This window comes from Watersipora subatra, chromosome 7 (assembly GCF_963576615.1).
Source record: "Watersipora subatra chromosome 7, tzWatSuba1.1, whole genome shotgun sequence".
Classification (NCBI taxonomy): Eukaryota; Metazoa; Bryozoa; class Gymnolaemata; order Cheilostomatida; family Watersiporidae; genus Watersipora; species Watersipora subatra.
In genome coordinates this window covers 5,362,987-5,507,165 of record NC_088714.1, presented here as the reverse complement: position 1 = coordinate 5,507,165, position 144,179 = coordinate 5,362,987, and the positions used below count along the sequence as shown (strand labels likewise).

General features: G+C 36.7%; 6 protein-coding genes and 1 long non-coding RNA gene across 13 annotated transcripts; 4 read left to right on the top strand and 3 right to left on the bottom strand.

Annotated features, from left to right (window-relative positions):
- Positions 1 to 32,112: 32,112 nt before the first annotated feature.
- On the bottom strand, positions 32,113 to 35,533 carry LOC137399933 (uncharacterized). Of its 2 annotated transcripts, none has more exons than XM_068086197.1 (2): positions 35,428 to 35,533; positions 32,113 to 33,958 (listed from the first exon to the last, which is right to left on the bottom strand). In XM_068086197.1, exon 2 carries the CDS (start codon positions 33,917 to 33,919, stop codon positions 32,783 to 32,785), a length of 1,137 nt encoding a protein of 378 aa, XP_067942298.1. In that variant the 5' UTR covers positions 33,920 to 33,958; positions 35,428 to 35,533; the 3' UTR covers positions 32,113 to 32,782. The 2 variants fall into 2 exon arrangements, with proteins under 2 accessions (XP_067942298.1, XP_067942299.1); XM_068086198.1 differs by having other exon boundaries at positions 35,416 to 35,511.
- Positions 35,534 to 35,746: 213 nt separating this feature from the next.
- Positions 35,747 to 82,960, top strand: LOC137401101 (hyaluronan-mediated motility receptor-like). Of its 4 annotated transcripts, none has more exons than XM_068087464.1 (15): positions 35,747 to 35,896; positions 49,544 to 49,633; positions 70,387 to 70,482; positions 70,612 to 70,700; positions 71,318 to 71,413; positions 72,534 to 72,957; positions 73,543 to 73,658; positions 75,240 to 75,371; positions 75,828 to 76,054; positions 77,193 to 77,306; positions 77,444 to 77,614; positions 77,816 to 77,939; positions 78,984 to 79,160; positions 79,258 to 79,410; positions 82,290 to 82,960. In XM_068087464.1, the coding sequence occupies exons 2-15, from the start codon at positions 49,594 to 49,596 to the stop codon at positions 82,326 to 82,328; spliced, it is 1,998 nt and encodes a 665-aa protein (XP_067943565.1). In that variant the 5' UTR covers positions 35,747 to 35,896; positions 49,544 to 49,593; the 3' UTR covers positions 82,329 to 82,960. The 4 variants fall into 4 exon arrangements, with proteins under 4 accessions (XP_067943565.1, XP_067943563.1, XP_067943564.1 ...); XM_068087462.1 differs by lacking the exon at positions 35,747 to 35,896 and adding an exon at positions 48,266 to 48,295 and having other exon boundaries at positions 75,828 to 76,058; positions 77,197 to 77,306; XM_068087463.1 differs by lacking the exon at positions 35,747 to 35,896 and adding an exon at positions 48,268 to 48,295 and having other exon boundaries at positions 71,321 to 71,413.
- A 3,205-nt stretch (positions 82,961 to 86,165) lies between these two features.
- LOC137399302 (cyanocobalamin reductase / alkylcobalamin dealkylase-like) lies at positions 86,166 to 100,445 on the top strand. 2 transcript variants are annotated; one of them, XM_068085353.1, is made up of 6 exons: positions 86,166 to 86,292; positions 86,992 to 87,041; positions 87,672 to 87,747; positions 97,742 to 97,915; positions 99,577 to 99,762; positions 99,966 to 100,445. In XM_068085353.1, the coding sequence occupies exons 1-6, from the start codon at positions 86,269 to 86,271 to the stop codon at positions 100,140 to 100,142; spliced, it is 687 nt and encodes a 228-aa protein (XP_067941454.1). In that variant the 5' UTR covers positions 86,166 to 86,268; the 3' UTR covers positions 100,143 to 100,445. The 2 variants fall into 2 exon arrangements, with proteins under 2 accessions (XP_067941454.1, XP_067941455.1); XM_068085354.1 differs by lacking the exons at positions 97,742 to 97,915; positions 99,577 to 99,762; positions 99,966 to 100,445 and adding exons at positions 92,322 to 92,495; positions 94,156 to 94,341; positions 94,545 to 94,840.
- A 401-nt stretch (positions 100,446 to 100,846) lies between these two features.
- Positions 100,847 to 118,082, top strand: LOC137399301 (brain-enriched guanylate kinase-associated protein-like). Of its 2 annotated transcripts, XM_068085350.1 has the most exons (8): positions 100,847 to 100,874; positions 109,227 to 109,339; positions 110,204 to 110,406; positions 112,227 to 112,401; positions 115,131 to 115,214; positions 115,729 to 115,740; positions 117,123 to 117,275; positions 117,392 to 118,082. In XM_068085350.1, the coding sequence occupies exons 1-8, from the start codon at positions 100,856 to 100,858 to the stop codon at positions 117,617 to 117,619; spliced, it is 987 nt and encodes a 328-aa protein (XP_067941451.1). In that variant the 5' UTR covers positions 100,847 to 100,855; the 3' UTR covers positions 117,620 to 118,082. The 2 variants fall into 2 exon arrangements, with proteins under 2 accessions (XP_067941451.1, XP_067941452.1); XM_068085351.1 differs by lacking the exon at positions 115,729 to 115,740.
- A 1,676-nt stretch (positions 118,083 to 119,758) lies between these two features.
- LOC137401239 (uncharacterized) lies at positions 119,759 to 143,277 on the top strand. Its single transcript, XR_010979300.1, has 3 exons — positions 119,759 to 119,929; positions 131,258 to 131,420; positions 142,419 to 143,277. It is a non-coding gene; the product is annotated as an uncharacterized lncRNA (long non-coding RNA).
- On the bottom strand, positions 122,263 to 132,393 carry LOC137401237 (2-amino-3-ketobutyrate coenzyme A ligase, mitochondrial-like). The gene is made up of 10 exons (XM_068087650.1): positions 132,306 to 132,393; positions 131,106 to 131,338; positions 130,903 to 130,992; positions 130,539 to 130,758; positions 130,192 to 130,297; positions 129,509 to 129,595; positions 129,135 to 129,327; positions 128,625 to 128,726; positions 127,433 to 127,511; positions 122,263 to 122,729 (listed from the first exon to the last, which is right to left on the bottom strand). The coding sequence occupies exons 1-10, from the start codon at positions 132,316 to 132,318 to the stop codon at positions 122,572 to 122,574; spliced, it is 1,281 nt and encodes a 426-aa protein (XP_067943751.1). The 5' UTR covers positions 132,319 to 132,393; the 3' UTR covers positions 122,263 to 122,571.
- LOC137399986 (UPF0669 protein C6orf120 homolog) lies at positions 137,477 to 141,713 on the bottom strand. The gene is made up of 3 exons (XM_068086273.1): positions 141,527 to 141,713; positions 140,475 to 140,600; positions 137,477 to 138,336 (listed from the first exon to the last, which is right to left on the bottom strand). The coding sequence occupies exons 1-3, from the start codon at positions 141,702 to 141,704 to the stop codon at positions 138,104 to 138,106; spliced, it is 537 nt and encodes a 178-aa protein (XP_067942374.1). The 5' UTR covers positions 141,705 to 141,713; the 3' UTR covers positions 137,477 to 138,103.
- Positions 143,278 to 144,179: the final 902 nt, after the last annotated feature.

Below are 144,179 nucleotides of genomic sequence, written 5' to 3'. Positions count from 1 at the left end.
TTATTATTGTTTTGCTGGTTTTCACATCAAAATGGATAGATACTTTGGATAGAGCTATGATGGAGTCTGACACTAAATGTATGTCTACAGCAAGTACACATAAGTTATCATCTAAAATTACTTGGTGCTCTAGTGTACCAAAGAGCATGTCACCAATAAGCAATCCTGCTGCATAATAGCAGTTTTACACTTTTAATACTTACTTATAAATAGCTTTGAATGGCTTGTTGAACTACTAACATTAGAGAAAACAATTTTTTGTCAATACTTTTATGGCAGCCATTTAAAAATTGGTCAAATGCTGCTCACCTACTAGCCAATGATGTGGCTAAAACCCTTTTAGTTGCTGCTGTATGAATAATCCAAGATCGGAGCAATAAGTTCAATGCAAGTTCTAACGGGAATTTGCAGTTTTGTACAATTATTTTTAAAAAGCAAACGCAAACATAGAAAATGGTGGCAAAGGACAATTAAAATTGGGTTAAAAAAGCTTAAGAATTAAGAGAGAAAAGGCAGTAAAGTGCATTAAGCACAGCTGAGCAAGTTCAAAGGTTAAAGGTGATACGGTTAAGTTCGTTCTACCAACATCTCCACCTCTTATGCAGATTGCACAGAGGATCATAAAGAAGAATTTTTATAAAAACAACATCACAAAAAACTGCAAAATACGCAAATTAGAATTATATAAAAAACGGCAATCATACCGGGTTAGTGTCTGGAGAAGCCTCTGTCTGGTGATGTGAGGATAAATGTGGTTGAAGTTCAGATAGTGTGAGTTCCTTGTCACAAAGATGGCATGAGGTCAGCTCAGCTTCATCCGCAAACACGCATCCGCTCAGAAGGCCAGAGGCTAGAATGAGTGAAATCTGATATAGATAGTTTATGGAGAAAGGACAGCAGCAAATAATCAACTAATTTGGATTGGGCTGACACAGGTATACCATTGAAGGTTTCACATTTAAAAAACAAATTGATGGTCCTTTGTCCTAAGATGCTTGTTGCCATTTTAGCATTAAAATTTTACAAATGCAAAAAATCAGGTGTTCAGCCTTGACACAGAGATAGCAGGATATATCAGAGATGACTGTTCCTAAGGCAAAAGGTTTATTTGCATCTCTTAGTGTTTTTAATGCATAAAGTAGCAAAAACCAAAATGATAGTAACTTTATTTATGGAAATGCTGAATCGTAATGTCACTAAATACTTAATTTGTGTACAGCTAGTAAACACGATACCGTAATGTAATGCATCAACTTATTTCATTATCAATAAATTCATTGCCAAAACCTGTGCAAACAGTATAAAGTTAGATAGCTAGCTAACATTTGACACGTTAAACAAAAACATAGAGATAGTATGTTATCATTGTAGCACGAGAAACACTCACCAGGCATGGCCAATATTTCCTGCAATAGGTGAATGTAGAAAGACATTCTGCCAATAAAGGGCCTAGCGCAGAACCAGCATAGGTAGGCTGTGAGATCTTTAATCTCGACCTCTTCAGTCATCTCACGGAGTAAATCTGAGGCAAGCTCATCTGAAGCACGCTCCATGTATGTCTCCGAGTAGCCAATCGTCGGGGCCTCCTCTCTCGGTTCTGAAAAACTCCTGATTTACAGTCGACCCGGTCTTATGACTAGAGAGTTCGTATTTATGAGGCAGAACAGCAAAGATCTGCCAAATCATTTTAGTTAAGAAGTATCAACAGCAGCTTAAATAAATTAATACGAAACCATAAATAACATAAGAAATGGTCTTTTCGTTAGTTTGTAACCAACATAGGCTTTTGTACTTTGTCATTTCATTTGTAAACTACTAGACTAACTAGAGTTTAACCTTCAATTACGTTTACCTATACATAGGAATTCTCCACCATAAAAAATAAGCAAATATTGTTTCAACATATTAAGAAATTAATTTCCAACATACAACATCCAGAGTTTTACAAAACATGACAGTTTAAAAGATAATCATACATAATAATGTATGGTTTCATGTCCCCCAACTAGTATTAAACAGTGCAACACATCTTTCTTTTTGACTTTACAACCGTGTATCACAAGAAAGTTAGCGCTAAAAATAGCAGTTCTATAAAAATAAAGGTGATGCTTATCCTATAATTAAAATTACAAATAATAAAGCCTTTGCAAAAACAAATATGAATGTTTAAAAAAAATATTTTAAAACATACCAAAACCTAAAAATAGTTGAATGCATTATTTCATTCATTGTGATAGGTATATCACGTTAAAAGATGAAATTTTTTCTCAAAAATAGAAATGATGTAAAATATTAGTTTTCAACTAGAACAAAAAATAATACTTTTAATTCTTTATTCAACAAACCTTTTATGGTGATATATATCAAATAGTTAGCATGCAAATAACCTTGCTATTACACAATGTACAGCATACATACAGTTAATACACAAATATGCATGGAGCTCTAAGCTATTAGTTTAATAAACGACATGCGAAACGAAGGAGGCCAGTTGGTAATAAAACCAGTTCAATTGAAATTGACAGGACACCTACCGGGAAAACAGGAAGTGCCATCCTCTGCGCAGACAACGGTGCATTGCACGCCCTCGTCCACGTGCACATCAGCGATACAGCTCTGTTCATAAAGAGGTGCCACATTCTTATCTGAGTTATCCCCTCTTTCCTCTGTCAGCTCGCTATTCATCTCACTACATTCATTTTCAGTCATCTCTTCCATTTTGGCAGGAGAGACAGGCGATGTCTCAGCTGTCTGGCTAAGAGGACAATCTGGGACCTCATCTGAGACATACAGACATTGCTGCAAGGGGGCAGCTTCAGAGCATTTGTAGACGGATGGTGCCGGTGGGGGTGGTGCTCCTGTTAGGAATGAGCTGAAGTCTTCAACGGCCTCTGCAATGGCAGCAAACTAATAGCATATGGGTTATATAAACATAGAAACACCTCACTACCGTAATATGACTAAAATATCATTCACTTTTTGCATTTAAAGGTCATAATACAAATAAACATGATATGTTGTTTATAAACAATCATATTTAATGCATGACCTTAAACACTAACAAAGGTCAGCACGAGGCCGATAAGTGTATGCGATAAAAGTATTAGAAAGCATAGAAATTAGACACTTAATGCTCTGTGTAATTCTTAAACAGTAAAAAGGTGTTAGACATGAGCAGCTATTGTATTCACATATGCTGACAAACCTCTTTTATCTTTCGTCAGACTAGCTGGCCACTCTAGGAAAACCATGCTTGCGAACTGTTCGCTAGCCCAGAAGGAAGTGAGAGCAGAGCTAGGAAAGCCGGTGAGCAAGGCAGGAGAATAGGGCAAAGCCGGATGTTTCAGATGGTGGTGTTCTGTGTGATGGTAGGGGGTAGGAAAACCAGCCCAACATGTGCGGCACCTGCAAGATTAGCAGTAATAGTTAGGCTATATGGAGACATCCAATCGACATGACAGGCCTTCAAAAACTCAGATAAGCACAGAATTCTAGCACGAGGTTTCTTTGTTTTCATATGTTTCGTTCGGTGTACTAAAGTACACCGAACGAAACCACACTTTTAACAAAAGCAGCATTTGTTCACATATCAACACATAAAAAAATCTTACACTTGTAGAATACAAAACATACACAACCTAAAGCCAAAGGTTACAACTAAATAAACCAACCAGTTAAAACGTCTCATACATTCAATAAGACTTAGGTGGCAAATACCTGAAAGCTTCTGACATAAGGCGGAGGTAGACAGGAGGAAGATGCAAAAGTAAATGAGTTCCAACTTGTGACCAGTTGTCATAAAGCTGGCTGTTGCAAGCGGGTAGAGGACACCGCATCTGTTCTTGACAACTGTGCTCAGCCACGACCTGAATGAGCTGGTGCAGAGAAAAGGGCTCTGTCGTAGACGAGCTGATGAACATGCTTAGCTGGTAAAGCAATTGGCTGCAAAACAAAATGTGGCACATTCAAGTAATAAATAGCCATGGGAAGACAACACTTTGGTTCAATTAGTCAACTATAAATGAAAGTTTCACATAGCCTCATCTACGACTGTGGGAATAAAAAGGGTACCCGGGCTACAGCTGGGATACGCGACCAGAATATATCTACGCTTGGAAAGTTGGATCAAGGCAAAAACATGAAACACTTGCCTAGCTTGTAACTGATAAATCTACAACAGTAGTAGCTAAATGGCAACTTACTGAGTGAGCATAAACACCTTTCTATTTAATTTGCAACATCCAAAGTCATATGCAAACTGTTTTGTTTGGATTTGAGTTTTTATGTTCGTATCAATGTTATAACTCACATATATATACGGTATATAAATCTCAAAGATTATCGTAGTCCGTTGTTGTCGTTTGGTGTCTGTCCAACTATAACTATTAAAATCTAGCATTGAAAATCCGTATCACAGAAGATTTGATCTCAGAACCTCCCATTCACAAGGTGATAAGCTAACCCATTAAGCTACACGGGATGCGATGGATTCATTAGGCAATATGAGTCATCCCCTGATCTGGGCTGAAATACGCATATCGATGCTGTGCTACACGCAACATCACTAAAGCTTGCTCTCAGGTAGTAAGTTTAGCAATTAAGTTACTAGCTTACTCAAATTAGCCAATGGCCACTACATTACTGCCGATGTTTATAAGCTGTTTTTAATACCTGTGCAACGCCAGACATTCGGCTAGCCTATATACACTACATGTGAATAAATTGATGTAATTACTTGAAGAAAAACAAGTAGCTCTATGGACAAATTGGCAGCTAAGGCCTACCTGTCTGGAACAACACCAGATGCTTGAACCTCACACATCTCAGAGACAACAGTTTCTGTGTCAAATCCTGGTGGAGTTCTCTCTGAGGGTATAACACGGTTTATGATGGCCGCAATATCTTCCGGTGTTAGCTTTAGCTCCAGAGGAAATATAAAGGGCCTAACACAAGGACTCTCTGGCTCATAGACAGGCAACTGTAACATAAACCCATAGAACTAAATGGTTGGGGAAAGTCGAAATGAAATCCTTGCTATAATAAAAACCGTGTTTGTCCGTCTGCCCCAAGCTACAGTTGAAGGCTATAAAAAATATTGCATGGTAGAAATACTCGGTGATAGGTGTAGCCTGAGTTCATGCACCGACATGGGTTCGAGATCAAAAGGCCCAGGGTACTAATACGACTGCACCACAAACACCAGTGTCACAGCTGACACTTTGTAACTCAACCTATACGCTGTATTAGTTCACATTGGTTAAGCGTGAGAAAAGAATTTGACCTACTGGTATCGCACACCTTTTACGTCAATGTTCACACTCACTACTGTCATTGTTGCATGTGTACCAGAATGACCTACATTCTTAGGAAGAAGTATCTCAGCACACTGTTTCTGTGCCTCCTCTTGGACCAGCTGGGCAAGTACCAGGCTGCGTGGCGTGCCCATGTATTTAAGAGTTGTGCGCCTTTGAACGATCATTTGCTCCCTCAACTTTTCTCGCTCCTCTTTAGGCAACACCCGTTTCTTCTTTCTATTAAACACGCAAACATATCCCTTATAGCATGTTTAAATGCATGGCTACTGAAAACGCCCAATGGAGTTTCAGGCCATCCACTTACCATTAGGACTTATGACACTATGTTGTAATCAAGATGAAAATTACCTTCCAACTATATGACCTCATTTCTCACATACTTTGAATTGTGCACTGGTACATCTACATGTATACTGTTAATAATAAGGCTTAAGACAGCTTGAAAACCTTAACCAACTAATAATCTAAAATTAGCAAGAAATATGAAGAAATAATGAACCAAAACCAAAATTTGCAGACAACCAATTTGATTAACCAGATCATGGCAGAACATCAGTTATAAATAGTATTTCGGATATTCATTTTTAGACTTATCGTAATTCAGTGAAAGGTTGTAGAGAGCAAAAGATGCTAAGGCATCACTACGGTACCCTGTAACATTTATCATTATCATCATTTATAAACGCTAAAGCAAAGATAAAATTGCAAACTACTCCTAGGCTACCTGAAAATGATCGCATCCACTCCTGGTAGGGAATGTTAAGTGATAGTTGCATTGCGGGTACATTATTATACCTTTGACAAGGTTTCTTCAACAAGCCATCTCCAACTTCTCCAAGTAGCCCAACAAAATGATACGTTGACCATGTAAAAAAATTCCATCAAATTGATATGTAAGGCTAAATGAGTAAGCTCAAACAAATTCATACCTGCGTAGATTTTGCCTTCTGCTAGTTGTCTCCCCTGCACTATCTGCTTCAGAGAGTACCTCATCACTGGAGGTATCCGGAAGCACGACATCAACACTAAGGTCAAGAGGCACCTTTTTTCCTGCAACCACGATATTAAAGTGAAACAAACGAAAATAATGTGCATGATGTGAGACGTCCAGGAATATATTCGTGAGAGAGGGAATATGACAGACAGAATAAGTGATAGAGCCTTCTCTGGAATCTTGTCAAAAAATAAACCAAGGACTCTACAAATGTTATAATGTCTGACTTGAAAGGGCTAGTACAAGTAATTAGTAATAATAATTAGGGGCTTGAAGCCGAGCACCGATGGCATTTGTGGCCAACGAAAGAACTCGGGCAAAGCGATCTTACAAATAAATATGATTAATAAATTTTGGCACACAATATTTATAAATGTAACAATTATTTACGGTAATCCATGTCACTCCTAATAAATCTGTAAAAGTTAATGTTGATAACATGAAAATATTCAAAAATAAAGTAGCAGATAAAATAAAAATTCCCACAAGAAGACATTCGTTCATTCCAGTGTCAGAATAGCAAAAATGTGGTATATAGGGTTACAGAAACCCATAGTAATTGTATAATTTAAACACCCCTGGTGAAAACATCAAAATTTTATATACATACCGCGCATATTAAAAATTAATAACAAAATACGTATTAACCTTAGTAACTATAGTTACCTACAGTAACTGTAGTGTATGTAGTAGTTGTGATCTGCAATAAAATGTAACATGACGATGTACAGTACATACTAGTGTTGGGCCGGTATTGGGTTATCCGTTCTTACCGATACCGAGGGATTCTTGGTATCCGAGGAAACCAATCATTTTCGGTGTCAGCTAGGTATTCGCGTCCGGTTTGATGTGATCGGTATTTATCCGTAAAAGCCTACCGGTAAATGGTTATACGGATATCCGCAGAGATTTTTAAAACGCTTCATGACGAACATGCTAATCTCAGCACGCATTGGCGAACAAATTCAACGAAAATTTCCACGCTTACTGTATCTACTATTATATTACGTTACATTGATGATGCCACCAGCCTCGAAGGTTTGGGAGTTCTACACAGATGAGAGGACGTATAAAGACTCTAACGGGACTGGACTCTAATTGGACTGCGTATAATTATGTGATTACATTACCTGATTACAATATGTGATAGTAAGATTTTTTTAAACTGTTTCAGTATATTTAACAAAGAGAGCCCCTTGCCATTATCTATCTGCTCTTTATTATACATAAAGTTTGTATCAATAACTATATTTTTTAATAGAATAAACAATAAAAACATCTATCATGAAAATTATATTTCCATCTTTCTTTTCTTTTTTGGCTTTTCAAAACAAGGAGTTTCTTTGCCGTAACAATATACTGCTGACTAAAGAATGGTTTTTTGCACAGGCTACTTTTTGCACAACGATAAAAATTGTTCGAGACAGTTATGATTTAAAGTTTAAACCATTTAAAGACACACTGATAACCACATACCGAACAATAGTACCGACAATACCGAACTTTCTTAGTTGGCAAAAGATACCGAAGATGGTAAATACCGAGGATACCGATACCGGGAAAACCGATAAAAATGTGCAAGGATATCCGATCCGGCACTAAATTAGATACCGGCACAACACTAGTACATACTGTATGGAGCTTTTATCTCCGAAACAGAAGTATAACATAAACTTTGAATTTAACTTAAGTGAATTTAGCTTACTAAACACATACTTCAAGCTAAGTTTTAATATGCATTTTACTAAACTTCATTTATAAAGTTTAGTAAAATAAATAAACTATATGTATTTTAGTTAAACTTTTATTAAAGTTTAACTAAAATAAAGTTAAACTAACGTTAAAGCTATTTATAAACTAATTTTTTATCACTTTAATTTTTATTACTTGTTTTCATATCTCGTTTTCACTATAACTTATAATAAATACCGGTAATGCTGAAATGAGCGAGAAAGTGAACATCATATATCTTTCAGGTGCTGTGATAGGGATTTCGCCAAAATAGCACAACGACATCCTCGCTATTCCGATGTATTCAGCACACCAACCACCAAACTTGAATTTTGAGAAATATTGCTGTTATGTCATATGGCGAAAAAAGGTCGTACGGAGGAAACGAAAAGACACTGTTCCACATAATAAGACAAAAAAATCTTAAAACGGACATTTTACCCTGTTTCACGATTATTTGCGCCCCGACTGTGCTAACTTGAGGGTGCAATGTACTATGAAAAGAGTAACGCGCATAAAATATATATGGCAGAGTGAAATCAACACACTTGGTACACCACTCACCGAACTTATCCGTTTTAGAACCAGTTTCTGTCTTAGTTGCGCCAGAACGTTTTCCTTTACAATCTAAAATTGTAAATCGTATAAACTACTTACACCAGCGGAAATAAATGAAAGATGGAAAAAAGATGCCAAAACTGGTAAATGAACAAACAATAAAAATAGAAGTCTAGTACTTTCCACTGAGTCTAATAAAATATAAAGCTTACTAGCAGGCGTGGCTTTAGAGCTAGGCTTAGGGTCAGCGACAAGTGCCTCAGGTTGATTCCCATCCACATCTCCTGATGATGGCACGCTATTGTCTATGTCACGGTTAGACCAAGCCTCCTTTTGTTGTCTCTTTTTCCTTACCTGGCAATAACCAACAACTTAGCTAACTCAACAGGATAAGCAGAGTATCGCATCTAAAATGCGCAATAAAAGCAAAACACGAGAAAAAGGCGAGTTAGGTTACCTTATTTCCTTTTAGTACTGCAGCGGCTTTGACAAGTCGCTTCGTTTTAATTTTTCCTTTAGTGATCTTGACAGTCTTGACAACTGCAAACCAAACAATGGCAATATTTGGTAAACCCAAGCAGCTCTACATTAAACTTTATTCAATAGGAATGTTATAATATGTTCAACCCACAAACTGCATCAGAACAAAGAAAGCTAGTTCAAATCAAAATATAGTTGACAACCATAAATAAGTTAACGAGCTATCAAAGTATATAGGAGTATAAGACAATAAAAAACTAGGTACATGTAAATACCTTAACGCACATATATCAAATCTCAGCGCAATGAATGACAAATAAGCAAGCAATTGGAAAAAACATGGGCAAAGACTAATGAAACAAAGTTATACTACACGCAACATTCCCAAGCTTGTGAGGTACATGTATTGTATTAAACTATTTAGGCTCTCCAGTACAACCCAAATTATCAGACTGTCAACTATGTCTTGTTGAAGAATCATTAGAATGCATATCTGGATTATTGATATCTGCATATCTGGATTATTGATATCTGCATATCTGGATTATTGATATCTGCATATCTGGATTATTGATATCTGCATATCTGGATTATTGATGATGTCTCGTTTAAACATTCAAACAGTGATAAACATTCTTCGAAGCCAATCAGATTCTTAATTTTTTGGTTCTAGATAAGAAATAATGCAAGCAAACCTGGACAGCAGTAGAAATAAAAGGTTTTGATACCAAAATAAACAAACCGTCGACCTGCGACAAGCAAATGCTGTTAAAAGAATCTTAGATTCCTTCCTCCACCAACGTTGCTCTAAAACGCAACCAAGTACTACAATGCAAACCTTTGCAACCTCCTCTAGGCTTTCGTGTCTGCTGATTCCTCGCTCTCAAACCAGTGGTTGGGAATCGCTTGTCTTTATGTATCTTTTTGAAGTGACAGCAGATTTCACCAGGTCGACACCTTCGGACACCTGTTGTTTCCGACAAGTGCTCTACTTGACAAATAACTCTATTGGTCATGTCATAGAGCAAGTCTCTCACTATCTCTGTCTCATCATCTGGCTGACAATGCTGTTCAAATCCTTTTGCAACTAAAACGTTGCAAAACTAAATGGTTTAAGCTTTTGGCATCAAATCTCCTGACATAAAACAGGACCAATTAATGCTCTCAACTCGCTGGTGTCTGACCGAGCGCTTAACGATAAAAAACAACTGTTTCTGTGCCGAGCCAAATTTTTCCATTTAGAATTCACTAAAAAAGCATTTTGAGACGACGTACACCTTTAATTAATTTCTCTGCAAGCCACACAGTTAAAAAAAAACGACTGCATGATACAGGATTTGAAAACATGACAATCAGCTTGAAATTCTTACAGAAGCATGAAACTCTTACAGCTGATAGTTATACGAATTCTTACTCTTGCCACTTTACCGGCACACTTGATCAGCTTTCATGACACATGAGACTTCCACGGTATTAATAGCATGTCATAGACAACAGCCTTATCAGAGAGTAAATTTCCATTACACAGCCCTCTACGCAACTTTACTCTATACACCATTAGGAAAAGGTATTCTACAGCCAATACTCAGTAATATTCTTAGCCTAAGTTTATTCACTGAAATTGGGGTACACAAAGAAAATTGTTCAAGGCTGCACTCAGTCAATCTATAAAGTAGCAGTAACTTAAAAGTTGACTTGCAACAAAATTCACAGTACAGTTATTTGGTATCAAAAGATTCACCATATCTTATTCTGCTGCGTTGTAGGTTCAAAATATGTGGAAATGTGATTACAAGCTCTTAAAAGCTCAAAACGAACAGTGACTCGTCTTCATCCCGAAACCGCCATAGATTAGAATCTCTTTCCAAAACGGCTCAAATGGGACGTAATTGAACGAGATGGCTTCTGTTTACACATTCATGCAACCTCATTTGTCGAAATATTTTCACAAATATACTTCATGCATTCAATAAAACCATATCTATTGTCCTTACGTGTCTATTCCATCATCATTGTAATGCTGTCACTTTCAGCACTGATATCTTATAACCTACCGTAAAAACTCGTTTAATTTTTAAACTTTAGCTCGAAGGAGTACATATCATCCTCTAATAAACATGACGAGCCTGTTGGTCACCTGTGATAATCGAAAAATGCTGCAGAAATGATTCGCGCTATTTGGCAGGAAGTAAGGGTCACATTATCAGATTATGACTAGACGATAAGACCAAGCCGAAACAAAACTGTAAAGTAGCGAGCATCTATATTTGATACTGGCTCTTCGGTAAAACCCGAAGGGTTTGTCGTAAACTAGTGCTACAAGTTTTATATTGGTCTTTCAATTCACGTGAGAACATCACGTGTCAAAACAATAACCAAATGGATTGATTACGTCAGAAAAATAAACTGATTCCAATCTACGGGGTTTTGTGATGGCGGCAATTAACTGTTCGTTTTTAGCTTTTAAGAGCTTGTAATCACATTTCCACATATTTTGCATCTACAACACAGCAGAGTACAACATGGTGAATCTTTTGATACCAAATAACTGTAATGTGAATTTTGTCTTACCAGGATAGTCAGCATATAGCCGTCGTTTCTCCTTTTCCGTCATATAAATGTAAGAGCCCCTTCTACAATCTACGCTATAAAGGCATGACTTGTGGTTAGCAGAGCACACAGTCTTGTTTAGCATCTCCTCCATAAGGGATGCTATGACAAGCTTCCTGTCACCTTCGATTGACTTGAGCAGCGCAGCTTCTGTAACCAAATATAAATTTCAATTTTTTCAGGAATTTAAAAAGGTATCATTATTTATAGGAAGTTCAATGTCTTTTAGACTTACAAATCTATTCATAGTCTAACTCATATATTTTGAAGACAGTTCAATATAACTGTGTACAATCTCTAGCCTTACTCAATTCCTACTACAATGTGTACAGCTGTATTAAATGCAATTTACGAAGGATGTTCACAACTTCTTGCCTACCTCAAGTCCTACTATAAGGTAAATTGATTATATACGCCTATGTATGACGAGTGAAGGCAGGTCCTACCCATTGTCAATGGTGGAGAAGAAGCGTCTGCTCCAAGAGAGTTCAGCTTACTCTTACTTCGCTGACCTTTGCGACGTCGTGACTGATTCACTAGATAACTCCCTTTCTGATTATCAGCCAGAAGTTCCAAGGGAGGAAACTCAATAAGAGAACCTGCATAAAACATGGCATACAACTTGCATTCTATCTGATATCACTAAACTTTTACATGCCATGGGATTGACATAAAGTAAAATTATTGTGAGAAATCGTCCCATGTTTACATTACAGTTTGACCACTGTTCAGGAATAAAACTGTTTGATTTTTATGTATAATCTAGTCATTTACAAGATGGTAAAGTTAACAATCTTTAATTATAGCCTCTGACATCATACAGCATTACATGACATAAAGGTCCCAGCCCGTGGAGATTCAGCTCTTCTGGCCATGAAAACGTTGAAATTCTAAATTACAAGGCAAACAGCAATCAAATAATAAAGGCTTTCCACCTACTCCGTGTTGCACTTTCCATGAAGTCAACTGGCGACCACTTGACTAAGTGTTCATAAAATGTGACTACGAAGACGGTAAGAGATAGAAAAAAGATTAAATTTTATGCAGTTCTGCACTGTCCTTTAACAAATCCAATAGTTACTGAAAAATGAACATCAAAAATTCGTTGAGAACAATTGAAATATTCAAAAGCCGTCTTACCAGATTGCAATGGCGTCTTTTCAGTTATCTTCACACTGGTAGATGACGTGACGGGGACAATCGGTAAGAGTGTGGTGATGTCATGCACGACCTCGGTTGTCAGTCTTAAAGGACTGGCATTGGATTGACTGGCTATAAACATATTTCAACAATAGATGACGCGCTATGCACAAATAGCCATGAGAAACAATCAGTTATAGTAATGCAAAACAGCAGTGCAATGAAGGCTCAATGAGCGCATGCTGCAAAAAAAAGTTACAGCAGTATTAAAACCACTCCAGTCCAAGTACTTAGTCTAAATAAATAATCACATAAAACTCAAGCTAAACAAATTTTTAAGCCTGTAGTCGGAAGACGAAAGAGGCTAACATGTACATACCGAAAAACCTCTAATTGAATGCTACCTCTAATTGAACGCCACCTCTATTTGAACACCACCTCTATTTGAACGCCACCTCCATTTGACTTTTTACTTTGACATTTTCCGATTTTTCCGATCTTATAATAGCAAATGATCATTAGAAAAGTATCCACAAAATCATATGTATAATGAACCGTATATACCAATAACAATTAATTCTCTCGTTGTCTAACTCCCAAACTTTACACGTTTTTTTTCGTTAAAACATAGAAAGCAAAAAGATAAATAATTAATAATTCCATCATGCTAATAGTAGATCCTTGTTTAACGTAGTCTTGATACTTCGAAGTATGTGAAAAACTGTTTACATTTATGATGGTATATGAATGACTAGTTTTATGCTAAAAGTTGTGCATAACACCCATGTGTCAAAAAGTGTACTATTACATGTATTTGTGCAAAATGCGATGCGTAAAAGTTTTGCTCAACTAAAAAACTGTTTCGCAGTGCAGAATTCAACAGAGCAGAAGAAGATTTGAGGTCAGAAGACACTGTGGAAAGTATTGAACAACCAGAAAATGTTCGCTGCACCAAAAACAACAATCAGAAAGCAACTGGCTGAGCCAACGATGCAAAAAATTTTGTTTTAAAAACATTAATTTGCGTTTAAGCATGTATTATAACTCTGGTTTGTTTATGTCACTTGTTCGTGAATATACATTTGTTGCATTTAATAGGTTATTGTTATATGGTAACATATAAATTTGTTGATTTATAGCATATTATTTAACAGCATCATTGCGGTAATTTAATCTAACAATGGATTGATGCTCGTAACTCCTCTTTTATTGCACATAAAAAGCCAGTTTTGACTGCAAACTGTAGCAAACATATCAATGAGTGCAATGAGCTTATATGTAACAATGTTAAATAGAGATATAAAAAGAAAATGTTTTCAAATTTAGAATGAAATAAAAATTGAAAGCTCCAACAAATTTCAAAGTAGGGCACAGGCTATGATATTATCACAGGTTAATTGCAAGCAATAGATATTAACTGGTAGAGATATTTCTTAGTTTCTCAATACACATTTATTAAGAGATCTTTGACAAATTGGAGGTAAGTTAGCAGACTTATTGTATCCAAAAGGGTTACTGTCTCTCCATGGGAAGGAGAGTGCAAAATATATGCGACATTCATTTCACCCATAATAGGGCTAAATTCAGCTTCCCAAAATTCTGACGAGCCATTTGAAAAATAAAAACGCCGCCTTTATTTGACCGCCACTGTAGAGGAAGGGTCGAAAAATAGAGCGTCATGGCGTTCAATTAGAGGTTTTACGATATATATTCACAGGGGTTCGGTTAGTACTATGTACTACTTTACTTGGTGTCTATCATAGGCGTGTAGCCATGTAAGCAACATACTACAATAAATGTTGATATTAGACAATACAAACAGATAATTGTAGAATAATAGGAAACAACAATCACTGTATGGGTGAATAGACTGTCTGAAATGAGCTTGCTGATGTTTAACAGTATTAAAGTTGACTGGAGCAATACGATTGGACGATTGGAACGGGCACCACATGACCAAAGAAAGTGACGCATTGTTCAGTATGTTGTGAAAGAATGGAGGGGTAGTTTCATCATGTTTTTAAACAGTATTTTGCAGGTTTGCCATTTATGTTCACAAATTACCAATAGATTGGAAAGAGAAACATTCCTCTGAGTGTTGATAAGTATGTTTTCTTCTTTGACATTTACTAACTGTGGCGCGTTTACATTAAGCAGCCAAGAAACATGAGAAGAAAAGAGAACCATAATATTAGGACTTTTAAGAGACTGACAATTACGTGTATCTAGTCAGGATTTCACCTTAATGCGATCAGCAGTAGCGTCCGATTTCCAATATTTACTATTGATGCTTATATGTTATTAGTTTAGAATCTGTTTTCACCCAGGTATATCATTACTAAAAGTTACCATCACTTGTGTTGCCCTCGTTAAATACTGTAAACTCGAATATTGACAAACACTCCTCTCTCTCCCTCCTTCCCCCTCTCTCTCCAAGCCACACTCTCTAAGATATAATTCACAATATTCTTTTGGTAAGATTCACTTGCCGCCAACATACCCTATACAGTCTACATACTCAACTCTCTAGTTGGTAAGATAATTGTTATCTCAGTTTAACATTAGATTAGCTAAACGATGAATTGAGTAAATAAAGAATCACAAACTTGAAGAGGCGTGGAAAGGAAGTGATGACAATAGAGGTGGAGAAGAAATTAATACAATCAGAAAAAACTGAAAGAACAATCAAAAAAAGAATTGAAAGAGGCACAGAGAAAAAATAAAGGAAAGACAAATTGAAAGAGGAATCTTTAAAGGCTCCCAGTTTAGCAGCTAAGCAAGGAAAGCGAATGAAGAAGAACAAGGAGGAAAAAAGCAAGGGCATTTAACCGCTGTATACGTAAATTTGTTAACGTATGCTAAGCGATTTTCAGCGTCATGGTACCAATGACCTCTTTACAAAACATATGATCATTTTCTCTTTTTAATATTTAATAGTTTTTCAAGCTCTTTACATAAATACAACTGTGTTATAATTTCGATTTAAATAACTGCAATAGCAATATTTTTACCAATATAACGTTCGATCATAAATGAAATAACTCACCATACGCTTACTCATTTGACAAATCAAAGTTTCAGGAATTTTAGAGCATTTGAGCTACACACCAAATAATAGTTACTGCCAATTTTTGTGCAAATGGTTGAAATTTTAAATAAACATAAGAGCCAAAGCTAGCAATACAAAGGTGGCTGAAAGCCACCAAAAACTGGTCCAAAAACTTAAAAACTGATCAAAATGCTCGATCTTTTGACCCTTGAGAACATCGCAACAAAACGAAAAGCCACTTGATATCCTAGTAAAAAGATTAGTACCCAACCCACACACACCTATCTGCAGGATATTTGAAAAAGTGAGGAAATATATATATTACTTTATAGGCAAATGTTTATACGCCATAGGTAAAATGAATAAGTCACGCAACAACTCGTTTATGTAGAGCGAATAGAAAGTGATGATTTAAACTAACCACACATAATAAGATGAGACCACAAACGGAAGTCAAGGAAACATCTTGTTCAGTTTGAAACAGTAACAAGCAATGAATATCAAGGCATTGCTTCTACTCCGATGACCACCGTTAGAACCATTATCAACAGAGTATTAATAGAATATTAATAGATTATCAGCATTGCCTTCGTTACCTTGATCATTTGTCCTTCCGTCGTCCTCCTGGCCTCTTTTATTATCATGTGATGAGTTACTGTGCACCTACGACAAAGCAGATATTTTAGGCCTGAAAGTAGCATGTGATTTTAGTTTTTATCCATTCAACGTGTATTATTATATGATATTTTTGTGGTTGTCGTATAAAATGAGTAACGAAAGAGAAAGGCTTTAAGTGAAGTGAGTAGTACACTTGATAGCATCCTGACATGATTTGCTGCAGTAAAAACCATGCATGGAATTACAGATGCAAACTTATTTTTAGGGTGCTGACCTCTAGAGGGCCAAATAGACGTGACCAAAACGCCAAAACGCGGCCAAACGCGTGACCAAATAGAAAAAAATTTCAATTATGAAATGCGGTATACGCATAAGCCTTCTTTTGGTCTGACAAACATTCGTTTGAAGTTATTGTCTGTCACCCGCATATGAGCCAACCCTAAAAACCAGCTCTGAAATAAAGGAATTTATGAGGATTCGAACATTAGCTGACCCTATAAATCGAAACACACCATAAGATAACTATTGTAACACGCCGTGTGTACCTATCAAAGCAAAAGGTTGCGTTAGCAGAGCGGCTTCTGAAGGCTTAGTACAAAACGCTTCTGATTGGTGAGTAGTTGTAGAATTAGCCTATCATGTCTCCGCTTAATCGAAAGAAAACAATCAACAGTTAGAGTTGAGCCAATGGAAAACATGTTTGCATCTTATGCTGACCTTAGTTTCACTTTGCAAAAATACTTTGTATTTCTTTTTCCTTATGATCAGACGCATTACAGCTACCCTAGGACACTTATGTATTCGCCTCATCTAACTTTCGCATTTTCGCGGAGTCATCCTCTCGCGAAATTTCATGAGCGAAACTGAACTGTCATAACGAACGAGCGAAAACGCGGAAATAAATAGCTTTGTTTATTGATAGTCCAAGAAACAAATGGCAGCAAGTGATCAAATTGCATAATCGATCTCGGACACACAATTCTACCTGCGGTTTACATTTACAAACTAGTCCCAAATTGAAAAAATTTTTCTTACCGGCGAATCGAACCTGAAGAATCTAATTATGTTTGTTCCACTGCATTTATTTTCATATCACTATATTTTCGCACTCATCAGAGCTGCGAAATTAAGTGCAGCGAAATTTTACTCTGTATGCTACTCACGAAACTAAATACTAGCAAAATATAAGTGTCCTAGGGCATACTATATTGTATGCTTCTATTGTTCTCTTTTACGTTTTTACCGAACCCTACCCGACCCAGTTATTGTGTTTTATTATATTTCCCCTAAAATTGTGAGGGGGATGTAATTGGAGTCCTAATGCCTCTCCAATCGCTATAGGTAATCTGAAAGCACCGGTAATCACTCTTTATCCTCATATTTTAACAACAAAAACAAGGTCGGTCCAACTTGTGATTAGGTTATTTGTAATAAGAGCTACCGGTCTACATAGGAAAAACTACTACCTTGGCATGTCGTGATGGCTTTTTTGGTCGGGCTTTAGAGATCAGTAATGAATCTTCTAGCATCTCCCCTACTTCCGTGCCGTTTATCTCACAACTAGAACTTCTGGCTTTACTTTTACCTTTTTTTGTGCTGATGGTTCGATTTGAAGCTGAAATAGTTGTAAGCAATGCTGACATACATGAGCATTCATTGTATTATAAAAGAATAAAAAAGTGACTAAATGTTTAACACAATTCGACAGTTTGCGTGGACAGTGACTATTGAGGTAGGCTAAATATTGAGGTCCCAAACCAAACCTTTGCTGCTGCCCGAGTTCCTTGGTATCGTCTGCTTCATAGACTTTTTTCTTCTCCTTCGTGCATTTTTTATTTTTAGCAGACGGTTCGGTGGCTGTCTATCCTTGTGTATCTTTTTCAAGTGACAGCAGATTTCACCAGGTCGACACCTTCGGACACCTGTTGTTTTTGAGGAGTGCTCTACTTGACAAATAACTCTATTGGTCATATCATAGAGCAAGTCTCTCACTATCTCTGTTTCATCATCCGGTTGACAATGCTGTTCAAATCCTTTGGGGACTACAAGATACATAGATATAATAAACCGTATTTATCTATATTTAAGGTTTATTATACCTATGACAAAGGAGCAAAGGTTTTTTTAGTTCACTTAATATAATCATAGTCATTATTTTTAGACCTTTCACATTTACTTGCACGAAATGAGCCAAAAATCTGGGAAAAACACAAGGATCATGTGGTTCTAAAATAAACAAAAACTTGACATCAAAAGACATACCTGGATTGACAGAGTAAATTCTTTGTTTTTCCAACTCATTTAGATAGATAAAACTACCACGGGAACAGCCCACTTGAGCAGTGCATCCTTTGTGGCTACAGTCGCAGACGGTTCTATTGATCATCTCCTCAAGTAGGGTGCTAGTAATCAGCTCTCTATCACCATCTGCAGCTTTCGCGGCAGCCATTTGTACATCAGAGTTCCCTATCCAGTAGCACGACAACCAATGAACATCAAGCTCTGGTATGTTCCAGAATCTCGCAAAATATTTTTAAGCATCATTGTCGTTTACCACCGCCCAAAGTGCTGACAATAATGGTCAAATCTAGACATTTCTAGCAAACAAGCGATTCAAATTTAGAACATCTTTTTACCCAAACGAGAAAATGCTACTGTGAATGCTCAATACCTGGTAAGTTTGTGGTCAAGTACAGTCTTATATTTGATGATGTGTTACGGTTGAATTTCATAACTTGTCATCCCTTATTTTAGCCTTAATCAATTCACCCTTCCAACAAATTGGAATGGTATGGGAAAGTGTGAAAGAGAAAATTATTGATGAATACAAAAGTATTACCACTTGATTATTCAGTTGTGTTTGCAATACAGTGAGTTAAAATTTTTGTGTTAAAACTCCGACAAGTGTAACTTTGGAAAAGGAATTTTTGTATATACATTGACAATTAAAAAAAATGCAAATTTATCTTGTCTTTATACATTGATAACCTGTGTGAAAGTCAACATAAGCCAAACGACAACCAAATTAATGGGTGAAATTACATAGATGTCAACAGGAGATAAAAGCATAATACTTGGCTATTTGAAGCACCACGATGCTTGTGATATAAGGTCTTTACTGCAACTTTGTAATGTGAACTAATAGGATTACAGTTCATGGAAAACGGATAATGTCACTTTCTTATAATGGCAAAAAACTCGTTTGGCAATCTTTTTTCTGATAATTACATCATGCAGGCAGGTTAATAAAAGTGTTTTCAGCAGCAATGCTTCAACAACAGCTATGAGTCATCCACAGCCCACGCGAGTTAAGATACATCTTGTCTAATACCTAACTCTTTGTTGACCTTCGAATGTAGAGTAGAGACCTGAACATGTGATTGGTTGAGGAGTTGATGCCCATTGGATAAAATCCCAACTCAATTTCATTTGTTTTTAGCTCCAAAGTTTGTATTTGAGATGCACTTGTGAATGATGGCTTATCATTTTAGCCCACGGTCTTGACTGCTCGTACTGCCAAACACCAGTGTTCAGCTTCCATGATTGAAGCGATTGGAGCAACAATCTTGAATCCTAACTAATCAACAAGATTAGTTAGAAAACTATAAACAGTTTTTGTTAGAATTCAATATAAACGACATGACTCTAACCCAAGCAAGACCATGGAATGTTGAATTGCATCATCGAACGTAGCCAAATGTAGCCACGACAAATATTAACATTAAATGCATCTACATTCTTGGTGGTAGCAAGTAGTCAATCATATTTTCATAAGAGAAATAAGCTGCAGTTAACGTCTTTATTCCACTTGCTGGGCATAAAGTAGAGCCAAGTAATATCAGTACAGCTGGAATTCAACTTATGACCACTTGTACATAGAAATTATTTGACAGATGGCATGAATGACATGTTGAGCAAGTGTCAACAAGTGTCAACAAGTGTCAAGTATGAACAAGTGTCAACTTACTGTATGTAATGTAATGACTTTCAACATACGCAGCCGGACTTTTAGTCTTAAAGCAGTATAAAGCAGATATAAAGTGAAAATATGACTTCATCATAATGAAAGTATATGTAATTTTAATATGGACAGTACGTATTTTGATTATTTTTCTCAGAGGGTGTTTGCATTAAATAATTACATGGGGTTTCTACACCACTCTATACGATATTTTCACCTTACAATGCCAACACTAAAACGAATTAAAATCATATTATTGTATACCAAATCATTTTTATTGTAATCATTGCAAAACAGACTTTATTTAGGCATTACTTGCTAATTATTTCACATTTACATTGCAAACACATTTACAGCTGTTTGATTTTTTCTCATAATTTATTTTAACAAAACACTTTTCTCATGACATGAAGTTTGAAAGTTGGAATGGTAAATCATGTTATATGTTAAACGAAAATAAATTTTTGTGCAAACTTTTTTTATAACCCAGGCATTACCCACATTATTTTTATTACTTTTTCATTACCCATTTTATTATCCATTACTTTTTTATCATTAGGCTAGTAGTTTTATATAAGACATTTGTTTTAGTGCTATATATGATTACTTGAAGTACTTATTACCGTTTTTGTGCTCTGGAATGAATTAAACAACATGTAATAAGTTCTTATAAGTACATTTGCTCCTATATACGATAATTTCAACACTTGAAACAAATATCAGAATGAATACCTAAGAGGTTTGACTGTAGTTTGGGTCGAAGTTTGACTGTAGTTTGGGTTGACGTTTGACTGTAGTTTGGGTCGAAGTTTGACTGTAGTTTGGGTCGAAGTTTGACTGTAGTTTGAGTCGAAGTTTGACTGTAGTTTAGATCAAAGTTTGCTGTAGTTTGACATATAACTATAAGCTGAAGGCTCCTCACCCATGTTTAGCTGTTGACCACAGGAAAGAGAGTTTGACTGACGATAAGACTTGTGAGCAGGAGTTGGCTCTGCCTCAGTTTCACTTTCAGCACTTGATGACTCAGGAGACCCATCAAGCTGAACCAGTTCAGCTCCAAGTTTCAAACCAAGAGCCTCTCCACACCGAACTTGACCTTTGAAGCAAACATGACAAATATTAAGGAATTTAATAACCATCAAGTGAGTGCTAGGTTTGAGGCTAGAGAATGTTTGCTTTATTCTTTGTTTTATTATTATAAAAAATGAACAGGCCTAAGAAAAAACAACCTACTACAGACTATCAAAATGTGGACCAAACAGACAAAACAACTTAGGAGAGTATGTCTATTCAAACTAGCGAGTCCAACAGCGCACACGAAACAGCTTGAACAGATAATTCATATATACTCTTATACGTATATACACTCTTACCAAGAGATGGTAGTGGGCTACTCCCTAGCTTATTCAGGTGGAATGCAGAAGTTTCTCTAGGAGAATCCATAGTAAGATCTTCGTAAGTCTGGAAATACTCTTGCTCTGATGGTAGAAGTTGGTCCAGATTGCAATTTATAGAGGGGCTCGCCGTCGGTAGAGGTATATCTGTTAGAGACATTTGTGAAATTGATGGCAGATTGCACATGAATGTGTCCGATTTGTCACAAGCCTCAATAGCCGGAAGAAGGAATGATTCCATTGAAATGTTTGTATTATTTCTAGCACCTCCCTGTTCCATTGTTAAGTCAGGCTTGCCAGTTTGGTTTGTTTCCTGTGATAAATTCCAGACAGACGCCTGTATATCAGAAGGATGGTCCTCGACTTGGCCCGTTGCCAGATTTTTGTCATCAGACACTTTTTGTGTAGGTTGCTCAAAGACAGCTGCGACCTCTAATGTATGCTCAACAGCTTTGCTGGACTGACGATGGCAAATTGGATGAGTACCAACAAATGTGTTCGGTCCAACAGTTTTGGACCTACATGCTGGTAATAAAACTTTTTTAGGTGCCAGCAATTGAGGTTCCTCATTATTCTGTCGAATTATCAGCACTTTGAATTTGAATGGCTTCGGCTTCGATTCGTGTCCGTTTGCTTAAAAAATGATGATAGGATACACATGCTTGGCAAACGACTATCAATGTCAACTAATCAAATTGAAGCGGCTATGACATTAAGCCTTTCATCGTTTGTCTTGGGATTATTGCTAAACATACAAACAACAACTGTAAAGTTCTATACTTCAAAGAGAAGAAAACCTTTTTCATACTCACTTTCAGAAGAAACCAATTTGTAAGGAAGTTTTACTGGTTTTTCTTCTTCAGACAAGGAATCGTCTCCTTCATCAGATGGTACATAGTCTCCATCACTCACTGCTACAAATAAAACAAAAGCTACTCCTTGTTAAGAAGATATGAAAAACCAAACATTGTGTGCAAAAGCTTCTACTTATCTGTTGACAAATCATTGGATCAACATCAAATAATCACATCGAATTGAAGATACCTGAACTAGCATCAGTGTCAGAAAATGCCGAGCTGTCAGCTATAAGGGTCGCTGCGTTTTCCTGTTTTTTTGTCGAAGGTCTTTTTACTCTCTCGCATAATCTTAGACTTTCCACGTGTTCCATTGTAGACCTTTGAGTACAGGAATCCGCACAGTCGGGACCTACATGATCCTTGTCCACTAGCTCATCATTGATAGAGGTGTACGAGTTTTGCGATGGTGTATTTGTCATTTCTTCCATGGGCAGTGGCTCAAGCAGAACCCTTAGTTCTTTGACAGGCGTCATCTACAGAGAGAACATGTTCCTCATAGAGTTCAAAATGAATCATAATTTAAAACTCATGTAACAAACATAATCAACATTACATTGCATGTAATAATGGCTGTTCATGTTCAGTCCTTTATACTAGAGAGAAATTCTTTTAAAACGTAAAGAATGGTGGTCCCTAAAAGTGAGTTTACACCAGAACGATTTGTCATAGTTGCGCATCTGCTGAGAGAGTTGTAGTTGGAATGGGCTCTAGTCTGCTTACATTTTGAAATATGTTTTTGCAAAGACTTAACATCAAATCAACTCCAACTCTACAAAATAGTTCATCTGTTTTAGCCGATGAAATACGATCTCTATATCAATTTCATTTGCTTCTATTTTCGGCATTATTAATATTGTGATATACGATTGGCTAATTCCATGCTGTACACCGTCAGCGCATCAAAAACGGGGAAACATAGTCTGCGGCATTTCACTGATCTTGTATCGGAGACTGGGACAAAGCCGTTTTTACAACCAATTTTGGTTCTACATCAATCAGACTTTGTCGGCAATGAACTCCGAGAAACTATTCTTGTGTAAACGCACTTTAAGTAAGACTTGAATAGGAATCAGAGGGTCATTGAAACAGAGTTAAACTAAAACGATGTTAGAACGGATTTTACAATTAGTCTTTTTTTGGGTAAGTTACATAGATATCAAAAAATTTCATAATACACAAATATTTAGCAAAAGCTCTGGTAGTAGCGAGACTGTTTAGTTTTCCATCAGCATATCACCAACAAATGGTAAAAATAGAAAGAGTGAACCTTTTTTTCTAACTTCGTATTGCTACTTTATCTGGTAAGTGTTCTAAGCTTCGATATGTAGAGCTGGAAACTCAAGGTAATGATATTTTGAAGGTACAATGTATATGCTATTTGGAAGGTAAATGTCCTCTTCTTGGACTTATTATTTGTCAAAAACATATACATGTATTGAAGTGATTATGCACCACTAACTTATGTTAAGTTACGAGAAAGAAACACTAATTTAATAATGAGCGGCAATTTGAATTTATTGAGGCATCATGGCACTGCAAAAAAGGACACAGCTTGGGTAATCTTAAAATATCATACTACCAGCAACTGACATGAACTATGAGTATCTGCCAGCTAGTGCAAGTTTCACACGTTCAACCAACGAGCGATGATAACAGCTGTTGCTGAGAACTCAAGACTGTAATACGACATTGCAATGTCTAATGCCAATAAATAAATGTCAACACAAATGCACTCAATAGTTGTTGGGTCAGATTTAGGTTCTAAAATAGCAAGGAGCCAATGAACTTCTAATATATTGCTCAGCAGACAGCCTACAGACTCGGTGTCCAGACTGGAGTTCGTTTGACTTGAGAAATTATTAGGAGAATCATTCTATTTAATTTTGATTAAACTAAATCAACTTTGTTCTTAAATCAGAATCACCATATACTTTTAAGCAATACCTTTTATATAATAAGGTTGCGGTATCATCAAAGAAATGAAGTGAAAATACACAGAATACTAGAGCTAATATTGCAGCTCTGTAGATTTTTACTATTAGATTTTAATGAAGCAACATATGTTAAATATTTGGTTTGTCAACAAATTAAGTTGACTCAGAATATCACAGGGTGCATTGACAAATTTCAGACTCCCACATTAAGATGCGATGAAGATCTTTGTTCATTTCTCAATAGAAACCTTTCGGTCTAGTACTTTAATGAACTTTTACTAACAAAGGGCATACAAATTAGATAATTTTTAGCAAATACAAAAATTATTTTAACCCTCTGGGGCCCCTTGTTGCACTGGTGCAACATAAATTTTAAAACTAGATAGAGCAACTACAAATGCTTTATAGCCAAATATTATTCTCAAGTGGCTTCTTACATATCTTTACGCAACCCTAAACCCAAAATTAATTGGATTTCATGCTCGTGATGTCATCACATAACTTTAGAACATTCCATGGAATTGAGAGTTGACCACACATGAGGAAAGCAACTTTTTAGGCTAAGAAGTATAGCTCTTTGAGGTAAGTTGGAATAACTCATTTTCTGTTTTTTGGTACTATGTTGACCATATTTTTACACACATAAAATGTTTCGAAGAAGTAAATTTTTTTTTTCTATCTATAAGAGCTCAAAATTTATTGTGCAGGAGTGCAACATTGGGCTCTACATAGCTAAGCTGCAAGCCAAGGGATTATTATCGGACGTTCCAATATACCATTGTTAGGGCTAATGCTCTTCATTCTTGTTGATGTGCATAATACTTAGTGTTGTAAAGATGGTAGTAGAGGTACACTGACTACCATTGAAGTAATATTAACAGGTTACCTTCACTGCTACTAGTACTACTGCTATTAGTCAGTTACTGCCAAAGCAAATTGGTATTTCCAAATGATACAAAATTGTGCAATTATTTCACTTTATATAGCATGATAGTTAGATGTGTAGGCTTTCTTTTGGGCGATTTTAGGTGTTAGATGAATAATATTTCAAAATATACTGTTTTAGTTTGTAGATACAAAATGCATTCAAAGCCATCCACTTCAAACAGCAATCGCCTTCGTATGAGAAGCAGAGTTGATGGAACGAATTTGCTAGACGAGTTCTGGAAAACGTGACGAAGGAGAGGTGCCATATGGAATGAATGTCTATAAATAGAACCTGACCATACATAAAGAGTACGCCACATCCATGGCGCTTCAAGATCTAGCATCAAGCAGGAGTCAGTGGCATTTTGCATGACTGGAGTATACCAGGTGGTGATTGTAAACGGACGGAGTTAGGCTAAAAAGCTGATGTTGTGCACAAGCTAACATCTACTCTACAAAGAACTGGAGGTACAAAATTGTCGAAGGCAACTTGTTTATTGCTATTCCCTTCATCTCTGAGCTAAATAAAACTGGGATGTTCTATACAGATACTGTTTGAACCAACAGGGTTCAAGAATGCATGCTCAATAATGCAAAAGTCCTCAAACGAGATAGTAAAGGATCTTAGGACAGCTATGTAAAGGAGGTCAACAATGTGGTTGCTGTCAAATAGTGTGACAACAAAGATATCACCGTTTTCTCCTCATTGACTGGTGTACAGCCCTTTGCTCAAGCCAAACGGTGAGACAAGTCGTCAAAAGAGCATCGTTTCTATAACATGCCTGCTGTTATACAACCACATAAAAATATGGGAGGCAGTGATTTGTAAGGTTTATTTTTAGCAGAGTATCATTTTGCCATGAAAGCCGGTGATGATATCTCTACCTGTAACGACATTTGTAATGGTAGCCGAAATCAACACTTGGAATATCTACAGAAGTGATAGTCGCCTTCTCAAGCTACCATAAGTAAAGTACTAAATAGAAGAAAATTTCAAGCTGAATTTGCCGACAGTCTCATCCATGTCAATGGTGCTGCCAAACAAGGACGACCAGCTGCAGCAGGTGATGCTAGTCTATGCCTTACACCAGCTAAAAAAATTGGAATAGGTCCGTGCAATGTTCACTATGACAATTTTGCTCATTGGCCAATAAAGGCTCCAAAGCGAAGTCACGGCAAGCTGTTCAAGAAAATAACTACTGCAAAATGTGAAATAGTCTCTGCTTTCTTGATGAACAGAATTATTTTCGTACCTATCATTGCAAGCGAATGGAGAGCTAGAGTTACTTTGGAACAGTTGATATTGCTCCAGGATTTAGTCCATTTGGACCAAACAGTGATGTAAACTTATATGCTTGTGTTATATATATATATATATATTTATATATGTATATATATGTATGTATATATGTGTGCATATATATACAATATATATATATATATATATTTGTATGCGTATATGTATGTATATATACAATATATATATACTGAATGTATATATATACAATATATGTACTATATATATGTATATGTATGTATCTGTATGCATGCATATGTAAATAAGTTCATTTACCATTTATTTATTCAAATAAAGTTATTTTACTGGCTCAAATACTTCATAACACTATTGTCTAATGCGTAATGTATATAGGTAGCATTAAAGCCCAATGTTGCGTGAGTGCAACATTTAATATCTCAGGTCAGGGTCGTTGTAGAAAATAAAATAATTAGAAAAAACACTACTACATATATCTAAAAACTATCAACAAAGTTTGAAAGTTTTTAGAGCAAAGCTTCTGTGTATGGGCCTCAGAGGGTTAATCATTAATATCCGTTTTATGACATTGGATAGACTGAATGTGTGCCACAACCAATCTTTGCCACTTGAATAGCTGTTAATTATCATCGGCTATTCTTCGACTGGAATTCATCTGAACAAGTTGGTGAACAAGCACGAGTACTGATGGAAACTGAATAACAGGTTGCTACTAAAAACAACTAAATCTTCCTTTGAAAACGAAGTTCTTTCACTAAAAGCCGGAATATGCTTACCGAACAACAGACACTGAAAGAGCACTAAACACCTACAGTCATCTAAAGAATTTGTGGCCCTACCACCATAACACTTGCTTTTTATACATGCCCTACATCATACATCTAATGGTTGCATCACAACAATATCATATGAAAGTGACTTATAATGTTCACCATTGCCTGGAAGTGTAGGTTTTTTCTAATCAAAGACGACAAATGTGGCAATTGAACAATTCCACACATTTACTACCGCCAGCTGTCAATGATAAGCCTAGATTTGTGAAAGATAGTTATAATTCACGATGGAAACTTTATGGGGCGATTAAAGAAAACACAAACCCAATAAATGTGTCTCTCACAGTGCTCATACGGGTCACAGAAAAAGCAAACTTAGTTAAACATGGTGAATAAATTTAAATGGCAATACACGCTTAGGAACGCAATCATTTTCATTGATGTTATGTTGTGTTTGTGACGTAACAAACTCAGTGTGATTGTGACTGAGAAATATGATTGGCAGATTAACTCCGATTTTGTAACTTCTCAATTAATTTCACTTTTATTAAATAAATCGGTTTATAGCTTATGAAAAGCTTGAACCGCTGTGTTACGCCCACACCTGTAGTTACAAAGAGAATAAAAATGGGATTCATAAGGCGGAAAGCAGCGAACAACACTGGTGGATTATTGAACACCGGTGAACTATTCTAATTAGAGGATATAAAGTGATTAATGGTAGTTCTATTTCGAATATACAAATCTGCTGGTGTAAAAAGCGTATGTTTTCACTTGGGTGCAACTGAAAATTGGTGTCTGCTCCATTTAATCTGTGATTGATTTGCCGGTTTGACGAGAGGCCTACATTCTTTTCTATTATCCATAAGAAACATTGTTCAAATGCAAGTATATACAAGGGCCAGATACTTGGGATGGCTATTTTTCTAAAAAAATTATTTTTTTTAGAAAAAATTCTAAAATTTCTATTAACTTTCTATTAAACTTAATCTAATGAAAAATAAATTTTTGTTTCTTGCTTTTGAAATTTTGTGTTTAGGTCAACAAGAACGTTTCTACAATTGTTGTTGCTGCGCATTTAAATACTACAATAATCTATTTCACTGCATGGAAAATTGTTTTTAATGAAATTGGGCAATTTAATTTGAAAATAGTTTAAAGATGCAAATGTGCGTAAACTATGAGGCAAACACTTTTGACAAATTATTGAATTAATGACAATGATGATCTTTAAATCAAGTTCCACCAACACATTAACGCTGTTTTTATCAATGTTTGTTGATATCACAAAATACTATAGACTTTAAACGGAAAAATATGATCTCGGCGGAAGACAAAAACAAAATTCCAGTTGAGGTGCTCTTCCTGCTGCTGCTCCATACAACAAGGTGTTAAACTTTTTGTCATCAATTGTGTGTTTGATTGCTGTAATGGTTCATTGTCTGTTTATCGACAAATTCCCAGAAAATTGGAGTCAATATTAAAAGTGAAGTAGTTTCCCATAATTGGTTTAAAACAAAATACAATTTCATGAAAAACTAAGTTCAGAAAAAGCTTGGACTTGTCTTCTCACGAGTGTAAATGGGGTCAATAATATCTAAAGAAATTTTGTCACTGAAGTTTTTTCACACTTTATATTCGGTGTGGTGAACAGCAATTTAATTAAGCAATACTGTCTACAAACCCTGTTATATGCTAATCTGCAGAAAATACAGGATAGGATGTCCAGAGGCATTCTGCGGTGATGAAAATGTATGAAACTAACCGCAGCCAATCAAAGGAATCGGTTACGCTTCACTGCTTGCTACTCAAGACTAATCACAATCAAATGAATTGTGCTGTACACAATGAAGCATTCAGCCATCTTGCATTGGCCTAGTTGTCAGTGCTTATTTGTCAGGTTTCCGGATAACAGCAGACGGTAGAAAAAACTATGAAAAGCTGGCAATTCAGATGGGAAATCAACAGCAACCAAGAGACCAAATCTGAGGATCTACATGAGGAAAGAATGATCGGGACTTACACGAGTTATTTCAAGATACTAGTTCTAACATAGAAGGAATATAGTTCTTGCCATGGACCTAGTATGACAAAAAGTCGACGATGGATCGATATGACTGAGAAATTTTATTACTCTAACTGGCAGTTGATTAAGATAAGGAACACGACAACCATGACTGCGATAAACTACAGTTCAAAGTGCTACGATGAGTAAAATAGGTTGTATCAATCCATGCTTTAAATGTGAGTCACACAACGTTGCGGTTAAGAATATTTGAATGTACCAAAAGTTTTGAGACAAAATTTGAACTTCTGAATTGAGGAAGTTAATAGGAAAAGCAATGGTCAGTATGCAGGATGGCTGCGCTTTCTTTTGACCAAACAAAAATTGAAACTTAGATAACAGACAGGCCTTGTTCTTGTAGATGCAAAGCATTAACATGGAGGTAATGAAAGGATGACTCATCTGAGAAGAAGACTGCATTATCACTGGAGTCTCATAACACAAATGGATAAGAAACTATTCAAAATACTCTCACGGGGCCAGCCTGATCACCATCCAGTTTATTTGGATACAATTAAAACAATGCAAGTGAAAAGTTTGAAAAAATCTACCCCTGATGTGAAAAAAATTGTAGGCAAAAGAATACAAAATATTTTACTTTTGGATCAGTATTACGAACAAAAATGCCTAGTCTGTGGATTTCTTAACTAGTTCATAGAAATATCACCAGGTGAAACGAAATCGATTAAAACGCGACAACGGACTGAAAAGCCTAAAAATTGTATAAAAAAACAATTAAAACTGTCAATACCAACTGTTAAAACTCAATCCCTACTTCAATGACAAAACAAATCATCAAGTGTGATGATGTAACGTACATTCCAAAAGCTGTATTAGCATGAATCTTTCACAAGCCTGTTAAATGTTATCTATCATCTGAAATACCAAAGACCTATAAGTCCTGGTGAATGCTGTTTGCTAGGAAAAAAAAAAAAGTTTCTTTGTGTTACTTGAGGATTTTACATAGGAGTTAGCTTTTTCCTAGCAATATAATTTAGTGTTGTTAACCTCCATGTTCCAGGCAGCCCCATTTGCATAGCATCCAAAAAATATCTTGTACAAGCTAAAATCTACACTCAAGCGATCACTTTACAGCTAAGAGCGATCGAAAAAACAAAAACCAGTCAGTTTTAATGTCTTAAAGCATTTTATGGCTGTCATGAGAAAAACGTAAAACTTTAGGAGCATGAAAAAATCTGAAAACTCAGTACAGAATGCATCAATATGCACTAATACTAACCAATAACATGTACATATGCAAGGACTCGTTTTGCAAAGAATTACCAAAGATGACTAAAAATACTGAAATCATTATGCACCATTTTCAAAAACTGTTGATGTATATCCTAAAGCCATCAGATTACTAAAAAAAGGTTTAGGATAGCAACATTACTGGCGCATCACCATCAAAGTGCTACGCGCAGTGAAGGCAAGTATAGCCACACTAACATAATAAAGTCACTCAACCGTGTCAAATAAGCTAGTAATCAGTAAAGGCATAACAGGGGATAAGCTACTAACAAAGCTTCTCGCTACAGCGACATACATGTACACGCTAGCCGATAGCAGCTCAGCTAGCCGATAGCAGCTCAACTACGCATTTCCGTAGCTTGGTTAATGGGAAATGTAAATTTTTAGGTAGACGACTCATGGCCATTGCGATATTTTTGAAAATTGCAATTTCCACATGAAGTGCATGGTTAAATGAATATCTGAAAAACGTGTCACTGGTTTGTCCGTAAGCGCCTTTTTACAGAAGTCTTTTCCCCTTTTGGTCATACTAGCTTACGGTTCCAACTCAGCAATTTTTCAAGATTATTTTTCTATTAATATGTGATGCACAATTTTTTTTCTAAAAGAATAACCTTACGAGCAATCACTCATGTTTCGCAACATGTTAATCTTGGAACCATCATTTTAAAATGCAAACAAAATGTAAACATCGATCTGCACCATCTCTGACAAAGTCTGCTCAAGATGTTTCGACTGGATACCTGAACAGGTTTGAAGGTGGAAAGCAGTTCTTTGTAAACCATGATTCAGCAAGTGTAGCGTGTTGTCAATTTTGGTAAAATTAGTAGCGTAACAAGATATTAGCAACTGTTCCAAAAATTGGTCAAGCATTTTTGTATCTCCAGGAATGGGCTAATCTCTATTATATTGCAGACCAATAACTTGAAAATTACAAAAAATCTTCAACCCTAAATCCAAGTAGTTATGCCTGAAATACACCACAGCATGTTTTAGCCACTAGCGTGCCACACTATACTGCATTGAGTCAATAACTTTGAGATCATTTACTTATCAAACTTCCCAATAGTTTGGTAGATTTCATCATTGCCAATCTTGACTATCCATGTCTAGAGATGACTCTACTTGGTCATTTGATAAAAAACTTTGATTTATAGGAGATCATAAGTAAAAGAAATGTTGATAGCACAAGTTTTATTTAAACCCATATATAACAAACACAAAACATGTAGAGTTGAGCTCACTTAGCCTAATTACTACTCAGCCTACACATCTCATGTGGTGAACAAAATTGAAAACACACAAAAAATTGACATTATACAAAAAAAAAGTAAATTAGTACACTATAGCATGAAAAACAGTAGCAAACTTGTGTATGCCAAAAGGGGAAAAGAAAATAATCTTTAAATATCACAAAAAGCGCTATAGCAACCGGTGCTTAATAGCCAACTGACTATGTTCTTTAAACACGCGACATATTTATAGATTGTCTATTACTGCAGTGGTCGAGCAGTCGAATATTATTCACCGGTAACGTGCAATTATGCGCAATGAACGATGTTCGCGAAGAATTGCAGCTTGTTAGTATATAACTTTAACATTTTTATTATTCCAACTACAGAATGTTATTTATAATACTGGTAAACAGGAGCACCTACTGCATTGAGCAAAAAAAGGAAATTTCCAGGCAATGGTTTCAGAGCTTTGATATTCTAGGTAGTGTTAAGAACTAGCCCTTCACGAACTTTAAATATAATAATGTAAGATTAGTTTTTGTTTCAGAATCTCTGTATTGCATTACCTAATCAATACCTATTTGGTGAGCTTATTGGAAAGTGTACAAGCAGACTTATATAGAATGAAGACTTGCCACCCCCAGGTTGTAAAACAACAGCCATCTAAATAGAAAATGGATTAGGAAAGGAAATAAATAAAGGGCAAGTAAAATAATTACCATTTCCTTAGACTTGGAAGACAAAGTACCATCTTTAGTCATGTCAAGAGAAGCAGGGCTTTGAATTTCGACAGACACCTTATCTCGGACATTTTCTAGTTCTCCTATAAACTTTGTCTTCATCGATTGAGAACTGCGCCCTGATAGCCCAATTAAGTCTTGCTTAGTCTCATTGGTTGCAGGTTCGCTTTTCTGAGTTTCACAACTTTGAGCCAAAAATGGCTCAAGAAAATCGTCATGTTCCTCTACATTTTCCATAATGCCGTTTTGGCTATGGTTTTCAACCATATTATTTATTGCTTTAATAGATGGGTCTATCAGCAAACCACGAAGCTCTGGTGAATCATCTCCAGGGTAAGTGTAATTGTACTGAGTTAAACTATGTTTAGCTTTGTGAACTACCAAGAAATCAACAGATGTAGAACAAGTGACGGAGGTAAGCAAATCAGACAAAAATTCATCGGTACGAAGGAGAGACTTGCTCGCTTTTAATCGTTCTATTTTTACCCGACAGTCACGGGTTAAACAGCTTTGAATCAATGGAAGCTGGTAGCAATCAGACTCTTGTTGTCGTTCAATGTTTACATTGGCTGAACCCAAAAGTGTAACTGCTTGCAAATTCGCATCACCCTGTGCTATATGAGAAATAATATTTGCCTCCATATTAGGCTTACTACCCTCATTAATGATTATTTGTGAGTCATTCATTTGTGAGCTTGCAAGCGATGCATATTGCGCATTAGAGAAATTTTTTTCACCCGCTAAATGCTTTTGACGAGTTCTGCTACTAGTTCGAATTCTGTTAGTTGAACCAACATCCCAAGTTGTATCAGTGTTCATGTTCATTTGATTCAATAGAATAGCGGATGCTTTTAATGAAGCACCTGCTACCCTACAAGCGTCAGCAACAGAGCCGTCTTCATGCAACAAAAGAGAACCGCTCTTCAACTCTTCATGTCCATTTGTGTTCTGTTCTGTCTTGGCATTTCCTAACCCATAAGCCAATGAAGTGTTGTCAAGAGTTGTTTCCATATCAGTCTTTTCTCAACATCTCAATTTAAGTTCAGCCACCTATATTCGAAATAAACAAAACATCAAACACTATCCACAACATTGTTGTGATAGCAATGCCCGCTTCAGTAAATTTAACTTCCCATTACTAATGGACAACATTTCTGTTGCTAAGTATAAGATCAACAAAGTATATATCTTGTAAGGTATTTCACATTTTTTCCAAGAGACAAAGACCTAAAATTACCAGAAAACGTTATCCTAAAATATAATTGATCGTACATTACTCAATAGATGAAAAAGGGTGATGTCCATTTAAACATACCAAATTCAATCACAAAATATTTGTTTTCTATTGACTAATCAAGATTGTTTCATAATTAATAATAAAAATTTTTTTAGACAATGCGTTCTGGTTACACATTCAATTGCATAATGAAATGTTGAAAAAGGTTTTGCGCACGTAGTTGCCGTGAGATACAGTTGTGTCGAAATATTACAGTTCAGTGCTAACTTGCAACAATATAAGCATGTATTATCTAATCAGTGCTAGTACCAGGAGAAGACAACTTCATCACTAACATTACTATGTTCTTATGTGTCAAGTAAATATTTTAAGTACAATAAAGGTTGCTAAAAAAATTCGGAGTTTGAGAACAAATCTGGCCTACACGAACTTTAGTTTGACTTTGGTCTAGCCATATTTTGTCAGCAACAAAACATACTGACATGCTGCAATTAAAACCAAAATCAATATTACAGAATTCCTCAAAAGCACTTATGATAAAAAATGACCAATGTTGGGTTAACAAATTACGTTTTCAATTCTTAGGCAAATGTCTTTTGTTACAAAACACGAGTAATATATTCAGAACCGGACATCGTCATTACATGAAACCTGCTATCAGGGTATATGCATCTACATATATTTTCAATTTTAAAAGGATTAGATTGATTAGCCTATAATGATAAATAACAGCAAAAGTTAAACCTGAACAAAATCTTTCTAAGGTTAAGCTTTCGTGTCATATGATAAAGCTTATATGACCAGCATTTTTAAATTCTCAAAACGCCGCAGTATATCCCTATACTATCGTGAGCACAACCATACACTAATCAGATTTAGGTCAGTTCAAAAGTAATTCGTAGTTCTACTAAATGTAAACAACAAGCTGTAGTGAATGCACTGTTAGATTTATTGAAGTAGAATTTATCGACTTGTAACACATTTAAAGTCTCCAGCCCACAACACCTATACCAAGTCGTCTAATGCTCATCATCTTGACACTGCCATGTAAAATATAGTAAGAACTAGCACACGTTTTTTTTCCAAACTAGCTTGCACTGATCTATTAATATTATTATGGTAATTCTTGCAGACGATTATGGTCTATTATAGAGACGATGATTCAGGTTCCTTGTTAATCAATAAGTCACGTTCGCAAAACCTTTCGTTTATGTCATTGATATGATTATGAAAACAATAATTAATCCGCATTTAAAGTATTTGTACACACATAATAACTAACACCGATGTTGCACGCGTGAAGACGCCAGTGTGCAGTGTAAGCTTTACATGTAAATCAAGCAGCTTCCAAACCAGCGCGGCTTAGAGATCTCATTTCAAGAAATGTCGGTGACCTTGAACTTCAATTAAAGAGTAAGCGGTTGGAGGATATAAAACAGAACGTTTTTCGGTGGCGTAGTAGACGCTTCTATGTAATCCAGTTTAAAGATCGTTTCTGTATAATTAAACGCACAGACGCTTACGACTTCACGGCGGCGGGTTGTTGAGCAAATATATATAGCTAAACCGCCAATTCCGACCCCCGATTGCTGATACTACACAAAGCTAGCATTATGCTGACTAAATTTAAGCGCGTCTCCGTAAATTATTTCACGTCTTATTATTGATCGTTCACAGGATATTTTTATGATGTTAAGAAAAGGATCGCATACCTCACATTGGTTAGGCCAGTAATGGAATATGCTAGTGAGGTACGAGACCCATATTTAATGAGACAAGATAACACTTGGAAAAATTGCAGAGGAAGGCATTTCGTTTTATTTCAGGGATTAATGGTACACTGCGTGTATCAGAGGCTCGCAACATTTTTGCCATTCTTAATATCGAGCCTTTGGCACATCGACAAAAAATGTTTGCATGTCTTTAATGTTACGGGTTTTATCCGAGGGTGGTCACAGTTCTATTATTAAGAGTTTTGAACATACATGTATACAAGATTTTATTCACAACCGTGAAACCAGACAGGCAACATGTTAGGCACTCCTGGCAGACCTGCCAACCCTGGAGTGGGGAAGGAGTGAGAGTTTATTTTGGGGGCAATGAAAATGCGAGGATTTGATAAGTGGAATAAATTTTCATAGCGTATAAAAACACCACAGCGAAAGATAATATAACTTTATATGGAAACTACATGTGGAGGTGGAGGCTATTGATAGATGAGAATGCCGCAAATATGTTTATACATAGTAGTTTATTAGTAGTAAGTATATGATTACTATTTTAAGATTGGTGCAAAATAACAGGTTTGCTTGGGTAAAAGGGGCAATTGCGTGACACGGGCGTAAGATGCGTGAGGCATGGGACAATTGCGTGAGTCCTACGCCCAATGCGTGAGAGTTGGCAGGTATGACTCCTGGCATTATTCACAAACCAAACATTTCATCACCAAAGATTTGCATCCTGAACTTCACGTAACTTGCGTAGTTATAATTAAAGGGTACTAACTTTTTTGCGTGTCCATATGCAAGCATTTTTATGGGGCGCCATTGAATTGATGGCCCTCTTTTACCCAGCACCGGGGTATAAAGGCTCTGTTTTAATCTAGACTTCGAGGTTTACGTAAGCTGAAAACAAACGATGTATTTTCTATTAAGTTTCTGTAACGAAATAGTTCTAGTGTTTTTTTTATAAATTCGACATGTTTCGGTGGTAATAGTTGGAATTGCTCCGATTTTAATATCGGTATCGGTGCCGATATGGGTGTTAAGTATTTGAATCGGTATCGGCCGATCTTTTCTTGAAAAATCGGAAACTTCAGATACTTTTTACAGATCAACTATTTAGCAGAAAACCGTATTTTAGCCTGCTACGCTAATAAAAGATTATCATCTGCAAGTTCCTTACTTTTACCTAATGAATACCGGGCCTGTTATACAATCTATTTCATGTCCATAGCCTAATAAACATCCTCACAGCTGAGAAATCTTTTGGCTTTAGTCAGGACGTAATCACAAAGTGCGGTATTTCCCCATTACAGCAATATGATTTATTGCAGCCAATCACTAACAAAAGAATAATGTTGAGAAACAGTAATGCGGTGTAATGTTTCTAATTATTAGCATTACGAAACTAATTTTAGCAGTCGATGCATAAAGTTATCTCTCTCTTAATTCTGACGATATGATGTATCCGTTTGTATCACATAAAATAACCTCAGTGGCTTATCAGTATTTAGCCTGTCCTCCATCATTTGTGGCAAGTGAGTCTCTCTTCAGTACGACTGGGCTACATCGATAGTGATAGAAGATAAAGACGTCTCATTGAGATATTGAATCACTAACGGTAATTAAACGAAACATTTATTTGCTCTAAACATGTACAGGCGCAGCAGTTTGTTCAGCAGTAGAAGAGAGACTTGATTATCACAAATAAAGCTGTACCGCTAACAGTATTTACCATTATTAATAACAGATTTCAAGAAACATGGACTGTTTTGTTACTAGATGCACGGTATGGCAGTATGTGAATGCATATTTTTTTATAAATACAAACAAATACTACACCAATATTTATACTTTGCATTATATTTATATTTGCATAATAAAATTAACAATTATCTATGCAACACAAAAGATCTGAATCGGATTATTTTTCAATAAGAATCGGTATCTGAATCGGCTGGTGATCGGTATCTTAGAATCGGGGCAATCGGCAAATCGGTAATAGTAAATTTTATTTGGTTAAAAGTTTATACATGTACTGTATGTTGTTATATGGAAATTACATGAAAACTGTTAGCAATGTAACGAGGATATTGCTGCGCAGCACCAAGCTGCTATGATGACACACCAACCTCCCCTTTGCCACCAGCCTTCACCACCACGGCGATACACGCCCACAGCAGAAAGCTGTCACCGATCTCGCGGCAGTCCCTACTGCCAACCCGTAGGCCAACCAAATCAGCAGCCTCACTGCTACCCAATTGACTCTCAAGTCCGATCTCCACAGCTCAAATTGCTTGTCAGTAGAAGTACTGATGATCTACAAGATCATCGGAAACTTCGGATACTTCAGATACTCAGAAACAGTACTGATGATCTACAAGATCATCAGTAGATCATCTTGTCAACAGATGATCAGCTCACTTGCTCTCCACTGAGCCTTCTGCCAAGCATATGTTTAACGCCTGCTTATACAGCGAGACCTGTTAGTCTCTCGGCTTTTCTGTGAAAGCTAGTTTTTCAAAGCCCTGGCTCTCCGTGAAAGCCAGTACCTTATTACCGGCTATTCACTAGGAAGCCTCAGATATTCACATAATATCCTACATCTCCCCCAGCTTTTTACAAAGCTCACAAGAAAGATGCATTGGTCTTGAGTGACTAGCACTCATAGTTCTCCAAATACGCAGGACGCCGTCGCAAACGCTGCGACCATCTAGGCGGTTCAGGCTGCTCAGTCAGTCTGTCCGCCTTGACCGCTGGTCTGTCTGCATTAGCCTCGGGTTCGACTTCCTCAGCTGGCAGCTGCGCTCCGTTGCCTCCTCCATTTTCTGCCGCCTCCTCATCGGCCTCACTTAGAGGCTCAACAGGCAATACAGGGTCATTAGCCAGCTCCACTGTCGGCATATTGACAGCATTCACCTCCGGAAAGTGGTTGCCACCTAGACCCAATGATCTAGGTCGAATGTCACTGACAAGTTCATGGCTGACATTGTCAGTACCTATGTCATTGCCATAGCACCGTCACCTGACATGCCTAGGCATGCCATCCACACACACTGTGTGCTTAGAGACGACGCTGGCAACCTGACCTAGCGTCCACTGCTTTGTGCAATAGGGGGGTATGGTTTCACCCACACCTCATCACCCACACTAAAACAGCTCTCGACATCTTCCTCAGATGTCTTACTGTTGATATCAAAAGGCACTCGCCATTGGGATCGAAATAGCACATTCGAAGGAACAGATGTCTCCTCCGTTTCCTTCCGAGGCATTACATTATACCTAAGGGTCGCCTCCTCTTGGGTGATCCCATCCCTTTCGGCAATCCTCTTGATTGTCCGATGATTTCTCTCAACTATTCCATTACCGCCAGGGGCGTAGGCGGCTCGAAAACCAAGAGAAATTCCCCACCTGTCAGCAAACTGATGAACAGCTGCTGACCTGAACGCCGCTGAGTTGTCCAGCAACAACTCATAACACAGCCCGCGCTCAACCATGATGCTACACAGCTGAGCCACTATCTGGGCTGCAGACTCCGTTTGCAGCCTACGCCAGAGGGCAAACCGCGACGGGTCACAGTCCACCATTGACACAAAAAGGACTGTCACCATGAGTCACATCAATAGCAACTCGGCACCAGTTCTCCTCTACGGCCAAATCTCCAACGGCCACAATACTCTTGCCTTGCAATGCAGGGTCAATGTGCTGGCATGCCTTGCACCCAGCCAGGTTAGTCTTTACCTGTTCCCGTGACAGATTTTTACGAATCTGTCGTGCAAGGTAAAGCGTTCTGTCAACCCCCAAATGGTGCGGCAAATGTGCTGCCCAAATGGCGTCTTCAGGACTTTCGCCGCTGACAATCGCAGCTGATACCTCAGCTGCTTCACAGTCAGCCTCTCGGTACTCTAGCCAATGCCTTGGTACCCTGGTCATCCGATCGGCTTTATTCTCTATGGAAGGAACAAAGTGAACAGACATTGAAAGTCCATACTCGGCTATAGTGTCACAGATCACCCCCAAATGACGCTTCACAAGCATATCCGCAACACCTTTTGTTCGGACGCGGTTTCGTCCATCAGTGGTGTTGGTCAACCAGTTAATAACTGTAAGCGAACCAATGGCCAACGGGAAAGTTCTTAACCCCCTCGCAATTGCCAATTTGATCCACCGACCAACCGCCTCCACCGCAGCGGGCTCTTGCCAAGAGCTCACCAGCCAGGCTGTCGACTGTCTTCCCGACAGGAGAGTCCCAAGCTCCACTGCAGCCCAGCTGTTTTAAAAAACTGCAGTGGGCACAGCCACCCTGCCACAGGGTAGTGGCCAACCAATCGGCCACATATCGAAAACAGCTCCCTCTTCGTGGGCGCTGACGGCTCAAAATTGTACTCAGAAAGAGCTGTTCGCCTCCACATCTGCAGATGCCCGCTGGAATCTTTTTGCAAAGCTACACCCAACAACCGGCCTCCATCTAAGGCCTCAGGCTCCTTTGTCTCGAGCCCATACCTAGCCAAGTGGTTTCTCAACCTTTGAACACTCAGTACGGACTCCTGAACCACTATGTCATCAATATAGTCATCAGTACCATGATGAACACGTTCGTCCAATGACAGAACTTTTTTAAGGATTGAGGTCATGATACTTAGTGCACATGACAGACCAAAATCCGGTCGGGTTAAGGCATAATGCACACCCTTATACCTCACCACCTGGTACTTCCACAGGTCCTTGGAAATGTGGATCTGCAGGTATGCGAACTTGAAGTCTACCACCTTCAGCTTGCCCCGTAGCTACCGCCTTTTCCTAATCTAATCAGCGCACACCGCCACCACGTCATCACCAGTATGACACTCGATGAATGCATTCAGTTCACGATAATCCATTACTGGGCGCCAGGGTTGGTTTGATATATATCGCTTGATATATATCATCGATATAACTTGCCGACAGATATGATATTTTTGAGTCAAAAAAATCGATATTTTCAGAAAATTTTATCATTCCGTTTTCACCTTACAACTATTGCTAAGTATAAAAATACAAAATAACATCTAAAATCATCAAATGCTTGTATAGGAGCCTATTAGGCTTACCCAACACAGATAAACAAAGACAGCCAAACTAAGGAGGTGACATTGGCTAGACCAATTAATTAGTGTTTGAGTCGAGAAGAGTTTTTCAGATCTAAATTGTATTCCTTCATCCTAGTACTATCTCCCTGACATGATTATCTCATCTCATGCTAAACTGTTATATTTTATTACCCGATTGGAAGACCAGCCTGTTGAAAACCCTTTGAACTTCAAAATCCATGATTTTGAATTGAACAATCTGACACCCAGAAACATAATTGTAAGCACATTACACTGACTCACTGAGATGACCGAGTATCTCATCATTTTCTGTAAAAATCTTTCAATGAATAGCTTTAAAGGATTCTGGCTCAGTATAAAATTTATACATATGATGGTGTAACTCTGACTGCTAGTGTTGAGTGTGTTTTCATCATGTGAACTGGTTCACAGCAAGTTGAGAAATCGTCTCAGTGTGGTGGAAGCTGGCAAGCTGGTGTTTGTTTACAAATACCTAAACTAGACAAGAGTAGGACATTAGAACATGCTGGGACTATCATAGTGTGTATTTACGGTTTGCACTATTTTGTTTGCACTTTGCATTCATGTCATGAGTTCCAATTCAATGTTTAACAAACATTTTCATATTCATTTAATATTATTATTATACTAGGCCTACAATAAATCAAGTTTTTGGTATTAAACATTGCTGACTGGTCCCATACAACATATAAAATACATCAATCACAGTGTAAACACCGTACAAGTTCAACCTAGCTTCACATTTTTTTCAAAAATGTCATAAATGTCAATAAATATCATAGATATCAAAAATATCAATAAATATCATAGACATATATCAGTGATATGATACTTTTAAAAGTATCGATATTTTGCCAACCCTGCTGGGCGCACTTTGTCTTTCATCGGCTGAACCACTGCCAGCAGTGGATTGATGACTTCTACCGGTCCGTGCCATCGCTTCAGCCAGCCTTTTGAGATCCAGCTCTCTAGTTCGGCGCAATAGCGCTCTCGCACCTGAGGTGCCTGAGTACATTTATACTCAGATATCCTGATCTGGAGCCCGTTAGGCAGCTCCCCAGACCACCGCCAACTAACAGTCCAGTGACCTTTGGCAAACTCGGCGATAAAATCTGGGTCCTCAACCCGCAGAAGGCCTGTACTGCCATGGGCTGATGGCCCAGAGTCATCCCCAGCCTTGCTGGTTGCACTAACAGCGGGCTCTTTTCGAAAAACCCCACAGCATCCTTCTCGATGAGGTTTCCCCCACAGGACACTTTATTTCGAATCTACACCTCTCCCAACAGTGACACCACCCATATGATCGATGACATCACCGCCAAGAAGGCAGTCGACCCCGAGATTCCTTAACTCACTTGTTACTGGCGCAGTAACATGAAAGCAGTGTCCATGCAAACCGACATCGGCCTCTCATGTAAGAAACTTTGCCATCGGCCGTTTACAAAGGCTGGCCTGGCCTAATAGGAGGCCCTACCACCACCTGCGGACTCACCAATGTCCGCTCGCTTCCTGTGTCTACAAGACACATGAAACGACGACCGTTCAGAATGACTTGAACAACTGGCATGCGACTACTACAAAAAGCCCTACCAGTTGCCCCGGACAGTACCAAACTGTCCGACTGCATGCATGTACCAATTCGTGCTACTCCGTCTCCATTGAAAAGGACGCGCCGCCCCGGTCTGCGCCCTCCTGAAAACCCGATCCACCCCTGGCAGACCCGGCAGCTAAGTCATCACGGGCTCGCTGTGTAGGACAGCTAGCGACGAGGTGCTCAGTGCTGCCACATCTGAAGCAACCTCTGTTCCAGAAGCCTCTCCTGACTTCTTTCTTGCGGCGCTCTTATGTCTGAGTCTGTTCTGTTGACAGGCTTTTACGCGGTGATTTCCGCCACACCGAAAACAGCCGGAACTGCTTTCCTGCTGCTTAGAAGCAGCAGCGAGACCTTTTGTCGAGTCTCTACGAGAGCGAGCTTCCGCAGCTCTGCACAAAACCAAGCAATCTCTCACATGGGCCAGCACTGACCCAAAATCATCCGTGTATGCGTGTTCGTGTGCAATGGCCCACTCATAAACGGAAGATGCGAGCCCCTCGTAAAACTTGACTCTAAAGCCAAGATCATCCGAGGACATCCCCACTCTCTTCTCTCTCCCCCGTTCCAAACGATCCAAATAGACGTCAACTGTATTGCCAGCACCAAACTGGCAGTTGACAAATTGTCGCTATGCTTTCTGTCGAGGCATGACATACTCGGCTACCAGTGCAGCCTTCAAGATCTCCCAGCAGGAGGCCTCTCCCACCATTATACAGCTATATAACCGGGCAGCCCCGCCTTGCAGCATATATGGGAGGAGTTCCATCGGCGCAACTCTTTTCAGAACACGGAGTCGCTCATAGTCAGCGATCCAGGCAGACACCTTCACTGGCCCATCGCTGGTGAACCGGGGCAACTGCCGGCTCAGTCGATATAAAATCGGCCCACGAGCCTGATTGAGAATACTGGCCAAAACACCAGCATCTAACCGCATCGAAGCAGGTGCCTGTGCACCTACTCCTGAAGAACTAGCATCAGCAGGCGCTAGTTTCGAGCCTTTTTGGCCCTCAGGACCAGTGCCCTCGCTCCTTGACGCCATATCCTCAGGTATGGCCGTCAACTAAGTTGGCTACTCGGCTTCAAAAGCCCTGACCAAGGCTGAAATAGCTTGTTAGCATTATAACGAGGATATTGCTGCGCAGCACCAAGCTGCTACGATGATACACCAACCTCTCCTTTGCCACCAGCTTTCACCACCACGGCGATACACGCCACAGCAGAAAGCTGTCACCGATCTCACGGCAGTCCCTACTGCCAACTTGTAGGCAAAACAAATCAGCAGCCTCACTGCTACCCAATGGACTCTCAAGTCCAATCTCCACAGCGCAAAATGCTTGTTAGTAGAATCACGGCAATACAGATGATCAGCTCACTTGCTCTCCACTGAGCCTTCTGCCGAGCTTCTATTTAACGCCTGCTTATATAGCGAGACCTGTTAGTCCCTCGGCTTTTCTGTAAAAAGCTAGCTTTTCAAAGCCCTGGCTCTCCATGAAAACCAGTCCCTTATTACCGGCTAATCACTAGGAAGCCTCAGATATTTACATAATATCCCACAAAAACAACATACCGACAGAGAATTCAGCCGGACCACAAGATAAGCATATAATATGTTACAAACAGCAAAACACCCAAAGACATAAAAAGTCAAGATCCGTCATAGAATCTTGAGTGTCAGAAGCTACAAAAGAACGAGAAAATATTTACTACGAGACACAATACAGTAAGAGGACAGATAAGCATGACTGGTTAAAACCCTGTTTATCAAGAATAACTGGGAAGATGTCGGGCATACAACCGACTTTCGGTGGTACTGTTGTATGGAAATATTGTCAGGTATCAGTTTTGGAAAAACATGAGGACCTATTTTACTAAAGAAACCATAAACTACTTTTAATTATGAGGACAACAATACATGCAAAAAAGAAATTAAATTACTTGTTCATCTTAGACGCAACACATAGACCACTCAAAGGATGTCCGGTGCTAGCTGGGCGGAAACCCCCAAATCACTATATCTCATCATAATATATACATTTATTTGTATACCTACTCAAGTTTAACACAACACATCAAAATTTTGCATAAACATTGGAAGGAGAAACGTCAAACGGGACAGCTATTCAATTTTATAAAGAGCGTATAAGATTGGATAATATTTTTTCACAACGAAAATAAATTTTTTTGCTAAAAGCATACTCCACAATTTTTCTAGTTTCCAAAACAAAAAAGATAAAGACACTTTTATAAATTCTGCACACAGAAAAATGTACAAGTTTTTCAAACATCGTAGGCTTACCAAATATAGTGAGCTGACGGATTTCGAAGAAGCTTGAAACCCAGGCTTATAAAAAGTTTTGAATACTAAGAATAGTTATAGCATTGACATGTACCTATACATCGGAACAGGAATTTCGGACTGAAATGGATTAATTATAAAAGTTAAGTGTGCTCATGATTAAGCAAACCAAGACTAAAAGAAACTTAACAACTTATTTTTTACAACGACACAGTAAGTAATGACAACGATCACCACCATCCTTCCAACACACAGGTATCATGAGTTTGGAATCTGAAACGAGACATTTTATTAGAACTAATAAATTTCTGCATAATTATTCATGGAATGCGTTCATTCTGTAATAAGCTATGGTTCACAAACATCAACATGCAAAAATTCTTTTTGCATAACTATTCAAAATCTTCTATAACAAAAAGTAGACCTTGCTTACATGTCTCAGTAAGTAACTGATTATACTGATTTTCGATTTGACTACAAGATATAAGCTATATGTATTAAAACGTCCATATAGATGGAGGCGATGACATTGGGTAGTTGACAGTGACTGGTTCGTTTGAGAGTGTGGAAGGATGTTGATATGAATACAGTCAAACGCGGATAACCCCTTTCTCAGATAGCTCGAATACATGGTTAACTCAAACGGATTTGTTTGGTCCATTCCCGCACAATGATAAATTGCTTTAGATAACTTGACATCAACTTGGTTAACTCGAGTTTTTTGCTCAATGGCTACTGAGACCGTTGCTATTGCTTTAGAATACCACTTTATTCCAAGGCTTAGAGATAAACCTCAACTTTTGGTAGTTCTTGGACGTCGTTATTACCATCATTGGCAAAATATTTTTGTTAACGGCTTTTCTAAAGGTTTGCAAAAAATCAAATTTTACCAAACATTAGCTCAGCGATGGCCCTCTGAAAGCAAAGAAAAGTGAGCTAACCTAAACTTAAAGAAAAATCGAGAAACTTGATCTTGGTTAAAACGCTCAAAAGAAAACGATGTCTTTTCGTCTGAGCATTTCAACAGTGATCAAGTTTTTCCAATTTTAATCTGAAAACGTCCTGGCAATCCCATCACCTAAAACAACAAACAAACCAATCTCAAGTGAAAGAAAAGTCTTTACTTTCTGATGAAATTTTTTTTTAACTTCACAGTAGAGGCCTTTTAATTTTCAACAAGCCATTTATGCATTTGATTTATATATAGTTTGTATATGTACATTTATCTACTAATAAATACATGCACTTGTGACAGTGCTCTGATAACTTGAACGCTTTGATACTGCGAACACTTTCCTTCGGTCTCGTGAAGTTTGAGTTATCCGAGTTTGCCTGTATAACGTTTGCGGTCGTAGCATACTTTGCTGTTCTCAGCAACTGCGAATTGTGAAATATCATCTCTCTGAAACATCACAGCTGTTTTTGCGTAAGGTGTTCACTCATCTTTATCATGGACTGGCAGAAGCTGTTGTTTCGACATTCCTAGTTGTCTTTTGCCAGAGTTATAACAGCTGATATCAGCTCCTTTGTCACCAGAACATCAGCATCATTCTGATAATTGTGAATAATCCGCAAAATTCTCATAGCAAAAAACATTCATACATTTGTTATTGCCATTCATCTATTTTCTTATATTTTTTTGCTGGTTGATGAAATAGTATCATCAAGAAAAATTTCAGTCACCCAATCTGCGACAGCTAATCACCATCTCTGAAGTGGTGCATATAGCGCAGACAGTCGTGGATGTACCTTGAAATATCGGAAAAGTCACAATGTTTCCCAACTAGTCTGTTATTGTGATGATGCCATCATTAATGCAGTCATGTGGTCTATGGACCATCTGTGTGAGGACGACTCCGACATACTGCAATACAGCGTATACCAGTCTTTAAATGAACTATGTTGGAATCGGTCACGGAACCCCGTCGTTTCAGTGGCCAGCTCTCGTCTCAGGCGCTCAATAAATAGTGGCCAACTCTTGTGGCAGGCACTCATCCTGGTATATTAAAATCTTGTTGGCGTGTCTACAGTACTCTATCACAGTGATCCCCCACTTTTTTATCACCGCGGACTGGTTGGCACTTGGCAATTGTACGACGGCTAGGATGTGTGTGTACATACATAGCTATAAATTGTTTTTCGTAACTAAATTTACATTAAAAAATTACGATTTAATAATCGTGGCTTGCACTTCAAATATTTGATAGATTTGGTGATACAGTGGAACCTCGGTTCTCGAACGCTTCGTTTCTCGACCAACTCGGTTTTCGACCAAAGAATTTGAGATTTGTTCGTCTCGGATTTCGACCATAAATTCGGTTCTCGACCAAACCGGAACATGCGCATTTGAATTAAACATTCGCAACAGCTGTTCCGGAAACAGCATGTTTATACGTTTAACGACGTTGTTATGAGCCACTTTCGGAAGGTTCTAAATAAGGGAGAAGTTTCACGTCATAAATTCTTCACAAAAGGAAGCCATCTGGGAGGACGTCGCCTCCACCGAAGAGATTTTCTAGGGACACAACTCCTCCAGTCGAGTTACTCTAAATTGTTTTGGAGGAGGATTCATCTTCAAAGATATGAAGTAAACCTGCCATTGATGTTTCTATTTTCTTCTTTCACACGATTTTTGATGTAACTGATCTGTTGCATTTTTTATGCTGTTTTATTATCAATTTCTGCGATTTTTTGTATTGTATCGTAACCTTTAATGTTTTTGATGTCCTAAGAGCAAAGCATATAAAGTGTTTACTTTTTGTTTTCTTTTTTAATCCTCATAGATAAAAAATCTTTTATTAAAGTTAAACACGATCTACATCTACCTGTTTTTATTTATAGTATGCAGTATACAGTACAGTTTATGGTGTAAAATGTTAAAAAATAAATTACTGAGGTTGTTAAATCGACTTGGAACGGATTAAAACTTATACATATTAATTCTAATGAGAAAACCTGTTTCGGATCTCGAACAACTCGGTTTTCGACCAACCTTCTGGAACGGATTGTGTTCGAGAACCGAGGTTGCACTGTACTTTGCACATCTGAGCTTAAATTATTTGTCACCTACACTTGTGTCAACCTTGAATCTAACTGCAGCCAGTTTCAACTTCACATATTTTAATAACTCAAAATGCTCCTCAAACATTGCAACAGCGTTAAGTGTTTTCATTCTTCATTCCTTTATATCATGAAACATGAATTGCTTATATATGACACATTATCCTAGCCCATCAAGATTGACAAATTAGCTGTTTGTTCCTATTCCGACATCTTATTATTTACCTTTTTTAGCTTCAAACCACGCTTTAAATGTTTATAAAATTCAGCGAGTAAACAAACCATCATTTTTTCCTTCAGTCATCACAGCTTTCATAGAAACAGACAAAATTAAGCTTATAAGGAAAGTCGGAGAATGAGTATAAATGGTGAGCACTCACTGTTATTGCTTTTGAAGCCCCATGTACATACAAATGAATCATAGAGTTATTTACTGAACTGTTTGAGGCATGCTTCTTGGCAGCATTGTGTGAAAAATTGTTTTCGCCAAAGCCATGCATTCAGTTCGGTATAAGAATAAGGTTGTTTGGATTAGGTTGTTTGTTTTCAGAGCTTTTAGCTGACGGGTGCACTGCCTCTTGTGTAAGCATCTTGATACTCTTGTTTTGTTGCCGCTTCAAGCTGTATACACTTGTCAGCCAGTGTGTTGGCTACTTTAACATCTGTCATATTAAAGCATCTATGCTAGCATCATCATAATAATCTTGTTTCATGTTGCAGTTCTGCGCAACTTGTCTGTTCCAGGAAGCCGCTTTAATTCTCATTTGCAATCTATTTTGTACGCTTGTTGATGTTAGAACTGTGGTTCTTCACGTGTTGAAAATATGGTGTCTTTGTCCTGTAAGATTGATACTTGGATAAATGATCAAACTAAGAAATACTGACTGGTGGTTTCAGATAATCTGTGCATCTTGTCTTTTGTCAGCTTCTGTAAGCTTTTTGAACTGCGCACATAAAAGAAATGTCTCTTTAAGTTTTTCCATTAAATCATCAAGCGGTAACGCTAAAATAGGTTTTGCCTGATCCATTCGGTGTGAATTCTTGAGTTCATTGCAGATGTCAGATTGTCCATAAAATGATTGCTTCTCCACTTTTGGCTTTTATAAATAACTACTACTGTTTTTTCCAACCTGTGCTTGGTGGACTTATTTGTTCAGCTTATGCGCATTTATTATGGTCTCAGTGGTTCACTACGAGTTTTCTAGAAATTGACGGTAGTACATATATTGCATCTATTATACTGCTGTCAATTTATATACTACTGTCTATACTACCTTCAACAGCACAATCTAGTTGAAGGTTGACATCGTAAAAAAACCGTTTTGTTTCATTTTCAAGCAAGTCTAAGTGTGCACACTTGTCGAAGAAATTCTATTGAGCTATTCCATTTTTTCACCTAGTCATTCAGTTAGTCAAAACCTACAGTTAATATGCTACATTTTGATGTGGTTGGAGAAATATGCAATCTAGTGCAAGAATGTTTTTATACCAACTGTTAGTAGTAACGGTGAGCTCACACAGTCATGTAATGCAGTTAAAAAAGCTTATTACTCAAGACCAAGGAAGTTGAAGGGAGATTTCTTGTTAGCTCATGCCACTCTGCCTATTTGTTGTAGATAATTCATTGCTGCAAGCTTTTATTGGCCATTTCCATCAACGTATAGACATGTTTTCAAAGTCTCAAAGATTTGCAGATCAGCATAATAGTGAGTATTGATCTTTTTAGGATTCAAACAAGCTATAAAAACGATACTGCCGTTGGTGTTAGGCTGAATCCCCAGTCATTCCACTGACTTACAAATAGTATATTTTTTCCGATTATGTATCTAGTTTGTGGTCAAGTCCATTAAAGCACATCAATTATATCAGTACTTTTATCCTATATTTCAGTACATCAGAGTCTTGGCTTTCGAATGAGCCTATATTCAATACACAAAGAATAATAGAACTATGAAAAGCAGGGTGTCAAAATTATGTCCTGCAATAAAAAAATGCTTGGTTGTGGTTCCCACAATGTGATGTCATAGTTATCATTTAGCCTTAGGACATCGATCCCTTTCGCTGCCATTGAGGCTGCACTTTTCTGTGACAATCGGTGCTCTTAAACCCAGAGAGTGCTAATAGTAAACTAGCATTCTAGATAATCAAAAATGCTGGGGACCGCGCTAACGCCCGACCAATACAAACACATGTTCTGGGTTAATAGATTTCGGTGATTGTCAGAGTTTGCTTCTTTCATCCTTTCGTTCATTTTAAGCATTGATAGTAATTAATTAATTATTATCACATTGTTTTATATGATGGCATTGTTTGTCTCATACAGAAATGATTAATAACTTGATTAATAACTAATGGTAATTAAATATCTAATAGAAAAAAATATAAAAGTTAAAATATTTATATTATATTCGTATAAATTGCAGTATATGGAAAATAGAAAACATGTGTATTGAACAGTTAAATTAATCACTTTGTGTATGGTACTAGCTTATAGGCAGATTAAGTTATTTACAGTAGGCTTCTCTATTTTGAACAATCCCGGAGTGCAGTGAGTCAATCCCAACGATTGATTTAATTCAATTGACTTCTACAACAAAATTAAACAAAAACAGAAATGCCTACTAACGACATACCTGGTTGTTAATTACCCATGGTGGTAAAGGTGATGAAATCACATCGATTAAATTGTGACCTGCAGTTGCGCGGTTCTAGGACTATATGTGTATTGCACTCTTGCGAGATCATGCAATGCTTGAAATTAATTAGCTTCGGTCGTGCCTCTCAACATCACAATAAAAAGAGAGGGATAGTGCATAATATCATCGGGAAAACATAGTATGGTTCTTGGAATCTGAGTTATTTATCATAGAAATAATCTGTACATGGAGAGCTAATAACGCTGATTCCCTTGTCATCTTCATTGGTTCTCTGGAGTTGTCCTACCTTCGTCTGCCACTAGCGTCATTATCATTTAACAGTAAGAGCACACAATACCGAATATGAAAATTGTGACGTCACAATTTCCAAGCCTATTCCGTTGAACATTTCTGCGGCAGAGCTCTGGGGAAAGCCTATAAACACTAACCGATGTCTGTCTCACCATGTCAAACAATGGCTCATTTGAAAGCCAAGATATTGAAGAACCTGAATAAGCTGAAACACTACTTATGTAATTGCACCTATGTATGCACTTCAAGAGAACACTTTTTACTCGCATTGCTTAAGCTTTTGTGGCAAAGTTCTCGAGCTCTAAGGGTATTTTTCCACTGATCATTCAAAGGAGGAGCCTCTCAACCTTCTTTGCGGTCGTATGGTTATGTAGAATGTAGGCACAATGGTGATGCTCCATAACTGTATATGACTATCTTGCATGGGAGATTGTATTTACTTATCTTCATCGTATTCTTGTCCAAATACTTCACTCCATTATGACAATCTAGCGGAATGTCTCCATTTATTCTATGGCATGTGCAGTGGCGCCCATTCCCTGTAGAGTGCTTAGAACTGAAGGTCAGTGGAGTTGACATTTAGACCAGTTCTATATTCATGGCCATTCATAGTAACCGGTTGCTCTTAGTAGCAATTAACTCTGTCTGCTATTCTAATACATCAGCTTATCTCCCAGGTTAAAAAACTCTCATTAAATATCTTTACATGTGAAGTAACACAAGCTCACGCTCTTAGTAACATAAAGCTTTAATTAAAACAATAAATGCCGGCATATGCTGCACGTGTATAAAACCTTATAATTTCTTCAAGTAAAAAGTAAATTTCGTATACAAAGAATAATAACATGAAACAATTATAAGATGTGCTATATTGCACAAGCTTGATAAATTTTGTAAATTTAAATTTCTAAAAGATAGGGCGCAAATCTCAAGCTTATTTTGCTTTAGTTGCTAATGTGAGTGTGTGAACAATTATGTTTAGTATGTTGAGATTTGTCTCTGTGAAGGGAGACAAATCTCAATACATTAGCAAAGTACTAAATAGCCTATTACATATCGGACAATTTATATACATACAAACATACATAGCTACTGTTTGTTGTCAAACTTCATGGATAAAAAAAATTCGGATGATAACCATTTTGTAGCTCCAATCAACACAAACTAATTGTTCTTTTTTTTTTGTTACAAGATCGGACCCACAGGAGTTGCACACTCCCCATACATACCTATAGATAAGTCGATTGTATCAATCATATTAGTTGTTTCTCTAATTTAACCATTACAGTGCACCATGATCAAATTATATAATGTTTGGAACATGCAGCTATTTTGTGATAACGCAATGTTTGCAGCCTTTTGTATGTTAATGTCACATAAAAGAAACTAAAAGCAAACTGACTCCATAATACAATTAATATATCAAATTTTATAATTCGAAGCCTTTCCCTATCTATGGCTTAATCAGCCGTATATGCATTCGTTTTAGCGGTACATATTTATTTTTTTCACTTCTGTTCAGTCACATAATGCTGTAATAGGATGATTTTACTTTTACAACTTTGTTATTTGCACCTTCCATGACACAAGCTAAAAGTTGTGTAGTTTTGCTGTGATCATTTTTAAATTGGGTGTCACTTAATTTTACACAACACCATTAGCTGAAAGGGACCAAAAGCATGGGTACGCCAAGCATTATGGGATACAGAAAAAGAAAACATTGCATGCATAAATGGATGGGGTACTATGCAAATATTTTCTTGCCAACAACTTATTTAATGCTGTCTAGATTTCTATAATTGATTAAAGGTATTTTGTATTCTCGAATCAAGAAATAGCAACGGTTTTCCTCAGTCAGGTTAAATTTGTGTTCTGAGTAGATTTGAAAAAAGACCGTGTGTCTCAGTTTATTACATTTTGTTGCATTATCACAGCTCATTTTTGTCAACATACATCATCCTAATTAAGGTTTTATCAGAATTTTGTCCATCGGTACATATTTGTTACCTAAAGGAAACATTGATTACTGTCAACTGAATGGTGGATATTATTAAAAATAAATAAGCTATTTCAGGGCTTCAACTTCCGTTTATTCGAGCTCCTGGAATGCTTAGCTGCAGGAAGGTCTCTATTCAACGTCCAATTTTAGTCAGCCATTATGGCTCCTTTCCAGTGACTTTGATACTTGATCTCTATTTATTTCATGTTTAGATGGAATCTTTCCCTTTGTCGTTTATCGAACCCGGTTTCTCAGAAAACCAGTCCATATGTAAAATAGGTAGTGCATCTTGATGCTGACGTTGCAGCCTAGGTGTCTGCAAATTTTCAGTGTTGACAATTTCTTCCCAATTTCTGGTCTTATTGTTTCCAAGAACGCTTTTCACTACAAAAACAAGCATTCCGGGCTTCCAGTTCCATTTCATATCATTGTTGAACTCTGGATCTCTAATGAGTTGACGGATTTAAGAATTGTCAAATATGCCAGCTTCAAACTTTTCCATTGTTCATCCAGGAAATTCCTGACACAAGTTGAACAGTTACCACATGTGTCACAAGCTTTGGGGAAGCTGCGTGATCAAGCTAAATCTAATGCGCAATGATGGGCCAAGTATTCTGTCTCTGTTGGTTGGATGGCCATTGATGATATTTTTTTTTACAAAGTATCAGTTCTTCCCACACAGGCCAGTTCTTCTTGTAATGCCGAGACATTTTGTTGAGGTATCACGTGTTATGCTTGGTGATGAATACCTCAGGGAGGACAAGTTACTCTCAAAGTCATCAGACTTAAACTTTCTTCCAATATTATTCCTCACCCTACCCCTACGTATAGTCTGACCGGTATTGTTAGTAACCATAGACTTGTCTTTTTTGCAAACCTAAAAACATACTAGATTTATAGAGAAATTACATATGAACATATCAAGGGAAGCTATCAATTAATGGCAGCTTATATTTATTATCGCCTAAAGACTTGGTTAGCACAAGACTGCACACAGCTGGATATAGTAACTCCAGTATCCCTGTTGATTTGATGTCCAATGTACTAACCTCGTAAGCAAGGTTGGTGATTGTTGTGATGACTGTAACCACTACGCTTATCGCCACAAGACCCGCGATTACCCTTACTTTGACCGCAAGAAGTAGGACAGACATTTTGGCAGTGGTTCAAAGCATCACATGTAGCATCTGGCTCTACTTTGCTGATTATCTTGGTCATTAGCTGAAAGTAGGACAGTATTCGAGTTTACATGGGAGCTGAGACCACCAGACATGCTGGCCAAAATCGAAGACCTCTGTACTCTTTTCTGTTCCCCATTTGATGTGTGTCACAAATTCTAATGATATGTCATCACTTCGAGCGTGTTTTTGACTGTCGAATAGTTGTCAGAAAAACTACTGAATATGGAGATGGGCTGGTCCTTTTCATTACTGTTTTCTTTGGTTGCTGGAAGTTTATTCGTTATGCCTTTCAAATGCTGAAGGTAGTCTTGCACAAACATCCCTTCTTTTATCACAGTTCCAAAGTATTGTTTTAAAAAACAGTATATCGGACTAGTATCTCAACGCTTAAGCACTCAACTTGTCCCAATGCTGCTTTAGCAGTTGTATTCAGCTAGCACCAAAACAAGATACTAATATGTAGTGGAGGAAACAAAAAAGAACATTTCAAAAAAATTCAATTATATATGGCTATTATATGATCCAATCTTAAACACTTACCAATGCCGGGAAAGTCCAGAGTGATAATCCTCTGTCCCAGTATGAGTTTGGACTTGAAGGCTACAAAAAGTGGCACTCATCTACTTACTATAAGTTACAACGCAGTGTAAGAAAACAACAACATAACTGGATACCCATCTACGTACCATTAGTAACTGGAATGGTGATATCCATCTCTGTAGTACATTCCGTTAGTGCTCCAAAACATGTACACCGAATAATATCACAGGGTTGAAGAAAAAAATTAAGAAAATAGTTTTGAGAAAACTAGAAGGGTAAATCATACCTCAACACAGCTAACCATCATATACATATCATTTCTACCCCAACTAAATGGAAGGAGATGAGTTGTGCTCGTCACATCAAAAATAGGCAAAAAATTCATCACTATAGTTAAGAATATTATGAAGAGGGCCGTGTCAACGCTCTGCCTGTTTGTGATAGATTGAACAGATGCGACAAAAAAACCCGTAGGACCATCACGCGTGATCATGCGATAACAGAAGAAATATCATCGACTACCCTTTTTACCAACAACTCATGACGACATATAAGCTCCACCCATTTTAGAGATTTATGCAAGTTCACTAGGGTTCACAAGTTCTGCATGTATCTAAAGCCACCTCCGGACAATAACCGACCAAACGCCCTTTCAATGAATCACTGATTACTTTGACCCCTCAAATACTGAAGCAAATAGACCGTGATGACAACGCGAATAATTACGAAATATTCTCACTGTACTTGATAAACTGACATCTGCCTAATTAATACTTCCTATGACAACTATTACACTGGAACTTCTTTATGTACCCTCTACTCGAGGATCGCGATATAAATTTTCATTTTACTACCTTACGGTCACCGAGAAACAATGAACAACCGAACAACAGCGGCTAATTATTCAAAACATTCCAGGTCTGCACTTGTACCAATATATATTGAAGTGTATGTCATACACCACTGGCGCATTCACACCTGATATCTCGTGTAGTGAATTGGTTACAGTTCAATCAAAACCTTGCCCGTGCCTGCTGGGGATGTATCCCTTATGGATGCGTTTCGGGCACTCCAGCTCACCGATTTGCTCCCCATCAGCTAATCATCTTCCAAGCTGTCTTCTCCAGCTGGTAAAAATAAAGGGGTTGTGACCTAAAAGGTAAGAGAGGCAAAGTCACTATCAAGTTATCAACACAGATACAAGGTGGGGGGAGAAATACTTGTCCGTACAGACCTAAGCTGGGTGGGCACTGCCAACAGCAGAGCATTTCTTCAACTTTTGGGGCCCGACCCTCTACGAAGAAGAGCCACTCTTTCCACCCTCCCAGAATCGGAGGAAGGTTCTACCAGTTCAACTACATATCGTTTTGAGTACTTGTGTTCACCATCGCCGTTGGCATATGTCTTTTCTGAAGCTCTCTCTGGATCAGTTCATCGAGCCTACAACAGATACAGATAGACAACAGAAGGTCAATGAGGAACTGGTGAATATATATTAATAATAATTCATAATTTTAACCCTGATAACTTTGTTTACTAAATATGCCTAACTCACCTCTATGCAAATGTTAATAGCTCGGCCACAACAGCATCTACAAATGATCTGGTTGCTGTTTTATAAGCAACCTCACTTAGACACATGTTGATGTAATGCGGTTTGACTTTAGTAGGCATATGCTAACCATTCACTTGATTCAGTATGGCAACTGATATTGGCATTAAAGGCACTGAATATCCTTGTAGATAGCTTTTGAAAAAGAAAACACGTCAATCTCCGGAGATACTCGCAGTAAACGCCAATCAACCTGTGATCAATTAGACTTACACAGGATGGTATTAGAAGGGCCAACAAAGATATTTACTTGGATGTTGCCCAAGCCTACACATGGTAGAAGCTTTACAGACGATACCTCATACTGGAAGCCCAACCCAAATCAGGACCCATGACCAAAGTAAACTGAAGATCTCTGCTTAACCTGCATAGCAAAAACCGCACTTCTCCGCTCTCACGGGTCATCTCTGCTTTTGGCTCATGACAAACAGATTTTGTCACGACATTTTATTATGAAACCCTTTTTGCGTCAGACTGATGTTATCAAATAAAATTACAAGCTATTTTTAATCAGCTATATATACAGAGAATATTTACCATTATTATAAAAGCGAGAAGCTTATCATTTTTCTACACCAGTAACCTAGGACGCACCCTCGCTGGCAGACTTACACTCATATCTATATTTTTTCACTTGGGCACTCTCAGACGCTTTACCAGAGCGATTCGATGTTCAGGCAAGTGACTCTTTTTGTGACACAGCCTATGGGCAGAGTTGTTTTTTAAAGTGGTTGGAATATTTGTTTATATTTTTATACGATGCTTTGCAACAGTTCTAGTATATCTTCCACATTTTGCTCTCTGTTTTAATAGATAAAATTTGATAGGTTAGCATGTGTCACCAACCTCATCTGGTTTTGTTACTTGCCATAGTGAAAAGTTAAAAGTCGTCATTGTAGAAGCAACTCCATTTGTTAGAATTTTTCACAAGATAACTTAGCATACTTAACAAAAATTATTGACTAATTCTAAAGAGGAAATATCACAGGGCTCAGCATTGCCTCGCAAACTAACCTGCATGACTGGGACTCAGTTCGCTGGTATTTCAAGTCTAGACGTTACACCTAGAACCCAGATTTGCTCTTCAGCACACCATGGTCAAAACTTAACAAATTTGGCGCCTGACAATTGAGCGAAACAATTCTATTGGTGTGGTGGAGACAAATCTGAAGTGAAAACGTATTACAGATTTGGTGGTCAATGACCGAGGCATGCAAATGTGTTTGTTTGGCAGCATTGAAGCTTTTGCCCTGTAGAGTAAGCTGTTAGCGTAAGCATAGCGATAGATGTAGTCCATTAACTATTCTAGCAGGCGGAGTGTGACTTAAGTGTCCTAAAGAGTTGCTAAAACGTTGGTTTACATTCCTTCGAAGGAAAATCCCAACACTGGAAAAACTGCATGCTAAGCTTGAAACGGAGATGTGGCAGGCATGGTGTGCATTATTGTGAGGAAGCAATTCTGCACATCACCAACTCAAGCATGGTTGTAGAAGCAAGCAGAGGAGTATTAAAATAATGCAGAGCTGAAGAAGATATTTTAAAGAGAGAAAACAAATTTTTGAGGTTGTAAGCCTATGAGAAATTATGTATGCATACATGAGAGAAAACCAGAGATTTCTATTTACAACAGCTGTGAGACTTAGGCTGTTTGAAGAGAATACTGAGATACAGAGATGAGATTCAATTCCTAAGAGAGTATAGGATTACCAAGACTAACAATTCGGCATTTGTGCAACATACACTGAGAGAGAATAACTTCGGCTGATAAGGGAAGCAAAATTCTATGTTTTAGTGAACTAGCGAAAATTTTCACTGCAGTGAATTAAAATCTGCTTGCTATTTACACCACCAGCCTAGGGCTGTGTTAGTACGAGTTTTGCTTGGACTGCGCAGTTAATTCAACCTCAGTGAGTTGGGGGAGACGCAAATATTACCAGCAATGAGATAATAGCTTTACTTGACGAGACGCCTACACCTCTTGTTATGTTGCAGCACTGAGCTTGGAAAAGAGCTAGAACCTCTATTCAAGAGCACGTGTGAAAAACTCTCAATCACCTTCAAAGCTTGGAAAAGAGCTACAACAATCAGACCTTCAATTTAACCAACTCAAAAAACAAACAGGTGATTATTTTACCTAATTTCATTAAACTGAAAAAACAGTTTGTGTGGGCTGTGATTAGGGCAGTACTACTAAATCTACCACATTTCCATTGCATGAGCACTCTGGGGAAGCTCAATCCAATCGAGCAGCAGCACGAGCTGAAGAAAGATTGTCGTCGACTAACAGAGGAAGTGCTTGCCCTGTAACAAGAACTTCGTGATCACCAAAGAGGACAGATGGCCAATCTTGCAGCACATCTAGATGGAAGCTTTTCCAAGGATCACGGAGACCCAACTACTGATGGCAGCTTTCAGTTTCCTCAGCGACTACAAGATGGCCTGTGACCGCTTTGGCTTCAATGACGCCAAAAGCAGCGCTGTGGTTGACTAATAGTCCAAAGGGGCACGCACTGAAAATTTACAAAGTGGAAGAAAATGCTGATCTGAAAAAGAATTAAAATAACCTCATTAAGGCCTTAAATGACTACTTTGACCTCATTAAGGCCTTAAATGACTACTTTTAACCCCTCACCAATGGAAAGAAGTATGGCACTGGCGCGTTCCACCTCCGCACCTTAATGCCAGGCGAAAGTGTGGTGCACTAATTCGATGACTTGCAACGTCTGGCCGGAGAAATCTATCCAGATAAGCAGCAACCGATGGCAGATGACCAGCTAATGATGAAGTTTATATGAGGCTTGCCCAGATACCTCCAAGAGACGACGATTCCAAACGACCCAGCAAAGAAAAAAACTGGGAGAGAAGCATTGTAGAAAGGAAAGAACAAGAACGAAAAGCAGGAACTGGAAAAAAGGAATAGGAAAGAAAGGAACAGGAAAGAAGCATTGAAGTTGGCAGTGAAAGCACAAGCTCAGAGGGAGTTCTTGCAACGAGAAGGAACACTTCCTGTGCATGCAGTAGCCTCCAGCTCACAGCAGGAGGCACTGTTGGAGAAGATGGAAGCGCTCACTGCGCAGGTGAATCACTTGCAGATGGAGAGAGCTTATCCCCAACCGAAGGCTCTTGATTTTCAAGGACAGCAGAACTGGCCAAACCTACAGCACCACCTACCAAAATATCGCTAGCCAAGATCCTTAGCGGCAGCCCATCCAAGATGTCAGCAGCCTCAAATATGGTAAGATAGAGGTCCCAGACCAAACCGAAATTGGAAGAATGGCAGATGACCAGCATATAGCCAAGATGGAGAGCCACTGCTTTAACTGCAAATCATATGGCCACATGGCTAGTACCTGCAACCAACAACGACAGCGCCCACCTTCATCTCGCAAGCGGTACCAACCCAATCCCCCACGGCACCAAGAACACCAAGCCAATTTGCGACAAGTGGACACTGCTGGAGCCCAATGCATAGATGGAGGCGGAGGACGATCGCCTTTGCCAATGAATGATGCTAAACTTAGCCCAAAGGCGGTTGTTGCCTCGTTGCCTCAGCAAAAAGCCAACCCTCAACCCGGTCTGAGTTTCGACCTCGATCTGGGAGCTGAGCCTGAAGAGCTGCCCCGATACAATCTTCGGAGTGTCAGCAGATGCACAGTTGACAATTAAGCATCAACCCGTATGAAACAATGTAGAATAGCTGACTTTGTTTGTAACCTCAAGGAAATATAAAAAAATGTTGATCCACGGTTAGTTAAAACTATTTGGTAACATTTTCTGTAGATGGTGAAAAAGCCATTTGGTCTTGTACAATGCATGTCGTTTAAGGATGGCACAGACAGCGAACATTTTTAAGCGACTGGGAAAGCGAAGCCAGGAGTGGGAAGCGCTTTCAGAGCGGGCTGTATAGAGGAAGTGGAGGAGAGTGGAGAGGAAGGTGCGATATGATGCAATGAGGGATGCGGTGAAATACCTGAAGGGCCAACTGGCTGAGCAGGAGGTGGTGCGCCGGCTCCAGGCATCGCTGGAGGAGAAGGAGGCGGGGACAAAGGCGTTGCGCTCTCGAATTGCGAAAGATCCAATTGCAGCAGCACCCTCCACCAGCCAGCTCGATCCTTTTTCGTTGACCAACCGGTGATGAAGCGAGAGCTGACGTTAAAGTGGCAGCGGACGCTCAAAGAGCAGGTTGAGCGACACAATCCGAAGCTTTCTCACTACAAGCCCCGCACCCAGACCTTCCACACCGAAAAAGGCTCCGGGAACAACTCAAGTGCTACCTGAATGAGGGGATCCGGGACCACTTTGGGATTTTTGTCAATGCCAAGGATGATTGACATCAATCATTCAATTGCAGGAGTCAGGTATACCTTCCAGACATTGAACCTGGCGAGGGGTGCACCCCTCTAGCTCTACTCACACCAGGCAGTCCAGACTTAGGCTGGAACCGACACGTCCCCTGGATGTTGAGGATGACACCTTCTGAAAAATGGAAGGTATAAGCAACCTCACTTAAACACATGTTGTTGTAATGCTGTTTGACTTTGGTAGGTATATGCTAACCATTCACTTGATTCAGTACGACAAATGAGATTGGCATTAAAAGCACTGAACATTCTTGTAAATAGCTTTTGAAAAAAGCATCTCAATCTCTGGAGATACCCGCAGTAAATGCCAATCAACCCATTATATCTTGCACATTTTGCTCTCTGCTTTAAAGAATAGAGAAAGCATAATATTATTATGCTTTATTATTTATCTTGAGGTGTTGACTGATGTTCTAAAAAAAGAATCAAGGAGATTGACCCACCAGAAGCTGAGATATAGCCAGCCAAACACAGGTCTACCAAAAAATATAAGTGTTTTGGTAATCATCAATATATGACATATGAAATCGACTTGTGTGCCATTGGTCAATTAAGCCAACTAATGCGCTCTCCTATAACAATCACGGCGTTTTAATTAGTTTAATCCCTGGAAGTATAGAACAATCAAATTGGGCCTAACAATCATTGCTCTGAGAATTCCGAACCAGTCTTTCTGATGTGTAGATTAGTTTTAGTATAAAATAATTACACGCGTCTATTATTTCACAACATTTCGCTATCTTGCTAGTTCAGCTTAGTTTTGTTGTTCTCCCACTTAGCTTCCCTACTCAGACTCATCTTTAGCGCTGTTCAAATTTTTTTAACTATAGCTAATAAATGGAATCAATTAAATCAATCATCAATCTCGGTTATCATTTGGAATTTTCTACAGATTATATTAGTTAACCTACAGGATGAAAATATTCGTTGGTCATAAAAATTCGCGATTTCGCGAACAGTCAATCCCGCGAATTATTAAATTCAGTGAATAATTAGTTCTATTTTTAATCACAAGAGAGAATAACTACTGCATCAAATTGAAAACTAGTCGCTAGCCTAGTTTTTAATGTACATGTAAATACTAAACGTAATTGAGTTGCAAAACATTTTTAAAATCATTGCCTGAGCTTTGAGCTAACACCATTGGCAATGCATCACATTTATTTACAAAATTATTCGAGGTTGTCACAAGATATGCAGAATGGCGTCATCGCAAAAATAGCCGCGAGGCAGAAGTACTAAACGTAGCCGAGTTGCAAAACTTTAAAATCATCGCCAGGCTTCGAGCTTTATTGCCATTGTGTCAAACTTTACAAAATTATTCAAAGTTTTTACAAGTTATTCGGCATGGCTTCAGCATAGCAAATAAGCTCTCCTAGTCTTTCTACATTAGAATCAACTTCATCAATCTCTAATACCGAAGTCAGGGACGATCATGATTCTGATCTGGACATTATGGTATGTATTTGATTTGCAGTGCAGATACGTTTTTCCATAATCAACTGCATTAGTTAATTCTTTTGTTTAAAAACTGATCGCTTTCATCAAATACTTCAGCTATTGTTTTTGTACTTCCTCAACACTCGTTAATATTTTTTCTTTATTGTGTTTACTGCAGATTGAGAATGAAACAACCTACTCCGATTACGAAAACTAGAGACAAATAGTAATGTTCATAAAGGCAGGAATATTGGCAGAGAGGCAACCAGTCAACCTAGACCCCTTCATCGACAACAAATCCTTGATATCGCTATAGCAAACATGATTAAGTTATATATTTTATTTCATGTATAGATATATTATAATTTATTACAAACTTGAGTGTACAAATAAAATATCTCAAATACAAATAAAATTTTACAAACGATGAATGGAGTAAATATAAACAGTTTAGTCCATATGGCGGTTGTCTAGCAATAAAATTAAACTGGTACTCTTGATATATGAATACTAGCTTATAATGGTGCTTTCTGACTAGTTATTTTACTAATAGCAGATCTGTCACTGTCTTAGGTAGGTGTTGAAGGCGATTCTCTCGCTATTACATGGCTGGTAAGGAAGTTATCATCAGAACTCTCCTCGTGGCTTACTATTGCAAAGTTCTGCCGGTTGGCCAAAGATTTGTGCTCGTAAAGGTGTTTTTGTTCCCTTTTTTAAAACAGATATACTCTTCTCGTAAGTAGCTGCGGTCACTTCAACCTCAATTTCCAGACCTCCCTGAATGATTGGTGATTTTCTAAGAATGACATCTACCACCCTTGCAATCATTGTTCTTCAGTGTATGATGAAAAATCTCTCTCTCACACTAAAACAAATAATGAAGCAGTAGGGATGGAAAAAAATACGGTAGTATCGCGTTTTACCAATGATATACAGCCCCCCAAGGATAGCCGACGGCTGTCATATGGGCGGGGTTTAATGATGGAGCTCTGTTAGGATTATGCTAGCCTGGGTTTCGGAGCTAACACAACTCTCGCGGGGCGATCGCATTGCCTTGTTAGGTTTTGAAAAACACGACTCGCTGTTATCGTTTCATTAGCTCATTCAGTCAGTAGACCCGCGGTTCACAATAGCAAACCTTGAATTTCTACAATATAGGGGTGATACCTAACCAAAATAATACATCCATACAAAATAAGACATTTCAAATTACCTACTTTTAGTAATTTTAAAATTTGTAAAGGTTGTAGTATATGCTTAAAGTTGAATATAATTTACCCGAACAACGGCTTTTTTTCCTAGTTTTTGATTAATATTTTGCCACCCCTAATATAAAATGACAAAGTCTTCCATCGTTTTCACATGGTTTTACCTGACCAATGAGATAGGACAGCAGGCAAAGCTGTGCAGTGTAGTTTTCATACTCAAAATCTAAATAAAAAACCTAATTTGAGCTATTTTACGATAGTGACTATTAATATCACGAATGCTTGCAAATGGCAACTGACTGATCATAATGGTGACAATATTGGGATACTATATTTATTTGACTACAAAGTGAATTCACCAGATAAGTAAAATAATCACTATAGTTCATAATATTTGTAAATTTACAAGGGGCTTTATTCAGCATATTTGTTTGTTCGGGTGCCGCGTTCGGGTTCATCCCAATAGAGCTCCATCATTAAACCCTGCCCATATGAGAGCCGTCGGCTATTCTTGGGGGCTGTATATCATTGGTTTTACCGAAGAACCAAAGTAAAATTCAACTAATTTAGTAAATGTAAAAACTCATTACTTACCACAAGTTTTTGGCTTATCAAAGGCCTCCAAAGCGATGAATATTTGTGAAAACCTCCGGACGCAGCAAAAATTGTTTACCGTAGAATAGCATGATCGCCTCGCGGTTGTAAGCTAAATATAAACCGGAACACGCGGGGTGCGCATGCGTAGTAATAACTATTACTAGCCGCAATAGAGTTAACTTTTCCTAGAGAGCGGCAGTTTTCAGCCGCGAATAAATTCATCCGCGAATATGCATGAAAAGACAATTTTCGCGAAATATAACTCCGCGAATAAATTCATCCTGTAGGGTACATCATTTATTCTATACGCAGTTATATTATTATTTTGTATAATATGCATTATGATTATTATATTAATCATAAAAAATAATCATAGATAAGATAATAGATGAATAAAAAATCAAATCAAAAGTTATCATTTTCTTTTCTTACAGCAAGAGCAGCACGGTCAAGTTATTCTTTTTAAAATTATGTCTGTAGTGAACTTACAGTCTGTTAATAGTGACGATAATCATGAAAATCAAATGAATGCTGCAGTAGGTACTCAGTAGAAAAATGATGATTGAACAAAAATTCACATTCCCATTTCTTATTCTAAACAAACTGCAAATCGCGGATGTCGCATATAGACTATACACGCGTCGTTTGTTGAGCAGAGGATCTTCGGAGCATATCCGTGGAGATCGAGTTAAAATAAGCACAATAGTCAAAATCTGCTCTTCTGTTTTGAAAAATCATGGCGAGTGGTTGTGGCAAATGCCTTTACCACACAATGTTTGCTTGATTTTCCTGAGAAACCAGAGCTAGTCTGTAAATTCTTTAATATCGCGAGAAGCGTTTCACATCTCGTAGCCTAAAACAATCATTATACGTAACGGCGGTAAGGGTGTGCAACTCCGGCACATGACCAATATTTCGATTTCATACGTCACAATTCTCGGGATTTTCGAAGGGTTTTCCTCTAATTCGTTATTAGGTAGACCTGCGTTTGGCTGGCTATATCTCAGCTTCTAGTGGGTCAATCTCCTTGATTCTTTTTTAGAACATCAGTCAACACCTCAAGATAACTAATAAAGCATAATAATATTATGCTTTCTCGATTCTTTAATAGATAAAATTTTATAGGTGGGCACGTGCTACCAACCTCATCTGGTTTTGTTGCTTGGCATAGTGAACAGTTAAACTTCGTTGTTGTATAAGCAACTCCAAGTGTGGGAATTTGTCACAAGATGACTTAGCATACCTAGCCCAAATGATTGACTAATTCTAAAGAGCAAATATCATAGGGCTCACCGTTGACTCGCAGACTAACCTGCATAACTGGGACTCAGTTCGCTGGTATTTTAATTCTACACGTTACACCTAGAACCCAGACTTGCTCTTCAGCACACCATGGTCAAAACTTAACAAATTTGGCGCCCGACAAGTGAGCGAAACAATTCTGTTGGTGTGGTGGAGACAAATCTGAAGTGAAAACGTATTACAATTTTATTAAAATTCAAATTAAAAAGCACAGTATTCACTCGTAATTGGTGGTTTATTATTAATAAAGATATATTGCGCACATTCTAACACCTATATTTCCTTGGCAGGTACAGAGTGCTGTATTGGTTTCGGCCAATTCAAAGTAGTGGCTGACCAACTATAATAAGGCGTCATGCCCTGAATGGCTTACTAGATGGAATTTACTTACTCTGAATTTTTTAGGATAGACTTTTGCGAAATAGACATGGCATAAACCAAAAAATAAACTCACTTTTATTTTTATTATAACTTTCCATTATCTAGGATAGGTCAGTGATAAGCGCAATTGTGTAAATAATTTTCATATTGTAGGTAGCTTCTGCAAAGGAGCGTGAAAACGTTTTGCATACTGCTGAGCCATACATGCTCTAACATGTACTTTTTGCAGTTTACAGTTTTCAAAGGCCCGCCAGTTTTGCTATAATATTATATGAAGTTTTTATTTCAAGATTTATCTTTTTCCTTGGTAATTAAATTGCAGCCTTTACTACAGCCCGTCGAAAACTGCCCATACACACCAACATCTGGGAGGACCCGTTTACTTTTCCAAGGGAGACTCAATACAAACAACAGAAAATAAGAGCCGACTCCAAAATGACAATCAACACTTAAAACTACTTCAGAAACTAACAACCATATTCCTGTACTGCGTTTTATAGGCTGGTCTATAAAATTCGTGGTTCAGGCCAGAATTTTCATTAGCTCTAGGCATTGAGCGTACATCATAGCGAAGCAAGTTTTGTTTTCTTGCCTTGAGGAATGACTGATTTCTTCTAACCACCTTTCCCCCTTCCAGCTCGACATGGAAACTGTGAGGCGTCCCAGCATGGCCAATGACTTTTGCTGGAAGCCATTTCCTATGACCCACTCTGCACCATACATGTTCCCCATCACTAAACATAGCAATTGTTTTATCGCTAGCTTTACCAAAAACATCTTGACCCTGGCGCTTCCTTAAAAGGATATCAATGTTCTTTGCGTTTAGATTTTTATAGCGCAGCTGCTCAGTGCAAAAGTGCAATTTGTTTCGTAAATTCCTAGACCGCAACAGCACAGCTGGGGTGGGCAGCCCATCACCTAAGGGTGTTAAACGGATAGTCATTAAAACGTCTAACAATGTCTGGCCTGTTTCTAAAGCTTTTCTGAGGCTGTTCTTTATGGTTTGGTTCATGCGCTCTGCTAGCCCATTAGCCCTTGAAAAGTAGGGGCTGCTGGTTATGTGTTTGATATCATTTTCTTCAACAAAACACCTAAACTCGTAGGAACTGTATTGCGGTGCATTATCACTCAGCAGGATCTCAGGCTTACCAAAGTTTGCAAATTGGCGCTGCAATAGTTCGATCACAGTTCTAGAATTTGAATTTTTCAGCTCGTAACAATCTGGCCATTTTGAGTATCTATCCACAGTTACCAGGTATTCTTTGCCATTTAGATTGAAAATGTCTGTGGCCACATACTGCATTGGGTATTCAGGCACTTCAAAAGGCTCAACTGTCGGTAGTGATTTGGCTCGGCTAAGCTCCTGGCAGCTAAAGCATGAATCAACCATGTCTTTTACATGTGCGAGGTAGTCAGGCTAATAGACTGAATTCTTTGCACGCTCAATACACTTAACAGTGCCCAGATGCCCAATGTGCAGGATGTCAAGAATTTCTACCCGCACTCCTGCAGGAATAACTATTTGGTTTTTGCGTAATATCAAGCCATTGCTACATGTGAGCTCGTTTTTCAGGTTCCAGAATGGTTTGACTCCATCAAGGCAATACCTCCGATGTGCTGGCCACCCCTTTGTAATATATGATTTGAGAACCTCCATAGAAGGGTCCTTGCTGGTGATATCTACCAGTCTATCTCTGAAAAACACATTTGGCAAAATTCCATATACGACAGCTTGTATTTGCTCATTGTTTCTTAAATCATAGATTTCAGCATTTTCACCTACCCTGTTCAAGTATGCCCTGCTAAGTGTGTCTGCCAAAATCAACGATTTGCCTGGCACGTAGACTAATTCAAAGTCATAAAGCTGCATGCGTAATCTCATTCGCAGTAACCGTGCTGTTAAGTCATTCAGGCCTTTCCTCATGATGCCCAAAAGTGGCATATGATCAGTTTGCAGTCACTGCCTGCCCATACACATACTGGTGAAATCGCTGAAGGCCAAATTGTACAGCCAAAAACTCTTTTTCTATTTGGGCATAAGCCTTCTGTGTGTCAGTAAGTGCACAACTAGCAAACTCTATTGGCTGTCCCTCCTGCAGAATTACTGCACCCACACCATTTTGGCTACTATCAACCGAAACAGTCACTGGTTTCTCCGGGTCAAACATTCTCAAAGCTGGCCCTTTTGATATTACTGACTTTATGCACTCAAAAGCTTGTTTATGAACCTCTGACCACTCCCACACAGAATTCTTTTTAGTGAGCTCCAGGAGTGGAGTAGTCAAAGTAGCTAGATTATTACAAAATTTTGAAAGGTAAGTGACCATTCCTAAAAACCGCCGAACATCTTCTTTGCAAACTGGGTCGGGCATAGCAACTATGGCCTCTACTTTTGCAGGATCTGCTCTTATAACCCCATTGCCTAATAATTATATGGCCCAGGTATTTTAGTTCAGTGCGTTCAAAGAAACATTTGGACAAGTTCAATTTCAGATTGACAGCCTTGCATCGCTCAAGCACTGCAGCCAGAAGTTTGTCATGTTTAGATTTAGTAGGAGCATGCACGAGCAGGTCATCGACATACACCTCAACACCCTCAATGTCACCAAACAACTCACTCACTGTTCTATGAAAAACCTCAGGCGCAGAGCTAATGCCATAGGGAAGCCTCAAGAATCTATATTGGCCAAAAGGTGTATCAAAAGTGGTTAGCATGCTACTACTATGGTCAAGCTCGAGCTGCAAAAACCCTGATGTGCAGTCCAAGCTGGTAAAGATTCGAGATTTTGACAGTTTAGCAAATATTTCCGTGACTGTAGGCAAAGCAAAATGTTCTCTACGGATGCATTTGTTTAGCTCTGAAGGGTCTAAACAAATTCGAAGAGAGCCATTTGGTATAAGGACATTGACAATTGGATGGACCCAGTCGGTGGACACCCTCACTTTAGATATAGTACCATTGTCTTCCATCTCAGAAAGCGTACACTTGAGTTGCTCTCTGAGCCTGAATGGCACGCGCCTAGCAGTTTGTACAACAGGCTTACAATTATCTTTCAGTCTCAAAGCGTGTTTACTAGGCAATTTGCCTATTCCATCAAAAACGCTGGGATACTGTGATGCAACGCTATTTGTAATGCTATCAGCTGTGCACACCAGACCTAATGTTTTGCTACTAAGCAAACCCAACAAAGCTACCTGTCCATGGTCTGTCATCACAAAATCATGTGCCGAAAAAACATTACGATATTCAATAGAAAGTGATACTACCCCTAGTACATGCAATTTATGTCCGCTAAAAGACAAAAGTGATTGGCTATGTTTTCTCAGTTGAAACTTTGAGCTTGGACCTTGTAAGGAATAATAAACAGACTTTGGCATGACATTACATGAAGCCCCTGTGTCAACTTTAAGCTGTATTAGTAGATTTTCACACTTAACGTCAATAAACCATTCCTTACCAGTTATGTCTGTAGTGTTGATTGTGTACGCAGCATTGTCATCAGCAATAATCACCTCATTAGCCCTGGCTATAGGTTTAATGTCAGCATTGCAGGCCTTGGAATTTGCATAGTGACCAATTTTTCGGCAGTCTTTGCAGCGCTTGCCGTAGGCTGGACAGTTACGGCGAGCATGGTTTCCTTTGCAGAACTTACAGTTTCTGATTTCCAGTGACATGGTAGTGGGGCTGTTATTACTAGCTGCAGTGTACCACCGATTTCTATTGGCGCTGTGTCTGCTCGTTAATGCGTTTACATTGAGATCAGGCATTTCCCCTTGTGTATGTGTTCTGTCAGCATCTGACTCACAGTTGACTATTGCATTAATGTTACCAGGTGGCGTATTTCTAATATTTTGCATGTATTTCGCAGTAGCTTCTGCTCTCTGGCATATATCCAAACATTTGGCTAATGTTAAATCACCATCAACGCCAAGCAGTTCTTCACGCACTCGCTCAGAATTTATTCCAAATACAATCCTATCCCTTAGTGCCTTGTCACACTCCGCCGTATAAAAATTGCATGTTGACCGCAAGTCTCAGTACTGTGACATACTTGTCAAAAGGCTCACCTTCTTGCTGGACTCTACTGTAAAATTTGTACCTTTCAAATTCCTCGCGAACTCTAGGTGCGAAATGTTTTGTGAAAGCTTCTTTGACCGGTGTTATTTTTTTAGCATTCTCAGCAGATAGGTTAAATGTACGAAAGAGTTCTTGTCCCTGTGCTCCAAGCAGTGTAAGCAATGTCGCCACTTGTATTTCTTCGTCCTTAGTAAATTTTTCTGAAGCTATCATATAGAGGTCAAATTGCTGTAGCCATGCTGACCGGTTGTGACTTGACTCACTTGGATTGCCAGTAGACTGTTGTACAATAAAATTGCCTGGCAGTCTTAAGCCTCCTTCAGCCATGTCACACCTGTAATAAAACGGTTGCACTCCTATGATCTCACTCCTGACACCATGTCAAATAGTATAGACTTATTGAGTAGTGCTTGAAATAATGTATTTATTGTGTGTTGTTCACAGTCTGAGAGTTAACACATAACTGAGGCAAAACGACAGAATGGTTTAGATAGCTATAAAATTAACATTAAGCTGTTTATGCCTACAGCGCTCTGATTTTCATAAAAAGCCTTAAAGCCTTGAAATCATATAATTGCAGTTACATGCAAATATCCTACATGACTAATAGGACTACATGTCACTTACAAGGCTTTTAGGGCTTTCACGAGATCTGAGACTATCCGTGTGTGAACACTTCTGAGAATGGATGCTCTTTGATGGTTGTTCTTCTCAGGCATGATTGATTTCCTGTGGCTTTATAACCTTGACGTTCCATGACAGCCTTTTTTGTAATGTTATGGTGTAAAGCTCCAGGTTTTTTGGTTTTTTAGAGACTACCCCAGGTCCTGGTGAGTATAATGTCAAGTTGTCTCAGGCTGTCACCACTGCTGCCTTCCCAAAGGAACAACGATTTTCAGATTCCTCTGGTAAGTGAAGCTGTTACCAGTCCAATTAGCTTGTATGCCATTCTATGGTTGCAATTGCTAGTTTGGTCATTTCTGGTCTGTGAAAATGTAGTCTCTGATCGCCTTTCATTTTCTTAGTGTACTTTACAGATACAGAAGGACTTGGTCCAGGAGCATATGGTCCGCCTGTGGTAGGAAAGCCAAAGAACTTAGAATTCAAAGTTCCTTCAGCTAAGCAGGTAGACCAAGTGTGCTGCTGTTAGGGGTTGTTTTGCTGTATTGATTGGTTGAGTTAAGATTCGCTTAATTGTTTATTTATAAATTTAACGCAATTCTTTTTAGATTATTCAACATTGAATATTTATATATTAATAGATTCATCTTTCTAACTTCATACCGCTGTAAGCCTATTGTATTGCTCTTTGAGTGTCTTGATTGAAAGTATGATTAATGTATGCTTTATAAGTATAGCCTTTACCTTTATCACGTGCTAATATTGTTGTTGGAATATCAACTCCATATGCGCGCATTTAATTTTATGTCGTACCTCATGTTTGTTATAATTTGTTCAACTTCTGCTTTCTCTCGCTTCAACCGGTGAGGCTTTTTTAAACTAGCTGTAATATAGCATAGACAAGAATATTTGTAATCCTACCGAAAATGCAGAGGTTACTTTTGTTTTGGTTATCATAATCGTTCCACGAAAGGCTATTAAAACCCTTTTAGATAGATTTATTATGCTGCCTGTTTTAATCAAAATTTGAAAAACTTAGCATTAGCTAAGACTGGAAGAATCTTCACCAGAAAAATTTCTCAGATAGTACAACTCCATATCATATTTGTGTTTTTCTTTAAGCAGCGCACAAAGAGAGGTAGGAAGGCTGTAGGGGTGCAGACGGACACACCATACAAAGAGTCTTCAAGTGAACTGGAGGAAGCTTTGGCTCTGCAGGTAGGGTTGGGTTGATTACTCTTACCAATTCTGTTAACTCTATTTACCACAAAATTTCATGTAGTACTCCTTTGGTGCAAGCAAGAGGAATGGTGAAGAACTGGTAGAAGTGTCCAATGCTATTATAAACTCTAGCAATGATGCAGTGACCCATGCGCAGGAATAACTTTTAGATATCACTTTGGGCATTGTTGCAAATATTGAGACAATACTGATATAGAGGATAATTTCTCAAATATAGTTGGCCTTTCGATTCACCTGTCAAAACAATAACCACAGCGAGTTGAGTACGTCATCGAAATAAAGGGATTCTAACCTACGGCATTTTCGTGATGGCTGCAATCAAACTGCCAGAGCTGCATGCTGGTTTAATGTGAAAAATCAGGCTCATTCCAAGCAACATCCAGCTCAATGGTATTAGAACTTTCATTTTCATATAAATCCACCGTGATCTATCCGATTAAAAATCAAGAATGCGCTTTAGCATGCATTAAGAACGATTACCCTCAATGAATGTGTTCATATATTGTTGTCGTGAAAGCGGTGTAGTGATTTGCCAGTAACGAGTAGCGCCAGTGCTAATGCTAATCTAGAGTTTACCGTGAGACAAGTATGTGATGAGTTTTTTCTATAAAAATATTACATCAAAAAAATATTGAAATCACAATAATTAGTCGGTGTTAGTTTTCGACGATAGTAGGTGTACAACATGGTGAATATCTTCAAACGTTTTCTATATATAACGGATTAAAGCTGATTTATAATATATTTTCAACTGCACATTAATTACAAACAGGTGACTGGCTCTAGCAGTTTAGAAAAGACGATCATTTTGATGGCTCATTAAAATGTCAGCGATACAATGATGTTTTCCATGACCTAGTCGTATTTAGACCAAGTGTTCACTATTGTAATCTAGTGACATCGATAAGTTCCAGCAGTTCTTTCATAACACGCTGATGGCAGAGTATCAAACAGCCACCCAGCATGATTAAAGCAAGTGGTTCTTTAGTAAAGGCAGAGATCATTCTATTTCTATCAGCCAATCACTGGTCACTTTAGAGTGAGCAGCCAATCACTGGTCACTTTAGGTTGAGCAACCAATAACTGGTCTTTTTAGGTCGAACTGGATGAGTTGAAGGTGAAGCATTGTGAAGAACAGGAAGAACACTCATCACGTATTTCAGCTCTTGAAAGTGAACATAACAACCAAATTAGTCAACTCAACTTGTCTCTCGAGACACACAGTCGTTTGGTTTCACAACTCAGGACAGACCTTAGCGATGCGATCAAGCTTGCAGACGCTGCCTCAGCAGATAAATTGGCAGCTGATGCTGAAGTCTCTGAACTGCAACTAATCTCTCAAAAGGCTCTACAATGCAAGGAGCTGCTTCAGCTCGAAAAGGATCTTTTATCCGCAGAATTGGGGAAGGAACGACTGCAAGTAAGTGACATAGAGTCAAAGCTGAAAGATGCACAGGACGAAGAGAGGAGACTCACGGATAAACTGGCAGAAGCAGTGAGCTTATTGTCTGCTACTAAAGGTTTGTTTCATTTGGCTTCTTCATCTTGTAGTATTTGTTATGTGTGAGTCACGGCTGTGCTAATGGAAACCTTCAAGGTGCCTTCAGAGCTGTATCAAAGTTTTATTTGGAATCATTGAAGTTCTATTGAAAACCTTAGGTATCTATTGAAAACCTTAGGGCTCTATTGAAAACTTTAGGTATCTATTGAAAATCTTAGGGCTCTATTAAAAACCTTAGGTATCTATTGAAAATCTTGGGGCTCTATTGAAAACTACTGAGGGTTATATTGAAAACCACTGAGGGTTCTATTGAAAACTACCGAGGACTGTCTATATTGAAAATCATTGAATTTGCATTTGGAACTGTGGCAGGCTTTGTTCAAAATCTTAGAATTCGTTTAGAGCTCTATTTAACAATTACTTTCCTCTTTTAATTAATTGAATGAATTCCATTAATGTACATCATTTGTATATCGTCTAAAGCATTGCTGCGGTTGAGCTTTCCTTCCATGTTGCTTGTTCTTATTCACTATGTAGAGAAGTCACCCTCCCAAATATTCTTGGCAAATAACCTTTGTTACTAGCTATTTGCTCAATTTGTTAGATGAAATGGCTGAGCGAGTTGACTCGTTGCAAAAAGCACTGAATTTGCAAGATGAGACGATTGCGTCCCTTACTGCATCTATATCTCAAGAGACAGAGCTGAGGCTAGCTACTGAGGTATATTATCACATCTTGGTTAAAGCACCATCCAAGTCTTTGAAAATTCTATATTCTGCTTAGAGTTCTTAGAGCTCTGCCATTAGTTGATGTTAATCATATGGATATAGTGAAAATACATTCTACAGATAGGCCTTGCGCAAGTGATTCCCTCTCATTCTCATCATCGAACCCGCTGTTGCTGACGAGGGCAATCTCGCACCATCTTGTTTTAAATGAAACAAAACAGGCTCAAAATATAAGGAAAAACAGACATTTGGAATGTACAAAAATGATGTATTATTGGAAGGTCACTCTAAGAAAAGTCTAATGTTTTCACTCAGCAGAAACATATAGAAAACTACAACTCACTTGATGATTTTTGACTTTTTGTCCGCCTCCTCTCTGCTATCATCTGATCAAGACGTGGTTCCTTGTGGGTAAATGAAATACGCGGACCGATCATTTCTAGGATTGATGTCATATTTTGGTGTATAGAAAAGATGAAAATCTGGATTCACATAGCCCATTTGTTGCGACAACAAATACACTTTAGTCACCTTCAGTGATCGATTCTTGCATTCCTGCGCACAACAGCTTGCAGCCTTAATCGGGATGGCCTGCCTTGCATACTGCAAGTAGTCAGACTGCCTAGTTTAGTATGACTACCGTACTTTCGGACTATAAACCGCACCCCTATATAAGCCGCATCTGCTTTATTTTCCAAAAACCGATAATAAAACAATACATAGGCCGCACCTTTGTATAGGCCGCAGAACTCAGGACGGTCCTTTTTAACACGGCAGCAACTTTGCTGTTTAAAACGGAACAGTGTCTAGCGGCACTGTTTCGTATTAACTGACGCTTTTTAACCTAGTGACTAATGGAACAGCATCGTTAGGCATTGTTTCGTATTTTCTTTCATCGCTAGAGGTGCACTAACAGGAGATTCTGGTTAACGCGCCCTAGCGGTGAAAGAAAAAGCCACAGAATAGCCGCACCCTTATATAAGCCGCATGGCTCAAATCATCAGAAAAAAGTAGCCGCTAATAGTCCGAAAAGTACAGTATTTGTATGGTCTATTTTCATGTCCAGTGTTCTTCTTTGTACCAGCACCTTGATAGTATAGTACATGTGTAGCCAATTAGTATAGCTTTAATTGGTTATTAAGTCATAGGTACTCTCTCTCTTTACTAGCTATTACTTCTTAGAAATTATATACTCATCGGTTGTTGAATTCAATGGTCTGTCTTTTTATTGGTTATTGATTCAATGACACTGCCTAATAGCTAATGAGTGCTAATTCAGTTTTTCCGAGCTTCACCTACCGTAAATATGGAATGTTCACTTCACTTTTTCAACAGGTCTATCAATGTTGTTAATCTTTTACCCTGATCTGAAACATTCCTCGGTCACAGTTTTTTAATAAAAAGTGTGTTTAGGTAATTACCGCTCCTTCGTGACTTCTCCATATTTACAGGCAGCAGTGCTTCTAGCTCCATCAGGTACATGGGTGGTGGTGCTAAAAGCACTTTCAGTGTGCACATCATGTAAAAATATCACTAGCATCTTCAGTGTACATGTTGTGTGGGAATAATGCAGGCATCACTCGAAAACAAGAGTGAAACGATTGCCTGTCTCATGTCAACAGTGGACCAACTGCGGGCAGGCATTCAGGAATGGGAGATACTCCACAGTAGTCGCTCAGAGAGACACGGACGACTTGAGGAGCAGGTGAGCTGTTCACGATGTAATTTTGTTGGAGTTGGTCATATATCAGTCATCATTAGAATGCTACTCACTGGATGAAAGATATATGCAGTGAAGTGTTGGCCAGCCCATTTTCTTTTGTGGTTGACAATTGTGAAACAGCGGCATATTTTTAATTATTACTGATGTATTATGAACCTTTATGTTTTGCTTTTTTCTAACAATGTTTTGCTGTGTGTTATGTTCAACATAGCGCATTCAGGTCAAATTGTTTCATTGTGAGAGTCGACAGTCAGGTTGGGCGGTGTTGGGCATGTTATCTATCGCTTATCTTTGAAAGTAGCTGTCATGTGTTAGTTCAATAATTATAGTTGTGAGTTATACTCTATGTGAGGTATAGTTGCTAGCCATTGCGTTAGGTATTTTTGCAAAGGTCGGGGCAATACCGATATACATGTATATATTACCTTTTTGCTACAGGTCACCAGTACTTCCTCCACTGTCAGTGTCCTCACAGATCAACTTGGGCAGCTTCGGCTGGCCAATGAGCAGTTTCGGGCTCAGGCAGAAATGCTGCAGTCGGCGAGTGATAGCTCTGCCGAAACTGTCCGTCAGCAAGAGCAAGTTATCCAACAAAGAGAAGCTGAGATTGGCACGCTGAAGGAGAAGCTCACACTTTCTAGACTCCAACAAGAGCAGTTAAGAGAATATGTAGCCTTCGGTTACTAATACAGTGCACCCTCAGTATATGATATCCTTGGTATACGATTTTTTCATCTTACGAAGTGGAACATGATGATTCCTTCACCTCACCATACGAATTCAACAAAATTTTTGCCCGAGTTCAAATTTGGCAGTTGGTATGCTTATTACGTACGTCAAAATAACAAAGACATCGAAATTCTGTTCGCCGGAAATATTTTCATGGCGCCTGAAAGATACACAATGACCGATTTCTCACAGTTCAACAATTGTGTGTAAAACAGTAATACTTCCCCTTTAAAACCGGTAGCAAAGTTGGAGTTGCGATTTCTTCAAACAGAAGGTCAGACAACTTCTCCTAACCTGCTAACAAAAATCCACTTCATTACGAAAACAGCATCATTTGGGCTTTTTTGCCTAATTAGGTTGAATAAAGTGTTAAACAGGCCCGCTAAAAGTTATAGTGAGAGCGAAGACCGAAACTTATAAGTTTCAGTCTTCGCTCTCACTATAACTTTACTATTTTGTTACTACATACTATTTTGTTACTAGTTTTTAATATGTACAACACTAATATAAAATTTTGACAATATTTACCATGGGATGTTTGCATTATATAATTACTATGGTTTCTATACCCCTACATATAACTTTTTCACCAAACGATACTAACCCTTGAACGGATTAGAATCGTATCTGGATGGTGCACTGTATTAAGGTTATGAGATGACGTGGTGCTACCAGGTAATGGTCACTGCTGGTCTGCTTTCAGTTATTTGACAGGAAACCCTGTCAGTTGGCGGCTCTATAGTGTACTGTTAGGGTATTCTCACATCGCTGACTATCAGACAGTTCGACATTCGTATGTTAGTGAGAGTTGTCAACACCTGGAAGTATACTCTGTCATTGTCTTGAATCTCAATGTTAGATATTGGGCAGTTGGATATCAGAGCAGCTAGTGTTGGTGCTATACAGCTGATAGTAGCTAATGTAGCTATTTTAGTGTTATACATCTGATAGTAAGCCAATTTAGCTAGTTTCAATATCAGTGTAGCAGGTGTAGCTAAGGTGGCAAACAGTATGACGCAGGTGGCATAATGTACGTATGTAGCCTTTATCATACTCTTGATCTGTTTTCAACAGGAAGGATGCAAAGATTGATCAGTTGGTGGATCTTAACAACTTGCTTTCAGCTAAACAGAAAGATTATGAGTCGCTAAAGAATGAAATTGGATCCATGGAGCGACTTGTGACCAGGTAAGCCATGCTCGCATTAATCAATAGATAATTTTGGTTTGGTTAGTTAATTATATTTGTCAGATATCAGACATTACTCAGTGTAACCTTAGTAAGTGACCTTGGTAAGTGGATACTTATGGTGCCTGTTCATTTAGCGTAAAAGACAAGCACAGTAAAGAAATATCATCTTATGAATCTCTGCTGACCGAACTGAAAAGGGAAAAGGAAACTGCTGACAAGGAGATGGTGGAGCAGAAGGAGCAGTACTCTGAAAGAATTGCTTCGCTTGAAACAGAGGTCTGCAGCCTGCAGCAGCTTGCTGACACGTGAGTTAAGTTTATAGGCCATGGGAAAAGGCTGAGTTTTTTACTAACTGCATTCTAAAAGGATTTTCAAGGTATCCTGTTTTTGTAGAAATTTTTAATTGATTTCATTTTAAAAAAAGGCTGATGATTGTAGCCCCATCTCGCTACCGACTCAGAAGACTTCAAGAAGCTGAAAGTAGTCATGACTTGTTGTTATTTCAGAAAGCAAGAGGGGATGGAGAGGCAGACCAATAAACTTTGGTCTGAAAATGAAAGTGTCAAGGTTGAGTGTGCTAGAGCCCAATTCCTCTACAATGAGCTGCAGGAGAAGATAGCTCCATTCAGGGTTGGCTACGCTCGAATATGCTATTGGGCTATTACAAAGCTTGAATGCATTAAAAGCTATGTAACCCCCAACTATCGTATCATTAGGCCAAGTTGCAGCAGACTGTTGCACTATTGGTATCTACTCTACAGGATGAAAATATTCGATGGATTTAATGATTCACGATTTCCCGAACAGTCTATTAGCAAATTATTAAATTCCGCGAATATATAGTTTTATTTTTAAACACAAGGGAGAATAACTACTGCCTCAAATTAAAACCGAGCCTCTAGGCAGAAGTAGTAAACGAAGCTGAGTTCCAAATTTTTTTTTAATTATCGCCAGGGTTTTGAGTTAACCTCATTGCCAATGCATCACACTTCTTCACAAAATTGTTCGAGGTTGTTGCAAGTTATTCGGCATGGCGTCGTCATCGCAAAAATATCTTTTACTTTTTTTACATTAAAATCGACTCCATCAACCTCTAATACCGAAGTTGATGACGATAATTATCCCAATCTGGACATTATAGTATGTATTTAATTTGCAGTGCAGATACGTTTTTCCATAATTAACTGCGTTAGTTCATTCTCTTGTTTAAAAACTAAACGCTTTCATTCAATACTTCAGCTATTGATACTTAGCATGATCGACTCGTAGTTGTCAGCTAAATAGAAACCTAAACACGTGGTGTACACACATGAAGGGTTAACTTTATTGATAGCTGCAATAGAGTTAACCCTAATAGACAGTAATTGTGTTCATCCGCGAATAAATTAGTCCGCGAATATCCATGAAAAAGACAATTTGCGCGAAACTCGTCTTGTAGAGTATTTCATTCTTTTCTCATCTTACACCGATCTGTCCCGTTCACAAGCCCATTTTATCAGACCTCTGCTTAGCTTCCAGCACCGTGTAATTATTTATAAGCAGTTCTTGTATGATTAGCTGGCTTTTCAGTACAGCTGATTCAAACCTTGCTGGTAAAATATTCGGCCTCGGTGTGGGCCCAGTCTAGTTAAATACCAAATAATCTATAGTTCTAATTATTTTATGCATTAACAGGAGCAGCTAGACGCATTCGAGTTGGAAAGAAAAGCATTAGAGGGTCGGTCTAAGAATTGGGAAAATGAGGCAGCTAAGGCCACCCAAGAGTACGCCAAACTGCTCGGGCACCAGAATCAGAAACAGAAGATTAAAAGAATAGACAAGATCAGTGAGGAGAACTTCACTCTCAAGCAGGTTCCTGTTTGAAGTGCACCACAACACTAGTCAGTTACTTTGATTTTATATCTTCAAATTAGTACCTAGTCAGTTAGTAATGTTTGTTATGTTGTAGGAAGTGATGAACATGAGGAGTGCTGAAGCAAAGATGAAGCATCAGCTGCACCAGCTACAGGACAGGGTGCGCAGCTTAGAGGGAAAGAAGAGGTTTGACCCGAACCAGGATTTTCAAGGCAAAGAGGACAAGGAAAACAGTCTCCACCCGAAAGTGAGATCATTTCATTTCTCATGGCAATAAATGTGCTGTTATTATTGTTCAGCTCAAGTTTCATCAGTTTGATTTTGTGTTTCCAAGCAGTTGGGCGTTTGTGAGAATAGGTTTCTCATTGTACGAGTATGAATAGCGACCGGTACGAATAGAAACCGGTTTGAATAGAGACCGGTATGAATAGAGACCGGTATGAATAGAGACCGGTTTGAATAGAGATCGGTATGAATAGAGATTGGTATGAATAGAGACCGGTACGAATAGAGACCGGTATGAATAGAGACCGGTACGAATAGAGACCGATCCGAATAGAGACCTGTACGAATAGAGACCGGTACGAATAGAGACCGGTACGAATAGAGACCGGTACGAATAGAGACCGATACGAATAGAGACCGGTACGAATAGAGACCGGTACGAATAGAGACCGGTACGAATAGAGACCGGTACGAATTGAGACCGGTACGAATTGAGACCGGTACGAATAGAGACCGGTACGAATAGAGACCGGTACAACAGACAAACCTTTACTTATAATCACCTCTACGTATGAATTTTGCAACAAACAATGGCAATTGTAAGCAAAACGCATACCTTGCACAAAAAGTACAGCGCACACTCGGGATACGATTTTAATACGTTCCAGAGTTGGCATCATATGGTGAAAAAATCGTATGTAGGGTACAGAAGCCATAGTAGTTATATAATGCCAACATCCCCTAGTAAAAATCATCCAAATTTTATAAAAGTACTGTACATATAAAAATTTAGGCACAAAATAGTATGTTAACCTTAGTAACTATTATAGTTACCACAGTAACTTTAGTGTATTTATTAGTTATGATCTGCATTAAAATGTAACGTTACAGTGTGCTATGTGCAGTACGTACCTTAGAGAGTTCTTACTTTCAAGACAGAAGTACATATAACATAAAAACTGAATTCACCTAAAATAAGTTTAGGTTACTCAAAACACACACTTAAAGCTAAGTTCTAGTATGTATTTTTAACTATTTTACTGAATATGTACTTTTCACCACTAAAATTTGATCACATATAAGCCTTTGGCTTCGTCTTCTCTATAATTTTAGCAACCTCATTAAAGCCTTCCACCTAATTCGGTAAGAAAGCCCAAACAATGCTGTTTTCGTAATAAAATAGATTTTTTGTAGCAGATTAAGAGAAGTTGTCTGATCTCAGACTCTGTTCAAAGGGATCGCAACTCCAACTTTGCAAATAGTTTTGAGCAAAAATATGATGTACTGTTTTTCACATGAGGAATGCTAAATTGAGAGAGATCAGTCATCATATCCCTTTCAAGCATTTTGAGAAAGTTTTCAAAGAACAGAATGTCGGCGTCTTTGTTATTTCGACAGACGTAACAAGCACACCGACTGCCACATTTGAACTCTGGCGAAAATTTTGTTGAATTCATATGGTGAAATAAGGTTCATATGGCGAGGTGGAAAAATTATCATGTTCCACATGGTAAAGTGAAAAAATCGTATATCAGGGTAATCGTATCCCGAGTTTGCGCTGTAATTTGCATCATATAACATTTGGTGTTCATTGAAACATTGCAATTTCGTAGAATGAATGTAAAAAAGCTAGTAACATTAAAACAAATTACAACATTAAAACAAGCATTAGAACAAATATGTATTATTAACAAGAGTTGTAGGATTTAAGTTAAACTTCACTTAAGTTAGAGTAAGTTACTCTGTGTATATCTACTACCTCCATCTACCTCCACTTATTTTAAGTTAGAGTAAGTTACTCTGTGTATATCTACTACCCCCATCTACCTCCACTTATTCTAAGTTATAGTAAGTTACTTTGTGTATATCTACTACCTCCATCTACATCCACTTATTCTACGTTAGAGTAAGTTACTCTGTGGATATCTACTACCTCCATCTACCTTCACTTATTCTAAGTTAGAGTAAGTTACTCTGTGTATATTTACTACCTCCATCTACATCCACTTATTCTACGTTAGAGTAACTTACTCTGTGTATATATACTACCTCTGAACCTATGCAACTCCAAGTAAATATTTCCGTTTATGTGTTTCTAAATAAACATTAAAATCTACTTTTGCAGATACTACTTTATGAATTTTCTTTTACTTCTAATACAGTACGAAATGAATTAATTATCAGGCGTGTCTGTAGGCATTCTCTGTATAAAAATATTTCCCGTGTCATATTCCAAGCGTAGTTGTTTCCATGACATGTGGCCAAAGCTTTTTGAGTTAATCTTGTTCCATTGTCAAGTTTTGGTCCTATTCTGAAACAGTAGAATAGGAACTGATACATTTATTGTCAGTTGTTGTGAAGACACCTCTGCTAGCTCGGGAAAGAGTTTAGCAACTACAGAGTAGTGTACAACATCGCTTAGATCTTGAGCTGCCTCTACAAATTTATAGATATTTGTAGCAACAGACAATGCTAAATTTACTTTTATATGCATGTATGTACATGTATATAGAAGATGATGGATAGAAGAAATGTGCTTTAGCATGCAATGGTTTTATCATACTGAGGTGACCTTCTCAAAACAAATTAACTTTTAACAAAAGGCTTGAATGTATCAGGTGAATTGTTTGAAGAATGGCGGCGTACTAAATGTGTATTAAGTGTCCAACATTCTACTAGTAACTACTAGTTCATGTTTACTCTAGATAGCTTCTATTTTAGTCTTTTTGTCGGAGTTGTCCATGCATCCTTTAACATCTCTTATGAGCTTCACTGTGTCAATTTCAAAGCTAACATCTGTCTTAGCTATTATAAATACATAAGTTATTTGAGGATGAGCCGTGTGCTATCTTGTTATGAATAGCTCATGGCTCATGTAACATTTACTTCAATCACTTGTAGGTTTCAACCCTAACAACCTCTTGCAGAGACAACTCGTAACAAACTGGCTTTCTCTTTATTTCAAGCAGTTGTATTATGGGTAAACCTGCTGTTTGGCTCTACGTTCACCTTGGTTGCTCCATCTTCATTTAAACATCACTACTGATGTTAACACTCCCTGGTAAACAGACATGTACACTACATAGTAAACTGACCTGTACACTACATAGTAAACTGGTTTGTACCCGGTAATTTTGACTCAAAAATTAACTAAAGACATTGTCTAATATCTGAGCTTTAGTAACTTTTATTATGATCTTACGATCAATTGAACTTTGGCTGACTAACTTTTACAATGTACATGCATGCGTTTTTAAATAATTATATTATTAATATAGTCGTACTCGCGATATATGTATTTTATCTCCAAAGCCATTTTCTGGTGATGCTTAGTTTTTAAAGTGAGACCTCAACTAATATGAATAAGAACACTTTTTGTTCTAGTTATCTTCAGGGACCTGCTTGTTCAAGTTTTACTTTTTATCTTTACTTTAATATTCGCCTTTCATTATTTAGTCTTCAGGTAAAACTCATAGTATTGTTTCACCATTAAAGTTTTGTCTCATCTAGAAGAATCTAGTTGTAAGAACATTATACCATCTCTGAGAATATACTGTGTATATATTGTTGAAGACACCGACTATATTCATGTTTTACCACCATTGGATAAGAGGACAACTGTTGAGAAGCTGTTGATAAAATATATAGCGGAGTGTTAGCGATTTAGATAGATATAAATTTATATACCAGTTCATCTAATTGCATTTGAAAGTCACTTGACAGTAGTACTTCGAGGTATAAATATATTTTGGTCATTCGCTTGTTATGAGAATTTAAGCAAGGTAGTTCTGCAACTGATCAACACTGCTTTGCTTTTGATATGCCAAACCAACGAAACTGAATGTGCAAACTACAAAAATAGAGCTTTTTAGATCAGTTGTTTTTTAAGCATCTGAAGTTGCAGTGGTGAGTTGTTTTGTAGCTAGACCGTGTTATCTCAAACTATATGTATCCTAGTTCACCTTAAAAACTCTAAGCATAAATTTTGCTTTCTTTATGTAACAATTTGACCGTTATGCTCAAGTTGTGCAGTAGGGGTTGACAAATTTTCATTTGCCAGTATCTGTGGCACCACACTTTGGTGGCACCTTCAGAGGTCTTCAACTTAGAGGCAGTAGCTATGTAGAAGAATTTAGGTGATGGAAAAAACCATCTGACATGAACAACCAATGGCAGACCTCGTAATATAGAGATTTGAGTGAAGATAGCCAATAACAGGCCGCACAATAAAGACCATATCTTTAGCAAAGATGTGTTACTCAATATTGTGGCCGCTTTTTCTTCCTGCAAGGATAAGAGAACTATTTTTATGAACTAGTAGTCTAGTTCTAGTTATGAACTAGTTCTAGTTAATATATCAGCTGTTCATGTAAAGAGAAACATACTAATAATGTCAGACTTATAGCAGATCTAATATACCTCTTATTAAGTATAGTGCACAACTCACGTTCTGTTGTATCACTCTGTGACAGTTGATATAGTCATGATATTTGTAGTGTATTCAATACTGCATGTATGCTTCTCAAAAGTGAAAGAAGTACCACAGCCGCTCGGATGTTGAACATTTCTAAGCCACAAATTTACTGCAGTCATTTTTTTGCAACACTAAAGTTTTTTAATTACCAAGAGTAGAAATGAAGCTCATCTTGTTTTTGCAATGCAAAACTAATGTTGATTTTAACATCAGTAATTGAGAACATAACTCTGACACATAATAGTGGCTCTGACAAATGAGCAGTCCAAGAAGTACTGGCAAGTAGCTACAGGTTATGGTCCATGTTAAAAACTCCAGTTTGGTGCCATGCAGAACAGCTACAAGAGCTGCCGTTGACTCTAACCATGGAAATGATGAGTGCATGAGGGTAGTTTATAGAATTTTCTGTAAGATGGCCATAAGAAAGAAAGAGGACTTTTTGGCAGAGACAGAATATGGGGCAGATTACAAAGGCAATTTTTAACACTTGCAAAGACGACCTGTGGCAGGTCAGGCAAACCTCAGGTTAGTATGTCGGTATTTCATGTGATTCAATGTCTTTGCTTAAAGATTTTAATTTATTAAAACAGTCATTTTGCTAGCCAGTTTTAAAGGAATTGCCATATAAATGTACTTACTCGTTGCTGCAAACAGTAATGTGTAGACAAATACAAGTTACTGCAACTCTACAACATCCTGTTGCTTTTTTTGGAAAAATACTATAAATTTAAAAGGAGAGCGCATGTAAATTGTACGGCCACTAGTGGTAACGAGCCAATGCTTGTGGCATAGTAATAGACTCATGATAAACTGAATACTCACCTAACAGTTGTCAATGACTGGTACTAATATATCATCAAACATAATTATCCTTTCACTTATTAAACTATCATTGTAATGCATGTATGTTGGGTTTTAATATTTACTTTCATTATAATATACCCATTTAATATTATTTAATGAACTAAAATTGGAAAACATCATCCAGATGCAGTGTCTTCTCGTAATATGACAATCATTGGACAATATGATTATTATATCATTATTGAATTTGTTCTAATATACTGATTTTGAAAACAAATAACTAATGGCTGCAATTATTTGTGTTTGGTACAACAATTAATGAGCTTTAACAAAGAGGTCTGAGTGAGAGTTGTCTCCCTAATTATTCCTAACATTTTACACTATTTATTTACTCACTGTAGAATAAAACTAAACTTTACAAATCTTCGTTGCATTTAATTTCGAGACAAGTCTTACAAATCAGCCTTCTAACGTCTACTTTTTGATAAAATAATTTAAACGCAGCAGCAAAGATTTTATGCCACAGGCCGAAAAGCGTTCTACAAAAATTAAATTAGGAGTTGCGCCTACTTTCTACCATTTAATATAAAAGATTATGGAGTTTGTACTAGCTAGAATTTTTAGTGAGGATGTGTGAGACTTATTTAAGAAATTAGAAGAAGTTATCAACTATAACAGACTAGGTGACCTCGTCATCTGGTCTGTTAGGTAAAACTAGAAAATGAGCTATTCTAGTTGGCTATAAAAACAATGGTCCAAGCCACAAACTCCTCCACCATATTTATCATTTCGTTTCTTACTACCTCTAACAAGTCAACAAATTAAAATAAACTCAAGAATTTTATTTCTTTACACTCAAGCGAAAACTGAAAGCATAGAGAAATACAAAAAAATCAGACAAATAGAATTGAAACAGATTTAACCACCTACATGTATATGCGCAGTGCAACTGAATATCATATCCTAATATCATTTTCTGTATTTTGGAGCATAATTTTCTCTAATCAAGTGTTTTGAGCTTGTTATCAAGCAAGTATTCAGTCATAAGGAGACAGCCAACAATTGCTAGCGAGAGCGAAAAAAGTCCTTTTATTATGTTTATGTATGTTTTTTGCTTGATATATAAGTGCTTCATCCAGTATCAGCTCTCCTTGATCTATGTTGGAATTTCTTTGATACAAACACCGCAATCTACTTGTAATAAGACCTTATGTAGGGTACCCTTACATAATACAGATTACAAGAAGATGAATTGCGAAACTGGGTAATACTGGCTCACCAATTAGATTTCCAGACAACCTCTTTGTCTATTTTCACTGTCGGTGCAAACAGCTTAGGTTCCCCTTTCAGTGCTGTTATTGTGTAAGCTAGACCCTACCTAGGTATTATATATTAGGACAGTGAGGTGCTAAAGCAGAACAGGCCATATGAACTTTGGAGTTGTTTATCTTTGCTGACCTAGATATGTCACCATTTATATAAACAATAATAAGCAGTATCTTCATAGCCACAGATAAGCTACATAGCTACACATAGCCACAGATAAGGTATCATACTAAAGTCTTAGCTAGGACGGCTTGAAACAAGACAAGTGGAAGGACCATGTATGCTCTATATCTCATCGCAGTAAGTTATACCTAAATTGACTTTAAATATTTCAGATACCCTAACACTGAGCTAAAAACATTGAAGCTTCCATGAATAAAATAGTAGAAAGGCAACTTTAGCCTTATTTTAATAATGTGCAATATATCTATCAAATCACCTTATTGTCTGCAAAATTTAGTCTTTTTTGATAGACAGTAAGTTCATTGACACTGACAAAGTCTCTGAGCATTCTGTGAACGCAATAACATACACACGCTGCCAGCAATAGAATGATCAGGAGCTGTAGGTGTCCTTATTAGGAAGTGGCTAAGGTTTGTCAACTGTGTCTACACACCTTTTTAATAAAACAATACTCAGGCACTTTACCCATAGAACTGTATGATTGCTGTCACAGCTGTGTTTCTTCCCATAAACAAATTGATATGCCAATTTCATCCTAGCTCCATCAGAAGAAAATTATTTGTTGAAGATTTTATAGCGGCTTTGTCAAATAAGTAGAGCTAAGGCTATTGAATTGGGCTAAGGCTAATTGCTAAGGGTTGGAATAGCAAAGGGTTGGCGTTACATAATTTCCTAGTGTTTCTCATTTTCAGCTGTAGGAATGTTACGTTTCATATTGGTTTTGGTAAGTTCTGGATGTCTTGCCCTTCTACACCTTGTATATCATTATGACACGTGTTGGTTTATTTGTGTTCAATTACTAGAAACCTTTTGTAGGATTTGTTGCTGACGTTTGTGTTCTCCGTGTTCATTTCTCCCGGATGCAAGTGAGTGACCATAGACACATAATAAAAAGTTTTTGCAAGAGTACTGTTAGCATCAGTTCTATGTCAGATAGTGGTTTCAATGGGTTCACCTTAATAGGTCTATGTTTAACTATGCATTCATGGCATATCAGTGCATCGATGTTAGTATTGACAAACTGAATATGCTGGTGTACACAGGTACATTCATGCATGCCTCTATATGTAGGTGTCTATATACATGTATGTGCATATATATTGTGTCTTTAAAGTTTAAATGCAAACATATATAACTAGAGTGTAGAAATTGGTTAAATTTAATTTTGTTGTGTAGTTTTTTCAACTAGAGTCAGTATAGGCCGGTTTCATGTTAGTAATTGTTTTTTAACTTAACGCAACTGTGTTTGCGCTAGTGGAAATAACTAGTGATATATCAATGATTCTTAACATACAAAAACATTTTATACGTAGTGTCTTAGTCTGTGTAAGCAAAATTCTTAATACACGGATTGTTAGGTGTGAGTTGACACTTACCATCTGAGAACGTGACGTAATTTGTGTTTTTGAGCTTTACTAGTACTAATTACTGAATACTTCATGGAACTAAATGCTTATTGATTAGATTTGACTCTATCAATACTACTTTTTTTCTAGTGTATCTGATATTAGCGAACACTTGGAGCAGACATTTGTTGATGGTGATGTCAAAATGGAAGCATTTCCTTTCAAGGTAAGTGTTTGGAAGGGCCGCAGCTAGTTTATCTTTTAACAGCAAAAAAACGGAGCTGAGCATGCATTCAGTTATAGCCATCAGTGTGGTTTTGCCAACTTTAGTTTGATGAAAGGTTAAATTAAAAAAGAATGGGGGCATCAGTAGCAATGGCTGCCAGTCTAACATTCAACATTAGCCTCTATTCTTAAACAATACATAAGGCTAAAGCTCATATCTACTTATCTGTGACAAAGGAAGTTCATATCTACATATCTGTGACGAAGGAAGTTCATATCTACATATCTGTGACGAAGGAAGTTCATATCTACATATCTGTGACGAAGGAAGTTCATATCTACATATCTGTGACGAAGGAAGTTCATATCTACATATCTGTGACGAAGGAAGTTTATATCTACATATCTGGGACGAAGGAAGTTCATATCTACATATCTGTGACGAAGGAAGTTCATATCTACATATCTGTGACGAAGGAAGTTCATATCTACATATCTGTGATGAAGGAAGTTCATATCTACATATCTGTGACGAAGGAAGTTCATATCTGCATATCTGTGACGAAGGAAGTTCATATCTACATATCTGTGACGAAGGAAGTTCATATCTACATATCTGTGACGAAGGAAGTTCATATCTACATATCTGTGACGAAGGAAGTTCATATCTGCATATCTGTGACGAAGGAAGTTCATATCTACATATCTGTGACGAAGGAAGTTCATATCTACATATCTGTGACGAAGGAAGTTCATATCTGCATATCTGTGACGAAGGAAGTTCATATCTACATATCTGTGACGAAGGAAGTTCATATCTACATATCTGTGACGAAGGAAGTTCATATCTACATATCTGTGACGAAGGAAGTTCATATCTACATATCTGTGACGAAGGAAGTTCATATCTGCATATCTGTGACGAAGGAAGTTCATATCTACATATCTGTGACGAAGGAAGTTCATATCTACATATCTGTGACGAAGGAAGTTCATATCTACATATCTGTGATGAAGGAAGTTCATATCTACATATCTGTGACGAAGGAAGTTCATATCTGCATATCTGTGACGAAGGAAGTTCATATCTACATATCTGTGACGAAGGAAGTTCATATCTACATATCTGTGACGAAGGAAGCTCATATCTACATATCTGTGACGAAGGAAGTTCATATCTACATATCTGTGACGAAGGAAGTTCATATCTACATATCTGTGACGAAGGAAGTTCATATCTACATATCTGTGACGAAGGAAGTTCATATCTACATATCTGTGACGAAGGAAGTTCATATCTACATATCTGTGACGAAGGAAGTTCATATCTACATATCTGGGACGAAGGAAGTTCATATCTACATATCTGTGACGAAGGAAGTTCATATCTACATATCTGTGACGAAGGAAGTTCATATCTACATATCTGGGACGAAGGAAGTTCATATCTACATATCTGTGACAAAGGAAGTTCATATCTACATATCTGGGACGAAGGAAGTTCATATCTACATATCTGTGACAAAGGAAGTTCATATCTACATATCTGTGACGAAGGAAGTTCATATCTACATATCTGTGACGAAGGAAGCTCATATCTACATATCTGTGACGAAGGAAGCTCATATCTACATATCTGTGACAAAGGAAGTTCATATCTACATATCTGTGACGAAGGAAGTTCATATCTACATATCTGTGACGAAGGAAGTTCATATCTACATATCTGTGACGAAGGAAGTTCATATCTACATATCTGTGACGAAGGAAGTTCATATCTGCATATCTGTGACGAAGGAAGTTCATATCTACATATCTGTGACGAAGGAAGTTCATATCTACATATCTGTGACGAAGGAAGTTCATATCTGCATATCTGTGACGAAGGAAGTTCATATCTACATATCTGTGGCGAAGGAAGTTCATATCTACATATCTGTGACGAAGGAAGTTCATATCTACATATCTGTGACGAAGGAAGTTCATATCTGCATATCTGTGACGAAGGAAGTTCATATCTACATATCTGTGACGAAGGAAGTTCATATCTACATATCTGTGACGAAGGAAGTTCATATCTGCATATCTGTGACGAAGGAAGTTCATATCTACATATCTGTGATGAAGGAAGTTCATATCTACATATCTGTGACGAAGGAAGTTCATATCTGCATATCTGTGACGAAGGAAGTTCATATCTACATATCTGTGACGAAGGAAGTTCATATCTACATATCTGTGACGAAGGAAGTTCATATCTGCATATCTGTGACGAAGGAAGTTCATATCTACATATCTGTGACGAAGGAAGTTCATATCTACATATCTGTGACGAAGGAAGTTCATATCTACATATCTGTGACGAAGGAAGTTTATATCTACATATCTGGGACGAAGGAAGTTCATATCTACATATCTGTGACGAAGGAAGTTCATATCTACATATCTGTGACGAAGGAAGTTCATATCTACATATCTGTGATGAAGGAAGTTCATATCTACATATCTGTGACGAAGGAAGTTCATATCTGCATATCTGTGACGAAGGAAGTTCATATCTACATATCTGTGACGAAGGAAGTTCATATCTACATATCTGTGACGAAGGAAGTTCATATCTACATATCTGTGACGAAGGAAGTTCATATCTGCATATCTGTGACGAAGGAAGTTCATATCTACATATCTGTGACGAAGGAAGTTCATATCTACATATCTGTGACGAAGGAAGTTCATATCTGCATATCTGTGACGAAGGAAGTTCATATCTACATATCTGTGACGAAGGAAGTTCATATCTACATATCTGTGACGAAGGAAGTTCATATCTGCATATCTGTGACGAAGGAAGTTCATATCTACATATCTGTGATGAAGGAAGTTCATATCTACATATCTGTGACGAAGGAAGTTCATATCTGCATATCTGTGACGAAGGAAGTTCATATCTACATATCTGTGACGAAGGAAGTTCATATCTACATATCTGTGACGAAGGAAGTTCATATCTGCATATCTGTGACGAAGGAAGTTCATATCTACATATCTGTGACGAAGGAAGTTCATATCTACATATCTGTGACGAAGGAAGTTCATATCTACATATCTGTGATGAAGGAAGTTCATATCTACATATCTGTGACGAAGGAAGTTCATATCTGCATATCTGTGACGAAGGAAGTTCATATCTACATATCTGTGACGAAGGAAGTTCATATCTACATATCTGTGACGAAGGAAGCTCATATCTACATATCTGTGACGAAGGAAGTTCATATCTACATATCTGTGACGAAGGAAGTTCATATCTACATATCTGTGACGAAGGAAGTTCAGATCTACATATCTGTGACGAAGGAAGTTCATATCTACATATCTGTGACGAAGGAAGTTCATATCTACATATCTGTGACGAAGGAAGTTCATATCTACATATCTGGGACGAAGGAAGTTCATATCTACATATCTGTGACGAAGGAAGTTCATATCTACATATCTGTGACGAAGGAAGTTCATATCTACATATCTGGGACGAAGGAAGTTCATATCTACATATCTGTGACAAAGGAAGTTCATATCTACATATCTGGGACGAAGGAAGTTCATATCTACATATCTGTGACAAAGGAAGTTCATATCTACATATCTGTGACGAAGGAAGTTCATATCTACATATCTGTGACGAAGGAAGCTCATATCTACATATCTGTGACGAAGGAAGCTCATATCTACATATCTGTGACAAAGGAAGTTCATATCTACATATCTGTGACGAAGGAAGTTCATATCTACATATATGTGACGAAGGAAGTTTATATCTACATATCTGTGACAAAGGAAGTTCATATCTACATATCTGTGACGAAGGAAGTTCATATCTACATATCTGTGACGAAGGAAGTTCATATCTACATATCTGTGACGAAGAAAGTTCATATCTACATATCTGTGACGAAGGAAGTTTATATCTACATATCTGTGACGAAGGAAGTTCATATCTACATATCTGTGACGAAGAAAGTTCATATCTACATATCTGTGACGAAGGAAGTTTATATCTACATATCTGTGACGAAGAAAGTTCATATCTACATATCTGTGACGAAGGAAGTTTATATCTACATATCTGTGACGAAGGAAGTTTATATCTACATATCTGTGACGAAGGAAGTTCATATCTACATATCTGTGACGAAGGAAGTTCATATCTACATATCTGTGACGTTTAGGGAACCCTTACATGTACATAATACAGATTACAAGAAGATGAATTGCGAAGTTGCATGAATACTGGCTAATCAATTAAATTTCACCCGATTTCCAGACAGCCTCTTTGTCTATTTTCACTGTCTGTGCAAACAGTTTAAGCTTCCCTTTCTGCGCTGTTATTGTCAAAGCTAGGCACTTATTATCCATAAGGTTAGAGGTGAACATTGAGGTGCTAAAACAGAGCAGGCAATATAAACTTTGGAGATGTTTACCAACCATCTATATGCATCTACCAGTGTATGTACTTAATTTGATGTAGTATTTTAATTGCTGCTATTTGTCTAATGTTTTATATGTTCATCTCAGATTGGAGACTACAATGAAGAGATACAGAAGAACTATCCCGGTGACAAGGGCTTAGGAATGATGTTACCATATCCAGCTGACACCATTGCCTTTATAACAGTTTACAGCGCCAAAGACTACACCTATGCTGAATCTGCAGCGGTATTAGAGAGGGAATCTGCCCAGCTTCGCCAGGTGCGTGGAAATGGAATCAGGAACAAATTTTAAATAGTTTTTAACATCCGAATATTTGTAATGAAATAATTCGTTAACTGAGAAAAATTCTTTGGTAATGGAGAAAAAGAGTGACAAGAAATAATGTAGCACTAGAGAAGAGGAAAAAAGATGGCAAAATACTGTATTAGGAGCAGACAACTCCTGTAAAATGGCTTTTCAAGATATAGGGGAAAATTTGTTAGTATAATACCTATGAATGTATGGGGAATATCGAGTGGCAGTGCAAACTGTGTGGGGATTGAGAAGACAATTTTGAAAGCATGAACCATTGCATATGAAAGATGGCATTTGACTGTCTAAAAGCGTAGATGCTGAAAGTTGTAACCTTACAGAGAACGGTGTTGTGTGAAACTATTCAAAGGAGCTTCTTGTGCCTCAAGTAAACAGAATATAAGTTGAAAAACAAAGAGAAATACAACTTTAGAAAATATGGGTAGATGTAGAGCATAAAAGATAACACGATGTGCTATAATACATTTGTAAAATCTTTTATTGATTTGAATGTTGGAGCATGTTAGTGGTGACAGAAACTAAAATAGCATACTTTCAAATAATTAATCGGACTAAAGTAAGTTTTTCAGACTAGCTGTATTCCATATTAGATGTGCAATGTCGTTGAGTTCTCTATCACAATGCCTACAAGGCTTTTTGAGTGTGAGCTAATCATAAATGCTTTGTATAAATGTATTATTAGCGATAAAACATAAAATGAGAATTAGTAATGGTACTAATAATAGTGAAAGAATGTAAATGATGAGAGAAAACCATTCGACATATATAACCAATAATACTAGTGATACAGAGTGGTATGAGTGTAAATAGCCAATAGCAGGCCATACAATGCAGATCAAAATATGGTCTGGGCATAATATGGTCTGGTCATAATATGGTCTGGTCATAATATGGTCCGGTCATAATATGGTCTGGTCACAATATGGTCTGGTCATAATATAGTTTGTTGTTGCACTTTTTTCTCATGTACTTCTTTTTTCTAGAAAGTATGGAAGAATGCAAATTTTATATGTTCATTAGCAAAGATGGGTGACTCATTATTGTGGCTGCTCTTTCGTCCTGCAAGGATCAGAGAACTGATCGTTCTAGTTAAGATATCAGCTGTTCATTTAAAGAGAAACATACTAATAATATCAGACTTATAACAGATCTGATATACCTCTTATTAAGTATAGTGCACGACTCACTTTCTGTTGTATCACTGTGTGACAAATAATATAGTCATGATGTTGCATAATGTATTCAATACTGCTTGTGTGTTTCTCAAAGAAAAAACAGTACCGACCATATGGTTAATAAACTGAGGTAATCTGTGCTAACAGATAAAATAGGTATATTATTTGTTATTCAACAACAGCATTAACACTAACACTAGCAGTATTGTTAGTACTAGTACTAAGAATAGTAATAGTAACAGTAATAGTAATAGTGATAATCGTACCACCACTACTAATAGATGCAAAACAAGTTCTGCCGACAGCTTAAAAGATACAGCTGGTTAACTTGTTTATCAATTCAACTTACTCTTTTGTGCAAAGAATATTACAAAGTTTTGTTAAGGAATTGTTTCTTTATTGTGTTTTGCTAATTTCATTTTGTTTTGCAGTATTATTCAGATGCCTGTTTCAACGAAAGCTCCATAGAGCTTTTACAAGCAAATGAAATGCAAACTCTGCCAAATGGATTGGTATTGCCCATTGTTCACACCCAGACGGCATCACATGTGGCAGGTGCAGCATACTACTACCAGCGAAAGCATGTGACTGATGAACCCGATGAATGGAAAGGAAAGGTACATTTACTTTCTTGTTACTTGGTATTCCTTCTGATTAATTATTGTAGGATCTAGTATTCCTTCTAGTTAGCTGTTATACTATTATGTACTCTTTCTAATAGGTTAATTTACATGTATGGAGTTGTATTCTCTCTAATGAGTTTTTATATTACATGGCAAAGTTTCTAATGACTCACCCTTGACATCTTTGTTTCATACAGGAGATCTACGGTGTGTCAATTCATCAAAAGTTTGGACTTGACACTCGATTTGGAGGAGTTTTAGTATTCAGAGAACTTCTGGACTCTAATTTTGATGCCCCTGATCCTGTTGATGTGGCAGCTAGTCAAGAAGAACGACTCCGTGTTCTCAATGAATACAACCATATTTTTGGTTAAGCTGACATTACTCTAATTAATGACGGAATGTTCTGAACAACTAGTTTTATATAGCTTACCAGTAGTTAAATGGACGTCTTGTTATTAAAGCAGAACATAATAAAGTATCACCAGTTTGATGAAACGGTACATCAAAATAGTAAAATAATATAAATAAATTTATGCTAAAATAGGCTTTTGGAGTACAGTATTTTTTGAAATTAAAGTACATTGTGATGCTGCAGAAGCAACCTTAAAGAATATTGCTCACACCGAAAAGGTTTTCGACAATTACAAAAATACAGTGTGAACAGTATCATAAAAAATCTTATATTGTTAAATATTATAAAAATAGGTGAACATTTTAAAATTGAGAAAACAACTTCTGTTCTATAATAGCATTAAAAATTGTTGTTGAAACATCCAGTCTAAAATTGCTCGCTTCAATGTGATGATCAATCAAGCTAGCATTGTTTGATGCAAGGCTAGCACAGCTAACGAGTAAATCTTGTAATTCTAGTTGCTGTTGACCCATTATAAGTTTTAGTGCCATAAATACGAACAAAAACAAAAAGTTTGTACAACAAGGAACATAGATTGATGAATGAATGTGACAACTGGACGAGAACACCTACCATTTGAGTTACTCTCATATTTGAAAAGTTGTCTGCACTCCGAAAGTAGGAATTTTCCGTTCCCACTTTGACGAGCAAATTAAAATCATTTATTACTATATGAACAATCCTAATACAGGTGAGTTGGCAAATGATTTATTTAAATGTTTCAATTGGTTGGAGCTTTTAAAGTCAACAAATCTTATTTTATATCATCGTTTTTATATTTGCAAGGTAATAAATCATGATGATTTGGCTCTCTAAATCGTGTTGTATGGACCTGTAAGGTAATTCCACAAAGATACAGCTATCGAACTAAGGTCGGCTTTAATCAACTTACCCAGACTACGTTTCAAAAAGTGAATCATTTTGCAATGTTTTGAGAAAAGTTTATTTTTGTTTTCCAAGCACTTATTAAAATATGCAAGACTCTAAATGAATTACAGTAAAATATAACTTCCAATAATGAATTAGTTTAATAGTTCCGAACGTTGTTGTATATATAAGTATTAGCACCAGCAGATAGCGTAAAGGAGAAACGACTAAACACCGGAGTCATACGCAATATTACAATGAACATGATACCTAATACATTGGAGGACCGGCAACAAAGACAGTCATCATATACTCATCTACCAGCAGCTTAGAAACCTCCTGTGGAAGAAGCTCACAAGGAAGTTCATATCTACATATCTGTGACGAGGGAAGTTCATATCTACATATCTGTGACGAAGGAAGTTTATATCTACATATCTGTGATGAAGGAAGTTCATATCTACATATCTGTGACAAAGGAAGTTCATATCTACATATCTGTGACAAAGGAAGTTCATATCTACATATCTGTGACGAAGGAAGTTCATATCTACATATCTGTGATGAAGGAAGTTCATATCTACATATCTGTGACGAAGGAAGTTCATATCTACATATCTGTGATGAAGGAAGTTCATATCTACATATCTGTGACGAAGGAAGTTCATATCTACATATCTGTGACAAAGGAAGTTCATATCTACATATCTGTGACGAAGGAAGTTCATATCTACATATCTGTGATGAAGGAAGTTCATATCTACATATCAGTGACGAAGGAAGTTCATATCTACATATCTGTGACGAAGGAAGTTCATGTCTACATATCTGTGACAAAGGAAGTTGATATTTACATATCTGTGACGAAGGAAGTTCATATCTACATATCTGGGACGAAGGAAGTTCATATCTACATATCTGTGACGAAGGAAGTTCATATCTACATATCTGTGATGAAGGAAGTTTATATCTACATATCTGTGACAAAGGAAGTTCATATCTACATATCTGTGACGAAGGAAGTTCATATCTACATATCTGTGACGAAGGAAGTTCATATCTACATATCTGTGACGAAGGAAGTTCATATCTACATATCTGGGACGAAGGAAGTTCATATCTACATATCTGTGATGAAGGAAGTTCATATCTACATATCTGTGATGAAGGAAGTTCATATCTACATATCTGTGACGAAGGAAGTTCATATCTACATATCTGTGACGAAGGAAGTTCATATCTACATATCTGTGACGAAGGAAGTTCATATCTACATATCTGTGACGAAGGAAGTTCATATCTACATATCTGTGACGAAGGAAGTTCATATCTACATATCTGTGACGAAGGAAGTTCATATCTACATATCTGTGACGAAGGAAGTTCATATCTACATATCTGTGATGAAGGAAGTTCATATCTACATATCTGTGACGAAGGAAGTTCATATCTACATATCTGTGACAAAGGAAGTTCATATCTACATATCTGTGACGTTTAGGAAACCCTTACATACTACAGATTATAAAAAGATAAGTTGCATGAATATCTACATATCTGTGACAAAGGAAGTTCATATCTACATATCTGTGACAAAGGAAGTTCATATCTACATATCTGTGATGAAGGAAGTTCATATCTACATATCTGTGACAAAGGAAGTTCATATCTACATATCTGTGACGAAGGAAGTTCATATCTACATATCTGTGACGAAGGAAGTTCATATCTACATATCTGTGACGAAGGAAGTTCATATCTACATATCTGTGACGTTTAGGGAACCCTTACATACTACAGATTACAAAAAGATAAGTTGCATGAATACTGGCTAATCAATTAAATTTCACCCGATTTCCAGACAGCCTCTTTGTCTATTTTCACTGTCTGTGCAAACAGTTTAAGCTCCCCTTTCTGGGCTGTTATTGTCAAAGCTAGGCACTTATTATCCATAAGGTTAGAGGTGAACATTGAGGTGCTAAAACAGAGCAGGCAATATAAACTTTGGAGATGTTTACCAACCATCTATATGCATCTACCAGTGTATGTACTTAATTTGATGTAGTATTTTAATTGCTGCTATTTGTCTAATGTTTTATATGTTCATCTCAGATTGGAGACTACAATGAAGAGATACAGAAAAACTATCCCGGTGACAAGGGCTTAGGAATGATGTTACCATATCCAGACGACACCATTGCCTTTATAACAGTTTACAGTGCCAAAGACTACAGCTATGCTGAATCTGCAGCAGTATTAGAGAGCGAATCTGCCCAGCTTCGCCAGGTGCGTGAAAATGGAATCAGGAACAAATTTTAAATAGTTTTTAACATCCGAATATTTGTAATGAAATAATTCGTTAATTGAGAAAAATTCTTTGATAATTGAGAAAAAGAGTGACAAGAAATAATGTAGCACTAGAGAAGAGGAGAAAAAGATGGCATTCTACTGTATTAGGAGCAGACAACTCCTGTAAAATGACTTTTCAAGATATAGGGGAAGATTTGTTAGTATAATACCTATGAATGTATGGGGAATATCGAGTGGCAGTGCAAACTGTGTGAGGATTGAGAAAACAATTCTGAATGAACGAACCATTGCATATGAAAGATGGCATTTGACTGTCTAAAAGCGTAGATGCTGAAAGTTGTAACGTTACAGAGAACGGTGTTGTGTGAAACTATTCAAAGGAGCTTCTTGTGCCTCAAGTAAACAGAATATAAGTTGAAAAACAAAGAGAAATACAACTTCAGAAAATATGGGTAGATGTAGAGCATAAAAAATAACACGATGTGCTATAACACATTTGTAGAATCTTTTATTGATTTGAAAGTTGGAACATGTTAGTGGTGACAGAAACCAAAATAGTATGCTTTCAAACACTCAATCGGACTAAAGTAAGTTTCTCAGACTAGCTGTATTCCATATTAGATGTGCAATGTCGTTGAGTTCTCTATCACAATGCCAACAAGGTTTTTTGAATGTGAGCTAATCATAAATGCTTTGTATAAATGTATTATTAGCAATAAAACATAAAATGAGAATTAGTAATGGTACTAATAATAGTGAAAGCATGTAAATGATGAGAGAAAACCATCCGACATATATAACCAATAATACTAGTGATACAGAGTGGTATGAGTGTAAATAGCCAATAACAGGCCATACAATGCAGATCAAAATATGGTCTGGGCATAATATTGTCTGGTCATAATATGGTCTGGTCATAATATGGTCTGGTCATAATATGGTCTGGTCATAATATGGTCTGGTCATAATATAGTTTGTTGTTGCACTTTTTTCTCATGTACTTCTTTTTTCTAGAAAGTATGGAAGAATGCAAATTTTATATGTTCATTAGCAAAGATGGGTGACTCATTATTGTGGCTGCTCTTTCGTCCTGCAAGGATCAGAGAACTGATCGTTCTAGTTAAGATATCAGCTGTTCATGTAAAGAGAAACATACTAATAATATCAGACTTATAACAGATCTGATATACCTCTTATTAAGTATAGTGCACAACTCACTTTCTATTGTATCACTGTGTGACAAATAATATAGTCATGATGTTACATAATGTATTCAATACTGCTTGTGTGTTTCTCAAAGAAAAAACAGTACCGACCATATGGTTAATAAACTGAGGTAATCTGTGCTAACAGATAAAATAGGTATATTATTTGTTATTCAACAACAGCATTAACACTAACACTAGCAGTATTGTTAGTACTAGTACTAAGAATAGTAATAGTAACAGTAATAGTAATAGTGATAATCGTACCACCACTACTAATAGATGCAAAACAAGTTCTGCCGACAGCTTTAAAGATACAGCTGGTTAACTTGTTTATCAATTCAACTTACTCTTTTGTGCAAAGAATATTACTAATTTTTGTTAAGGAATTGTTTCTTTATTGTGTTTTGCTAATTTCATTTTGTTTTGCAGTATTATTCAGATGCCTGTTTCAACGAAAGCTCCATAGAGCTTTTACAAGCAAATGAAATGCAAACTCTGCCAAATGGATTGGTATTGCCCATTGTTCACACCCAGACGGCATCACATGTGGCAGGTGCAGCATACTACTACCAGCGAAAGCATGTGACTGATGAACCCGATGAATGGAAAGGAAAGGTACATTTACTTTCTTGTTACTTGGTATTCCTTCTGATTAATTATTGTAGGATCTAGTATTCCTTCTAGTTAGCTATTATACTATTATGTACTCTTTCTAATAGGTTAATTTACATGTATGGAGTTGTATTCTCTCTAATGAGTTTTTATATTTTATGGCAAAGTTTCTAATGACTCACCCTTGACATCTTTGTTTCATACAGGAGATCTACGGTGTGTCAATTCATCAAAAGTTTGGACTTGACACTCGATTTGGAGGAGTTTTAGTATTCAGAGAACTTCTGGACTCTAATTTTGATGCCCCTGATCCTGTTGATGTGGCAGCTAGTCAAGAAGAACGACTCCGTGTTCTCAATGAATACAACCATATTTTTGGTTAAGCTGACATTACTCTAATTAATGACGGAATGTTCTGAACAACTAGTTTTATATAGCTTACCAGTAGTTAAATGGACGTCTTGTTATTAAAGCAGAACATAATAAAGTATCACCAGTTTGATGAAACGATACATCAAAATAGTCAAATAATATAAACAAATTTATGCTACAATAGGCTTTTGGAGTACAGTATTTTTTGAAATTAAAGCACATTTTGATGCTGCAGAAGCAACCTTAAAGAATATTGCTCACACTGAAATGGTTTTCGACAATTACAAAAATACAGTGTGAACAGTATCATAAAAGATCTTATATTGTTAAGTATTTTAAAAATAGGTGAACATTTTAAAATTGAAAAAACAACTTCTGTTCTATAATAGCATTAAAAATTGTTGTTGAAACATTAAGTCTAAAATTGCTCGCTTCAATGTGATGATCAATCAAGCTAGCATTGTTTGATGCAAGGCTAGCACAGCTAACGAGTAAATCTTGTAATTCTAGTTGCTGTTGACCCATTATAAGTTTTAGTGCCATAAATACGAACTAAAACAAAAAGTTTGTACAACAAGGAACATAGATTGATGAATGAATGTGACAACTGGACGAGAACACCTACCATTTGAGTTACTCTCATATTTGAAAAGTTGTCTGCACTCCGAAAGTAGGAATTTTCCATTCCCACTTTGACGAGCAAATTAAAATCATTTATTACTATATGAACAATCCTAATACAGGTGAGTTGGCAAATGATTTATTTAAATGTTTCAATTGGTTGGAGCTTTTAAAGTCAACAAATCTTATTTTATATCATCGTTTTTATATTTGCAAGGTAATAAATCATGATGATTTGGCTCTCTAAATCGTGTTGTATGGACCTGTAAGGTAATTCCACAAAGATACAGCTATCGAACTAAGGTCGGCTTTAATCAACTTACCCAGACTACGTTTCAAAAAGTGAATCATTTTGCAATGTTTTGAGAAAAGTTTATTTTTGCTTTTCAAGCACTTATTAAAATATGCAAGACTCTAAATGAATTCCAGTAAAATATAACTTCCAATAATGAATTAGTTTAATAGTTCCGAACGTTGTTGTATATATAAGTATTAGCAACAGCAGATAGCGTAAAGGAGAAACGACTAAACACCGGAGTCATACGCAATATTACAATGAACATGATACCTAATACATTGGAGGACCGGCAACAAAGACAGTCATCATATACTCATCTACCAGCAGCTTAGAAACCTCCTGTGGAAGAAGCTCACAAGGAAAGAGACATCAATTGATATGCCAGAAAACCATTAAAAGATATCAGACCTGTACCAGACACGACCAAAACAATTGGAGTTAGTCCTCATTTCTAATCATTATACTCTCATGACGTAGGCAACTTAAGACAAGTTCCCTCAATTGCTAACCCTCTGCAACATAAAAACAGAGCCTGAGTGCCTAGACACCTCACAGGCTAGCAGAGACATATATAAAAAAGAACAGCTCCAACGACTCCTTATATGTAGAGACTTGGTAGTTGAGATAGGGAAGTAGAAGAAGATCAGTTGATGATAGAGAAGGAGGCTCCATAGGTAGGGAAAGGATAGGGGCTCCAGAAAGAGGGAGGTTCCAGAGGGAAGGAAGCTCCAGAGGCAGAGGAGGAGCTTCAGCAGGTCCTTGCGAAAAAAAGATCGACTGATACATAGAGATCTATCAGTCGATAGATAGAGATCTATCAGTCAATCTCTCTTTCGCAAGGACCTGCTGAAGCTCCTCCTCTGCCTCTGGAGCTTCCTTCCCTCTGGAACCTCCCTCCCTCTAGAGCCTCCCTCTGCCTCTGGAGCCCTTATCCTTTCCCTACCTGTGTAGCCTCCTTCTCTATCATCAACTGATCTTTTTCTACTTCCCTATCTCAACTACCAAGCCTCTACATATAAAGACTGCCATGACTCTCATCTGACTATCGAAACTTGCAGCCGTACGAGACCGAGCAAGCAAACATGGACTGAGTAAAGGTTTAACTTTTATTGGCTATGTTAACCTTTTGTCATTAATATTATTTTCTAGAATTTTGTTAGTTACATTTTAATTGTCGTACTTATAGAATGAAGAATTAACATTTACTGGTAAATATCAGTACTGCTTACAATAGCTTAACACCTTCACCTGTACCTGATCCAGTAATAATCAAATTAGTTACCACAAGCTAAGCAAAAGTGCACAAACTGAACACAGTCAAAAAAGAATGAAAATGACAAAGCAAATTCAACATTGATGTTTTGTGTGGATGCGGATTAGTTATGCGTAACATAATTTCTCCAATACCACCCATAACAACGTGAAATGACAAAAAAGCACTATTTGGCATCTCTGTTAAAAACATTATATGGGCTTTTTAAAAACCCCGCCAAATAAACTTGTGCAACAAAGATGGTGCTCAATCAATTCAAGCAGTCTACCTATTTTTCCTCAAATAGATCATTTGGAGTGTTATCTGAAATTTATCACAAACTTTTGAGCACTCATGATATGTATAGGTAGAGATGAATTATTAAATATTGCAACTGTTATTTGTCCAAGCTTGATTACTTAATGCAAGTCAATCAGTAGGTTTGGAATCAAGTACTACTTCATATTGAACTGATACCGATTAGTGACCATACAGGTATTGAACTGGTGTAATATGTGCTAACGGATGATATAGGTATTATTAATAGCCAAAAGCCTATATTTTATTTAAGCACAATCACCATGATCAGACAATACCACAAGGTAAAAAAGTAAGTAAACTTACACTAATTAGAATGAAGCGTTTCTTTTAGAACAAGTTTCCTTTATAAGTATTACACTAATAATGGCCTACCGCATTAAAGTCCAACAAGTCTCTAAGTTTTCTGATGTAGCTAATGCAAGAAAATGGAACAGTGGGAGTCAGTCTTTTTATACACATACCATTTAGGCCTTTCACTTATAGGTTTCAGCCATTCCATTTTTGTGCTTGTATTCGAGGAGTTTAAAAGAAAATTTTACATACGTTCTGAAGGTATCCATAATGATGGTATAAGCACAGGCGTAGACAGGTTGTCGAGTGCAGTCTGCAGCTCTCCTCATCATTGGTCTAAAGTCAACCTAATATTTGTATTCGTGTTATATTGAATGGAGAACTTCATGGATCTTGTAGATTTATTTAGGTTAGTCAAAGTATGTGAAAAGTGATGAATAACTTCTTAATGCTATTTCTATCTACAACATTGCTTAAATGTGCAACTGATGATTGTTCAGGTTCTATTGCTGTCCGTAAGAGAATCAGTAGGCCTGATATCAAGTGCTAATTAACATTTGATTCTCATTGCTGTTTGTAGAGTGTTGTTATTTATGTTAAGGGATGAGGCAGGTTTTTCTATTAACTAATTGCTTATGTTTTGTTTATACAGTGGTCCAAGCAGCACAAGCAGCATGATTACACAATACCACGTGTTACTAGCGCATTACAAATAAACTTAAAGTTCGACATTTCTGCAAGTTATCTTATGTAGCTGATGACAACTCGGAAAATTATAGATTTATTTTGTACGAATGCTGTTTAGCATGTTGACGTGTCGGTTGAATCTTCAACCAGTTAATTTGTATTTTTGTACAAGTTTTGTAGGCTTAGGAGATAATTAAAGTTTGGATTGCATGATTCTAGAGTTATAATGATATAATGTCACTTGCCATCTTGGTCTGGAATCTTTTGCTGTATTCGTAACGCATCAGTTTGTTGATTCCTAAAGAACTAACCAAAATTATTCTACACCCTTCAACACTGTCCAATTCTTCCAGTTCGAAATTTATCTTCACTATCTTTATTTTCTGTTACTTACTATTGGTCTTGTTACTTACTGTTACTTACTATTGGTCTTGTTACTTAGTCTAATGTTAAAGCAATACTTTGCTCTTTCATTTTTTCATGTCGTTAATGAAACTTATTATTACAGAGATCACAAATTTGGTCACCTCACCTTTTAAATATTATTAAAAAAAAGCATTGAGATGTCACTGGGCGTTCAATTTCTCACAACATAGAGAAATAAATGAAATTTTGACAAAAGACAGACTGATGAAATGACAAACGAGTTATTTATCAAAAAAATTTGGAATGTCGCGTACCACACTGTTTGGTGTGGCAAAAAAGGTATCTGCAATTAAAAGTTTGCTCTGTAAATAGGTCATTATAAGCTTGGAATGTATTTTACCCTTATAACTGTTGAGAAATCTTTATATTATATCTTGCAACTGTGTAATAAGGTGTCATAATAGTATGATATACTATAATATACAGTAATTGTATTTGTGATGCTAATATGATTAAGAGTTATTCAGTATAAAAAACATGAATTTTAGATGTTGTCAATCTGCTGTTTTTTTCTGATGATTACTACCTAACGGTTTGTTAGACCCATTAGAGGCATCACGCCATGTAACTGTTTAAAAGAAAATCACTATCTGTTATAGCATTATTTAGTTTGAGTTAACAAACAATAATTTGTTACAAGTTGTGTAATGTACACTATATATTAATCAGGATTGTACGACTTAACATTTTGTTGTTGTACATTTTAAAGTATAACCAGTTATTTGTGTCAATGAACATCAATTTTCATATCGTGTGTCAGTCGGCATTGTTTCCTCTTCATTTTTTGCTGAGCTCTTAATTAGCTAGCGACTTGCTTTTGCGTTTATGAACATGATACGATTGTGATAACTTGGTATTTGTGTTCGTAGTAAAGAACAATGAGGTCTCAAAAACTGCGAAATAATTGAGTTTTTTTGTTTACTTACTAGGTCACCTTTAGCAGTTATAGATGTATAGCTTTCTTCTGTGTACAAAAAGTCCAGTAAGAGAAATTAGCTCCTTTTTGTGTCTACATAAACGAATGCGAGCGAAACTTTATTTTCTGATTAAAGCTATTTAAAAGCAAGATAGAATAGACAGTCTTACACAAACCCCAATGTAAATGTAACATCTTAATGGGTGTTTTCTTTTTTCACTTACATATATTAACCATACTAATATCAAGTTTTTATACAGCGATATTGTAGCGACACATCCCCATGTGGCACTGCAATGACATAAAAAACCATGTCACTCCCATGCTGTCAGTGATTCAGTGTCGCTGTTTGGAAGCGAAGCACCTGTGTAATGCCTCATCTTTGTGCCATGGAAATGGCCTTGGCAACCAACAACGTCACACTTGTCCGTACAACATTACACATAGGTTTTGCTTTCCTGTCGTTTTATATGCCTTGAATTTAGGCGTCGCACAACCATCACTTCACTATAGCTCCCCATGGAAACAGGGCCCAGCGTAGCGCATCCAGGTCTTGCTATACTATCGCTGTATGGAAACTTCGTACTTGTAACAGGCGCTTGGACAATGATATGAACAATTAGCCAAGGGAGCATCTGTACACTATGTGCAACTCTTAATTGCATTTCATGCACCCTGTTTACTGATATTTTATAAGAATATATTAGGAATAAGTATTTTATGTTTAGTGATATTCTATAGGAATATTCTATTTGTTTGCTGACTCAGCGCAGTAAACTAGACAATATACTTCTCTGTTTTATTCCAATATTAAACACCCTAACAGGTCAGCCCACCAGCAAAGCAAACCTCCATCTCACTCAAACTAAAACGTACTACATTGTAGGTATGTGTAAATAAGGTTTCGTCTGCTGCCCTAGACACTTGTTTAGTAGTAAGAGAGAGTATGCCAACTAAATCTGGGTTATTGTCAAGGTATCGTAACTCTAGCTGTTTCTTTTTATCTGTTAGTTTTGTAATTAGCGTATTGTGAAGAAAATTAACAATGCTCTGAGCAGTCACAGACTAAACACTCCTAGACAAAACAGCAAGGCACAATGTCAATATTTGTTAGGCGGCTGAAGTCGCCTACCCTTTGTATTTGCAAGCGGACAACTCCTTTTATTAAGATCATAGGCTCTTGCCATCTATTAGAAAATGTGTAAAAGTTGGAGATGTGGTCCTTATCATGAAAAGTCCCAATATCTATGGTCATTCACAAAAAGTGCAAGATTTGCCAGCACTCATCCTTTAGGAAAAATCTATGGAGATGGTAGAATATAACATAATCATAATCGGCAGAATCTCATATATGAACTATTCTGGGTCACGTTGCATTAGAATATAAGATTAGCTTATTGTCTAGGAGTTAGAATAGTGTTCATCTCAGCTGATTTTTTTCCGAACCTGCCCAAGGCTTGGTTGGAAGTTTACAATATCTAGTGTTTGCTGTTTGGCTGATATTCTCACACAATATACCAGATGGTAACTTTTGGATTGATAGCCTAAAGTTTGGTTAATTTTAAAGATATTTCATTCTATTTTGAGAAGCTTCAAATAAGCTAGTTTGAGAGTATTAGTAACTTAGATAAATTAAGGAGTGAAAAGAACGTAAAGAGATTAAAATTACTGTGAAGCAGTAATGGCTTCAAATTAAAAGCGACTCCTTCATAAATATTTCAAGTTCTAGGAAAATAAACATAACACATGAATTAGTATTAACAAATGTTTTAAATGGTAATAATTAATGAAAAAAAGTATTTTCAAAATGTTCATCGCCTGCAAGATAGATTATTGACATCATTATTGATAACTAGCTGTATGTGTAACAAATCAGCACTTTTGGAACTCTCAAGAACTATGCATTTGAAGCATAAGTTGTTATGCTTATATTGCAATAAAATTACCCAAAATTTTCTCTTTCTTTCGCCGTCTCACAATCCATCTTTACTTGCTGTTTTCTCTTACCTTCATCATTATTCTCACGATATTTGTCTTATGGACAATATTACATTATCTAATTAAATTCTAGTAGAACAAAACTTGATATTCTTATTATTTTGCTTTATCAGCTTATTTTATATGTTTATTCCAAAGTTGATTGTGAATTGCAGTTTCTTGCAAACCGAAAGAAACGACATATAAAGGTCAAGGTCACATATAAAGGTCAAAAGATTACAGGATTATATAATGAGTTCAAACAAGTTTGAAGTCTGAAGTGATGTTTACTACTTGCAACTGTAAAATTGAAAATTACTTTTTAATTGAAAATTACCTATTTTTAAATAAATCTGTGCTTGATAAAAGAATTCGAATTTAGCAGAGCAGTGCCATTTAGCTGATAATATACCTGGAGAATAGCATTTACAGGATAATCTGCTAAACGGCTGGAATCAGAGATTTTCAGCAATGCCATGGACACTGGATACCATGGACACCGGATACCATGGACACCAGATAGCCTTTTATGATAAGCAGTTACTTACAGCTTTTGGCAGGAATGGCCTTAAAGAGTCATCTAAGATTAGATCAAGATTTGTAAGACACAATTATACGAATGACCGGCGATGTAAGAGCTTTTGTAATAGGATATCAGGTTAATCTGTTATCTGATTATAAATCTGTATAAATTATTTGTGTCATTCTGTGAGTCTTGCGTACAAAATTCAAGTTCCTTTGCTTTCTGAACAAGACCAGTACAGTAAAAATAGGGTATCTGTATCAGCATTCGACAGAGCTGCAGCAGGTGCTTGTTACATTCAGTGTCAAAATAGTATCAGTGAAAGTAATGACGCTATTCTTTGGTTCTTGTCTCCTAAAACTACCCCGGCGTTATCCTTATTATAATATGATTTTGATCTAATTGGACTTAACGTTAAATAACACTCTAGGTAATGGCCAACATTTATGTATAGCGGTGTGAACATAAGATGTTCTACTGTTTGCCATCAGCGTAGTTAAGTGTAGAATCTGTTCTTGATGAGTCTCGTGAGGGCACTTGTGTAGGGTTTCAGCTCTAGAGCTACCAACATCAATACCTAGCGCATACGGTGCACGAACCTATGTACCCAGTCACCCGCTTGTCCATGAAAGCATGACATATATTTTTAACTTTTATAATGCTAATCTACCTCAGCGCTATTAGCAAGCCAATATTCGATATCTGAAGCAAATATTTCGGTGCATGTGTGAAACTGATTCCTAGCCGACAACTGGAAACAGGTTTAAATATTTGTTTAAACAATTGCGAGGTTTGTTATTGGTGGCAGGAACTCACTTGCTACAACTATTGATTTCACTCTCTAGAATCAGGTGTTATGCACCCATTAACGGCATCCTGGTAAAGGACCTCTTCAATTTGTAGCTATTCATCGATTAGACTGTCAACCAGGGGTGGATTGAAAAGGATGCTTGAGCAAAAACTGTATCACCGTGTCCATAATTTCTTAGTTGCGATTATTTAGGGGTGTATATGTATCAATGATGTTTGCCTATTCCTTTTGTAATATTCAAGGAACACGCTGATTCTTAAGGATTGTTTCTTCTTGGCTCTTAAGCTATCTTTTTACGTGTTAGCTATAATGTGTGTTGCTACCGCTGTATGATCAAATAACACCATATGTATGTAACTTGTATCATGAGTACTTTCCAAATACGCAATACGTATACAGTTTCCACATACACTAATTAGAACTCAATACATGATTACATTGAGCTCAACTTATATGTTTTCTTCTAGTAGTCATTATTGATTTAGTAGTCTGTCTACCTGCAGAGCCCTAATATTTTATCTCCGGCTAGAGTGGCACACATTTCTGCTTTGGAAATTAATTTTTTCAGTTGATTTTTGAGGAGAGCCTACTTTGAACAAGTTTGTTTTTATAGTTGAACAGCATGTCTTCAACAGGTTTGTGAGCTATTCTTTAGGATCTGTTTTGCAATAAAATTTATCATTTCTTGTATACCCAGCACGATACTTAACACCTAACATTGTTCATGCATGGTTATTCTCTAGTCATTACTTGCAAAGGTTAGTTCACGGTTCTTCAATACCTCTATGATTATAATTGTAGTCCGTGAAGTGTGAAGTGTTAATGGAATGTTTTGTGTTACGAGCAGTAGTTGTAGGGTTATAGACGCTAATATAGATTCTACATCTGAGAGTTGTAGTGATCAGCTGTCAAGGGCTGTGCGATTGTCTACATATCACTATCAGACTCTTTAACAATTATACTTCTATGCAGATGGAAAGTCGCGAGTTGGCAGCTACCAGATAGGAAGCTTGGCTGGAAGAAGTTGCTATTCCGTACGCACCAATAAGGCTGTGCTGGTCTTGCCTAAAATGGGAGACTGCAGAGTGAGTTGTTTCACCTTTGCGTGTTGCTTTTTATTTTTTTGGTGTTGTCTACCCATGTTCTATCTTATTCATCACATGTTTAGTCATTTTCAGCCGTAATCAAGTCTTCGTTGTAAAATTGTAACATTGTAAATGTATGTAACAGGCCAAAACCTATATGTCAGAGACGTATCATTTTAGATATACCAGTGGTTAGCCTTAGGATTTGTAGCATGAGTACTGTATGTTAGAGGGATGTTATTTCAGATGTTGCTGTGGTTAGCCTTAGGATTTGTAGCACGAGTACTGTATGTTAGAGAGATGTTATTTCAGATGTGCCAGTGGTTAGCCTTAGGATTTGTAGAGTTAGGAAAGCAAACAAATCAATAATCTGAGTTGGTTATAATTTGTTTTATAAGTAAAATGACTAACTGCCTGAATACTGACTCAAGTCCAATGTCATAAGATAATTCAATAACGCTTCTATCAATGATACGCTTTGATGTATTAGTAGTATCTGTGCTTCCTATTTGGTAAGTGGTAGAATAATCTACTCAAGATTACTCTTGTAAAGCTGTAGTTGGGTTTTTTAGAGACTGGTTCTAGTCAAGTAATTTGGAGTTGTAATCACCATGCAGTGGTGATTATTAGATATCATATATACACCACTACAATTCTCAGGCTTGAACCTTTTTAGTAGTCACAAACATGTTACATTTTAGCTATATTGACCAAGATATACTTACTTTTGTTTTGTTTAAGGAGGTATTCAGTTTTTCTGCTGAAAATGTTACAAATTGTCAACTTGATCTTTTCATGTACAGGTTGGTTATGAGCAGTGGTTACATTTATAGTCTCCTATCCAATGCCAATTTTTTGTTACAGGAATGTGGGTGTCAGTGCGCTCTGTGCAACACCAACGGCCTTGACTTTCAGCATGAAATAGAGGTGCTAAAAGCATCGTTAAAGGAGGCGCGCCTCTCAGCGTCCAGCTATAAGAATGAGACTAAGCAGGCGCAGGCTGAGCTACAGGAGACACGAAAGCAGCAACAAGTCGAGCTTGAGAAGGCTGAGGAACGTTACCAAAGGTTTCAAAATGTCTTTTCTCATTTTCAGTAATAACAGATGAATTTATATAACTAGGGATGCTAAATATATGGTGTTAAACATATAGACTGTTTATCGATGAGCTCTCTGCGAATAACATAACTTGTAAGAATGTTAAGCCCTACTAGAAATATGCTATTTTGGTCCAATCATTTTTTTCAGTTTTTGGGCAATGAAAACTGAATAGATATTTCACTGAGTTCCGGCAGTTAACCGTTTATAACATTAACTGAATCACTGCAGTTAACCATTTATAACATTTAACTGAATTACTGCAGTTGAACATTTATAACATTTCACTGAATTACTGCAGCTAACCATTCACATGTCTAATTTACCGACAATCCAAGTGCATTCAAGAGGAACAGCAACAGTAAAACCATTATTAATTTTCATCAAATTTGATTTGGTTATGGCTATCAATCTGTGCCTACTTATTTGTTCTGTGACAATAGCTTTAATCTTTGTTCATAGCCTTAATTGACCCACTATTATTTAGGAGGTATGTGCAAAACAAACCCAAATTTGATTGATAATAGGCTATGATTTTCTCACCAAAATTTGTTTGTTTGTTATATTTGTTGCCATTGTGAAATGATAAACTGAAATAGACCTGTTTATAGTTTTCAATTCATTTTTGTCATGCATAGTTAGGATTTCCGTCAATAGAAAAGACAACTCTTTGTTTTATAAAATCTATAAAGCGTTGTCTTATTATTGAGCTTGACATTAAATTCATTGTATTTTTGCTATGTACATTTAAGATAGTCTTTGTAGTATAATAGTTGAAGCTTCATTTCACATCAAATGAATTGAGCAGGAATTCCAACTGCATCCTGTTATCATCTGTTTCACTCTAGACTCCTCTTCCTTCATAGCTGGTGAGAGTTGATGTTGTGCTGATGTAGCTGGCTGTAGGTGAAGAATACAAGCGCATCTGTCAACTCTAATTTGTGTTACTATGATCACTGCTACTTGCTTGGCATAGACAATATCCAAAGGGCTTTTCTGCCAGTCTTCAGCAGTAATTTTATTTTGTTATTAAAGTTAGCGCCTGTCAGCTGGTGACAGTGATTGACACATTTGGTGGTTTAGATAAAGTAAAAGGTTTCACGCCACTGTCTCACAGGCAGCCAGTCAAACGCAAGCTATAGATTACATATTACTACATGCATCAGATATGTTCCTAGTCAAACTTGTCTAAATCTCCGACAAATTGTTAATTGTTTCCATGAGTTTTGTATACTGATTCTGAATGATAAATATGCAGATGCGATGAAGTTTTTTCAGATATCATTTTGAATGTGTCTGATGCATCGTCCTCGTCTGACTGAAAAAACTTGTGCTTTGATCGAATTAGCTAATGATTTTAGCTGCCCTATCTCTCAATTGCTGTCACCCGCTGACAATCGCTGATTATCAATGACAGATTAAAATAATTTATGGTGAAACAGCAAAAGAGCTCAGAACTGTTTCACAATCATAAACAATGCAAAACATCCCACAAGTTCAAATTGTAGTGTTGGCTATGCCAAGCAAGTAGAACTCTGTATTGTAAAGTGTGGTTAGGCTCAAAGGGTGTGTCTGTCTCATTCTTCTACAGTCACCCTACATTAGTGCAACTATGTCTCTCAATCCTCTTACCAGCTATGAAAGGAAATGATACCACCAATGGGACATGCTGGTAATTAGGCGACAGTTGAACTTCCTGGTTTTTAAGTATAATGAAGCTTCAACTGTTCTACAAAAACTATCAAAAAAACATTCCAAAGATCTATTCAGCGGTTTTCCGTTTACCTAGATTGCTAGAAGGCCATAGACATCTGGAGGTGATCAACCATGACCTAGAAGATAAAATATTGTCACTTGTGCAGCACAACGAAGCTGAAAGGGAGGCAACGATGGCTATTCACGAGGATATTCATAAAAAACTCAAGGAGGCTGACAAGCGGGTAGAGGATATACTTCATGAGAAGGTGCTGCGCTGTGTGGTGTTTATTTGTTAGTATAAAGGGCCAACAGTAGGGCTCTGACTGAAGTGCTATAGGGTACTCTAGCACCCCTTTATCCTCTGCATACCCACGAACTAAATCTCATTCACGCCAGGACTTCAGCTTTCAGTTTCATCTGAGTGGCTAGAGCGTATAAGAACTTGGCAATTGTGAAAGGCAAATAAAGTACAAACTTCATATTTCTGTTGTACTCTGTGTTTGACCACAATTAGACATGTTGGTCTCATGGGTACGCAACTCTATCTACTTCGCATCCATTGTTAAGGAATTTGAAGCATGTCGTTCTAAAACTTGTTGAATAATAATAGTTACTAAACTTGTGTGAGGTTTATACAGTGTGAGGTTTATACAGTGTGAGGTTTATACAGTGTGAGATTTATACAGTGTGAGGTTTATACAGTGTGAGGTTTATACAGTGTGAGGTTTATACAGTGTGAGGTTTATACAGTGTGAGGTTTATACAGTGTGTGGTTTATACAGTGCGAGATTTATACAGTGTGAGGTTTATACAGTGTGAGGTTTATACAGTGTGAGGTTTATACAGTGTGAGGTTTATACAGCGTGAGGTTTATACAGCGTGAGGTTTATACAGTGTGAGGTTTATACAGTGTGAGATTTATACAGCGTGAGGTTTATACAGCGTGAGGTTTATACAGCGTGAGGTTTATACAGCGTGAGGTTTATACAGTGCGAGGTTTATACAGTGCGAGGTTTATACAGTGCGAGGTTTATACAGTGTGAGGTTTATACAGTGTGAGGTTTATACAGTGTGAGGTTTATACAGCGTGAGGTTTATACAGCGTGAGGTTTATACAGCGTGAGGTTTATACAGCGTGAGGTTTATACAGCGTGAGGTTTATACAGCGTGAGGTTTATACAGTGTGAGGTTTATACAGTGTGAGGTTTATACAGTGTGAAGTTTATACAGTGTGAGGTTTATACAGTGTGAGGTTTATACAGTGTGAGGTTTATACAGTGTGAGGTTTATACAGCGTGAGGTTTATACAGCGTGAGGTTTATACAGCGTGAGGTTTATACAGCGTGAGGTTTATACAGCGTGAGATTTATACAGCGTGAGGTTTATACAGCGTGAGGTTTATACAGCGTGAGGTTTATACAGCGTGAGGTTTATACAGTGGGAGGTTTATACAGTGCGAGGTTTATACAGTGTGAGGTTTATACAGTGTGAGGTTTATACAGTGCGAGGTTTATACAGTGCGAGGTTTATACAGTGTGAGGTTTATACAGTGTGAGGTTTATACAATATGAGGTTTATACAGTGTGTGGTTTATACAGTGTGAGGTTTATACAGTGTGAGGTTTATACAATATGAGGTTTATACAGTGTGTGGTTTATACAGTGTGAGGTTTATACAGTGTGAGGTTTATACAGTGTGAGGTTTATACAATATGAGGTTTATACAGTGTGTGGTTTATACAGTGTGAGGTTTATACAGTGTGAGGTTTATACAATATGAGGTTTATACAGTGTGAGATTTATACAGTGTGAGGTTTATACAGCGTGAGGTTTATACAGCGTGAGGTTTATACAGTGTGAGGTTTATACAGTGTGAGGTTTATACAGTGCGAGGTTTATACAGTGTGAGGTTCATACAGTGCGAGGTTTATACAGTGTGAGGTTTATACAGTGTGAGGTTTATACAGTGTGAGGTTCATACAGTGTGAGGTTTATACAGTGTGTGGTTTATACAGTGTGTGGTTTATACAGTGTGAGGTTTATACAGTGTGAGGTTCATACAGTGTGAGGTTTATACAGTGTGAGGTTTATACAATGTGAGGTTCATACAGTGTGAGGTTCATACAGTGTGAGGTTTATACAGTGTGAGGTTTATACAGTGTGAGGTTTATACAGCGTGAGGTTTATACAGTGTGAGGTTTATACAGTGTGAGGTTTATACAATATGAGGTTTATACAGTGTGTGGTTTATACAGTGTGAGGTTTATACAGTGTGAGGTTTATACAGTGTGAGGTTTATACAATATGAGGTTTATACAGTGTGTGGTTTATACAGTGTGAGGTTTATACAGTGTGAGGTTTATACAGTGTGAGGTTTATACAATATGAGGTTTATACAGTGTGAGATTTATACAGTGTGAGGTTTATACAGCGTGAGGTTTATACAGCGTGAGGTTTATACAGTGTGAGGTTTATACAGTGTGAGGTTTATACAGTGCGAGGTTTATACAGTGTGAGGTTCATACAGTGCGAGGTTTATACAGTGTGAGGTTTATACAGTGTGAGGTTTATACAGTGTGAGGTTCATACAGTGTGAGGTTTATACAGTGTGTGGTTTATACAGTGTGTGGTTTATACAGTGTGAGGTTTATACAGTGTGAGGTTCATACAGTGTGAGGTTTATACAGTGTGAGGTTTATACAATGTGAGGTTCATACAGTGTGAGGTTTATACAGTGTGAGGTTCATACAGTGTGAGGTTTATACAGTGCGAGGTTTATACAGCGTGAGGTTCATACAGTGTGAGGTTCATACAGTGTGAGGTTTATACAGTGTGAGGTTTATACAGTGTAAGGTTTATACAATGTGAGGTTTATACAGTGTGTAGTTGGTAATAGCAGTCACCTATTTCTGTCTGAATTTTAAAACTGTTGAAGGATTTATCTGCTGCGAATAGTATTATGCAAGGTAGTGAAAGAATACAGGCTATGCTTTTAGGACACTCTAGCAGCGCAGTGCAAAGTCGCTGTCGACCTCCTCAAAAATTCACAAGCTGGGGGTCAGCAAATATCAAGCGCACTGGTAAGTGTTTGTCGCTATGGTTACCTAGTTGAGATAGAAGGCAGGAAATTATGATACTAAAAAATATATGATAAATATTGAAAACTTAGCTTTAGATACTAACATTATGAGGGGATGTGGAGAGTAGTAAACACCTTAGCCTTTTGTACTATCACTATGAGGGAAGGCTAGAGAGAGTAGTAAACACCTTAGCCTTAGGTACTACCACTATAAGGTAAGACTGTAGAGAGTAGTACACACATTAGCCTTAGGTACTACTACTATGAGGGAAGGCTAGGGAGAGTAGTAAACACCTTAGCCTTAGGTACTACCACTATGAGGGAAGGCTAGGGAGAGTAGTAAACACCTTAGCCTTAGGTACTACCACTATAAGGTAAGACTAGGGCAAGTAGTACACTACCTAAGCCTGAGGTACTATCGCTATAGAGATGATGTTTTTGGGTGGTATAAGGTTTATTGTTGACTAATCCATTCAGTAATATGTTGTCATTTTTATTCTTTTGTTTCCTTTTAGCCTCCTGACCTGGTAAGGTGTTTCTGATTGCAGTTTTGTTGTGAGACTTGGTTTTGCTCAACTTCTATATTTTCATGTTACTTAAATAGTCTTCGGTTGCAGTGGTTTGTGTGGGATTTTAAATACCACATTATCTGTGCCGTCTCAATCATTTTTTCATATTAACTTGAAATTGTTTGCAAATTTCCTCCTTCCATATACAGATTGAAAGTTCTTTAATATTACCATTCTGTTATAATTTAGGCACGATGGTCTTGTTAGACTTGTTTATGTTTTTGCTAAACAAATATTTAGTGGTGAAGATAACTCCTATCATATAACTGGCTTTGCATATTAGTTTGGTGATTGCCAGTAGCTAATAGTTGATCACCAGCCTGATTGACATATTTGAGTGCTAATCACTTTGAACTGCTGCTAGCAAAACTTTTCCAGATGCTTCTGCAATGAGTCAGCATTTTTGCATTATGACCTGATGTAGGCTAGGTTTATCTTGCTCTTCTCTTTCCAGTGCCAAATCAAAACCAAAGCATTGCCTATGACTTTATAATAAGCTTGCAGTCAAGCCTGTGAGTTGAGACTGAAAATGTTTTTAAAGATTTACTTGCAACAAAGTTCACATTACAGTTATTTGGTATAATTATGTGGAAATGTGATCTACAGCGTTTTTGTGATGGCGGCGATTAACTGTTCGTTTTTGAGTTTTTTAAAGCTTGTAATAACATTTCCACATATCTTGCACCTACAACACAACAGAGTAAGACATGGTTAATCTTTTGATACCAAATAACTATAATGTGAATTTTGTTGCAAGTCAACCTCTAACAAGCTTTCAAATGTCAATAATGGGATTTGATTTCAAAAACAATCTTAAATTTGTCTCCACCTCAAGTTGTTTTGAAAATCCAGACTCTGTTTTTATCTTGTCTGTCATTTAGCTGTCAAGTTTTGCAACATTTTTCATCTGCTGCTGCTATTAGTGTCTGTCATCAGTCCATTCTTTTCCCTGTTAAAAGTGTACAGTTAGCAACCTATTGCTAGGATTATGGCGACATCACTAGTGTTCTGCATGTAGCAGCATCGTTAGTACATATTCCAACAGCATCGCTAGGATTATGAAAGCATTGCTAGTTTTTGACACCAATGTAGTATTCTATATGTAGCAGCATTGCTAGTATTTTAGCAGCATCGCTAGCTACAAAAACCTTTAATTAATTATGCATTTTAGGAATTACATGTATGTCATAAGTTCACCTCTAACTTTAGTCTAGATCAAATCGATCTGTTAGTTTCTCTACTTTCTGTGTAGTGATAGTTGGCATTGTTTTTTTGGACACACCCATTTAGCTCGAGCCAAAAAGGTTAATAAAATTACATAGCCTAGCTAGTGTGTGCAGGTGGCACGGGAGGTCACAAGACTCAGGAGGGTGATAAACTCCCACGAAGAAAGTCACCCTGTAATAGACAGGGAAGTGAAAGATGTCTCGCCCTCACGTCTGCCTATAACCACCTTTCCACCATGCGCAGCCATGTTTGATCACAGCCCTAAAGTAAGATAGAACTTAGGCTATCACAGAATTTATTCTTTTCATTTATAATGATTGTTATGACTAGTTGTGCATGGTGTTGAATTCCTTTGAGAATCATAAAATATCCACCTTTTTAGGCAATGCGAAAACATCTACTTGACAAGGCGTTACCAAGAAATGCGTCTGACAGCCGCCTAGCCAACATGGCTGCTCACCCTACAGACATAAAATTGTGTAGCAAATGTAGAGAAGTATCTTGGACTAGATCAGTTGAGACACAGACATCAGATATAGATAGCTTCAACTGTAGTGATGCGCAGCATGGCTTGCATATCAAGTCTAAATCTGCAGTCTTTGATGTCTAGTTAATAGACTCAACTAAAAGCAATGTCTCCTCTAAACTGATTGTCAAAGAGGTCTATCACGAGTCATTTGTCCAATTTTAGCAGGTCTTAGACAGATACTGTTCATCTTAGAATTGTGTTTTTGCAATTGCAATGAACCTGTTCCATATTAATACTTATCAGTGATGTTGATTGTTTTTAACAGTCTAAAGGAATGTAGGATGACTTACATGTTGCAATATCATGTTGCTTGTAAATTTTAGCACTATTTTGTGATATTTTACTGCTGGTGCCTGTTTCATGTCTATAGTTTGGTTTGTTTTGAAAACACAACTAAAGTACATGCTGAAGGTGATGCTGAAGTGATGTTTGTGTTTAAAAGTTTAAAAAAGTTGTCACAAATTCGACTTTCAGGGTGCTAGCAAATGTAAAATATATTTTTTTACATACTAGGCTTAATATATTTGTCATATTTTATTACAAACATGGTTTGTTTATTTTTTGTTAATTGTCAGAGTTAATGCATATGAATAGTTTTCTCTCACTAAACACGATGGAGCGGATGTGTAATTAGAAAATAATACTCTATAACAGAGAGGTTAGGCTCTGCACTGCCAGAGAATACTCGATGTCTACATGATTAAAGGGAGCGGCAGCTGATTCACGTGCTAAAGGCACTGATAGGCAATCCATGCAACTGAATGTAAAAGTAATTCATCTGGTATGCTGAAGATAAGTTCTATGAGGAAGTAGTACAAAACTCTAAACTCCATTTGACAAAGAAGAGCTAGTGAGTGATGAAGGGTTTGTTCTTGGTTGAAATCACTCTGAAGGTCTGGAGGATATCTTAAAGTTCCCTAAAGTCGCTGAGAGCAAATTGTATTGAACCTGGTAAGACACCCTGCAGCTCTTTGTTGTCATGGTGGAGGTAATTTCAATGTTTTATCAGGGTTTGTGTAGGAATGTAAAGAATTGTAACGTCTATCATCTTTTACTTTCAAAGATTTGAATGCTGGTGAAGTAAAATTGTTCTGAATTATGATCGATTATAACAGCCATCACCTGGATCACTGGTCCAAACTTCCTTAGACACTCTCTTATAAACTTCCTTAGACGCCCTTTTATAAACTTCCTTAGACACTCTCTTATAAACTTCCTTAGACACTCTCATATAAACTTCCTTACACAGTCTCTTATAAACTTCCTTAGACACTCCTAAAAACTTCCTTAGACACTCTCTTATAAACTTCCTTAGACAATCTCTTATAAACTTCCTTACACACTCTCTTATAAACTTCCTTAGACAGTCTCTTATAAACTTCCTTACACAGTCTCTTATAAACTTCCTTAGACACTCCTAAAAACTTCCTTAGACACTCTCTTATAAACTTCCTTAGACACTCCTATAAACTTCCTTAGACACTCTCCTATAAACTTCTCTAAAGACGCTTACAAACATCTTTTAACACTCTAATACCTTGTTGCGGCATACAGTTCCTACCTTTATTCTCTAGAATAGACATTTGCTTTACAATTCTGCTTTGACGGGAGAAAAGGACTTAATTAAGTATCTTTGCGTTATCTCAATCTCATTCAAAGCAACCTGCTGCCAAGTAATAATATTATTCATATAATCTACAAAGTTTTAAAACTTTGTGTAATAATGGCAAGCTTTTCAAAAATTTTATTCTATGACGCAGACATGACATTCCGCATCATGTCTTTAATTTTATGATGTACTTATGATCCACTTAATAAACTGTTTACTTTTCTATTTAACATTTATTCAGAACAAGCGTTTTTTAAAATTCAAAACAGCATTTTCCCTATATAATCAGAATAAAGCTTACAAAAACTTTTCAGCTGCTCTGTCAGCAGTTGTCAATAACAATTAAAATATTTCCATTGCGCAACGCTGACGGGTATAAAAGTAACTGACATGCTAGAAGAGGCAACAAACCAAGCACTAGATAACAGCAGCAAGTTTTCATGGCATCATTCACTGTAAACCACAATCAGTAAGGGTAATTAGAGCTTTGTTTAGAGTCCTAGAATATATAATGCGACGTCATCATATGTCATCACTCGCTTCAAGGATTCATCAACTAACTCAGCTAACTCCACGAACTTGAAACTGGCAGTGTTCTGCGTATAACTTGTCTGGTGAGCTTATTCCGCCAGAGCTTACAGGTAGGCAGCGGTGTAAGCCTGGTCTAATAAGTTTATCGATGAGTGCATTATTTCGATCAGGAGAACTAAGCAAGGAACATACATCATCAGTGCAACATTAAGGAATACAGTAGGAGTACAAATTGCATTCGTCTTGATCGTGTAAGTAATACTAGCCTTGTTTGCCATCTACCAACAGGTTTTTAATACAACTTCTATTGCATGTAGAATATTTCAGCCTGGGTAATGAGAGTGCGAGAATGTTTGTCTGATTCGCAAGCCTTAAAGTTTTAAGTGCATATTACTGAAACTATAAAAATTTTACCATTAAATATAAAAAAGAATGAATGATGATAATTAAATAATGCTTCACATTTGAGCTGAAAGATCTGTATGGTAAGGTCATGGCGCAAAATAAATTTATATACATGTATATATAAGTTCAAAGTTCAACCAAAAATATCCATCTTCTCCTAAGATTTGAAGCAACTAGCATACTAGTACGGAATTTTAGGATACGACGCTCTAATCTATATATATATATATATATACATGTATATATATATATATATAAATCTCAGTGTTTGTCTGTTCTTTGTCTGTCCAGTTATAGCGATAAAGTTTTAGCAACAAAAGCTCACTTTCAAACTGGTTTTGAACTCGCGACATTCTAATCGCAAGATTACTAACAAGGCTAGTAGATTACTAGATCTAAGATTACTAACAAGGGCGCGTAACTATAAGGCTAAACCTTTAGTATCATTTCCATCACTCTTACCATATACTGTATATATTTTCGGATTGCACACACTAAATGTACACTTTTTATTCCATGGTGTGCCCTTGGGTTACGATGACACTGTTATACAATTTTTTTCGCCTTGCGATATGGAACATGATGGTTTTCGCCCTTGCCATACAAAACTTTTCAGCATATAATATTAACAAAAATTTATTTCAATTTTAGCAGTTGTTGCGCCTAATACATTGAAATAACAAAGATGTCAATATGCTAGTTTCTAAAATCCTTTCCACAACCCATAAAAGAGATACGATGTTCACCCCTTCTCAGTTCAGTGTTGTTAGTTATAGTGAAAACGAAACAGAAAACAGATAGGTGATAAAATTTTAGCCTATTACCAAGTTGATGTTTAGTGTAATACATACTAAAACTTAGCTTTACGCGTGTGTTCAGGATACTAAATTCATTTAAGTTAACTTCAACGTTTATGTTATACATCTGTCTCCAAGGTACGAACTCCCTACAGTATGTACTGTACATAGTAATGTTACATTCTATTGCGAATCATAACCACTAAATACACTAAAATTCTTGTAACTGTAGTTACTAAGGTTAACATAATATTTTGTAACTAATTTTTAATATGCACATATTGAAATTTTCATTATTAAAATTATTATTATTAAAATATTTAATATCTTTACTAATTTAGAATAAAAATTTTGATGATTTTTACCAGGGAGTGTTTGCATTAGATAATTACGATGGATTTTTATACCACTCTACACGACATTTTCAGACTAAGTCAAATAGACTAAATATCAGACAAAGAAACTCCGATATCGCATTTTTACGTTTTTACCAGTATGGAGAGGTACCAGTATTGAAAGGTATCAGTATGGAGATGTACCAGTATCGAGAGGTACCAGTATAGAGATGTACCAGTATCAAGAGGTACCGGTATCGAGAGGTACCGGTATCGAAAGGTATCAGTATCGAGAGGTACCGGTATTGAGAAGTACCAGTATTGAGAGGTACCAGTATTGAGAGGTACCAGTGTCGCAAGGTACCAGTATTGAGAGGTACCAGTATGGAGAGGTAACAGTATCGAGAGGTGCCAGTATCGGGAGGTGCCAGTATCAAGAGGTATCAGTACGGAGAGGTACCAGTAAGGAGAGGTACCAGTATGGAGAGGTACCAGTATTGAGAGGTATCAGTATGGAGATGTACCAGTATCGAGAGGTACCAGTATGGAGAGGTACCGGTATCGAGAGATACCAGCATCGAGAGGTACCAGTATCGAGAAGTACCAGTATGGAGAGGTACCAGTATCGAAAAGTACCAGTATTGTCCATCAAAACTTTGAATACAATGAGCTTCTGCTTTAACAGTAACCTTTTTTATACACACTTCCATGTACTCATTATTTTTTTTTCTTAATTTATTTGAACTGCACAAAAACACCTTGCTCATGATATGAGATTTATAAGTTAGAATGGTAAATGTATATGCTAAACATAGACCTATTAACTATACAGTTTAGTATACTGTATAGTTTAGTATACTGTATAGTTAATAGGTCTATGATGCGAAATAAAAATAAGTTTTCTGTGCAAAAGCCTTTTTTTATCCGGGCATTCAACTAGTATACACGTATAAGATACCTAATACATGTATACATTTCTGACATGGAGTATCTCTTTGTCTGCAATAGATTGTGCAAAGACTCAACAGCAGAGAAAACATTTGCGTATAACCAGTGTAAAGGAATGTTCTATTTAAAATGTCATAGAGAGGAACAAAAGCAAAAGCATTACAAAATAGATGGTAAACCCAAACATAAAACCAAATAAAACCACAGAAATATATTCACAGCGAGCAAAGTAGAGATTAGAATGAGAGATTCAAAGTGCAGTATAAAACTGAATAAATTCGACATCAAAAATTAAACTAACCAGATCTATATAATATTATGCTTCTATGTCGTAGGACAAATGGTGTTAGTCTAAAAATATCACTTGGCAGCATAGGGCAAATAGAGTGACAGAGTTGGCTACCTAATTTACTGGATGACATTGAGTTTCCTGCCAACACTGATAAATGCATCAATGGCTCTGTCAATGTCCTGATCGGTGTGACAAGCAGAGATCTGTACACGAATTCTTGCCTTGCCCAATGGAACCACCGGGTAGCTAAAGCCAATCACATAAATTCCCTGTTCTAAAACAATACAAGCACATATATGCCCTGTTCTAAAACAATATAATTACATACATTTCCTGTTCTAAAACAATACAATCACATATATTCCCTGTTCTAAAATAATACAATCACATACATTTCCTATTCTAAAGCAATACAATAACATATATTTCATTTTTAAGCAATTCCATCACACATATTGAATTCAATGCATGCCAGTCAATTCAATATACACATATATTGTGAGCATATGTAACCATGCAATCCATAAAAGTTGAAAACACACTCATAGACAAGTAGGGTTGATTGTCAGATTGACCCAGCACATAAAAATATTGTAATAAATATTTTGACATCATAACGGGCTATAGATTATTGATAAAAACAATCTTTCATAATATAACTTAATACAATGCGCGCAATTGAAATACAACACTAATGTTGTCAAAACAGCCAATAAAAGCTTTTCAAAGGCTCCTTGTTGTATACTTACAAGAAAAACAGAGAAGTGTTACACCAAAAAACATTTGCACCAAGTCAGTTGAACAAACTCTTATCACATCTTTGCACAAGTTAGTACAATTGGATTAAAACTACTAAACTAGTTGGCAAAAGTCAGTAGTATATATGAATACATTTCGATTCATAAAATGACGGTAGCAACTAAATGCGAGGCCAATATCTGCAGATGATAAAATCTGTCAGATAAAATATAACTGACATATGGTACGCATACTAAATAGCAGGACTGGTCAAAAACAATTCGACAGACGAATATACTGTAGGTAAAAGAATCGGTGAGAAATTAATATACGTATAGAGATCGCAGGTCTGGTAGGAAACTAACTGTGAGGCTAATATATAGAGATAAATGAAAGGTCTGTTTAAAAACCAACAACAGGACTCGTACACATAAAGGGATGGCAGGTTCAGTGAGAAAAAAAGCTGTGAGACTAATATTTGTAGATGGCAGGTCTGGTGAGAAACTGATAGTGAGGCTAATATTTTGACAACGGATGGCAGATCTGATGAGAAACAGCAGGCTAATATATAGTGAGCGATGGCAGGTCTGGTGGGAAACTAACAGCAAGCTAATACGTATACATAAAGTTATGGCAAGTCTGGTTAGAAACTATAGTGAGGCTAACATTTGTTGACAGGTCTGGTGAGAAACTATTAGTGAGGCTAATATTTGAGAGCAATTGGTAGAAAATACAGGGTATTTTTGGAATCTAATCAAAACTCATAGAGGAAGCTGCTGTCAACAGTGTGTCAGCTGCTCGACTGAGACCTTCTGCTAGCAAAGTGACTTGTCAGCAAATGTTTTAACCAGAACAATGAATTGAGAAGCTGTCAAAACAATACATTGTTAGGCAATGGGTTTTGAACATTCCAATTCAATCAATGAATAAATGCAGAATTGCGATATTTTGAGAAGTGAGCAAAAAGACGAAGCAAAACAAAACGCTCGACAAGCAGCTGCGACAGAATGACATAGTTATGTATCACCCACGTGTAGCATTTTAATCTTAGGTTGACTTGCAACAAAATTCACATTACAGTTATTTGGTATCAAAAGACTCACCACGTCTTACTCTGTTGTGTTGTAAGTGCCAAATATGTGGAAATGTGATTCCAAGCTCAAAAACGAAAAGCCACTGTAGATTGGAATCTGTTTATTTTTCTGACGTAGTCATTACAGTTTGATTATTGTCTTGTCACGCGATGTTCTCACGTGAATTGAAAGCCCAATAAAAAGCTCAATATAAAACCTATCGTAGCACTAGTTTATGACAAACACTTCGGGTTTTACCGAAGACCCCGTATCAAATATAGATGCTCGCTACTTTACAGTTTTGTTTCGGCTTGGTCTAATCGGCAAGTCGTAATATGATCATGTGACCCAATACTTTGCAAATAATTTCTGCAGCACTTTTCGAGTATCACAAGTGACCAACAGGCTCATCATGATTATCAGACAATGATATGTACTCCTTCGAGCTAAGGTTAAAAAATTAAACGAATTTTCACGGTAAGTTATAAGATATCACTGCTAAAAATGACAGCATTACAATGACGATAAAACAGACGCGTAAGAACAATAGACATGGTTTTATTGAATGCCTGAAGTATATTTGTGAAAATATTTCGACGAATAAGGTTGCAGGAAAGTGTAAACAGAAACCATCTACAACAACTAAGTCACATTGAGCCGTTTTGGAAAGATAATCCAAACTACAGCGGTCTTGTGTGGCTGCGATTAACTGTTCGTTTTTTAGCTTTTAAGAGCTTGTAATCACATTTCCACATATTTTGCACCTACAACACAACAGAGTAAGACATGGTGAATCTTTTGATATTAAATAACTGTAATGTGAATTTTGTTGCAAATCAACCTAGTTCGCTCTAGTATCAATGTAAAAAAGACGAAGGGGAAACGAACAGATGGGGGAAAAAATTCCCCATCTGAAAATTCTTTCTAAAAAAAAATTTTAAACTTGAAAACTAATTTACTGTTTCTAGCGCAACTTTTAAATTAAACTTCTCTGTAGGATGTTTTGATTTTGTTTCTAATTTAACTGCCAAGTCCAAATGAACCAATAAAAGTTTTTTTTAACAATATTAAATAGACTAACTTTTGATTTCCATTTAACCGAACTCTGTGATACCTTATCTAGTCAATAGACAATGCTGTTCCTGCTTGTATGCTATATAGCTATTCATGTAGTTAACACTTTAACAACCCAATGAAATATTTACATATGAATTCAGATGAAAACAGAACCATAAAAATACTTCAATGCAGAGAAAACACACAAACAAATGTGCCCAAACACTCATCTGAATGATATAAAATTGACTGCAATAATGCATCTGAACAAGATGTTAGAAATGCTATATCTATATATGCATCAGTTCCAGTTAGCAATATAAAAAGGTGTGATATTGGCTCAGAGGATATCAATAATTTTACTCATTGAAGGATTCGAATGAAGCAATAGGCTTGAAGTTCCTTCAAAATTTACATTCTTTGTGATTATAAATAACTACTTCTATAAAAGGATGTAGTGAATTTCCAGCGAGACTACAGTGAGATTATGAAACTTAATAATCGAACATGATCCTAAAGCTAGTGGTACACTGTGTCTAGTTACACTTGCTTCACTGCTAAATATAAACTCTGTACACAGACATGTTTGTTGCTGCACTATTAAATAAAAATTATCTAAATAAGCAAGTAAAAACTGTTATTATACTATAGCATATAAACTATGTACACATACATGTACATTGTGTTATTATGCTATAACATATAAACTATGTACACATACATGTACATTGTGTTATTATACTATAATCTATAAACTATGTACACATACATGTACATTGTGTTATTATGCTATAACATATAAACTATGTACACATACATATACATTGTGTTATTATGCTATAACATATAAACTATGTACACATAAATGTACATTGTGTTATTATGCTATAACATATAAACTATGTACACATACATGTACATTGTGTTATTATGCTATAACATATAAACTATGTACACATAAATGTACATTGTGTTATTATGCTATAACATATAAACTATGTACAATACATGTACATTGTGTTATTATGCTATAACATATAAACTATGTACACATAAATGTACATTGTGTTATTATGCTATAACATATAAACTATGTACAATACATGTACATTGTGTAATTATGCTATAACATATAAACTATGTACACATAAATGTACATTGTGTTATTATGCTATAACATATAAACAATGTACACATACATGTACATTGTGTTATTATGCTATAACATATAAACTATGTACAATACATGTACATTGTGTTATTATGCTATAACATATAAACTATGTACACATAAATGTACATTGTGTTATTATGCTATAACATATAAACTATGTACACATACATGTACATTGTGTTATTATGCTATAACATATAAACTATGTACACATACATGTACATTGTGTTATTATGCTATAACATATAAACTATGTACAATACATGTACATTGTGTTATTATGCTATAACATATAAACTATGTACACACACATGTACATTGTGTTATTATGCTATAACATATAAACTATGTACACATAAATGTACATTGTGTTATTATGCTATAACATATAAACTATGTACACATACATGTACATTGTGTTATTATGCTATAACATATAAACTATGTACACATACATGTACATTGTGTTATTATGCTATAACATATAAACTATGTACAATACATGTACATTGTGTTATTATGCTATAACATATAAACTATGTACACACACATGTACATTGTGTTATTATGCTATAACATATAAACTATGTACACATACATGTACATTGTGTTATTATGCTATAACATATAAACTATGTACACATACATGTACATTGTGCTATTATACTATAACATATAAACAATGTACACATACATGTACATTGTGTTATTATGCTATAACATATAAACAATGTACACATACATGTACATTGTGTTATTATAATATAACATATAAACTATGTACACATACATGTACATTGTGTTATTATGCTATAACATATAAACTATGTACACACACATGTACATTGTGCTATTATACTATCGTATATAAACTCTGTAAACGTATACGTCCATCATATTATTACATATACATGTAGGTAAATTTTAAATATTTACCAAGCATCATGTCAGCAAAAGTGTGGGCGAGTTTCTCATCTCCAAGCATAACGGGGCAAATAGGATGGGCTGGGTCTCCCTGTGTATCATAACAGCAGCTTATGGTTTAAATGCGATCAGACTCTGTAGTATGAAAGCTTGGAGGTTAACACTATTGCATAAGAAAACATTATCACAGAGTAATCCGTGACCAACAGCGAGCTCGTTGTTACTCGCTAACTTATTACTGAGGTCAGAACAAATGAGGAGGGTAAAGGTTGTTAATGAGAAAACATTGTTTTACAGCACTGCTATATCACTTTTAGATTAGTCCCCAAAAATGAGCTTTTATATTCAATTTTGACATGAAACAGTTACGACTATATTTAGTCATAACTACATTTCCAGATTAAGCTATTTACAACGATGGTAGAAGACTGGGCTCCCAACGATGGTAGAAGACTGGGCTCCCAATATCCTAATATAGGCCATATGGAGAAGTAATAGAAATTTAACCAGAAATAACATTTGACAGCTACATGAAACTGGTGCTGACAAGCTTAAACACATCTCATATTATTCATCATTAGTGTAATAGTTCAACACGCATTGACCCATTTACAACCATGATGAATGAATAATGCTGCAGGATGTTGACGCCTTCGTTTTTTGCAATAAGACAAGCCATCTATGACGACATAACACATTAGTTCAAACACTCTACAAGCACAATAGTACACATAAAAATGAGAATTAAAAATATAGTTTTAAAGGATCACTGACGTCCAATTTTAAAAGATTTTATGAAAAGTACAGATATTTTTCTATCATTTGAGATGGTTGATGTTTGTGGTGATCTGACTGCCAGGATGTTTCAAGATTAAAATTGACAAAACTTAATTGCAGTTAAAACGCTCAGAAGAAAAAGAGTTCTCTAAAAATGACGTCAATAAACTTTACGTGAGAACCTTCAAAACACTTAAGAACTGAAGGAGCATGAAGCCTGCCATGGCAAAGTTCAAACAGTTGACATCGGTGTGAAACAAAATAGACTTGAACTATAGGAGCGATTCCATAGAGTTTTAATACTAACAAGATAGACTTAGACTATAGGAACGATTCCATAAAGTTTTAATACTAACAAGATAGACTTAGTCTATAGAAATAATTCCATCGAGTTTTAATACTAACAAGATAGACTTAGTAAACCAACCGCTAAGTTGAATCCAGCCTCGGTCATGGCAGTTCTAAACTTGGTCGTGTTCTTGAAGACTTTTCCCGCATAAGACGATTCATTCATCAGCATCTCAAATACCTGGAACAATTCTCATTCACATTATTGATGCTAGCCTAGCAAATAGCCCAATTTTTAGCGCACTGTTGGCATCTTCAATAACTGATGACATCCACGAAAGCACAAATATGGAATTGTTGATCTAATTGCATAGTAGCTTAGAAGGTCATTCAAGTAGTAAGTATTTTTTTTGAAGAAGCTGTTGATAAAATAGGCAGAACTATGACAGAAGAGACACAATAAAAGCCTATCCTATAGCCAGTTTCTCCCTTTTCTCCTTCACCGCTGCAGCCTTCTCTAACCCTCCTGCAGTCCTTCCCTTGTTTTCCTGTAGCTTCCACCGCTACAGTAATACTTCGCCACCTCAGCTACACTTTTCCCAGCCATCCAAACTGTTAGACAAGTATAAAAACTAAACATGTGTGATACCTTGATTGCAGACCCAACCACAGGTGGAGGCAGGGCATTGGAGAAGAGATACGGCCGAGATTTTTGTCTAAGTAACGTGATAACTTCCTGAGGGCCGGTAGTGTAACCTCCAGCTGCGCCTCCCAAAGCCTTGCCCAATGTAGAATTGATGAGTGTCACACGGCCAGATACACCTAGATACTCCTCAGTGCCTCTATAAAACAAGATGGCTGGCTGAAGGCATAAAACTAAAGACGTAAAAATAAACCTATGGAATCCAGATACCTAAACACTTGCTAGACGATGTTGTATATGTGCGGACAAACAAATACATATCAGTACACAGCCAACAAGTTTGATGTCGGAATACTGGTAAAAACTGGGAGTACTGGTACCTGCCAGTGTTGCCAAGAAAGCCAGTAGCGTGACACTCGTCGACAAGTGTAATTGCGTTGTACTCATCCGCCAAGTCACACATCTCTCTAAAATCCACAAATCCATCATGATAATCAAAGTACAACTATTAGTATGCAGCATATGAGTTGGAAGACTTAAATTGTAACACTATCAATATTTGTTATCACTCTTTAGGTGAAACACGGAGGGCCAGAGCAATGAGCTTTGTACAAGTCATCTCTCAATGCTAGGTCACATGACTTAGAGTCATCGGGTGTTAAATAATAAATATTTATTAAATGCATAATGTATGCATCGTGGAAGACATGGTATTTCTCCTTGTTTACGCCATTCTGAGCACACAGATAGGAAAGTAATAATTATAGATATTTTGAATAAATCTGATGGGTGTGAACTAACCACTGGTATAGTCCCGTTACCAACTAAAAACAGCTTATTCTACGATTTTAGAATGAAAAACATCAATTGCTGGTGTTTTGTATTTTCCCAACTGCCTGTTTTAAAAAGGAATCGCGGATAGTTACTCCATCTTTACCTATAGTGAATTTTTATAAGATTGAAATTTTAAAATAAAAATTTCTAAATCCTATGATTGTCAAAACATAATTACACTGCAACAATATCACAGTGAACCGCTAATCAACTAATGAATGACACTCACCTCAGTTTGCAAACATTACCATCCATGCTGAACACACCATCCGTTACTATCAGCCGCCGATTTTCTGGTCTCAGTTTTTGGTTCTCTTTCAATTGGTTTTCCAAATCTGGTAAGAAAATTAAAATGATAAACTAGTTCATGAAGTCAATTTCACAAAGGTAGTGCAACGAGCTCAGTGAATATTATTAAAAATCAAGAGCAGACAATCTTGAAAATAATGATTAATCAGCCTCAAATGACATAAGTGTTGCCTGACACCCAAAGTACCTCCCCGATTATGAGTAGTATTCTAGAGTAGCAAATAATTGAGAGCTCAGCACTCTTTATAGTCATACGAATTGACTGACCACTCATGTCATTGTGCTTGTATCTGTATTTGTTTGCCTTGCACAGCCTCACTCCGTCAATAATGGATGCATGGTTCAGCTCATCTGAGAAAATAGCGTCTTCTGACTGTAGCAAAACCTCAAAGATGCCTGCATTGGCATCAAAGCAGCTAGCATACAAGATGGTGTCATCTCTCGAGTGAAACTGCGAGATCAACTGCTCCAGGTTTATATGCATGTCCTGAAAAATGCGTTTGGATAGAGCTATGTAACCTTTGATATTTGAATGGACAACTCCAAAAGTTATAATAAATACAGGAAACTGAAGAACCCGGTTTCGTTGCTTGAGTGATCAGACAGAGATGTGGATTTCTAAATTACTTACATTGGTGCCGCAAATAAATCGAACTGAACTCATTCCATTAGCATGGCTTTGCAGAGCTTCTATGCCCGCCTGAATCACAGCAGGATGGCTCTAGAATAAAACACAAACAACAAATCCTATGAAATTGTTATTAATTCGAACGGTTTAATTATAAATGGGAGTCTAATTACTACTGGTCCCGCATACCTTGACTAGCAACTTACTGATAAGCCAAGGTAGTTGTTGGCACAAAAGTTGAGAACTTGTTGTTGGCTGCCCTCTACATTGATTAGGTTGTCTTGCTTGGAGGTTATAACTCTTTCCTCTTTGAATGTTCCAGCCGCACGAATATCATCGAGTTGTTTTCCTATTTCAGATCTGAGGCGGGGCAGGGCGGTGCAGGAAGAGTAGAGACATCTCGATAATGACAAGCTTCCTCTTGCCAACTGCCTGAGGGCTAACAAGTTAACTCTGAAGTGAACTCACAAGTGGAGATAATAGAGACTAACCATGCATGAGCTTACTAGCCGCTTTAAAAGGTATGTACACGTGCAGTTCACTGCCTATATCTCAATATATAGTTCAATTATGTAGGTATAAATAGTAGGTTATCCTAATTTTACATATAAAAGTAATTCTACGAATACAAAAGAACTCTACACTAAGAGTAATAAGTGAAGTAATTGCTTTATTTTAGTTCAATAATTTAATAACCGCCGGGGAGCAAAAGCCAATAACATAAATTCCCTATTCTAAAACAATTCAATCATATATATTCTGTTCTAAAACAATACAATCACATATATTCCCTGTTCTTTTAATTAAAATGCTAGATATTTTAATTAAAAGTTAAGGCATGGTGCTCAAATATTACAAAAAAACAACCTTATCAATTATGTCATCACCAAAAAATGCCAAATCAAATACCAAATATAATACGAAATGATAAGTTATGGAACCATGTTAATGATAGTTAACCAACAGTTACATCTCATATACAGTTCAAATTAATATATTTTTGAATGATGAATAAAGAATTGCGATTTTTTTCATACTTTGTATCGCGCAATTTCAAGATAATACTACAATAGTATCGTGAGAGTACAAGATGACTAGTTGAGTTTATATTAGTAAGATAAGAGAGGGTCTACTATTAAGACAAGTGTACAGTGTTTTCAGTACCTCAGAGTTGTCACCACATGCTCCTTGTCAATTGTTTACAAGGTTACATATACAATAAACTAAAATATCAGAGCATGTTGTGTGAGGTATAAAACTAATAAAATAAGACACGCTAAGGTCTAAATAGAGAATGATAAAACAATGGGGAATCTTTATTTAAACTGCGACATGAGACTCTAAGACAGTACGATATGTAATGGTATAATATGCAAACATAGTGTGAAAGCCTTCATGAATCCAACCTTGTAAGTGCATGATGAAGTGTCTTATAGCCTTTTAGCAGAGGACTCTTCCTATGGTTGGACACTGTAACCACCCAACTTCCTACAAACATGTCTGAACAGCTAGAACACATGTGAAACATTATATTAGTTGATGTATAAAAAACTGAAAATTTAACACTGTTTAGAACTCAACTCCGTTATAATAAAGCGATGTTTTATTTTTTCCATTTTCTAGAAATAGCAGTGTAGTTACTGAAATGACCAGTAGTTAATAGCTTGCAGTTTTATTACAATTGTTTTTACAAAAGTAAATAGCATTGTGTTTAGTTAAAACGTACTACAATGTACCTACACCATACGACATTAATCCGTTCCGACGCTTTCATCGTAAGGTGAAAATGTCATACCTATAGAGGGGTATAGAAACCCATAGTAATTATCTAATGCAAACACCTTCTGGTAAAAAAACATCCAAATTTAATACACGTACTGTACATATTAAAAACTAATAATAAAATAGTATAATATCCCTAATAACTATAGTTACCTACAGTAACTTTAGTGTATTTAGAGGTTATGTAATAAAATGTAACATTACAATGTAAAATGTGTGGTACATATCGTGTGGAGCTCTCACCTTCAAGACAGATGTATACGTATAACATATACGTATAACATACGTATAACAAACTTTGAAATCAACTGAAATAAATTTAGCTTACTAAACACACACTTGAAGCTAAGTTTTAGCATGTATTATACTAGACTTTAATTTTGCCATCGCCTTAATCTTTATTACCTGTTTCTGATTTCGTGTTCACTATTACTTATAACGAATAATGCCGAACTGAGAGAGAAAGCATCATATCTCTTTCGGGCGTTGTGGGAAAAATTTTAGCGAATAGCATATCTGTATCTTCATTATTCCGACATATTCAGCACACAGACTGCCAAATTTGGTATTTCAAGAAGAAACTTTTTTGTTGATGTCGTGTGGCCAAAAAAATGCAATGTGGAAGGGGACGAAAAAACAACATGTTCCACATCGTAAGGCGAAAAAACAGTAAAACAGGGACGCCGTAACACGGGGTTGCACTAAAGTCAAGCCCTGACTTACCGTCACCTTTATATACACATTTTTCAACAGACGACATAAAATTTGAGCAAATAATTGTCTCAACATGCAATGTAATTTTCAAAATATAGCATATGCGGCTTTCCGACAAATTGTGAAACGGTACGTATGTATATGGCGCTCTTTAACATAATGTTTTTAGCTTTAAAATTAAGAAAACTACAGCCAAAAACTACAGCCAGTAGCAGTAGTATTAAAGAAAAAGACAATGTTTCTCTTAAAATGACCAATAAGAGAGCAGTAATATGAGCAAACATCTTTGGGCTAATTTTAGGATTATATATTCAGAGTTGGACTAACTCCATATTTCTAGCGGTATCTCTAACTACGCCCCACTTTTTTTTGCATCACTAAAGCCGCACCACAACTCACCTGTATTTAACACCAAAGCAAATAAATAATCAAAAGCGCTTTTTGGCAATCGTTACATTATTTGTTTCATTTTTTACACCTCAGTTTTTCATTTAGTTAAACATAATGAATTTGCCTTAATACAACATGTAACTTACTTATGTGTTTATTGTAAGATTGTTTGGGTAGTGCAATGAATTAAAGAAAGTACTGTGCATTCTTATAACATTTGCTCCAACGTGTGAATGTTTTGACATCCACAGCAAACATTAGCACAGATTATCTTTGTATGCTGAGGTTGGACTGTATTTGTTACTAAAGAATCATTAGTTTTGACAATGTTTGAAAGAAGTAAGGCCAATGTGACAGGAGCAGAAATCATTGAGGCCAAAGCGATGGATTAGTTTTTTAGTAATCTAGCAATACTAGATTTCATGACTTTGTTACCGGAAAGGTAACAAATTGGGTAACATGATTGGGAAGTTAGACACTTTTGTTGCCTCCCAACTGGACGAAGCCATATTTATGCTATTGGCTAACTGCTTGCGGAAAAATAATGATGTCCAGGCTCGCACAGAATCATTGGATGAATCAGTGAGTTGGATGAACTAGCCAGAAAAGTTTTGAAGATGAAATTAATGTTTGATTCTGTCCTAGGTTTTGTTGGAGGTTCTTGCTTGTGTGAACTAAGTTATACTTTTTTGTCATAAATTTTATGGTATTTACAGCAAGATAGACTTGATAATCTATAAAAACTATATCCATCTAATTCCTGTCACTAACACCATTATTCAAGCAGCAAGAATGAATGGTGCTACACAGATTTGACTTTGCTATTAACTAAAATCAGGATGAATAGCTTATGTTGTATTATGACGCATGCACTACACAGCTAAAACAGCCTGACTCCGCCACGTTATAAACAATTATAGCAACTTACCGTAGTAATTAGACGAGTAAGCTTAAAAAACTTGTGTCCTAACACGGATGCACCATATTGACAACCAATTGTGTTCTATATTGTGTATAGCTCTCTGCAACTGTTCATGTCATGTAAAGTGCACATTTTCAAAACATGCATGTGTTTATCATAAATCATCTAATAATGTAGTTGGATTGAAACTTGAACTCTAAAGGTTAGTTATTCAAAAAGGTTAATAGCCAAAAATGCTGCAAGAAATTGAAACTGGCTTTATTACTAAAGGTACCCTGACAGTCTGGTGTGCCGCGAGAAATCCTCGAGTGTGCCGATACAGCGAAGAGAATAAGTATGAACACGACCATTGTAAAATATCAATTAGAGCAGATGAGAGCATGCCTGGCTGAATGTTATGAGATCAAAACTATACGAAGTAATAATTTATCCAAACTTCTAACTGTAGCTTCACAAGGACGGACATGCCTTTTATTATAGTAAAGATTGCTAGATAAGGTGTAGCAGTAATAAGCTATCTTGCTTTTCAAGGGTAGGATATTAAAGAGAGAAGTGTCTTTTACTGAGTAATCGAGGTTTGCAATAATAGACAACTTTTAGAACAGAGACACCGAAACAGACATTTCCGGGTTACCAACCCTGTAAGGCGGTGACTAAAAAACTGACTATATTTCTCAACTTAATTGTTAGCCATGAATATTGAGAGGCTGATCTTAGCAACTCACACATGAAACGAATTCAGCACTGAACTCGTCAAAGATGCAATCGAAAACAGCCAACTGTGGATGTACAGCATTGACAGCTACTCTGCGGTTGGTTATGCACTATCGAGAATGGATTGTGTGTAAAATTAAGGTACCACACAAGCAGCAGCTTAGTAGATACGATTTTTTCCATTAGTTTTCTGCACTACCTATTAATCTATTTTATATATCTCAAAATTTGTGTGTGTGTGTACTTCGGTTTGTCCAGCTATAGCTATTAAAATATGGGTATGAAGAACCCGTATCGCAGAAGATTTGATCTCGGAACGTCCCATTCGTCAGGCAAATACCTTACCAGTTTAACTACACGCAAAAATATGGATACACGACCGCTCTGTTACGGCACAATGTAACTTTATGCTTGCTCTCACGGCTCTTACTAGTAAGCTTACTCAAACTAGCCATTGGCAATATACCAGGCTAATGGCAAGTGGCAGGCAACTGCATTACCTCTCACTGTTAATAAGCTGATTTTTAATATTCGTGCAACGATGGACATTCCCCCTAGTTGCACGTGAAAGCCAATTGGGTGATGATATTTTACTTTTGCCACCAGAAGCAGTGCGACTGTAGATAGAGAATTGAGCACTGTGCTCCTAGCTGACAACCTAATAAGTAATCAACACACTTCTTGTAAAGTTATTGGTATGTGTTGTGGTATGATTTGATATGACTACAACTATGATCTTGACAATCAAACGCTATGATTGCTTATACTCCAAACTTCTTTGGGCACTTATTTTCATGACTAGAACTAGCGCCATATAAATTATTGGCCTGTTACCAGAAAAAATATGACATTAACTCCTAGACCTTTTTAAGTTGCTGCTGATATCCACTGTAGTCTACAGCGCCACATTATCATCCAAGTTCAAGAGATTGTCTGCAAACTACGAAAAGCGTAGATAACTCGGGCAAACTTGCACTTTGCAGCTAAAACTGCTATCTGGCCCAATTACAGCCTAACTATACTACCTTTCATCTTGGACAGAAACTGTACCAATTTCAACTGCCATGGCATTACTAACTTTGACAATAACCTAGATGCGATAAACATCAACTGGTGCCAAGTGCAATGGCCAACAGATGGGGATGCGTGAGCAATTAACTTAAAATCACTGCGAAAGTAAGAAGCAGAATTGAATGTGGATAAACTAAAGTGAGATTTATTTTTGTTTGAGTGACTTAAGCCTATCTAAATTTTATATATTATATATGTAAAACAAAAACATGCTACTTGACTCACTCTTACAAAAGAAGTTGAGCCAGCAAATTTCAGAAGGCCTTGGTTTAGTGGGTATAAGCTCTAAGAATGCCAACTTTAAAGACTGCTTGAGCAAAAATTTTGCTATCAACAAGTTCACAACCAGAAACATATTAATACTACTGTCGAATTGATTAATATGGCTAAATAATAAATTCAGGTGTCAGCAATTGACATGAATGCTTAAAAAAGCATTGTAGACATGTTGCTATGAGGCACTTTGTAATATTGCTGGTTTTTATTATACGTTGCTGACTGTACCTTTCTAAATCATTGACTATATAATATTAAGTAGAATTTACTTTGAAAATATTACCTATTAAAATATGTAGGATGCAATACAAAACTGTTTGTAGAGAATTTAAACCATTGTGTGAAAAGCATGGGTGTAAAAATTTATCATTGCACCTACTGCGTTGTTATTTCGAAAATATATCAAATGCTTTAATGAAACTCCATGTTTGCTATTGTTATGTAGCAAAAGTAACATTCAGCGCAACTTTTTCGCGACATCAACTAATAACTTCACAAGAACCATACCCTTTTGCCTACGATATAATGTGCTGTAAGAACAAAACCCCAACAATGTAAACATTCTATATCTATGATCAAGGCTAGGTTACATAACATTTTACAATATTGCTGAAAATAATTACCGAATTGCATAAAATATTAAACACAAACTAGGCGCGATTAGTAAAACAATGCTTTGTAACTCAAAACCTGCAATTAAAATGTTCATTAACCAGACATATATTACCATGTTTTAACAAAAGTACAATACTACTATAAACATTTAAATTAAATGATACAAAGCTATTAAAATATTGCAGATAGACTAATTTTGTGAAACGTGTAGTAATTGTTTCACGCCGGAGACGGCGCGTTAGCGTAAATTTTTTCAAACGTAAGAGAAAAACCAAGTTCATGGTCATACTAGTCATGTAAAATGCGGAGTTATCTTTTCGTTATGTAATGAGAACTTTTACGATATTCAGATGAACAAATACTTTTAGGGAACAATTATTCAGGGAACATTCAACATGGCAGTCAAATAACGCAGAAAAAACTTGCAAACATTTTAGCTTTTTACCAACACCATTCACAGCTTGCATGTTCAAGCAAAAAATACTTGAACTTGACCATCACTCTAGTTTGACCATCACATAATTTTCGATACTAACAGAAGTACTTACAAAGGTGATCAATTGACAAATCTGATCGAGCACCAGCACTGGAATTGAATGGTTATCATACTATACTATGTATTAAATCAAATCAAGCTAATGAATAAAAATAAAAGGTTTATGGAAACATGTATTTTCACTAAATTAAGGAAAACGCTTTAAAAAACTGAGCCATTGTATGCTAGAGAAGAGCCTGAAAAAAAAACTCTAACAGGGTCAATAAAAATTCAAAAAATGGCCAAAAGCTTGATTCGTTAGTCTCAGTTGCATCGGGTGGTTCTCGATGGTGCGTTGCCTGTGGTATAGAATTCCTATCTTCAAACTGGGAGTCATCCGTTTCCGACACGCCTCCATCTATCCGATACGCATATAGGGTATAGTTTGTGGTATCATACGCATGACTTCCAAATACTCCTAAAAAAAGGTCAAAAGGGTTACTACCAACACTCCTACAATTGACCAAAAAAAGCCAATAAACTCTCAAGAAATTATTATCCATAACTTTAAGGGATCTGTGATCATAATGAACTGCGCAGCTTTTCAGGTTTTTCTCTATAGAGAATCATAAGTTTCAAAATTTATGATTTTTTATGATTAATTTTATAATTAAATTCTTTATAAGAATCCAGCAATCAGAAATGTTATTATTATAATTACAACTGTGTTAGCTTTGGTCTCTAATATACAGCCGATGCTTATATATAATATTAATATATTATATATATAATATTAATATATTATATATAATATATTATATATATAATAAAAATATATTATATATATAATAAAAATATATTATATATATATAATATAATGTCTCTAATATACAGCCAATCTACACTCGAAAAGGCTTCGAGTGCATTTTTTTATACATTTAGTTAAATTATTATTCTTGGCTAATGAATGAACTGAGAATGTAGAATTTCAATGAACTCTGTAAATATTAATTAAAGCCCCAAGTAGCTGGTAGATTGAATGATGATGTCATCAAGACTAGAAATAGCTTCACAAAACAACCGTGTGCGGCAAAGATTCTTCAAGTTTGCTCATGCGTTGTTACAAATAGGTATGCAACATTAGTAAGGTGGCTATAACCAACATCAGCATCAATCATCAGCATCTATGCGCTTAAATTAAGAGGTATTGGTGGTTTTGGTGCAAAACAAGAGTTTTCAAAAAATCCATCTTTAGTAGAATTAAGAAGAAAGCTATAAACAAACCAATTATGAGCAAATTTGAAACCAATAATTTACTCAGTCAACAATGAAATAGTTGAAAAAAAATTTCGGAGAGGCTCTGGCTGTTATCAAATCTACAAAAAACAGAGCAATTTTAACATGGGCTTCTTTGTTAAGTGTCGTTATTTATTGAATTCAGCCAAATGCCTATATGAAAAGTAGTCTCACTAACAAAGGACCAGTGGTGAAAATCAATAATCCCATATCTATGACAGAGGTTATCTTCAATCGTTGATAAAATTTCCAACCTTTAACATCTAGATGAATGAGCCATAGCAAATCATGAAACATCTATTCGCAAATGTTATACTGATAACATGAGCTATTTTATCAAATAAAAGAATATCACACCGTTAATTAATAAACATTAAAAAACTTGTAAAACATTTGCTGAAATCAACCAATTACAAATATTGCAATTTGCAATATTTGCAATTGCAATAACGAACTAGATTACCATAACAAAACCTTAAAACGAACTTAATTTAATAGCGAAATACTGGAAAATAAATGTAGCTACTATAAGAACATCATGAGCATTCTGACGTTCTGCGAATTGAACTTCATTTCATTCATCTAAAAACTAGAATACTTGTTGAAACAACTCATACCCACGATGAGATTATTTCATCCAATATCTCACTGCTCATTTCGCACAATAATAATTATTGATAGCTTATCGGTTAACTCTAAAGTCAGTTGTCGTCGTTGTTAAACTATGGTACGTAGCTTGTCAACATCTGCTAAATTCGTCCAATTTAAAAATGATTTTAAGAATGATCGATAAGAACCCTTTTAAACGTGTAACACTACCAGACTTACGTATTTGTACAAACTAATATACTCAACATTCAGAATTTCTACAAGCAAAACATTGTAATTAGAACGCATACACACTGCTACAGAAGTCTTTGCTGTCAAACAGAACAACATGAATGTATGGGAATATAAGGTTACTAATGTGCAAATCTACTGGTTGCCTGAGTATATGACTTCAAATGATTTAATAAAATGTATGTAGCGTGGTCATATCTGTACAGATTGTTATCTTCAACAATTAACAACATAAAATGTGCAGAATTTAGTAGACATAATCATTCAAAAACACAATTTTGCAGCTGTTTGGTTTACATGTTTGAAATCAAAACAAAATGAGGATTAATTTAATATAATATATACCTATAGTTTATGATAATTAACTAAATTCACAATGAGTAATGTTGTTGTAAATAAGAAATTTAGCTTTCCAACAAAGCCGAGCAGGGATTGAGCTCATTTCGCAGCCCACTGTATATAAAATATCAACTAACTTACCTATATACACAGGCCTTTTCATATCTGACAAATCTAGCATATCTACTCCACACGTATTTGACTTGACCTCATAGTCTATATAAGTTGGAGTTTTAGTGCTGGATGAAACATAAAGGTCTGCATCTCCTGTAGAGTACAAAGTTAGAAGAGAGAGTATCGTGAATGTTTTGTGTGACAATTACCCATAAAGGTAACTGCTAAATGGCATTCAAGTTTCAAGTTTGGATTTACCGAGCATGGCAACAATAGGGGTAAATTTGCAAAAAAACACAGCATGCCTATATTGCCTACATAGCTCTCAAATACACAACAAGCACATGCTTCTTTGTGGCAACTGTGCAGAAAATTAAAGGAAGCTTGGGTTGACTCAGGTACCTTTCACTGTCTTTTTACAAATAAATGACTGTACACACTGATAGAAATACACTGACAGAAACAATCATAAGATCACTTCAAACTGTAAAGAAAACGGAAACTACATGTAAAATGTTCTAAGATATTTAATATTTTACCAAAATAAAGTACCACATCACGTTTTACACAATTACAAGCTGTTGGCGTTTACAGACTAATTTGACTTTCAATTTATGAACAAGTTAATTACATCCGCCTAATGTACCTAACGTAGCGTAACATTCCATGCATCAGACTTCAAAAGATACAAAATCATATGTTTTGTACCTAAAATGACACACTAAATGATCAAGACTGGTCAGATACGTACACTAATATCAGTACACCCGCTACAAACAGAAAGTCCCCTATCGGTACATTTACACAGGCGTCATGTTACAATAGGCCAGTTATTTAGGAACTTGAAAAGTTCTACTCTTTCTACTTCTTCGTTCTCTTATCAGAGAAACAAATTTTTTTAAATAAAAAAAGCAATTTCGGAAATTATTGCATAAAGTAGAGGCTAACTGGTAAGCTCAGATCAGTGCCATGTTCTTTTTGTGCACCAATCTCGACTATGGAACAGTTCAAAATCTGTCTGTTTCTAATAAAAACATTAACCAAAATTATGAGTTGTAAAGTTTCGACAACGGCATTACCTGAGATAGACTTGAGGACCACGATAAGAGGTCCTGGGTCAGCATAGCTGTAGTACAGGAAGCTCTCCGCCCCTACACTGCCTTCAACTGCTTGGATGAGCTGAGCGGTGTACGCTAGAGAGCACATGGCAAACGCTGACACAAGAGAGATCAGCGTGAGCCAGGATAGGCACAGCATTGCGTAAAATCTATCTGAAATGCAATGATGAAAAAGTGAATAATTACAAAATTCACAAAAAATTGGTTTCAAATAAAAAAGTTACACCTAGAGTTTTATTGCATACTCACCCAAGTGTCACATAATAAAGTGAGTAAAAGTAATTATTGTGGTATATACTATTCTAGCACATTGACTAATAAAGCTTCTTGCCAATCATAAATTACGAAACAGATTACAATCCTTGATTTTTAGTTAATATTGTATATCCCTGCTATAGCGAACTGTTTATTAGGCCTTAAATATGCATCCTTGTATGAAAGGCATACATGTCTCAAGCTGATATTTATTGTGATTTAGCGTGCAAACTAATAATTTATTATAGAGTAATAGTGCTAATAACTAATAATATATTGTAATTTTATTGATATTCATTTTATCGGTTGTAATAATATTGTAATATCTATTTCTATTTAGTAAAAAACACCGCTGTTGAAAGTTATGCATCTATTAATAATCTAGTTGAAGAGCTTTGAGTTTTGCTATAGTATAATACCGTAGCACTAGTAGTAACACAATATGTAACAAATTTTAATTTATAAGATCTTATGAGAACCTTTGATTAAAGTAACGCCAAGGATGTCAAGGACAGAATTGTAGTAATATTAGCATTAGTTGAACTAGTAACAACCTCTTGTTGTTGTCCAAGTAAGTTTGTGACGTTTGTTGTTTCAGACGAACCAAGGAACACATTGAGGGACACAAGGGCATATAGAGAGATCTTGTTTAAAATTTTAAGGACTCCTTTTTTTCCTTTAGTATCAATGTTTTATATGATTTAAAAATATTTACAACTTACATATGCACATTCTTTTTTAAGTTTCATGTTTTTTAATTTATAAGAATTGCTAAAAATTTGAACAACAAATTTTAATCAGGCAATAAGTTTTGTTCAAACATTTTAAATAAATACCAACGAGATTTGAGTTCAATTTCATGTATTTGCTTTCTGTTTAGCGAGGACTAAATTGAATAGAAAAAAAAACTTTTATTGCATTCTATATTGATAATTATACAAAGCTACAGAACAGCTTGTAGCGTTATTAAGAAACACTGTTTGGAAACACGTGTCTTTTCATAAAACAGCATTTCATTAGATAATGATTTCTGTATTGTTTACATTTTGTTTAATGAGTTTTGACATTGATAACTATGAACTTGATGTATCCAACCTTTCAGACTTTTTTTACCAGGCCTTCTAATACATCATTTTCTACTGCCCCTTTTCTAGTAACACTTTTATGGTTATGCATGCACACATGTGTGAACATAGACATTAACAGAGAAATGAGAAGACTTGAACTCAAGATATGATGACAAAATATCTGCAGCTGACCAATTATTATGGTCACAAGTTTTTGCCACCATTAATATGTTCTTGATAGTGAGGTGAAACACAGTAATGGGTACTAATCTTTAATCTCTAATATTGAAGAAGTGTAACATAGTATAAAATCTGTTAGCCGATTTAAATGTTGGAGATGACCCAGAACTGAAGGGTATGACTTTCAATTCATTGGAAAAAGACAGGATTTTCAAAGAGAGGACAGAACACTGTTGCATAATCAGAATTGTTGGAGATCATCCTACATTGATGTAGGATGTCCTAAAATAAAGACAGTTGCAAAAGTTATTGGACCTCATAGAGATTACTAGCAGAGAAGATATTTCAACTTTTTTCGTTTTCGACTCATGAGAACTCAACAACCAACAAGTAAGCTCTATCCCATCAGACAACATGGTGAAATGAACAAACGTTTGATATTGTTTTCCAATGGTAAATTAGCATGTTTGCAAGTACTAATAGTTTAGGTCAATACCCATTTACAGGTATGCTGATGTAAAAGGGGTGATGCATGGTGAAGTTGACGCAGGGGTGCAGTGAATGTGCTGTGAAGTGTTAGATCTAGTAAGGTGCGAAAATAGGCATCATGAAAAGGGTATGTGAGGTGTTTTAATGAGTTTGACTAATTAGTAGAGGTAAGAGAAAATTGAAAAAAAAGTGTCAAGCAAATAACGAACAAAAAATAATTGAATGTCGTGAGTAGTGATGGAGACTGGCTACTCTAAGCTTGTATTTGATCAACAAAGAACGAGAGATTTGTTGGAGGAGATAAATTGGTGTATTGAAAGTACTATTGATAAAAAAGGCTAAAAAAAACTAAATTAGTACTATTATTGAGAGTTATTAGACACTGTGACAGAAGTGCATTGAGGCGCAGATTTTTGATATAGATAGTGTAGACTCTACCTATGATGGAGCATTAAACGTTTTACAGATATATTATGGTCGGAAAAAAGTACATTAGTATATCGTAACAAAGGACATGGCTAAGTGTACCAATCCCATGTCAGCCCGTGTGGTTTCATTTTTTGATAGACCTTTTAAAAATATTTTTATTTATTTGTAAATTTGTATTATAGCAGCAAATTATC

Coding starts and splice junctions, on each gene's coding strand:
- LOC137399933 (XM_068086197.1), bottom strand. CDS start 33,919: ATGGAAACAACTCTTGACAACACTTCATTGGCTTATGGGTTAGGAAAT.
- LOC137401101 (XM_068087462.1), top strand. Junction 73,659..75,239: donor AGCTGAGGCTAGCTACTGAG/GTATATTATCAC, acceptor GGAATAATGCAG/GCATCACTCGAAAACAAGAG. Junction 77,615..77,815: donor CTGCAGCAGCTTGCTGACAC/GTGAGTTAAGTT, acceptor TTGTTATTTCAG/AAAGCAAGAGGGGATGGAGA.
- LOC137399302 (XM_068085353.1), top strand. CDS start 86,269: ATGTATGCTCTATATCTCATCGCA. Junction 86,293..86,991: donor ATGCTCTATATCTCATCGCA/GTAAGTTATACC, acceptor AACCTTTTGTAG/GATTTGTTGCTGACGTTTGT. Junction 99,763..99,965: donor CCGATGAATGGAAAGGAAAG/GTACATTTACTT, acceptor TGTTTCATACAG/GAGATCTACGGTGTGTCAAT.
- LOC137399301 (XM_068085350.1), top strand. Junction 109,340..110,203: donor CTAAAATGGGAGACTGCAGA/GTGAGTTGTTTC, acceptor TTTTTGTTACAG/GAATGTGGGTGTCAGTGCGC. Junction 117,276..117,391: donor TGTTTGATCACAGCCCTAAA/GTAAGATAGAAC, acceptor CCACCTTTTTAG/GCAATGCGAAAACATCTACT.
- LOC137401237 (XM_068087650.1), bottom strand. Junction 130,993..131,105: donor ACAACTACCTTGGCTTATCA/GTAAGTTGCTAG, acceptor GTTTTATTCTAG/AGCCATCCTGCTGTGATTCA. Junction 122,730..127,432: donor TTTTGCTGACATGATGCTTG/GTAAATATTTAA, acceptor GTATTGTTTTAG/AACAGGGAATTTATGTGATT.
- LOC137399986 (XM_068086273.1), bottom strand. CDS start 141,704: ATGCTGTGCCTATCCTGGCTCACGCTGATCTCTCTTGTGTCAGCGTTT. Junction 140,601..141,526: donor GGTCCTCAAGTCTATCTCAG/GTAATGCCGTTG, acceptor TGTACTCTACAG/GAGATGCAGACCTTTATGTT. Junction 138,337..140,474: donor GAAAAGGCCTGTGTATATAG/GTAAGTTAGTTG, acceptor ACCTTTTTTTAG/GAGTATTTGGAAGTCATGCG.